At 39.1% G+C, this 144,179-nt stretch overlaps 2 protein-coding genes across 3 annotated transcripts; both read right to left on the minus strand.

Annotated features, from left to right (window-relative positions):
• Positions 1-9,062: 9,062 nt before the first annotated feature.
• Positions 9,063-29,085, minus strand: SPMIP7 (sperm microtubule inner protein 7). The gene is given in 9 exon segments (XM_063409128.1): positions 9,063-11,066; positions 20,921-21,024; positions 21,543-21,581; positions 22,732-22,799; positions 24,865-24,955; positions 26,556-26,765; positions 26,767-26,857; positions 26,860-26,898; positions 28,893-29,085. Coding segments are annotated over 9 exon segments (948 nt in total). The 3' UTR covers positions 9,063-10,953.
• Positions 29,086-62,625: 33,540 nt separating this feature from the next.
• VWC2 (von Willebrand factor C domain containing 2) lies at positions 62,626-117,442 on the minus strand. Of its 2 annotated transcripts, none has more exons than XM_063399433.1 (4): positions 117,144-117,442; positions 115,252-116,033; positions 108,836-108,965; positions 62,626-63,111 (listed from the first exon to the last, which is right to left on the minus strand). In XM_063399433.1, exons 2-4 carry the CDS (start codon positions 115,963-115,965, stop codon positions 62,960-62,962), a joined length of 996 nt encoding a protein of 331 aa, XP_063255503.1. In that variant the 5' UTR covers positions 115,966-116,033; positions 117,144-117,442; the 3' UTR covers positions 62,626-62,959. The 2 variants fall into 2 exon arrangements, with proteins under 2 accessions (XP_063255503.1, XP_063255514.1); XM_063399444.1 differs by lacking the exon at positions 117,144-117,442 and adding an exon at positions 116,805-116,935.
• Positions 117,443-144,179: the final 26,737 nt, after the last annotated feature.

Raw genomic sequence — 144,179 nt, forward strand, 5'->3', positions numbered from 1 at the left:
AAGAGACATCCCTAATTTAAACAAAAGGAGTGTGCGGAGAGTGCCTAAAGAGAGGCAGGAATGGCAGGTGCAGGTGAAAACCTGAAGCTGGACTGTCTGAAGCACTTGGTGTGTAGACACTTTAACCCAGACAGTTAAGATACACACATACATATCTATACATAAATAGACACACACAGCCAAATGTGCATTAGCAGATTAACCATCTGTATAAAAACCTATTATTTTTACTAGGAGTATAGCCTTTACAACAAAAGAACATCTACAAGACGTCTTTCTAATTAAAAAAAGAATCTGGGAAACTACTTTTCCTTCTTTCCTCCCCCTTCTGACATCTCCTTTATGTAGTATGGAAGTTCATTAATCTCCTGGCTTAAAGGATTCAAGTAGGCTGGATAAACCATACAATGCCTGGAGATAGGGAAGAGGCTACTGACAAACAGGGGTGTCCAGAGGAGGGACCAGAGATGGTTTTGGGTCTGGATCACATCATCTAAGGACTCGTCAATTGGGTTACTTTACCCTGAAGGAAAGGAGTCAGATGGGAGAGTGTAGTTACAGATTAGACAATGCCAGATGTTTCTGAGGGGCTGAATGCCAAGTAACAGGAGGAGCAGGTCACAAATAGGAATGAAGACACTACAAGAAAAATAAGCTCAAAAGGAGAGCTGGGAAGCATTGGAACAGGTTGCCCAGAGAGGTTGTGGAACCTCCATTCTTGGAGAAGTTTCATAATCCAGCTGGGCAAGGCCCTGAGCAAAATGCTTTGTCTTCACCATTGGTCTCATTGTGAATTTGGAGTTTATACAGATGACTTCCAGAACTCCTCTCCAGACTAATTTTTTTTTTATGACACCATGATTCTTTTCTGAGGCTCATGGCCATCTTATTCCCATCACAGTTGTGAGTTCTATGCATATTTCTTCTTCCCAAGGACATATCCTAATTCTTAGGGGACAGGCTGATTGGGGAAACAGTTTTTAAATTGCTGTTCATTTCTGGAACTTCATCTGGCTTATGTACGTACATTATCAGGTAACTATGCAGGCTCTGAAGAAAATTTCTGACATTTTGTTTATATGTGGTAACTAAACAGCACTGGGGACTGTTCCTGGCTATACAGCAAAAGTAGCTATACTATTAGGTTTTTAGCCTGGTGTTTGGCATATTTTTGCTCCATGCTGAACAGCATTCTTCTTCACACCCCCAAAAATGTCTCAGACATAAATTTCAAAATATGCAGAAACTATCAATTCTTCTTCTCTGTGGCACCCTTGTTTTGGAGTCTTGTCAACAGCATGGGTATTGGCTATTCCTTGACCCAAGTGCCATCAAATGGCTCTTGAAGTATTTTAATTCACCAGTACGGTCACAGCCTCAGTGTTTAGGCAACTTTCAGGCCAAAGGGGCAGCCTCAAGATGTACTGGGCGTTGTGCAGCTTGAAGAGAATTAACATCAATTTTTTATTTGAATAATTAAAACCTATCCATTTTCTGGTTTAGGCATATACTGCCTTCCATGCACTGAATCTTTAGCCACTGGAAAGTTGCAGCCTGATTTACATAGAACTGAAGTCATTGGACACTGTCATTAAAGCTTTTCTTTTTAATCACTTGCGATTGTGTTGTGGCTTGCCTTCTACAAAATCTTCAGTAATTTCAATCATTTCTCCTTTATTCTTTAATTATTTTAAATGTAAATTCATTTGATCTAAAGCCTGCTGGCTGTGTCATTATTTGAGATGTGTACATACTAGCACAGTTACTCTTTCAAATGGATAGTGGCTAACACAATTATATGCTTTTCTTCACTGATATCTGATCTGTTAATTAACTGGAAAATATTTTGATTGGGGTGACTGCTTACCCAAATTATTTAATTGTTCCATGCAAGGCTGTCAAAAAAAAAAAAAGTAAATGAGCCTAGGAAGTTCTATGAGATTTCACAGTAATAGGTCTTCAGATTAGTGCTAGAATTAGACAAACAGCAAGAGCAACTTGGAGCCTGCAGGAAAAGAAACTAGCTCACATTTTAATTTCAATATAAGAGCACTTAGGTTTTGTCTATCCCTTTTCCTCCTTGATTTTCTTACATTTTTAAAAAACAAATCCCATACTAAAGGAGTGTTTGTGTAGCAGACAAAAGTTAAGACAACTGAGACTATGATGTAGGTAAATTGGAAATTAGGTCTGTACCTGGTTAACTGGACACGACTTCTTTCTGATCTTGGGTAGGCTTTTTATCCTGAATTGACTGGCTGTCACTGGTGAACTGGACATGATGGAAAGCTGTAACAAGTTTTTTTCAGCTGAGAGCTTTACCTTTACTTCATGCAGAGTACTGTAGACATTCTTTCTTCAAAAATATAAAGGTCCTGTCAGAAACTTGATTCAGTTTTTGAGCAAGTCTAATAATAATTTTTTTGACCTAAAAGAAGTAGACTCACTGAATACTCAAGGAAACTCCTTGTTGAAGGAAATACATGGATTTAATAAATGCATTCTTACTTCACTGAGTAACTTCAATATTTGCAGTTAGATTTCATACTAGCAACAAAACAGTTAACTAGCTTAGGTGATATAGGACAAGTGTTCTATGGGGTTTTTAGAGGTCATAAATATCAATGAGAAGGTTTACGCTACAGGACTCAGCAAGGTGTATGCTGTTCTAAAACTGAGAGCCAGAAATGAGCTGAGAGACATTCATCATTTATTCCAATTCTGAGAATGTTGGAGTTCATGACAAAATCCTAAAATAATGAGTGTATGTGTAATTTACATATACAGATTTGTTTCATACAGGATGACAACAAGGAGCCATAGAATACTTTTTATCTAAAGATGGAACCTGATTATTGTAATTTTAATGTCTGCAAATTGCCTATATATAAGACAGATACTGCCAGAGGCTTGCAGTATAAGCAGGAGCACCTATTATGACACTCCAACGTGGTCAGCTGCTGAATTAGTGAATGTTCCGAAGTCACCCTTGCAGGCAAACAAAACTACCAGTCAGTGGACCGTGGAGGCCAAAGGCCTCTGACTTTTAGGGCCTACATGTGATAAACTTACTAGAGATGCTCATTTCTAGACCAAGTAATGAGCACAGAGCAGCTGCAATGGTTTTGTTTGGCTCTTTAAGCAACTACATTTAGGCTTGCTTCCTATTTCTCTGAGAAGCCCCAATGAAAGTCACGTTTTGTAAATGAGGGATGGTTTCGGCTCTTATTTCCCTTCCCAGGCTTTACAGACTATTTTCTAATGATGCTCTCAGAGCTGGTGTTTTTCAGAGAAGATATGAGGCACGGACGTACCACCATTAAATGTCACACACTGGTACTTGCACAGGAAGAGGTGTCCTCAGTCTTTACTGCAAAGCCAGCAATTGCATGTTCTAAGTGCAAGTGAATGTGCAAGAGGTGATAAGCAGCCATCCTGCCTCAGCACTCAGGAGGATGTTTTGGCAGCAATCTCCTCTGGGATGGCTTGATACCTGCTTTGCAGGCCTGCTTTGTATTTCTGCACACTGGGGAAAACATAGAGTCCAGTTCTAAGGTGTAAGTCAGGCCTCTTGAGTCCCACATTGCTGGGGTAACAGAAAAGACAGCAAGGGCTAAGAGATGCTGAGACCCCAAACAAGGAGATTTTAGCCACCGAGGAAGGGGAATACCCCAATCATACCTTTTTTCTCCTCTGCTTTGCCAGACTTCGCCAACTAAATTGTACTCAGTTTCTGAAAGCAACACAAATTCTCTACATCTTCATGATGTCTTTCTGGTTTTAATTGCATTTTATCAAATAAAAGAAGCATCCATCTGCAGTAAAACAAACCAAAGTTTCCAGTTTTTAAATGCTTTTGGTTTCTGACTTCTCTGTAAGTACCTTATTTTCTCCAGTCATTTTCAAAATTTCAAGCTAGGATCACCACTGCCTCTTATATAATTTTCCTACCATGAAGTTGTTTATGTGTATTGTTTATCCAATAGACATTTCTCTTTCACTTGGTATATTCATTACTAAATAATTCTGTGAGAAGATACAGGCCACTGATTTTTTCCAATTTGCATCCCCATACTCTAAGCTATGTTGAAAGCAAAGCTTTTTGGTCCTCTTGCTTTGGAAGTACATTAATATTTCTATGACCTTTACTAGATGGCAGATGAGAAGCATTAGGAATGAAATAACAAACAAACCAAAGGAAACCAATTTTTTAAAATGTGTATTTCTGAAAGGAGCAAGAGGAAAAAGAATCTAGTCTGAAAAATATGAACTTTACTTGGGTTATGATAATTGCTCTATTGTACCTATTTTCCCATATCAAAATGCTTCTTTATAATCAATCCACTCAGCATAATGCATAAATATATTTGAAAGGGTTTAGTTGCTATGCATACAAAAATATATAGATACTATTTAGAGATATTTAGAAAGAAATAGAATAGTTTAAGACATGATTATTTACTGTGCACATCAAAGTGATCATATTAAAAACATGGACACTATGCAAACAACTACTTTACACAAAACAACTTCAAATCATTTAACTTCCAAAACCTGCTGGTTTGAAAGAGAAATTCTGTGAGACAAGGTGCAAATGTAACTTGTGCATGGTGTAAATCCTCTGCTTTAGAAGACTATACCTTCAGAAGGCTTTAGATGACTGCAGGAGGAAAATCAGATAAATCCTACCCAGGAAACCATTTGTCTCACAGCAGCATTGTTTTTCAGTGGTTTTACTACACACCGGAAGCCCACTCTGTTCCTGTTCATCTAGCTGTCGATTTTTGGATCTGTTCTGAAAGGAACAGTTCCAAAAATCATTTCTAGTGACTTGAAATTTGACTGTTTTATGAACCCCGTGTACAGTTTACCACCACCTATGATTCAGCTTGGCATTTAGCAGATGGAAAGCAAAAATTGCCTCATGAACTAAACCATTTGTTCACTGGTTTCCATTTGAGGGAAAAATGATTATTTAATAAAAACTGTCTTTCATAAATTTTCTAACATATACTTTATATCATATGCTACAGCATCAAGTGAAAGGATATTTGAGGCAGGGGAGTATGTTTGGGTTAATTCTCTTTAGGGCAGTGTGGAAGAGTCATAAAATTATAAAATAGCAATAACCAGATCATCATACCATGAACCTAATGAGTCTAGAAGAGTTCAGATTAAATGAAATGGTACTAGTTAAAGGATGGACATGATGGCAAGAATCCCCTTCTGTCTTTACTGTCAAGAGCAATGCTATTGCATCCAGTAGAATTGGGCTAGACCTTATACTGAGTGTGTCACATACTTTTTTTTGAATTACTACTTTTGTTAGTTCTTCTACATGAAAATTTTCCCTCCTTGAGATTTCAGGGAATACTGTCTTTTAATTTCAGGGAAAAGATAGGGGTTTTTTATAATCATGAAAATTTCTTAATGGGAAAGAAATGATTGAAAACATGATTATTGTTGTTTTAGTTTATTTTAGGTGAAATGAGGGATTTCTTCATAGTTTGGATACAAGCATTTCCCTTGAACTGGGTCTTTAAGTCCCAGAGATTTTTATTCTTTACTTAAATGGTCAGAGAAACTGAAAGTAACTAGAAATCAACTTTAAAAATATTTTTTCTCCTCATTATTTAGTTTTAGGTTTTTTTTCCTTAATAAATGTCCTCAGCTTGATCTATCAGTATGAAGAAGTGTAAAACATCCTTAATTTTTTTTAAATTTGGATTTTTCTAGAGGATTTCTAAGATACAAATTCCCCTCATTAGAGCCAGAGGTTTTTAGTCAATCCCTAAAGTCAGAGGAAACTATGCTGAGTTATAGAGCTAAAAACCCACCCACTCTAAATATGGCTCCCATATTCGTAGATTACTTTGCATTAATTTTGCCATGTGTAAAATGGTTTTGTATATAAAGCAACCAATCTGAACTTACTCAAGCAATGGCACCTGTCTTTGCAGTCAATGGTCTCAGCCCAGCAGTGCTGGTTTAAAATGTAATCTGTTTTCATCAGCTAGTTTAAATGGAACTTAAGTTTCTGTTCAAGTGATGTTCAAGTGATGCTGCACTGCATTGCACAAAGACAGTTCCTACACTTGTACCTAATGTCACACCACTCTTTGCACTACACAACTAGGGCTCTGATGGATTTAATTGGAATCTTTCTCAAGCATAAAACAACACAGCCTTTGTAACCAGAAACAAATCTGCAAATATTTTTACATGGTATGGAATAATTTGATAGGACATAATAAGCCAAATTTGCAAAAGTGGCTATGTTTTCATCTAAAATATTCACTGGCTTGTGTACATGTGTAGCTCCAAATGGAGAAGAACAAAAAGCAAAAGCAGGTTGCAACCTTTCTCCACCTCAACATATACTTTAATTTTGCACATGCATGTGCTAGGTATAAATTTAATGCATACACAGAAAGTGATTAGATGCTTAGCTGCCATCTCACATTCCCTAGGGGCCTGTATATCCTCTCTTGACTGAGATTTGCACAGCAGTGTCAGCGATTTGGATGCTTAGTTCTCATTTTTGTTGCTGCGGATCTAATCCCTTTGTTCAGGGATGTTAGTTCTTTCTGTGGATTTCGTGTCTTTCGGCTTTTTGGTTTGTTCTCCCTACCTTTCAGTATTTACAGTAAGTCTTCAGTCTACTCTTGAAAGGGTCTTTCACCATTGGCGCACTTAGTAATCCTTCACCAAAAGCACTTAAGTGGCTGTGAAAAAGCTTCTTCTGACAAACGTTTTGACACATGTATGTACCTTAAAAGCCTGGAGAAGCCTGTACTGGAGAAAAGCAAGCATTAGAGGTAACAGAGAAGGAATATAGATTATTCAGATAATGCCACAGACCTCAGGACAGAAAATTCTGAGGAATCTGCAAGGCTGTCTGAATTAGAATAACTATTTGCACTATTTTGGCCCCTGGAGCACATTAGAACTTCCCAACTGATAAATTTACATTTGATCAGTTTCTCTAGCATGCTCCTTCCTCATCACCGTCAGAAAATAAACAGTACCAAGACAATGAGTAGAGGTCCTCCATCTTCCATATTTAGGTTTTTCCTATTCAGACTAAGAATAGAAGAACTTGGGTGTAAGGCACATATACTTAATTAGTCTCCAAACCAGGGAACATAACTTGGCTCCTTTTATTCACTACACACAAAAAGCCAGTACAGATAAAGGTTAAAATCTCATTCTGTGACATTCAACCATCTTTGCAAGGCACACTCAGAACAGCTTGAGAAGGGCTGCTGCCCTGTAATGATTTAATAGTTAATAATACATTCACATATATGTGTCCACATTTGTATGTGTGTGTGTACATAAAATGTTTAGGTCAATGTATGGAATAGCTACAGCATCATTTTCAACCTTACTAAACAAGGCAATCTAGTACAGACAACAAGTTTCAAGACTTTGAATTATGTCTCTACTTGTTCTTAATATGGTTTTAACTGTCAATGTTAGTAAGTCATAAATATGAGAATAATGCAGTAAGGAATACCACAAACACCCACTTCTGTATTATTTTATTTTTGTTCTGTATTTAGTGTCTGCACATCTTCATACATTTCCTTCCTCCTCACTGTCAGACACTGAGGCTGTCAGTTATCCAGGTAAAAAGGACTAGCATTCTCTAAATTGCAATAGGTTTTTTACTCTGCTTTGAAAGTAATCTGAGGACAAACTGGAGCTGAGAAAAAAGTCCTAGGTGTTTCTACTGAATCAACTTCCATGTTTTGCTATATATTTGCAGTCACACAAAGAGAGGAAAAAAAGGACTTTTAAAACATGCTCTCATAACCCTAAACATTCTCTCCTTTTTCCTCTCACTGCTTTCTTTACAAACACTTATGCCCATTGGTTGCAGAGAACATTAATAATTTGCAATATTCCATGGTACTAGAATCAGCCTCCTTAAAATCAATGGTGGTAAATCTGCCTGAAGAACTTTTCCAGCCTTTCTTGAACACACACACACAGACACACACTCACACTCACACACACAGCTGTTTCACAACTATCCTGCAGTACATGTACAGACCTGCCATAACCATGCTAAATGCTTTCAAGCACCTGTGGTGCCTGAAGGTCACGCTGGAGATCTGGCTTTCAAGTCTTTTAAAAATACTTTGTTGGCACTGTCACCTCTGCTTCAGAGGCCCAGTTCTCATCACTGACACAGAACTGACCACAGACATTTATGTTCACTCAGTCTCCATATAAAAAACATTTTTTTGACCTAGAGATAACTTTTGAAATCTTCAAAGCAACTTGTTGGAAGTTGCTTCTCAATTCTCTCAATAATCAAGAAAGTTACACTCTGAATAATCAAACAAAATCTAGCACTATCTTAGATTAACTATGGTGAAACCAATGGGTTTCCATGAAATCTGAGAGGCAATTGGATTTGCATTTTCCAGGTAGCAATGGACACAAGACAACACAGAAAACATTCCTTCCTATGCAGATTAACTAAATTAATCTGCCAGAATTTAATTGCACTAGGGGACTTTAAAACACAGTTTTCTGTCTTCACCTTGGGATTACCTTGAAATAAAAATAGATTAAAAATACATCAATAAAGCTTGACATATAAAAACATTACTCATAATCAAAGATGAAAAAAATCATATTTCTAATGTTTCATTTCCTTATGAACCTGTTGACTTCAGAACACTTGACACTGGTGTACAAGATTTTGCTGCACATCCTGTGGGAGGACTATGCAATAGAAATACAGTTCAGAAATGGTTGCATGCTGCCTGGTCTATCTGATATTGCTGATATTTTTGACAGGAATATTTATTAGAGCAGGTGTGCAGTACACAAGAGACTCCATTTGATACCTATTGTTGTCTTCAGGACACTGGCCATATGTTGTAGACAGCAGTTAGAAAACATCCACTACGTGCAATCATTTGCTACTTTCTGAGAAACTATTACAATCATTGCTTGAGAATGAGCAAAGAGACAAAGTAATGGGCCACCATTTAAAAATGGTAAGGATGAGATCATATCTTACATCAAAAGCACGTGGAGGCAAATTGTCTGACCCCAAATTTCAGGAATAATGTCTCTTCTCTTCATCTCTCCACTACAGTATAGCTTGACCTGTGACTCCTGAAATCAGCAGGAATTCTTATGATTTATTTTATAAAGGAAAGGAATCAAATATTAAGCATGTCTATTTTATGGGCATCAGTAACTAATTTTGAGGTGAGATTCTCAGCACCCGTCATAGTTTTACATAATAGCTTCATGAAGGACTAGAATGTTCCATCTTAGCTCAGTGAACTTACTCCACAGGTAGGACCATAGACCTATTACGATTTTGCAGAAAGGGATACAACCTCCTCAGGGAAATGTACCATATAGCTCAGGCAAAGGGTGGAAAAACCTGCTCTGCAATCTCTGGATATGATTATGCTTGCTAGTGTATCCCTACACAACCTTCTTCAAAAAGGTCAGGAGATTCTGTCCTCATTCTGGAAAGTATCCATTGGCACAGAATGAGAACCCTGTTCTTGCGATACACTAAAAATGAAGAAAATTCCTCCACTGTGAACTATACCCACAGTAACATTTGTGTAAAGTAAAAGAAATCAACTAATGTGTTTTCTTCAGATCACAGTGGTGCCTGTAATTTTTGCTCTTCTGGTATCTGAACGAAGTCTCTCAATGATCTTTGCTGAGATGTGTTTGCCTTTTTTATTTATCTGTGTCATTTACAAGTGATTTAGACTTGCATGCTTTGAGTTCAGCTTTATCAGATTATGGACACTCAGGACTTTTTTGCATCTTTCCATTCCTTGTCAACAGCAGCCCATAACTAAAGGTAACTGCCTATTTTCCAAGTAGAATCACAAGAGAAAAAGAGCAGAGGTGACTGGATGGAGGGCAGTAGAAAAGTAAGTCAGGGCATACAATGAAACAATGAAACTCTTGACAAGGTGAACTCTTTAAAATGCAGCTATGTAAATCCCCTCAAGCCTTTTCTAGATGCTTTCACTGACAGTGCTGAAAAAAAGTGTGATGTGTTGTGAACAGAATCCTAAGGCCCATAAAAGTCTAATTAGAAATTATATTTCTCAGGAAAACACGTAAGCTTGGAAAAGTGTCACCATATCCTAGATCACTATAGATAACAAGAAAACAAATCTAAAGCACAAAATCATAAAGGAGAGAGGAGAAACAAATAGTTACTAAGGTATTAGGGAGAAAGGTTAAGTTAGTTCTTTGCCAGCATGAGAAGCTCTTCATGCTAACAAAGGTAAAAGTGATTTTGAAGCATCCAGCTCTTTTGTAATCGACAAGTTTAGACATCTAAATACTTATATTGGCCCACAGTTTTAACCATCCTTGTATGGAAGAGAAAGAGAGAATAAAGATTACTAATTCACCTCATGAGGCAGCCATGGTAGTGATGGGGAGCTATGATGATTTCACAGCCACAGGGTCCCAAGTTACATCAGTGTGATGGCATGGCATGACTTTACTTCTTACTGCCTTTTAAGTGAACCCACCCATTTTTAACAAGCATTTTTTTCGTAGCAAATACCTGTTTCATAAGTCTGCCAAGACCAGTTGAGAAACTCCACACAGTTTTCTTCTGGGAATTGATAACTTTGACATTCATGGGTCCTTTGAAAAAAACCAAGGACACTTATTAAAAAAAAAAAAAAAAAAAAAAAAAAAGAAAAGAAAAAAAAGTCACTTTTCCTACACATAATGTACAACGTTCCAGAAAAATTCTAAAATCTCAAAAGGACTTCAGATTAGCAAGACAATAATGTGGTGGGAGCCAAATCCAATTGTTCTGTATTTTTAAAGCCAATAGAATGTCATGTGTAACATTTAATTGTTTTTTAAGTAAATAAATGCAATTACAATTTTCTTTGTAATATTTCTGAACAAGCTGAGAAATATCCCTCATACCTACCCATGCATTCCTGCAATTACTGATGGGGCTGTTGATGGAAGATTAGAATTTGCTGGCTGAGTTGCTGACCAATGAACCTTACCAGTGTATCCAGGAATATTTGGAGTGTTAAAGGAAACAGTTAAAGGAGGATGGGGGTGGAGAAAAATGACTATAGGCTTGAAATATGACTTAAAGATAAGTTCTAGAATGGATGGGTTTATCAAAGATGGATGGGGTGAAATCTCTTAATAATAAAACAAGAAGTGCCTAGAATGTATAAACTGTCATAGATTATTTAAGGTCAGGGAAACAATTTTATGATGATCTAGCTGATGATCTGGGCCAAAATCTCTGGTTAGATATTGTAAAGGTGAGCTCCTTAGAGATTTTTTTTAATCTGTTTAGGTTTAGTATCTGTATGAGAGTCATGATTAGAAGCAACTTTTAATCACAAAGAAGAAATGAAGTCACAGAGTTTGCACAGAGCACAAAAAGCAAGGAAATATTCTTTAAAAATATGATATAGATTTAGCTCATGTTTAATTTCTAGCTTCAAATATGGAATTTTTATAACAGACTTTAAGCCAACAGGTGTGATTTCTCACAAGCTAAAACATAAATGATTTCCCAAATTATTCTAAGGTTCTCTAAATTTCCCTTAGAATTTTTTAAGATGTAGTATTAACAATACTGCTTAGACACCAACTTAAAATCTAGTATGAGTGCACCAGTGAACTGAGACAGTATGCATCTTGGAAAACGAAAGCTTTTTGTTAATTCTGATGCTGTTTTAATGTGAAAATGAAAAGCAGAGCTCCTTAAAGACATGGAGCAAAAAGCCTCTGCTTATCTGAAGCAGCACAAAGAAAATTTTAATAGCAGCTGTTGCAAGATGAAGCAGAGATGGACAAAATTAAAGAAAAAATAGGTACTAATACGAATTCAGATAAATAAGCCATGAGTATTAGAAATAAAACAATATAAACCCCCAAAATAGTACCTTTTTGCAACTCAAAGTTTTTCAGAGAATATCATCGATATTGTTCTATATTGACATCTCAAAGTAGGACACAGTTGAATTATACAATTATACATAGGACACACATGAATTATGAATATACATCCAGATTGCCCATACCCATGGAGGTAAAGGCTCACAACAAGCTGTTTCATCTGCTTAATCAACTAAACATTTGGGATTATACACCTTGCCTCTGTTAGTCATTTGTGGGTCTTCACACCATATTACTGATAGCAGTGCCTCCTTTCGAATAATTTCTGAGGCATTCTTCGTTTCCCCTGTACTCTGTGTAAAAATAAACAGTTTCTTTAATTATAAAGTGCATAGAGTTACTAGTATCATGCAGTTGATGAATTCCTTCTCCACAACTAAGTTCAGCAAGGGATGACAAAAAGGACACATGTGAGAGATACAGTTTATCAGACTTTGTGTATCTCTGACTTCTGAAGTGGGAAACCTGGCTCTGAAATTCCCCACCAGAACAGCAGAGGTAATGACAGAATGCTGTATCTTCCTACCAGAGTTATAACACAGGACTCCGAGTCAACTATATTTGTCATGGGAGCATTGTTGGTGTATGTTGTAGTCCTTGCACCCATAGTTAGCAGAGGACCACCTAATTCTCTGTCTTAGTTTGCAGTAACCTTGCACTAGCCCATACCTTCATACACTGCTACCCTTCCTGGGCCATGCTCCAGTCTCTGACTGTCCAGAGATGATGGCCTTGTAGAACGAGTACAAAGGTTTGTAATGCTTGGGAAGCTGCTGCCTATAGGGAATCACTAAGTAATTAGTTCAGCAAGGAACAAATTTGCCCTCTGTCTTGACAGCAGCCATGCAGGGGAAATAAGTGGCTTGAAAATATTTTACAGTAGTAGAACATGTTTTCAGAATTGGCCGAATTTACTTTTTCGTGTCAAAGTAGACAGCTGTTAGGTTAAATGCATATTGGGCGACTCTGTAGAAAATTCTCTTTGTATATCAGGATCCCACCAAGGACACAGTGGATATTGGGTGGTTGTGACTGTAAGCACATGAATTCATCCAAAACTGAAAACATACCTGATACCACTCTGAAGGGATCAAACTGTGTACCCAGTTTTATTATCCTGGTGATGGGCTAAATACTGAGATACATCTGTCACGTCATGAAATTCCAGTGATTTCCTTGGAAGTGTACGGGCATCACAAAGAGAAGTAGGTGACAACAAGAAGTCCTATATTAGCTTGCTGCATTTTATAAGCCTATTTGATGTCAAATCACATAATAACTGTACAACTGTGAGGAATCTGATTGACAAAATCTTCTCACCTTTGGAACTGGCAAAAGTAAAAGAAAAGACAAAAGCAACATAAATTTGTAAATGTGACCCAAAAGCCAATCTGAGAAATGACCCAAGATGAAGACTTGTTCTAGACTGTCTGCTAGAAACAATTGACAGAAGTTGGTACATTCATAATACGTGGGATGAATGAGGGTCTGTAGAAGAAGAGAGCTGAAGAAGAGAGAGAAGTAAAAGGTACCAGAAAAGTAAGCAAGGTCACACTACAGTAAAGCAGATGCTCTCCTGGGAACCTGCAAAGAAGATGTAAAACTGTGCTGTGGTTATGTAGGTGATAAAGCAGAAGAAACTGAGGTTAAGAAAGTACCCCTTAGTGTTTTTGTTTTTTTGGATCATGCCATCTAGCTCTTGTGTGCTTTCTCTGATGAGCTGCTAACCCATGTTGCTGCTGCTGAAGAAAACAACTAAGTGCCAGCCTACCACTGGCAAAACTCCTCTGTGGTTATGCTGCCGTCATCAAGCTTGATTTCTGTAACCATGACATCTTTCTGGTTCATACACTTCCTTGTTATCATCCCAGCAGCCCTTTGTCCCAACAGTGGCAAATATATAGTGTTGACAGTTGAATCTGTGCAGGCACTAAGATTTTTCAAGAGAATTGTAGTGATTCTGACTGCCTCTGCATTGGTTTGCCTCTGCTTTTTATGTCCACAGAATCACAGAATCACTAAGGTTGGAAAAGACCTCTGAGATCATCAAGTTCACTGTTAAGCCAGGACTGCCAAGTCCACCACTAAACCATGTCCCCAACTGCCACATCTACATGTTTTTCAAATATCTTCAGGGATGGTGGCTCCATCATTTCCCTGGGCAGCCATTTTTTCTTGTCCTATTGCTTGTTACCTTGGAGAAGACACTGACCCCCTCCTGGCTTTTGGGTAGCTGCAGAGTGAGATAAGGTTCCCCCTGAGCCTCCTTTTCTCTAGGTTAAACAAGCCCAACTCCCTCACCTGCTCTTCATAAGACTTGGTGCTCCAGACTCTTCACCAGCTCCGTTGCCCTTCTCTGGACAGGCTTCACCACCTCAATGTCCTCTTGTAGTGAGGAGCCAAGAACTGGACAGTGGAATTGAGGTGGAGCCTCACCATCTTGGGATGTCTTTGTAGATTTTTATTTCCTGGCAATTATCAGGAAGATTGATGTGGACTTAATTTAGTAGGCCTCCCATACTGATATTTAGAGCTATTTGAGACGCCTTAAGGTATCTGAGATATTTCCCTATAACACAGAACTCACAGGGGGTGCATATTGTTCCGAAGCAGCAGCTGGAAGTGACTGTCTAGAGTGCCTCCAGGGTATCGGATGCTCCGATTTGCCATGTAAATTCCATGTCACCTCTTTGCATGGGAGTGAAATCTAGATTTCCCCCAAATAATCTGTAATTCTTGAAAACCTTGGATCTAACACTTCAGCTTAAGCAATGGAAATATCCAAGTTCTTTGTGCAAAAATTCTGTCCAGCGATATACCTGGTAGATTCTTACCATAACACTTACAAGCAAAGAGTTCCTGACATCTTACTCTTTCTTATAGACACTCTTGTATAAATGCAGTAGAACTAAATCACCATATGAAGTTATTATAACTCTTTTGGTTATTGCTATTATAAAATAGGCCTCTCAGACCTCACTCACAGTATACAAGGCTCACAGCTCGTTTCCACCTCAGATTCTCTTCCAGGAAGACTGACATGTAACACATTTCTGTCCCTCTACACCCTTTTTGCCTCTGTGACCCTATTTGTCAAACAGAACCACCTGTGGTAAAAATGTCTCAGGCATGATCCTGTGTCAGGAAATTCATACACTTGCTTGTGTAGTGAAAGAACATACCTAAGATTACTTGTGAAGACAAACCAAAATGCTTTAGTACAGAGCAGAGACTAGGACCAACAGCTTTCTGGATTTCATTTCGCTCATCTCCCTCAGCCATCAAAGCCAGATAGGGAATGGGTACTTAAAAATGGTTTTCTCATTCCTGGAAAGATAAAACCATCAAAAAGGTAACTCATCCAAATATTTTGAATGATGTTGAAGTGCAAAATTTTGTTTCTACAATTTCAAACAATTTTATTCTGCTTTCAAATTTTTCAGTCCCCCTTTGTAGTATGGGGTAATAATTTCACACACAATAAACCATTTCAAACCAGCAATAAAATCTCATTTAGACAATGCCAAAGTAGGATATTTCAACACACACTTCCCTCCACAACCCCCTGAATGAGTCAACTGGAGAACCACTAAACAGGCATTTATGGTAGACAAGCTGTCAGTTTCTGAAGAAAGAATACTTTGTGAGAAAGCTCTACAGCAGCCCTTGGAAATGACTGTGTGAGGTGCAAGACAGCCGAAGGTCCTGTTCCCACCTAATTGTGGTTTGTGAAATTTCCGATAACTTGAATTTCCATGGGATGCATGCACACAGTCAGTTGGAAAATGACTACGCTGAAGAAATATCCAAAGTCACTACAGATATTCTGATTTGGTAGTAGCATTTTGCTCAATATGTTTGAGAAACCATGAATAAAGGGTAGTTTCAGAGAATATCTTTGTGCAGGAACTGCAGGACTTGAAACACTTAGGACTTTGTCTTCCTAGGAGCTGCATGTTTCCCATTTCAATCCAGTGCTTTTGATCAGATCCTGTTGTCTTCCTCACCCACACAACGCCGCTAGCATTGGACGGTTCACTTCAGCCCTGTCAGTCTGTACCTGACAAAACCCACTACTGCAACCTGTGTTCTGGCAATGCATTAGGTGGTGTTTCAAAAGTGCTGCTATGTAACTAACACTTGGGAGAATGCACATGCGTTGTGTAAGCACTGCCCTCTACTGTGGAATAAGAGATGAGGAATGAGTAGGAAGTTTTGAAGAGCTGATGACTGCCACATTCTTTACTTAACTGAGAAGGCAGAGAGTTTTACTGTGGAACAAGAAAACATAATCACTGTCCTAACTGCTTTTGTCAAATGTCAAGAGGCAGATTCCGATAGGCACTGCATTGAATCAGGAAGTTGTTGTGTCATAACACAAAAGACACACTAAAGAGAAAAGCACAAGTCAGATATAGGAAACAAACCTGGATTGAAATGAACTGTTGCTGTGTACACTGGAATGCACTAAATGTGCTACACTATTACTGCATTAAGTTCTGCCAGCTCACTAAAGGTATAGGGGAGCTCTAACAATATCAGGGAGAAGAGTTATTTGTGCCTGTCAGACCAGAGCCCAGCCCCTGAATGCTACAGAGGAAATCCCCATCACCAGCGTGGGAGGCTTTTTTCCATTGACCCCTGAAACACCTGCAGAATCTAATACCACATAGAGCATAACCTTGTTTCAGAAGCTGACTGGGGAAGAAGTTAACAGAGGAAAAAAGCTGGAGGCTAGGGGTGAAGTAGAATTATACAAAATAAAATATACATATAAAGATTTTTAAGAAAAAAACCCAGCAGATTATCTTGGAAACTGATATGATCTAATAAAAGCAGTTTCTCTGCACTTTTCAAAATTGTTGAGTTCAAAATGCACTTCTAACTAAGAAGGACAATATTTCAAAGTAGTTATTAATAACAAGAACCAATGATTTGGGTCATTATTTATTTTCACTTTTTAATAACATGGCACCTCACAAAACTGCTCAGAGAATTTATCAGTCTGAGCCTTCCTGGAAGTCACTGTAGCTCTGCTGCAAAATTTCCTCTGAAAACACAATGTTTTTCCAGTATTTGGACTGTCCTCCTCTTCCTTGGTACATATGTGGGTTGGAGCAGCAGTTAGACACGGGAGATCAGATTGTGGTGTTTGTGGTCAGATTTTCGCAGGAGCTTAGTGATCAACGTGCACCCAGAATGTGAGCTCTTTCAGAATTCTGGTTTTCATATGTGGTTGGTGAGCTATTTTTGAAAGCCTGGCTAGCTGCACAAAACATATTCATTTAGTGCTCAGTTGCTTTACCTACCTAATATATGGGTAGTTATCTGACATATAAAGCCAAATGCTGTAGTCATGTTCTACAAATAAATGGATATTATAAGGAAATTATTAATAAACAAACCAGTAATAAACAAAGCAAAAATAACCAGGGAAAACAGACAATGAATTCAGAGTTTAAAGTCTTGTAAAAGAAATCCCAGAGGTCGCAGTTCTGCAAAATATGTGAACAAATTGTCAATCCTATCCCTGTTCAGGAAACCTTTTTAGCAGATATTTAACTCACTGATTCCAATGGAATTTACACTTCATAGTTTTGAAAAAAACAAGAATGCAAATACAAGAAGAAAAGGTAGGGGAAAAAATGAAGAAAAAGAAAGTATGCACAAAAACTGGTACATTTCAAAACACCACAGAACCCACTCGAGTCAATTGAGCCACTGGGTAAACTGTTATCCAGTATATCTGAAAAAAATCACACAAGAACATACATTGAAAATCCAAAAAAAAAAAAAAAATCAATGCATGCAACCTGGAACGTCGTTCATTACTGGGAAAAAAAGATAAGTTTCAAGCCTACATCATGTGTGTTCTGACAATATAGTCTACTCAATGAAGCACTGAGCTGTACGATGAGTTTTATAAAAAATTTACAAGGTCCCTTGGTGAAAGAGGACTGCATCAGAGAGAGATTTTCAGAATGCTCTTCCACAATAGCTTCCTAATTTTCTGACTGTCACTTTTAAAAAAAACCCCTGATTTCTATGTTACCCTTGGCAAACAAATGGTAGAAGATTCCAGCTTTTAGGCATACTTTGCAACACATCTAGGGATGAAAGAGAGCAACAAATTTATTCTAAAGCAAATTCAGGAGTGCATATACAAACCATGGATATTAAGAATGATGCTACATTCCAGGGCTAGAACAGATCTCAAGAGACTATGCCATTTATGACTTTCCCCAAAGACAGGTTTTAATGACAGCTAGAAAGAGAATGAGAAGAACTGAATTGTGATCCAGGATTTTTGGTCAAGTCCAAAGATGAAGAGTCTGACCCAAATAGCATATTCACAGATCTTTTTGGGCAATTTTCACTGACCATTCTAGACTGCCACTAGAGTACACACACAGTTAGCAATAAGTTTATATTCATAAATTTAGCATTTCTAGATGAATCACAACATTTATGACATGGCTTTTTACATGTGCTGAAAGCTCCCACAGTTATTCCATATCTGAATCACTGAGATAAGCTGGATAAGACATGATTAAGATTCCTAAATTTTAATTTTTATTTCAGGCTAAGTCTTAAGAACTACAACCTAATTAATATAATATGAGACCAAGCTTAAGCTATTTTAAAAGCCCAGTGAGAGTTTAATTAAAAAATAGCACATGCTTGGGCTCAGGCTATGTAAAGTTTCATTCCTAACTGTGCTACAGATTTCCAGTGGGAATTTGGTGAATGACCTTGTCACGTTGCACCTGGATTTACATCTGCAAAACTTCCAAGTTGCATGGTAAGGACTTCAGAATATTATCTAGAGTTCTGGATATATGCACAGCAGCTCTTCACAACGCTGATCTTGTATTAGGGGCTTTTAGGCTCACTATAGCACAGGTCAAGACTTTTATCTTTTTTTAAATTCCTTAAGAAAAAAAGAAGAAAAACAGAAGATGGTTTCCTGTTCTGCCAAAAGGAAGAGAGGGTGGGTGCAAGGCTAACATAAAAACATGCCCAGGTTCACCACTCTTCCTGTTTGTCTCTGCAGCTACATGACAGATGACTCTTAGTTACTTTCAGCTTTGCTAATAATTTGAATGGCAACCACTTTCTTGCATGGTTTGGGGAAGAACAGTGTCTTACTCTGGAGTAATGCCCGGGCACTGATGCTGTTGCCCAAGTGCTGCAAGCAGGAAGTGCTGCTGCTACTCCCTGAGAGTGAAAGTGACTATTTACTAAGAGAGCTTTACACTTTATACTTACAAATCGTATGTAGGCTTCTCAATCCAAAGTATAAATCTGACTTTTCAAGGATTTTGGTCAAGTTTAACCCTCTTTACACATCTTTAAAACTACTGGCAAGCACACAAAGTGAGAAAAATAAATTATAGGCAAAGTTTTATGCCTTCTGACTTTCTTCTTTCCTCTGCTCAAAATCATAGCAATCTTGATGTCTGACAGTCATGGACAGATAATAAGTGTGAAAAACTTAATATAATTTTCCAGATGGAATTGAGTTTTTCACAACTGAGGTTTTTTGAGCTTTGAGATGTCAGAATCTTCTATATCTCAGAGATCTTGGTCTCCTTGTTGCCAGAAATCAATGAAATCCATAGCCCCACTTGCTAAAAAAAACCAGAAAAATGAGATGCAGCGTTCCAGAGAAGGCAGTACAGAATCAGTTGCTCAAACTTACAAATCCTCCATAACACTATGTGATGCAAACAGTCCCAGATAGGATGTCTGCCTGCAGCAGAGTACACACGTCTGCTTCTCTTCTTTGAAGCTCCACCATAACAGCAGTAGAACCTAGCAGAACTAAGGGTTAACAACTCTATAACTTCACTGAAACTCAGACATCTCGGTTCAGCACTGTGTTGTACTCTGTATGTGCTGTATTTTCTGTATTTTGAAAGCACATTCATTTCTCAATCACCATTTTATATTATTTTCATTGCAATTCAAGCAGAAAAGTTAGATGCAGGCTCTGAGAAATCAGATGACTTATGCACAAGGCAAGATAAAATAATCAGAATGGTGCATTATGCCATAAAAAGTTTGCAGTAGTATGGGTCAAATGTAATGACCTTACAATGATTAGCACCTCACTTTACCTGTGAACCTGCTGCTGTGTGAAGAATGATGTGCTGTTCTCCACACAGGTAACAGCATGTGATGTACTGCAAAAGGATATACATTCACCCTGAAACAGATGTAAGAAACATAAATGAACAGATCTAAGCTGTAGCTCAGAAATCTCAACTACTCACCAGGCAGCTCCCAACAACCAAGAGTGTCTGACGTCACACTCAGTATCAAGTCTTTTCTTTATAACAGGGAGAGCAATATTTCTACAGCTTCTGACCCTCTGCTTTACCAGTGAAGTATCCTTTTTGTAATTTCCTCAAAAATGTGAACTGAGGAAGACCATTCCAAGGATGCACAGAAAAGGCTGATGCAGAGGAATTCTGTTTAAGCAAAAAGAACAGTCTAGTTCCTCTTTTGTTTTATTATTTTAATTCTTATAATTAAGCTGTTACTTTTACCATTTTTTCTTTCTCCAAAATTTGAAAATAAGCACTTAATATCAACTCAAGCTACTAAACAAATGTTTAGGAATGGTGTAGAGTGAAAACCTTCAAAGCTAAGGATCTAGCTAAAAGTATTGTTCTCCAATAGCATTCAGGGATCTTTTGCACACTTAAAGGCCATCTAGTGACTACAGTTAATAATCACAAACTTTTGACATGGCAACATTCAAATCATACTACTCATCAAACATGAAACAGATGATTAGTAGTAAAGAACAGGAAACATTTGAAGTATGAAAGTATGGTGTAGTTTGAAAATAAACATTTCCATTTTTTTCACCCAAGATCCTATTTTTAATAGTTTTTTCCCTTTTCCCAGGTAACAAGAACTCAACAGGCAGTATCAAAATCATGCCAAGAAGTGAAACAGTGTGCAGTGCCTGTGTAGTGAGGCTTTGAAGTTTGCACATGGTTAAGTGGGATTAAGTCTACACTAGCACTGTCTTCAAAACTTACTGTACCAACACAGCAGATAGAAAGTAAATCAAAGGTATGTACATTATTCATAAGACAGCTGGTGGAGGCAGCTGAACCATACACTGCATCCTCCAAACTTCTAGTTATTTATTAAAACGGTGCACTAGAAAAAACATCGATGAACGGTCCTGTGTGCTTGGCATATCCCAAGATGAAAACAATCATCTGCTGACCTTGCAGCACATGACAAATGACAACTCCAATACAGAAGTGTAGAGAGGCTTGGGAAAAAATGGAATAAGACAGAAAATTGTCATCTCTCGTCCTTTTGGCTATTCTTATGATCAGACTTACAAAGTGAACATAAGAGATTCTGATTTCTACTTTACAGGTAAAAAGTCTGAGATATCCACAAGCAAAGGAGACTCAGCACTCTCCTTGGACACCATAAAATGCCTTAAGATTAAATAACATAGTCCAGCTGCAATTCTTGTTTCAGAAAATGAGAGAGGGACTAGTTGGACTTAATAAAAAATGATAGAAGTTTAAACAACACAGGGACACTGGGCTTACATATACAAAGGGATATGACAGGTTTGAGAGCTTTGGCTTATACTTTTAAAGACAAAATGCATCAATCACTTTTTTTTTTTCACCAGACAGAATATTCTGATAAATATTTATGAGGTCCCAAAAGACAGGTGATGACAAGTCAAAGTTTTGCTCTTGGAATAATGCAGTGCTCATTTGAATTTGGTAAGAGATTGTGGCAAATGATTAGTTTGGCATACATGCTAAATGAACCAACTCAGCAGGCAGAATCTTATCTTTAACCTCTTCTTATACTAGGACCTCAGTAAATTTCATAGGACAATATAAGCAAGTTTTCTTTAAAAATGAACTACTTTCCTTCTAGCAACACTTATTTCATTGAGCTCTTGAGAATACAGGAAAATTTATCGTCAGGTCTGAATTTCTCTCTTGGTCTGTCCCTACAAACAACTCCCACCATCCACAGCTATACTCCTTTGAAAGAACATCATTGAAAAACCATGATAGAATTACCTATCATCTATCTATCTATCTATCTATCTATCTATCTATCTATCTATCTATCTATCTATCTATCTATCTATCTATCTATCATCATGCTTTTCTTCCACGCTGCTGAGGTACCTTTCTCTCCCACTGTATGCCCGACTCTGCCCAGTAACTCACCTATCCTGTTTGCCTGAGCAAACCTTCGGATCCATAGTCTGGAAAGGAGATATGTTCTTATTTTTCTATCATACTTTGACCAACTTTTCTTTCCTTGTCTCAGCTTAGCTCTTATTTGACCCCTTTTAAGACTTCTCTGACCTTTTACCGCACTCATCTAAAATGCTTCACTCTGAGATAAATTTGAATTGGTGAAATACAGAGTAAATAAAAGACACCAATGCAGAAGTGATTGTTTTGTACAGACAGCAAAAAAACCCTTGAGTTGTGAGTGGGTATGATTACCATGGTGTTTTCATAAATGTCATGTCTTAATGCAAACATCAGATGTATGAAATCAAGACAATCATTCCCTTTACAGGTTTCTTCTGTTCTGCTTTTCATATTTAACTCTCTCACAGGAGAAGCATGCAGAACATACTTTTGATGTAGGTATGAACGGAATACCTTCTCTAGTTATAGATTGCTGCTGAGATAATTAACTGTCCACAGACTTTATAAAAGGACTGTTCAGATAACTCCAATAATCACAAAACCTGAAATTTACAAATCACCTGATCTCTGTGGAGATGTAAAAGATTTTGTTTGAAATCTGTCCCAGAAGCCTCCAACAACCTAAAATCATAATTACATTCTTCTTGTACGCAACATTAGCTAATTAATCTGACAATAGTTTTTTCAGGCAGAAATCAGAACCAATTGCAAGACTGAATTTTAGTTTATTAAAAATAATAATTGTTACAGGTAATAATCACAAGTAAACTAATCTAATGTGAGATTTATTAAGGTAGAGCAAAAACTGTTCTAAAAGGAAATGGTAGCTCACTGTTAGTATTTGACTTGTAGACACTGTGCATTGTTTTGGACCCCTTATATTTTAAATTTAAGAGTATTGACTTTAGTGGGCCCAGCAACAGTTAATGTAGAGAAGGCTGGAATCCCACCTTGAGATACCTCTCACTCAATGTGCTGCTTAATACTGCATTACTCCTGGATGATTACTTCTCCAGAATAATGATCATTCTGGAGAAAATATTTATTGCTTCAGCAGAGGAACCACTGGGAAAGGAACTTTTCATATGAAAAGGGCACATGGAAATTAATATAATGTGACCACAACTATTTCGGTAAGTTCTACATGAAATTCTTCAACTGAATCTCTTAAAGACACAGTAGAAGAAATAAAAGAACTTCACATGGATAAATAATTGGTTAGAAGGCCACAGAGAGAAGGAAGGGATAAATGATCAATTTTCCAGGTGGATAGAGATTACTGGTGGAGAAACCTTCAGATAACCCATCTGAGCCTTGGACATTTTAACGTGACATACTCACAAATCAGCTGTAAGTAGGGAGTTGGAATGTAAGTGATTTGCTCAGAAAGCAGATGTATATATTCATCAAGATAAAGCTGTGAATCCATGACTATTAACTACAACACACAATCTCCTGGTCATGAATCCCTGATCAAAAAATCATTGCATGATAGGAAAATATTTGGAGGAAGGATTTTACTAATTATCCAGTCTTGGATGATATGCTGGACTACATGGGCTTTTTGAGAAATCCAAAAATCCAGAAGCGGCATGAGTAAACGACTCATTTCTTGCAAAAATGGTTACTACCAAGTCTATAAGTTAACCCTATAGTATTCCCTATTTCCCATTTCCCAGTTTTGGAGAAAACTGTGTCTTCAGATATGTTAGTTTCCAGCAGGGGCAAGAAATCACCTCTGTTCTTTATCAGACTTGTCACGCAACCTGGTTCATTCTGCAATCCCCATAATCTCTGTGTTAAGGCCTACAAATAGAATAATATTTACTGGGCAGGGGGACTTCATCACCAGGTCCTCAATACAAATACATCTGGTATGGTCAAATTCTGAAGTCATTCTCCTCCTAACCACTGCAAAGAAAACTTGAGACCACAGAGAGAAGGAGAGAAAAATTTATTATATAAGTGAGAGAAGGGGACTCCACAGACAAACACTCTCAAGGCCTGCTCTTCTAGCATGGAGCACCTCCCCTATACGGACTGAGAATATGTGGAGAACAGCTCCTCATCTGTCGTCCTTTCTCTCGTTCTTCTCTCAGTCTTAGAATGAGAGAATTTGTAATTTGTGACCTTCTCACATTTGCCTTGCTATTACAGAGCTTCACAGAGTTTGCTTTGCTCAGCAGATGCAAAAGACTGCTACAGAAGTGGACTGCCAAAGCCATAGTGCTACATCTTCTCACAATAGAGAAGTTCCTGTCTGTTGCAGATGTTTTATATACCACAGCTCATCTGTCTCAAAGGCTGCTTCTATCTCTTTTTTTTTTTACCTTCATCCCAGACACAGTGGAGAAAGTGACTGTAGAATTTGCTTGCAAAATGCCTGACTGATCTCTCTTTCAGCACAACTTCCCCAAATGACATAGCTGTGGAATGCCTGCGGACTGAAAGGTTAGCAATTTACATCACATGCCTGGGGTTTGGTAGTTGGGCTCGGAATCATACAGCTAAAATCTGGAATTTGCTTATGCAGTCTCATTAAAATTAGTACCTAAAAACTCATATACTTTTTATACCAATATTTACACATTTGTAGCTAATACCTCAGCATCACAGGAAAACCTGTAAATGCATCCTAGCTTTGCAAGAACACTTACACCACTTCCTTAAGAAATTTATGCTGCACCATATCTGCTTCAAGGTTTGTCCCTGAGTTCGGTTTGACTTTTCCTGACAACTTCAGCAGGGTCTGCATTTTACTATAATAGTGAACTTTCCTGAGCAAAATAACATCAGAAAGCCACCAGACAGTTTCTATCTGCTTCCTGGAGCTACTGTCCATTTCAGAGACTTTCTTGACTGTAACCCAGACTCCTGACTTGATGACATTCAGTTTCACATGTTGTCTGTGCTCATTTCAGGTGTGTCTCTATGTACCAGAGTATGTTTCTCTCTGCCTGCTTTTCCTTGCATTGGAAACATTAATGGGCAGATAAAATTACTTATCTCAAATCTTCTTTCCCCTTCACGTTTCCAGAGGTTTGCAGAAACAAACATCTAAACCTTTCTGACTGATGTCTGAGGTCTAATTTTCATATGTAAATGAAGAAATCAGTAAATGAGAAATAAGAGTGAAAATTACATGGTATGGGCAAGAAAAAAAAAGGAAAATTATGTAGTTTATTTTTTATCCCTTGTGGTTTCTTGGGTTCCTTACAGTCCTTTTATATGGCTGCAGTATGCAAGAAGTGATTTAAAATGCAAAGCTTGAAGACAGAAACTGGGAACCAAAACCACTGCCAGAATTTATGGCATTTAGAGACCTTTTGGTGACAATAACATGTATAAAGTATTGCTAATTGTGCAGTAACTGCACTGTTTAACTGTGCAGTAACTACACTACTTCACAGCAAAATAGAACTAGGAGTTTATTTACATTTCTCTATCATGTTCTAAGAAATGCCTCTTCTCATCTATGAGCATGTAGTGTGAGATACCATAACATTCTGTTCTATAAAAAGCTATAATGAGCATTTCTTTATGCAAGTCACTGAAATAAACTTCAAACATATTGCTTATTATTAATTATGTCTATCCTTACAAGTCCTGGCCAGGTATTTCTGCTTTCAACGATTTTTATCAGAAAATTCTGAAAGCATCAAGCCAATTTTACATTAAGTTATAAGAAATGAATTCCCATTTTTGTGCTACAATCACTACAAATTATCAGACTCATATTTATGTGTAAGAAACTGATATAAAATAAGAGGGTAATTTGGTACTTTGACCAATATGTGATGGCAGTCTTTAAGAACTTCTGTTGCCTGATCAAGTAGACACTGGAACAGGTGTCTAAATGTGTTGCACTGCAAATTGTCAGGAAATACTAAAATACACAGAAGTATCCAGGGGATTTCCTGACTTTGGAGTGAGTTGGGCTTCTTGGTTTGCATGAAAGTAGGTGTTCGTTAGAACTATGGTAAATAACTTCACACTTTACATAAGTAGACTTTTTTAAAAAAACATAAATTACCTTCAAAGTTGTTTTGGGTTTTTTTAGCATTAGAATTCTCATTAGTATTTGGTAACTGGTACCTCTTTGCTACAGCAGGAACAATGAATCATACGCACACTCTACTGCTGTAGAGTTGTTATATTCAGTTCAAATATCCAGGACAATTGTATTTTATAAGATTGTTCCTTTAGGACACTGGGGAATGGAGTTCAGAAACTCATTTTGTTTATTTGTTAAGCACCACCAGTTTCTTTGATGATTAAAAAAAATAGTTTACCTCTGAGCCATACCCTGGACTTCCACCTTCTGTTCTGGCTGGATTCCTCCAGGAGGTCTCCTGTAGTCAGGCTGGGCTTTCTCACCTGTGATGGGGCCACTGGTGGGGTTTCCTATCACTGGAGTCTGTCAGGGATTCAATAGCTCTTCCAACAAGGGGCTGCTGTTCAGCACTTGCTGCTGGACTCACAAAACCCGAGCACTGATCTATTAAAGGCACAACATCCTGGTGTGGAAAGAAAGGGTAATTTGTCCCTACTGGAGGAGTGAATAGATAGAATTTAAGGAAATAACTGTTTTCTCTTCAAAGCTGCAAAACCGTGCTTGCTCTCAAGGTAGCTCATAACAGGCTTACACATCTTCAACAGACTTGGATACCGTTGGTGATCACCTTGTAAACTGGTTCAACTGAGAAGGCACTTGCCTGCCCTTCAGTTCCATCAGGAAACTGTCATTCTCTTCTATTGTCCTTGTTTGGCAGTAAACTTAAAAGATGCAACTTGCTCCTGTTACTCCAAGATTCTGAAGTCCCAGCCAACAAATCACAGTAAAAGTAGAGGTCACTCCCCAGGAAAAAAAAAGTGCATAGAAGATCATGGCAGTATTTCAGTACTGAATTCTTTCCTGAAAGGAGATTTATCAAGCATAGTACAGAAAGAACAGGGCCATTGCATGCTCAGATTTTTCTGTTGCTTGGTAATGATGGAAAACACCTCATAGTGAAATTTATCCTGGTGAGAAACTTAGTTCATGCCTAACACTTTAATGTAGTCCTTCAAGGAGAACATGTTATAAATGAACAGGCCAATTTATTAATTAAAGGAATTTATTAAATAATCAAAGTATAAATTTTGGAAAAAGCCACAAGCAAATTGGCACCGAGCCTGGCGATCGGAGCAGGGGGAACCTGAATTTGGCCTCTATCACACTGAATTCCCCACGGTTCTCCACTGCTGCTTTTGCAGGGTCATTTCTTACACACTTTCCGAGCTCTGCGGGATACTGGAGTTGGTCTCATCCTTTCAGCATATTAATGTAGCTCTCTTTCTTTCTGCTGCATCTGATGAAAGTTTTCTTGGAACTGGGTGAATAATTCATGCAGAAGTCTTTTGGAATATGCTTCTTCTTGCAAGGAATATTATCTTATCATGGATGCATATCAAATGCATATCGCAGGGATTTTGCTGGACGAATAATCCTCTGAGATACACATTTCTGAGACAGCCATCATCTCTGGTATCTGAATCATTTGGTGCATATCGCTTTCCCATCACCTGGCTTTGGTAGGGAATGCTGTAGTTTTAATATTTAGCATGAATATATGGCAACACATATTACACACACATAACAAATTTTAGTGTTTTATATGCACTGTGGGCACTGTAAGGCTAAGCCAACACACTGAAAACACAGAACTCTGCCAGATACATCCTGTGTTCACTTTTTATCATAACTCTACATTTACCTCAGTGAAAAAAACCCTCCAAAATTTGACTTCTACCAGTAACAAGACTTTGAAATGCCATATTGACATCTTTATTTAATGACCCTCAGTAATTTCCATATTAAATACAATGTTTCACACTAGAAATTTCATTCAGTGGTACAGATTGACTTTTTCCTCCCTACCTTCTTACCTCTTCCTGGAAAGCTTTAGAAAGACATGATAGGAGAGGTAAAGACACGGGACCCAGGTAAGGCACAGGATGGAAGGCATCACAAGGATGACTTTTTATTGCATTCATCTTGTAGAATGAAATGTAATTTAAATGGTCTTGGATTTTATTGACAGGGATTCTATCCTGTTCATCCTGGTAAGTGAATTTGCCAAGGAAGGCTGAATTATTTCTACTGTCAACGTCCATGCCTAAGGAAGCACGTGGATGAGTTGGTTTTGTATCCAGGCTAGTCCTCTCTGCTACATCTGGCTTTTATTTTACTTCAGGATTCCTGTGGATCATTCTTGATTCTTTGACATAAACAACTGCTTTAATTTTCTGGAAAAGTAACAATATACCAAATCTTCCAATACAATGATATTTTTCTGTCAGACTTTGTTTCCCAGAGAATTCATCGTGTCTCACCCCTCCCCTCTTTCCCTCCATCTTTCAGTAAATCCCTTCTCTACCGCAGCACAGGTTCTAAATACTCCAATGCCACCAGTGCATGCAAATGCCCTCGGATTCCAGACACCTGAATCGTGTTTTTGTGGCAGTGCAATGATAAGGGAGCAGCAGAGCATTGGATACCCACGACAGTGTCTGGTTTATCACTTTAGTTCCTTGGCTCTGCAGCAAGAACTTCCTTGGTTCCTATTTTTTTTAAGGAAGAGCTGCAGGGAGCAGCAAGCCTGGCTGCCTCAGAGGAGCAGCCCCTGGAGCGGGGATGGGTTGGGATTAGCTGGCTAACCCCAGCGGCGGGACCATTTCGGATGGCACCGCGGCGGCGGCAGCAGCAGATGTTTCCCCGGGGTTTGAGGATGTGAAAGCCTCTGCTCCCCTCCCTTCCCTCGTTTCGCCAGAGGTGCGAGCGCAGAGCTGGGCGCTGCGGCCGGGAAAGCCCCACGGCGGCCTCCGCCCGGGCAGCTCCAGGGCAGGGCAGGGCCGCCTCGTCCATGTGCCCTGAGGAGCCCGGGGAGCGCGGGGCCAGCTCCCCGCCCTCCTCCTCCTCCTTCTCCTCCTCTTCCTCCACTTCCTCCTCCTCCTCCTGCCCACCCTCCTCCTCCAGCGCAGGGCCTGCTCCTCCCTGGGCCCTGAGGAGCCTGGCAGGGCGCGGGGCCGGGTCTCTGCCCTCCTCCTCGTCCTCCTGCTGCAGGCAACCCACGCAACCCGTTCCAGCGCCTGACAGCCCTTTCAGTGGAGCCATTTTTCCTGTCATCCGATCTAAACCTGCCCTGGTGCAGCCTGAGGCCATTTCCCCTGGACCTGGCGCTGGTTACTTGGGAGCACGCACTTAGCAGCCTTCTAGTTTTAATTTTGTGTTGTTGTCCAGGACATGCTGTTCCACAATACAGGAGCTTCCCGCTGTGGGTTTTGTTTTACACCTGCCAGCGCTTTACCCATCTACACTGTAAGAAATGCATATTATATGGCTCTACGCAGATACTACTATATGTATTATGCTAGGTTGAAAAGTTACGCTGTATTAACTTTTGAATAGTATAGTGAATGTAGTTTTGTAATTAACATTAAGCTCTAGTAGTTAAAATAGAAGCTATGTGTGTGAGATATTCTTTTTATTAGCTCAGGAGAAGGAGAAGATAATCAGGGGCTTCTTCGCACAGAGATAACAATTACAGAAACCCCTAAATTTCCAGAGAAGGATTTATGGCGTTCCTTATCTACAGAAACAAACCTCTTCAAGCCTGATGTAGACTCAGAGGTGCCTGAGGGATTAGCAGAAAGTTTTTGATGAGTAAGAGGCAAAATGCCTTGTTTTAAATAAAATATGCATAATCCTGAGGTGACTCCTCTTAAGGGATAAATTCTCTTTTAATGGGGTCCTTTTCCTGGCTCACTTTGGTTCAGGAAGAGGTACCCGGCCCGGGCTGTATCTCTTTGCTATTATTGTCTCAAAAATTGTCCTACTCTAAATTGTTTAACTTTTATTATTGTATTTGTATTACTATTTTTTATAACCATTTTTATTTTTATTAAATTTCCAAAAATCCCAAAAGCGAGTGATTGGTGTTTATTACATACACTTACCCAGTGGGACTGAACTTCCTTTCCATGTATGAATTTGCAGGTGGATGCAGGAAAGCTAAAGGATTATCTAATTTGATTTTTTTTTCCTCCACAAAAATGAGCAGAGAGTGCTGGAGAGAGGCGTGTTCCACCTTCCCATGTGCCAAAGAAGTTGCATGCCAGGGTGGAGGTTACAGTCTCTGCCTCCTAGCGAGGTTTTGAAATCTGAGCACAGCTTCAGCTTGCTGGCAGTATTAAACTAGGTTATTTAATTAGTGTACATACATGCTGGATCTTCTGGTCTGGTTGTGATCAAAGATGAAATTCAAAGTTCTACTCTCTGACAAAAAAGGTATTTTGCACATAATTCAGACATATGCAGCATTTTAGTATATAGTCACTAAAACATCAGAGTATTTCTTCTCTCTTTGGTTTGAGTAGGCATAAAAGATATTTTCTGCTCCAAAAAAAGACTCTTCCATTTTATTGCACTGGAGTGTTATTAGCACAATCTGAGGTTCGGATTGATTTAAAGAACATGAGAATTTAATTTTGGTTTGTTTATTTGTTTTAGGGGGTTGTTTTGGGTCTTGTTTGTTTGTTTGTGTTTTGTTGTTTTTTTTAAATTTATTAATGTTGACAGTTTGGGCACTATATTTTACCCTTACTGATTCATTAAACTTTTTGTACAATGTGGAACATGTTTCTTGAAGTGTCTTAATTACATTTGAGTTTTCTGAGCCATCTGAAGGAAGTTTCCATCTGACTGAAAAAATACTGCATTTTTAACTTTGGCATGCTATATGATAAAAAAGTTTCTTTTTGAACTTAGGAAACACATGAGTGGTGTAGTTGTCAGAAAGAAAATATCAAGATCCTCTTGTAAAGTGTAATATAGTTTATATCGTGTAGGCTTTTTGTCTAAAGGGTTACACTTAAATGAGACAGATTAGAAATGGAAATTATTCTTCCTGTATGACTTTAAAACAACAAGTAATAGAGATGGTAATATTTCTGTACAGCACTTACCATGAACAGGTAGTTTGGAAATGCCAGCTGTCATTAAAATACTTGGATTTAGAAAACCACTTGACTATTAGCATGACTGAGGAAAATAATTTAAGTAGAATTGCTATTTATATAATATTTTGGTACAGAAATCTCTTTACAAAAGCTATCTCAAAATATAATTACTTTGAAAAAACTTTCAGCAGTTGTTACCATGACTTAAATCTTTTCCTGTCACTTTATAGAATTTTCATTTCTAAATAAATTGAAACTATGCCAATTGAACATTATAATAATATAGCACTTTATTAATTAATAAATTGACTTAATTATTTAAGCCTCATTCTAAACTGTTTCCTACCAATGCAAGATTCAGACTAAATTTAATTTTCTGATAAATTGTGAAGATACTTGATTCTGCAACTCTAATGCTAATTTTAAGAAAAAGAAAGATTAAGAAAGATTCAGAAAAAAAAGTGGAATAGCAGGATGTACTTGATGTGAAACTTAAAGGGGGTGAATGGCATTTCCTTTCAACTCAACGGGCATAGGAATAATGTTAATTTGGTCTAATATATCCTGGTTCCTCCTTTGGACAAGAAGTGGGACTAGACCCCTCTTTACCTGAGGCTGTTGTAACTTCCTCCTCGGGGTGGAGCAGGAAGGTTTGTTTTCCTGTGTAGGAACAATGCACCTCCTAGTTCTCATCTTGAGTTGAGACTTGTCTCCAATATGCAGAGCCCCTTAGAAATACAAGAGCTCAGTTTCTCCATGTGTAAGTAGTATCTGCACTGGTGCCCAAGTAGATTTTAAATGTATTGAACAGGATGTTAACATTCTACACTTGAATTTAACTCACCTCAGGCTCTTTTGACCTGTTTCCATGTTAGAAATCAGCAGCAAAGCTGTTGAATTTACTTAGTCTGATTTTAAAGTTGAGCAAGGAATCCTCAAACAACAGATACTTTATATGTCAAATGTACCTTTTCAGAGCGTTATCATATAACACTGACAGGTTTGAACTAGCCTGGACTTGGGGGTGAATTGCCCCAAACTTCTACGTGTCTGATAGTGATGTAAACTGTTTTTCTTCATTCATGTTCCTCTGCAAAAGGAACTGCTCATACTTTGTATAATGCCTGTAAAAAGTACAAGCCAATGATTAATTAGACCCTATGTATTTCTAGTGTATTTGGCTGATTAAAACCTTAATTAGGGAATTAATTTAGAAATTCATTAATTTTTTTCTCAAGTACTGAAACAAAGGATTTTCCCACTGCTTGTTAAGGATGGGTTCAGACAGAAGAGATGGAATAATATATTTAATTACTTTAAAATGTCATTTCCCTTGTACTTCATTTTCTGTGACTCTTTCTGTGAAACTTACTGACTTCTTGATACTTTTTTTCCCCCCAATGGAATGGGTGTCTTTAACCTGGTCACACACACTCTTTAAACAGAGAGAAGAAATGGGAAAATCATTTGTACTAGACACTGCTGCAGCAAGTACCATTTCAATTCCAAAAGGAGATCTAGTAAGTAATTGAAAAAAAAATTTTGAAAAATTTTGAAAAGCTGTCTCAAATGTGAGGAAAGAAGTGTTTGAGAATTGTAATTCATCTGTGGACAGGAAGATCTGCAGAGTGAACTGGCTGCTATGCAAGTGAAATGTGTATGCACATGAAAGAGCATTTAAAGTGACTTTCTCTCAATGTAGCATGCAATGCCATTGAAAATACTAAGAAAGTAAATCCAAAAGTTCTACAGTATCTTCCTTTGGTAACTGTATTGCTTTCACTTTTTCTAGTTCTTTTTAAATAAACAGTTCAAGAGCTCCATCTTCGGGTTTAAGGTGTTATTGTAAAAAAATATTTTTGCATCAAAACCTCCTACAAGTTATGTACTATACATCTTTTCATACCTTGTCAGTTTGCAGTGCTTAACATTTCTGGATACATTCATTCCACTGCATTTTGCTAAACTTTGAATACTCTCTTTTTAATATCATTGTTTTCAGTTTTTCTTTTATTAACTTACTTGGTTTTGGTAGATTATGTTTTTCCCTTTCAATTATGAAACATAAATCAGTTTGACAGTTCATAAAATATTATGGACCATGAGACAAAATAATGGCAGACAGAGTTTTAAAACAGGCTGTTTTTCAGGTAGGCTTTGTTATTTGATAGAAATTAGTATGCTTTTATTAAAATGAGAATATATGCTGATTTTTGTCAATGGGGAATCAGTTCATGTTCTTTTGGGAGCCGGATTGTAATGAAACATTAATTTTGTTTCTGCTAGTGCAGCAGAGTTCTAAAAGATTTAAACATTACAGTGAAAAAATTTAATCCATTTATTTTTTCAATAAAACCCCTCTAATTATTCCAAGAAGTCTTTGGGGGAAATAAAGTTATTTGAAAAATTTTGCTCCTCAAACAAAGTTGTGAAAGTGATACATAAAAAAATATTGTGAAGTAAATTAAAGTGTTATTCACAGAAACCCACCACCTATGAGATACTCTTGTCAGTATCTTCTGTCTTTTTTCCTTTCCTTCTCAAGTGAAGTTTTATTTCTTCCTACTTTCTAAGTATCTTCAGTGACATATTCTGCTGACATTGTGGCATGACAGTCTTTTTAACTTACCTGATTGTCTTGTCCTTAGAGCCAGAGAATTTTTCTTGCTTGTTTTCAAGCAAGAATTTGCCTTGCTTCTGTTTTCCATAACACTGTAGAGAAGTATGATTGAAATTTTTTGTCATAGAAGGGATGACTGGATGATTACCCATTATTGCTTAAATTATTGTTTAAATCAAGATATATCAAACCCAAGTTGTGATCCAACCCCATATTTCTTCTTGTTCCCAGCAAATATCTCAATCTATAACCACTTCATGGGACTATTTATTGTTGCTTTTAGTTTTTGACTGCTGAATCTAAGTTAGCAACAAGCACCGACTTCGAGTCACATAACTATTTATCCTGCCTTCATAAAATAATTACTACTGATGACATGTTCAATGTTTTATTGTTGCCTTTTGTATTTGTGAGTTTCTCCTCCATTGTTATTTACTTTTCTCCCCAGATTTCTCCAAATGAATTAGAAATCACAATGCCTTACTCACATTCTTTCCAAGCAGAAGGTGGAGACAAAGAACACAAAATGCTGAGAGGCTGAAAGCTTTCCTTCTCTTCCTGCCGGCTTCATGGGAAAACTCTGGGAAACTTTCTCGTACCTGGGAAAACTCTGTCAGAGAACCTCAGATCTGACTTGTACTAAAATGTCACCTGAACAAAACTTCATTTTTCTTCTAGAAGCCTTGAACTTTTGCAAATCTCTGCAATCTTTAGGAATGTTTTTCATTTCTATTTAAAATAAATGCAAATTACAGCAGAAAAAACCCCCTTATATTTCATCTCATGAAGAAATTAAGAAGGCCACAGTCATGACAGAACCCAAGTTCACTGCTTCATTGATGGTTGATGTATCTATGGATTGACCTGCTGACTGAGGGGATTGTAACAAGTCAGTTGAATTTTATCCACATTTTGAACAGTGCTTATTCCCCTTTTCCTCATTATGGACAGCCTTGATTTGAAATGTGACAGGTCTTTTTTTAAAATATGTATATATTTAAAACTAAATTTAAACTTAAGTGCTATTTGGAATACGGATGCTTTTTTGATATTAGGCCTTTGGCATTGTTTTTTGTTGCTATAATGAGTCATGTTTGTAAAGATATTAAGCGAATATTCAGGTATGTGACTGAATACCCATTGAAGAAAACAACTTGTAAAGAGATTGTAAGATTAGCCTAAAGTATGCTGATTGTTTTTTCTTATAAATTAAGTAGTTGTATTAATTTCTTTCTTTCTCCCAAGTTCAACTCTTTAAGAGTTTTTAAGTGTGACACCAAGACAAAACAGCTTTAAAATAGTGGGATATGTTTTATATCCACTGTTTTTCTTCAAAATATAAAGTAACAAATTCAGTGAAAATATTTTTAAAAGAAGAAACTCTTCTTTATCGAATCCCTTGTTACTGAATGGTTTTAAATTATTTTAAGTGTTTTGATTAATTAGAATTCTGGACTGATGTTTGCTTATTAGGTCATCGCATAGAATCTTAATTTTTAAAAAATACCTCTTTGAATTCTTGCTAATAATTTTCATGAAACCAAGATCATTATTTTCTGTGATTGTTGTAACAATAACAAGGTTCTTTGTACTCTTCAATTTGTCTGTAGGACTGTTTACTTCAAAATATTGCTTTCTTCTACTGAAAGTATTCCAACTTCATCTAACTGGTTATGTTCACAAAACCTGAGGCCTGAAGTTTATGTTATATTCTACCAAAAAACAAAACAAAACAAAGTTAAGGATGTATTGATGTATTGCTTTCTAAGTTGCATGTATCTAACTTCAGAGTACAAAGTACAGAGTATACTTTATTTTCTTATTAAACAAATCAATTACTGGAAAATCTGAGAGTTGATTTTTTCTCTAAAGGTGAAACAGTTCCGGGGAATAACTTGAAGATTTCATTTATTAGTTTGTAATATTATTTAATGTTCAGTAATGGCTCTGAATGGTATAGAGGTTCACCCTAATAGTGTATTTTTCTCTCTTCTAACTCTAATAACATGAGTAAACCTTTAAACGACTGATACTTGAATGGCTCAGTGAAATTTGAAAGTTAAAAGGTGAGATTTAAATGTTTTATCCCAACTCTGTTTCTAAACAATTTAGTATTAAGAAAGAATATTTTCACTATATCTGGGACAGACCATTGGGAATATATTAGGCTTGGCTCCAGTGTTCTTTGAGTTGCAGGGCAACATCTTTATTTTAAGGTGTGTTTTTCTTTTTTCCCTACAAAAATTTGCTTAAATACAATCTTGCACTTTTTAAATCCTGCAGTTTTAAAATGCCTGACATTACTGTTCTTTTTTGGGAACACTATCTAATCTAAGAAAAATATTTTTATGATGGAGAAAATATGAACAAATAAGAACAATAGCAAAGAACATTAATTAAAGAGTAAGACTTTATTTTGAAAGGAAAAAAAAAAGGGTTGCAGATATTTTTTCAGCCTTCATTTTCTATCAGACGCCCTTCTGTATCCTATGATACATGCTTACAAAAGTGTCATGGAAATTTACAGTGGTACAATAGAATTTACCATCTTGGCAGGTTATGATGATAATGACACGATAATTCTGTTACTTATGGATACATTGGGCTTTTTTCCTATTGTTCTAAGAGAGGACAAGGCGACTTTGAGGAAATAAAAAAATGTGAAGAGAGAAACAGGTGTAACATATAAAATTTTGCCCCAATGATCTATTAATAAACCTGCTGGTTAGTAAACTTCAAAAAAAAGTATTGAAGATTTGCAATGGAAAATGACTAATAAGATTGGCAAATGCATTAACATGTAGAATTCATAATAATTTTCATGCTTCAAGGTTAAAAATGCAAACCTGTAAATGGCATTTATTTCCATGATATAGTATTGTACAATTGAAAATGTATAGTGTGCTGTTTTCTGCATTATACGGTACGGTAAAAAAAAATCTGAGTATTAGCCAGGATGGCTTCTTGATTTTAGAGTATCAAAATTATTTTTCAGAAAGATGCCTCTAATGATGTCATTGTCTGAATATTCTAGTGTGGCATGAAAACCCCATATCATTATTTCTACATGGAGTATGTTGGGTTACTTGTATATATATTATTTTTCTCAAATAATAAGGGTTGCTTAGAGATCATGACTGGCTCATCAACAATATCTTTTGAAGTTTGAGCAGGGAACCCAAGTTCTGCTTTTTTTGTTTCCTCCTATGTATGTCTCAATTACCCTTTAGTGTAATTTTGTTTTTAAAAAGAATAAGAAGTATTATGATTAAATTATAAGCCTGTTTAATCTCATTAATTTTGCAATTTCAACTGTGAACCATTCATCCCTTTACAAGGCAAATCCTATCCTATTTTCTTTTCTCTTAGTATAAACTAGTGTCTATCAGAACTCTGTCCTTGGTCTGATATTTTCCTATTACACAATCTGAAATACCCTTTATATCATAGTGATTCTTCATTCTTAATCCTCTACATGCCAACCTTCATGGTAGATCATCTCTCATTTGCGTGATTTTTATCTAATAGTGCCCTTGTGCTTTTGCTGTTGATCCGATGATGGAGTTTGCCCTCTGAATTTTTTGCATTCTTTGCCTCAAAGTGGTTTTGGTTGTATTTAAGGCTGTGGGCAATGTCCCTGTAGTTTAAGCAGCTAATCTCCCTTTGGATGCATATATTCTGGTTATCTGAGTGCCCTGCACTGTAACTGATATATTTTGATGCCCAGTCTGTGATGCATGACAGACACAGTCAGGAGTGTTGTCATGTGTCTAAGTACTGAGCCTAATTTGATCTGACAGAAGAAAACTTCTGATTCACAATTAACAAAAAATTGCCCATTTCACTCCTCTGGCTTCTGTTTATTTAAACTGCAGTTTCATCTGTGTAGAACAGAAAACCATGGAGACCTCAGACTTCTTCCAGTTGACAGGGTTAAATCCTTTAGGGCAGATTGCTTGAGTAGTATTCCAAGTTGCTATGCCAACCTTGGTTCACTAGCAAAAAAAACTATGGTGGCAGGGATTCTTCAGGCTCTGTGGCAACTTCAGGTGTACTTCAATCAGCAGCAGGAGGGCAAAAAACATTATAGTAAGAGCAGAAAACACATGATTCCCTGATTTAAGTTTGTATAGGGATGAATTATTTTTGGGAAAAATAATTTTTTAAAAATGTTAATCAAAGGACTTCATTTTCAGACACCACAACGTGGTAAATACCATTGAGGCACTCCTTATTTTAGAGTTGTGATATGGTTTTTTTTTAATTATTCAAAGAAAATATAAACAGACAAAAAGCTACTTAGAGTTTCTAACTCATTAAATATTTGTTATGTAAAAAGAATAATTTGATCAACTGGCCTCCTTTAACAATAGGTGTAATACTCTCTAAATAGTAAAAAATATCTGGGTTTTTGTGTGATTACTGAGTCTTCTAATATCTGTTATAGCCAGTCTCCATCACAGTGGGAAATTAGGATTCATAAACTTTGCTTGATACATAATTTCATTTTCAGTGTGGTTGTAGGAAAGAAAAAATGGAAATGATGAATTGTGAATCAAGTTTTAGGAAAGACTAATAAAATACCCCTTCTTGGAATGCTTTAAAATAAACAAATGCAATTGCTTAAGCACAACATCTACAGGAAGAGAACCTTTCATTGCACTGTCAGAGTTAGAAAAACCAGATTTTCTTTCAGATACATTAGCTCTTGACACATACACTCCCTAAGAAGGTGTTTTGTGCCCCAAAAGTCTGTCTAGCTACATACTAGACAACATGACAACAGTAAAAGCCCAAACTGCAATAAGCACTTTCTTTTCTGTAGCATTAAAACCCAGTTGTTTTTTGAACAAGCAGCTTTGTTCACAGATTGTTCCAGTCCACATATAGAGTAATGAAAAATTAAATACTGCACAAAATTTAATTTTAAATCACTACAGTTTTAAAATTAGCAAACCATTTTTCTTCAGCTGGCATAGTGGCTCTTTTGTACTGAGATCTGGAAATTGTACTTGGAAGTTTTTGAGCAGCTGTTGGGCTGGCTGAGAATAAGAAATTTTTAAAATATATTTTGAATTAAGGAAAAAGCTCCACAAAATAATTCCTTCTTAAGTTCAGGATCTTAGAGTTTTACTGCATTAACCAGAATTTTTGATGTTCCAAGCAGCCAAATAGAACAACAAAATAAAAAAGATAGTATTTCAATTTTTATTTACAAAAGCAAACACTGGAATAGGCCTGTTCCAATTGGATGGAAATGAACATAGGAATTTAGATTTACAGGAAAGTAACTGCTTTTCATACACATCACCCAATGTATGCATAGAAGGAATATATGTGTGGCAAGATTGTGACTGTCCTTTCATAGTGAAAAAAAAGAACATCCTAGAATTTTGTAAAACAAAGCAACTGAGCAACTGAGAAATTAAATGCCTGCACTCAGCCTCTCAAGTACAAGCTAAACCCCAGACATTCTAAAACCTTCTGTTGCTATATGAAACAATTCTTCTGTGGATAGGAAACAAAAGAGAATTGGAAGAAATATGAAACAATTTTAGCAGATGTGTCTATCTGTATACTCATTTTATCCTTGTAACAGGCACATGAGTTATTTCCTGATAGGACTGTCAGAGTCCTACAAAATAGAGAATGTTTCATTCCTAAGAAGATTTTCAAATAACTCGAATTTATTAAATATGTACATATGTGCACATATATATCACACATAAGTTTTATATGTACATATATAACTGTATGTGTTACCTTTTATTTCTCTACATGAATAATTAATCACTGAATTATCATATTTGGACATATTTATTACTTATTTAAATTTGAGCATGCCCAGTAGTTTCATCCGAATTTATGGTTTGGGTCGATAGCTGTTTCTAAACATCTGAAAATTCTGTTTCTGAAAAGCTCACCAGCATGATTCTGCTGTCTTTTAATTTTGTTCTTATTGTATAATTTCAAAATACAGAAGCTGATCTACTGTAAAACTGGTCTGAATAAAAGATGGGATGAAAGTATGGGGAGTATCTTCATTTTTTACACTGAAAGGACTGGAAGAAGAATCAATCTGTTTGTTTTAAATTTAGTAAACAGAGAAATTAAAAATAGGAACATTAGCTTTAAATAAGATTGTACAAAGTTAAGGGATTCATAAATCTTGCTTGATACATCATTCATGCCTTTTCAGTGGGATTTAGAATCCATAACATAGTTCTCACAGAAATAGCTCTGCCTTGCATCCTTCTAATTCCGGAGGGTCCTGGAAAAACGTCTAGCTCCCTCTCTTACCATAAATTTTAAAAGAAGTTCAGTTTTAAGACATGCCAATTTCCACTGACTCCAGGGAACCTCTGAATTTTCTGTTGGTCCATGGTGTATGTGAAAAGCATCCTGTATAATAGACATATTCAGAATCACAGAATAATCTGAGTTGGAAGGGACTCACAAGGATCACCAAGTCCAACTCCTGAGCTTGCACAAGACTATCCCCAAGAATCACACCCTGTGCCTGAGAGCATTGTCCAAATGTTTCTTGAGCTCTGTCATGCCTGGTGCTGTGACCATTTCCCTGGGGAGCCTGTTCCAGTGCCTGACCACTCTCCAGGTGAAGAACCTTTTCCTGACATCTACAGCAAATTAGAGGCTACATATAATCCCCAAATCCACAAGGCAGGTTTACTTAAGAGAACTGCCAGCGGTCCATTTATAGTTTTGTTTTTCTGTCTCTTACAGTAGCATATAAAGGATTGCTAGGGGAAAAATGTAACAGCAGACCAAAAATGGAATAAAGTTTTCATGGTGTTGACTCTTGCTCTTGGCAGTCTGCAGTTTAGAGACACCCTGAACCAAAGTCTCTGACATTACTTTTATAATTTTTAACTGTTTTTTAAAAACAAAACAAAAACTAAAATAAAATGAAATCCAAACCCAAACAAAACAACAACAAAAAATACCAGAAAAACAACAAACAAACCAAACTAACAAAACAAAGCCCCAACCATTCAAGTATGTATAACATTAAAAAACAGTGGGTTCGGTTTGCTTTAAACTTCTTTTCAATGGGTACCCCTTTTTTCTATAGAACAACAAGTGCTGAAAAATTGTTTTCTTAATTCCCTTCCTCCTTTAGTTTTACAGTTCACAGCATCACAGAATCACAGAATAAGATCACTTGGAATTGACCCTCAAGGATCATTATGTCCAACTCCTGGGTCTGCACAGAACCATCCCCAAAAGTCACACCATGTGCCTGAGAGCATTGTCCAAATGCTTCTTGAACTCTCTCAGGCTGGTGCTGTGACCATGTCCCTGGGGAGCCTGTTCCAGTGCCCAAATCACCTGCTGGGAGAAGAACTTTTCTCCATATCCAATCTAAACCCTCCCTGAAACAACTTCAGGCCCTTCCCTAGGGTCCTGTCTCTGGTCACCACAGAGACAAGAGGTCAGTGCCTGCCCCTCCTCTTCCTCTCATGAGGAAGCTGTAACTGCAGTGAGGTCTCCCCTTAGTCACCTCCAGCCTGAACAGACCAAGTGACCTCAGCTGCTCCTCATACAATTTCCCCTCCAGAGCCTTCATCATCTTTTTTTGCCCTCCTTGGGACACGCTATAAGAGCTCAATGTCTTTTTTATATTGTGGCTCCCAAAACTGCACACCTCTGCATTGAGGTCACCTCTGTGCAGAGCAGAGCAGGACAATCCCCTCTCTCTCCCCGCTGGTGATGCTGTGCCTGATGCCCCCAGGACAGGCTTGGCCCTTCTGGCTGCCAGGGCTCATGTTCAGCTTGCCATCAAACATATTGATTAATATATAATGTGATTCACATTATAAACCTGCTCACTTGTCTTACTGAATCTGCTGCAGAGAATTAACATGAAAAAAATTCTAGATTTCAGGGAAGGGTGTTTACCTTAGTCACTTAAAAAAATTTGCTTTGAAAATAGCTGTCTGTATGAAACCCAAATTCAGCTGAGTAGGCAGTATTCATTTAGATAATCCCATGGAGCAAGGCATTTTAGGTTTGGTTTCTATTATAGAGCTGGAGGGAAAAAGACACATAAACCAACAATATAACGGGCTCATGATTACATGATCTGAAAGGAGATTCCTTACACTCAGACAAACTATTAAAATAATTAATGGTTCTCATGTAAAAATTCTGATCTTTTTTGGTATATGAAGCGTTCACTGTTCTCTTTTTTGGTATATGAAGTATTCACTGTTCTAGGTAGGATAAAAATTCTATAATAAAGTCAGTGACTCAGTCCATCAGAGGAACACTTTACTTTTCCATTGCTTCTGATGTACTTTGAAAAAATATTATTGATCAGATCCCTTCACTGGATTTCCAAGCTTTCCCTTTTGCAGACTTGTCATCTTTGCAGTTCAGTAACATATGTTGCACATTCAGCCAGCCTGTCCTTGATACATCTTAAAGGTGTTCCAGCCATCAATCAACTAACAGTGTTCCTGCTTTTGGCCCACACAGGACAGTTGCATATGTCAAATATCAGAACTACAGTAGTTCTTAAATCTATGCAGTTTTTCTGACAATGCTAATTTATCTATTAGCTATTGCAGCTCACTGGAGAAAATGAAATCTAGTGCACAGACAAAAATCAAACCATCATCCAAAAAATGAAGGACAGCATACCATTATTGTAAGAGCATAGGCAAATTTGGAATCCCAAACCATTCTTGCCTATGAATTTGCATTTTCTTTTTAATAGTGCTCCTTTTCACTAGCACTTCAATTTTTTTTAAACAAAGTCATCTATATAACAAAATTAATTAAAAGCTTAAACAGTTTCTTGAGGAACAAAGTTGTCCTATGTCTTCCTGCAAAGAATGGAAAGAGATGCACTTCAATTGTGTTATTTTTATTCCTCACTATCTTTCTTAAAATCACAAACCAAGAAAACCAGCATGAATCTACAGCAACATGTTGTTTGGAATAGGAGTGTGACTTTGAATTGAATTGCTTGATTGTACCCACTTACCACATTTTGTTTGGATCCTTGTCTGGTTTCTTTAGTGCACAAACTGGATTCATTTTGGATGAAGCATACTGGAGAGGTTTGCTTCAAGGAATATGTGCTCAGCCGGTAAAACCAGATTAGAACTGGCCTGAAGTAAAAGCCCTAAGATGTGTGTAATACAGTTATTTCATTGATTATTTTTCAGTCTAAAAAGATGCTGTTTTTGCACTACACTAATTGTCTAAGCTTGCATTGTCTACATAAATGGTCTGAATTATTTAGATTGCTAAAAGTCTTGGGTTTTTTTATCTGAAAATGGAAACAAAATATTTTTTCTCAAAATATTTTATCAAAGTGAAAATTTTAAAATTAAAATTAAAATCTATTACAATTGACTCTAATATAGTCTAATATAGGCTTTTTCAGCAGCAAGATGGGCTGCATAGGATAATTCTTAAACCCTTTCTTGTTACTGCCTGAACACTTTTGAGGAAGGGACCCATCAACTGTAATCAAGTGACCCACAATGCAGAATGCATGGGATGACTCTGGCTCATGGTCAGGGCTCAACCCAGACCTTTGGCAGTGCTTCCCTTTCAATTAAAAAACTTAGTTTAAGACTTAGTTTAACTTGCTCCTTATCTGTCCTTTGAAGTAGAGCCTACTTCTGCTCTGCCTTGAACTAAGGAATTAAGACTTTGACCATCGTGATAATGCATAGCCTTCCCTTCAGAAAGATTATTTTACAGTATTAAACACATCTCTTATTTTGGCATAGAAGTATAATTTTTGAAGGTCCATTTTGCAGTACTTGCTTAACATAAACTTCCTGTCTTGCTTATTTTGAGGTTTAGTGCATGTTAAACACCACCAGCAGCTAGCTCACGAAGCAGTTCTGAAGATTGTCTGAAGTTTGTTAGTCTGTTTGACTATACAGAGGTATAAAAAGAGATTATTTACACATTTTCCCTTTTTTTTCTGGTAATATTATTGAATAGAGTCTGCACATTTCCCCCCATTATTTATAAGCTAATAGTAGTGAAATCTGACAGAACCCTCATAATAAACTATTTTTCTTATACTGAGTTATCAGTCCAGATACGTGGGGTGGTGTTGCCTTGTAGAAGTTTTACTTTTTAAAATATGTCTTGCTAATTTTAAATAAATGAGCTTACTTAGAATTTAATATGTAGAGATAAGAACATTCTGTTTCTCTGGGAAATAGTTTTTAATATTAGTGACGACCCAGCAGTTCATTTAATGCCATTTACAGAGCCGTAAGTGAAGCTCGGTGGCTGACTGAGAAACTTATGGTACAGTTCTTGAGGAAAAAAAAAATTAAATGTAACATATTGAATAGGCAGTAATCCTTAATAACATTAAAATACTATAACTTTAAACAGTTATTCTTTAGGAGATTAATTTTAGCACAGCCATATGAATTTATTTCACACATGTTAATGCCTTGATTATTATCTGGGTGTGTTTTTAAAGAACATATAATTTAATGATATAATACTTGTAGCTCATTTTTTCCCTGCTCTGATTACATTTTCTTCTGTCAGCAGCTAAAAAGTCTTTGATAAAGTGAAAGAATGTAAAGACAACATTATTTATTAATTACTAGCTCTTATTTTCTTCTTTAAAGGCTATTTCATTCTTGGGAAGAGGTAGGCAAGAGCTCCTATTGCCCTCAGCAGGAATTACTTCTATTCTTGAATTTACAATGCATACCAGTGCTCATTTAGAAACACAGTACAGCCCAATAACTTCAGTTAACCTCTGAGGAAGTTTAAAATTTGGTTGTATAGTCTTCATTCAGAATAATAATGACTTTTAGCACCTGGCTTCCTTGACAGAACAGGAAAGAAAAAGTTTTCTTTGAGACAGTTTTGACAGAAAAGTTACAGTTTACATATATACAAAAAAAATTCTGAAATATGCAGCAGCATATTTCAGATAGAGGTTCAAATGAGCTGCCTTAATTTGGTACTAGATTTTTGGTGTTCTGTTTCTCCTTTTAGCTGATTTGGTTTCTATTCCTTCTTTCTTCCTTGCCATTCCTTCTCATTTTTGTGATTGTTCCCACACCATGGTACATCTTCTTCCTTTCTTTATTCCTGTTTCCTATTTAACATTGTGCTCTGTTGAACTTCGGCTTTGCATAAGTAGAGTGGTTATCATGAAATAACTAGAAACACATGCATGGTACATTGGATTATTTGTAAAAGATGCTCATCTGTGCATTTAGCTTCACAGTAAATGGGAAATAGCTGACTCATCATAAAAGTCAATCTCTCACCTATTCAGAGACTCTCTCAGTTGCTTCTGCTCACAGAGAAGGAATTCCTGTTCATCTATTAGTTCATCTAGTAGTTAATCTTCTTGATCTTTGGGGATGAGGGTTCAGTTTTTGTGCCCTTGAAAATACTTTTGTGGTAGCTGACTAAAAATATGCACTATAACTGGCCAAAATATATGAGACGAAATATTGTGCCTCATACTAAAGCACATAGTATATGCTTCTTAACCTTAGAGTTCCTATTCCTGACTCTCGTGCTGTAATCTTCTGTTAGTTTAAAAACGATATAAAAACATTACAATAATAAAGAATAAGGCTTCCTTATGGATGTAAATAAGAATGTTGAATTGTAAAAATCTCTTTAGTGTTTCAAACTGGCCCAGCATATGCTATTTTATAATTTAAAATTCTGTATTGCTGCAAAGTAAGTTTCATTTATACATTAAGGATTTAAACTGGAAGTTTTATTTTCAAATATGCAAATGTTTTTCTTCTTTTGATTTTATATCTGTTCCTTATCATCTCCCACATTTTTTCCTTGAAGCTTATTCTGATTCTAAAAGGTATCATGAGTTCAAAGCCTGGTGTTAAACAGCCCCCTGCAAGAGTTCCTGTAACACTTGTGAGGAAGTGTTGCTTCTGATACTAAAGAAAGTAGTTTCTGAACTTTGTGAGTGGCCATTAATTAGGTCAACTTGCCATCATGTAAAAATGCAGATAGGAGGTCTACAGAGTTTTACAGCTTCAGGTAAAAAAACTGCCTTGTTTTAAAAGCATGATTAGAATTTTTATTTTAACAGTATTTACTGCTTACATGTAGAAAATATCATAAAGATTTAATAATAAAGTTTCTCGATTGTAGAAACACTTCCAAGCATTGAATGAGAAATTCATGTCAATAGTGAAAGGATACTTGATCTACTCAAAACTGCACAGCTGACATTATTTCAAATAGCTTTAGAACTTTTTATAGCTATAGGTAGATCAAGATGTTTTTAATTTTGTATCATAAACCATTATAATGTCCCTTGTTGCACAGTAACACAGGAAGGAAAGTGATACAGTGCATTCTTTAGCTGCCCCGATAACCTCCATGCAGCCAGTACAGCAGGGGTACAAGTCCCTCCATGGATGTGCCAGGGTCTTTACAACCAGCTTCCAAATGAGAGACTAAGGCTGGATGTCTGATTTTCAAGAACTAAGGTTGAATGAGATGAACTTAAATACTTTTCCCTCTTTAAGTGGCAACAGTCAAAGAGAGAGATTTCATAATTTTACATTTCTTTAAATCAAAAGTAGCCTAAAGGAGACTTGGGTAAAACTGAGTATTTTTGCCAGAAATACTGAGCTCGCTTGATTTATAGCAAGCGATTAGTGTCTTGGGAATATGTCACCAAATCACAGGATATTTAAGGATTCTTAAACACTGTGATTGTGTATTGTAATGATTATAAAACTTTATACTTGATATCCAGGTATTTAGATGTTTGAATATGAATGAGTTTATACATAAATGAAAATGCTTCAGTGTCTTAGATACTTGTTCTCCTTTGATAAAGTTGTTAAAAATACATTTTTGCTTCAACTTGGATTTGCTTTTAGAAAATATTTTCATTACCAGATTTTCACTAAAGGAATTAAGTGTGGAAGTCAGAAATCTTGCTGCCATTTCAATCCAAAAGAGATTTTTTCCCTCTGAGATTTGTTCTTAAACCCTTCATTTTAAACACGGAAGCCACATGAAAAAAAAAAAGTTTTATTTATGCTGTGAGTTCTGAAGAAACCTATAACAGAGTTCCAATAGGAAGTTTATTGAAGTGCTTTGTTATTAAAAGAGACATCTAAACCCCAAGGAGGTGCTACTTATAACTGTTGAATGTACATAAGAACATCTGCAGTATTTTCTTGGACTTACTGTTTCTAATTATTTTGATTCTAAAAAGGCCATTTTTTGCCTGTGTTGTATTAGATTAGTCTACCAAGACATGCAATTTGAAAAGATCTCTTTCTGAACAAAGTGTACCACTTATGCTTCATTTTTTATTTTTCATTACAGCAATGAAATCTTTAGTCTGTTGTGTTTCTCTGAAAACTGTGTTTGTAGTGGATGGCGCTGATGTATCCGAAAAATCTGCTTCCTCTCATTTGTAGGTAGTTAAGGTTAATTCTAAGGTTAGTTAGACTACATAAATGAGGTTTGGCCAATGTGCAGGTTTTATAGAATATTGGAATGTTAGTAGGAGAAATTCTTCATTGAGAGATTTTGATGAATGTAAACTTTGATATGAGCCAGTCATAAACTACATGGCCTTAAGTAGCTTCAAGTCTTACAAAGCACTTTTTGATTTCTACACAGAATTTGGTGTTTCAGAATAACTGCTATGACAGACATAGGTAAGGCTTGTAATATGAAGAGTTAAATTCAAATGCTAACAGTTTATTTCATTCCTAATATGAAAGCTTACTCAAATGTCAGTTCTGGAGAGCAGTCCAGCAGCTCAGTTAATAATTCCCCAGGTCTTGACCACATGTTGGTACCACTCAGCTGATAAGGAGTGTGGATCCACGCAAAGGGATTACTAAAATGTAATTATGCTGCTTCTTCGGTCTGTACTTGAAACCTCCCTTTGTTCCCATGTGTCCGAGACATTCCAGGGAGAATGTAAAGAGTTGAGTGCAGGGGGCTCAAGAACTGATGTGTTTGTGTAGGGGGCTGGAGCAGTGAAAATTTTTAAAAGCACTAGCTATTAAGCTGATTGATTGCTCTTGAGGGAAAACTTGAATCCATAACAGAAACAGCCAGGAGCTGGAACTGTTGTGGTTCCTATACAACCGTTTTATAAAGCTTAATCTTCATAAAATCACAACAGTGGGAAGTTGAGAGGGAGTAGCTTATTTTTTTAAGCAATCCTGATTATATAAATCTGAGAAGAGTCCAGAATTATTCAGTTCCTTGCCATTAGAATTTGCAAATAAATGACATTTCCCATGAAATATTTAAGTATACTGAAAATTAGATGTAGATGTCTGATATTTATTTGAGGGATAAATTTCCTAAATACTTGCATCAAAGCTGACTAGAATCTTAAACAAGCAAATAAATTATTTCATTGACTTTTTCTTCTATAATCAGATTATGTTTTGTTACAGTTGCTTCCTTAAACAGAGAAAAAAAAATCAGCCTGTGTCAGCAGAGTGCTTGTGATGCACCTCAGAGACTAAGCAAAGTACTGTAGATGGAAGAATAAAACAGCACCTAACATAATAAACCACTCTCACAATAAAGAATAACAGCACTAAAAAAATCAAACTTACTTTGTTTAGTAAATTATTAAATCGATAGAAAAGTCCTAGTGGATACAGAATTTTATCAGTTACAATTCCTAATATTCTATTGCCATTATGGGTAAGGCAGATCACACTATCAATCTGTATTAAGGGTATGAAAAGTAGCAAGCCAACCAGGAAACTTTGAACGTGTGCTGTCTTATAAATAAGCAACATGCTGTTCTGCAATGGGGGTGCCTTTCCATCACTTCAAAGTGATTTTATTATTGATTGGGCACAAGTTTAGCTGCTTGAGGGCATTTGGCTGTTACACTCAAGAACCACAAGCTGGAGTCCTGCTTACCAAGTTAACTGTTAATTCAAACATTCTTAGAGGGGAAAGGACGAAGGGGAAGTTTGGGGCAATACCAAGAAAGAACTGTACTTTTGTATACCTATTGTGCCTTGGGATTCCAACAGAGGGGTGAGGGACTCCAAAATAACATTGTAGTCATTAAGCAGCTTCCATCTCATCCACTGAAAAAAAGTCTAAATTTGTAGGAAGAGATCATGACCAAAGTGCATCTTTTCGGGACAAAGGGATGAAGTTAAGAGAGCATGAATGAATTTGTTTTTGCCAATTTGTGTGTGTACTGAACCTTGTAAACATTATAAAGATTTTTTTCCCTTTTTCCTCCTAGCTTTCTCTTTGTATAACTACACCCTTTATACAAATAAAGCACTATATGAAGATGAAGCACTGACAGCTTTTAACATTAGATTTTGTCAGATTGCTATTTTTTTTTGTTGTTGTTGTTCTGTGTTCTACGTATTTTAGCCAGTTAGAAGTCACATCTTCAAATTTAACTGCTATGACTTAAAGCTTTTAATATTCAAATATACAATAGTGTATAGAAACAGTCCAAAATTCATGAGAAAATAAAGCATTTTTAAAAACAAACATTGTGTTTGGCTAGGGAGATGGAATAGGTGTGATGGAATAGAGCTCCTTTGCATCCTAACATTTCTGTGAATAGGTGCTGCAGATTCTACTCTGATTGAAATTAATGTTTTTCCTATCTAGGACTGTATTTGTACAAATATTTTTGAGTAAGGGCATTAGTCTTTCATGATTATATTTGATTGATTAATCATTATCATTGTCGTCATCATCATCAGCATCATGACCATCATCATCACCTTCATTTAATTAGCTTCAAGAGACTCTTTATTGAACAGAAATAGCTAATAAAGATGGAAAGTATTTCTGACATATAAGTGGACATAAACAATAGTATTTATGCAGATGGGAAAGCTGCAAATTTACTCAGGGTGGGCTACAGCTGTCTAACATAGGCAAAGTTGTCATAGATTTGCTTTGAAGGTTCTGTTTGTATAATGCTGAACACTTTCAAAGACATTGAACTAATTGATCAAGGTTCATCTAATCGAAACCAAACATATCCAAGAATATCACTTGTCCTGTTCCCATTTAGCTACAGCCCAAAGATTCAGTTGTACAACCTTTACATTTTGATCCTAACTCATACCTAGATGTTTTCATCTTTTTGTGTATTCTGACCTCTTCAAATCAAAGATTCTGCTAAAACTGTTTGCTTCAGTTTAGGCAAAACACTGTATGGAGATGTTTTCATTGTGGAAGTGCCTGAAGTCAGAAGGGGAAGTCCTGATTTATTCCCTGTAATACACCACACTGAAGGTACTCTGCAAATGGTGTGAGTTGATTGTCACTGTCCCAGGAGTATCCAGGGGATATCCATGGAATGAATGCTCTAATACATCTGTACTGTTAAGTGGTAAATTAATTTATCATATGAAGTACTAAATACTGCAATGCTTTTTGCTCTGAGTGGACTCAGTACCTTGATATTTAACTTCATCAGATTCTTATGCCAGACTGCTTTGGGACAAGTCTGTCAAGGTAACAAGCACCAGATCAGATTAGTACTTAGCTAGAAGGTTAATAAGACCTTGTTGATTTAGATTTCAAGGCAGACCCTAAATTTCTACAGCCTGATTCAAATTAAAACCAATCAGATTGATTTCAGACCTCTGAGTAGCAGTGGTGGGTTTTTTTTGTAATTAGGATATAAAATCTGTAGTCTGACAAGGTATGTTTCAAGGGCTCTTTTACAGTGAGACAAACAAGGTAATTATTTTTGTTCTTAAATTTATAAAGGGGATCATGATAACGCAATGCTTTCATCTAATTACAAATTCAAATGCTCCATTCAAAATCTAAGTATAGTAAGGATAATAGGTACAATAATTACTCTGTATAAATTTGCAAAGTAAATCTAAATTTGAAAATCAAATTTAGAAAAGCAGGGGTTTTTTTAGGATTCCTTACTTTACATGGACTGCAGTTTTGTTTTGGGCTTTCCTCAGAATTTTTTACTGACGACTTCACTAATTTGTATTTCTTTTTTCTTCAAAACACAACTTTCATATTAGCTCTGGTGGCTATTTAACATAAGTAGAAAAAAAAGATACTGTTTTATTAGCTTCCATGCTCCATTACCTCCTGCACTAGACAGAAGCATTCCACAGCCCTACACCAGCATCAGCCCAAGGGGCTGATCCCTGTTCAGCAGAACTGCAACAGACACATCTTTGGCAGAGGCTTTGGCAAGCTTTCACATCTGAAGAGTCCAGGAATCTGAAATTGTCAATCCTGAAACCTGAATGACTACTACTTCCCATAGTTGGGGATGTCCCACAGTTTGAGAGCCAGCATGCTCAAAAATACATTCTTTTCCCTCGACATTTTGGTAAAATCAGGAATTTCCTTCCCCAGAATCCAGACCGCATTGCTTATCATCCTCTGCTTATCGTTCTACCTCAAGGCAAGATATGAGCTTCAGTTATACCTAAGATGTAATCTTTAAAAACCCCAGAAGGCTACACAGACTTCCAGGGAAATACAACTCTGTACTGCACATCCTCACCACTGGAAAGGAAATCTGTATCCTACATGCCATGTTTGATTTTAGTATCCTTACACAGGGGTCACTAGATTATAACATGGTATTTCATATAAGCTTTTACTAGTGCCTTTTACATCATTAGTTCTTTTCTCTTGGTCCAAAGAACCTCTTTGGCAAAAGATGTCACAGCACATACTTCCCCTTTCCACTGTGACTGTTTGTGCTCACAGTCCTCTTTAATCAAACAAATATACAAGCCACTCTATTTCTTCTGTTTCTTCCTGCCTATTTACAGTCTTTATTCATGGCTTGTCACACTTTTATTGTCAGCATTGTCCATTGGGACTTTTTCTGATAGTTTTATTGGTGGAAATATTTAGTAAGTCTAAGTGCAAGCTCCTGAGCAACCCCTTTAGCAATTTCTCTCTAACTCTCATTTCCCTTTTAGGGATAATTCAGGATAATTCAGTAATCTTTTCTAGATTGCATTCTAAACATTGTCTTTTTTCAGTTAATTACATTTTAATATGCTGCCATATAAGGCACCTTCAAATTAATTACATGTTTATCTTAATTTAAAAAACACATCAGAATGTATTGCTTTACACCTATCTGCATGGTTTTCAGCATTCATCCATGAAGTTTTCACATATTACACAAGTCTGATCAGCTGGTCTATGATTTCTTTGATTATTTTTCCCTTTTGTGAAAAGTTTACAGTACATTTCTTACCAGTCATAGGCTATCACCACAGACACACTGAAAACCTCATACTACCATCTGTGGGTCAGTTCTATTTTGGAACACACAAACAGATGTCACTCAGACTTTTTAAAGTACATTAAACTTTGAATAGTACATCTGTTTCTAGTCTCCATGTCTTAATAAGAATATGACAGAATGAAAGAGGTTGTGGAATGGACCCAAGAGCATGGAAAAATTTAAAAACCTATGCATAGTCTCTGCAGGTTTCATAACCAAGGCTGCTCTATTTTTACTTCTCAATACAGCAAAATAGCTTGATGTTCAGTTACACCTGTTCTCTTCCCTCTATTATTTTTAGAATCTCTTTCCATGTGGTGTTTCAGAAGTTCTGCTCCTGCATACTGTTGTGCAGTGCTCTGCTGTGCAATGCATCATTTATTTCACACTGCCATCATCACACAGTCTGTGCACTAAACATAAACCCCTTTCACTTATGGCATCATCTGCCAATCTAAATCTTTGCATCATAACTTGCATTAATTTTCTTCTCCACGCTCATGCTCTTCAGTATCAAACAATATCCTGATTTGTTTTTCCATATCTGCTTTTCTACTAACATGGCAGGAAACACTGAGCTATTGTCTCAACTTCTACTCCTGTTTTCTGGTCTAAATCTCTTCCTGAATTTGTTAAATGTGTTATCCTGATTAACCATTGTGTGCTGTACCTATCTATTGAGAAATCTTTTTGGCAGAAAGCACAGGTGGCAAAACATATCAAAGTTTTGTTCATCCAGTACTAGATAACCAACCTCAGGCCAACCTTTTACTGAGCAATTTTGTAGAGGCAATGTCTTAAGGACATAGAGTTAATGATGATTAGTAATTCCATTTAGTCTTCTGATTCCGTAAAGAAGTCTTGAATAAAAAGAATTGATAAGCACAAACATCTGAGAAATTATTTCATATAATTTTGCATTAATTTTAATGATTTTCTGCTTTTAAAATCCTGTTTTATGTTAAATAAAGAATGTTATTTCAGAATAAGTTAATTAAATATTTTGGCATCGTGTTTGATCCACCATTAAATTTTTCTTAACATAAGCAATGGGGTCACTTTCATGTCATCAAAACTTTTAAATATAATTTGTATGCTTTATAAATATATGTATATAAATATATATTAATCATATGCAGCTGTGAGATTAATACAGTACAAAATGTCATATGTTTCTTAGGCCTTCTCTGGAGAAACAATTTGATATGGGATGCTGTAGTAAATTAATGAAATATTTTTATTCTGCAGAGCTTGATTTCCGTGGTATTTTTAGTAGACTAGATACTGAATAGTCAGTTCTAATTTGGTTTTCTTCAGCTCTTTCTCAGTATATGATGATTATTTATATTGCAGAAATACAGTAACTTGAAAGTTCAAAAGGAAAAGCATTATTCAAAGAATATTTAAACGGTCCTAAAACCCAGGAAAAAAGTGCAACTACTTAGTTTATAGGCTATGAGAACAAATAAGGATATGTTCATTTTGGTTTGTGAGGAGTGATGTGGCAAGTATGCAAAATACGCTGTAAAGAGTATTTTGTTACGGTTTTTATGCTTTCAAAGTAAATATAGAGAAACAGGGGGTTTCCATTAGTGAAAAGATTGAAACAATTTCACAGTTAGAGAAAGTTTCCAGTAGCTGGCTAAGTATGCTACTGGCCCTTACTTCAGATTCCCTTCTGTTTTTCACACCTTCTGATAGATAGCAAGCAGATGACACTTCTGAGAAATAAAGTTTTTATCCCATTGTAAGAAAAGTCCACCTTCCAACAATTAAATAAACTGAAAATTTTGAAGGATTTGCTAGAAATGTGCCTGTAATCTTCCACAAAAAGAGAAGAATTATTCCTCTGGTACACAAGATGATGGATTTTCCAGACAGAAGGGCTGGAAAATACCTTCAGTTACGTGTAAAGCTTTCTCTTTCCAGTGAAGACATCTTGGTCTGCCTGTACTAGTGTACAGTAAAAGGCAAGGTTCTGACATCACCTGCAGAGGACTCCTTCTCTCTTACATTTCATAACCTCTAAAACCCCTTCCGTCAATAGCAGTGGCAAAAAATGCTTGGAGAGTTAGTAACAGCCATTGGGGATCCACAGAATCCTGCCAGCCTCAACAAACAAAGATAAACCAAACCAAATACTGAAAATCCTGCTGGAGCTTTGTGCAGCAGTGACTGTGATGTCAACATTGAGACAGGCAGAACCCAGTAACAAGGGAAATGCCAACTCTGCAAATGGGAAGAATGCCTTAATTATCTTTACATACTGAATGCTAATGGTGTTAATTAAAGGTCTATCCCACAGAAAGGCTACCATTGCCAAATTGAAGTGTGATTCAGGACAGTGATAACCAAGTAGCTCAAATCCTGCTTTTTTCTGCCAAGAGCACAATGCTGAGTTAGTCTACTCCAGTGAAGTCATTCTGCAAGTGACTGTGAAGACTTTATCAGATGGCATAACATGAGCCAACAGGAGAAAAAGATTTCATTCAGAACACTTGTTCTACATCATACATTGATTTCTGGTTTGATGTATTATTTTTGCACTACTTCTTAATAATTACCAGAGCGTAAATTTCAGCTTTATTTTGTCTTGTAGTACTTATACAAGGAGCTATAGGAGTGTATTTAAAATATTACTGCATATAGGCCATGTTAAAATGTAATTGCTGGACATATGCCCCATATGTAAATGGAGTAAAAAGTGAAGAAAATTATGGTTTAAGAAATGGATGATGTATAAAATATATACAATTTTTTGATCATCAACTCAGAATGCCGAAGAAACCTATTTCAAATAAAGATGAGTTCTGAACATTTTGAATGTAAATATTATTTAGTAATGTCACTGAAATTCCACTTTTTTTTTTTTCCCCTTTGGCCATAGTTACCTGCAGTAATGGAATTCAGTGTCTTCAGTGTGAGAGTGGTTTGACATATGGAATATAAAAACTAACATCTGAGGGATTTTCACTCTTGCAATAAGTCTTCTGTATGTTAATGTAGTAATATGAATATTTTCAAATGTTTACAGTTTGTTTTGTTCACATAAATAGAATACATATGTTTTTCAGAAATAATGATTTATGATCATATTGATAAAATCTTTTAGGTCATACCACTTAAGACTACTTAATTTTTAAGGTCCCCAGAGTATCTCCTAGGTTAATACTATTAGACAAGTATTTGAATCACAAAGCTATTTGAATACAAAAGCAGAGCTTGTATTTTACATACTCAGTCCTTTGCTGATAGATCTCAGTTCTCTCCACGTGGGCTCATGTAAGGAATCTGTGCTGCAGTTTTCAGCTCCCTGCCTATACAGTTGTTGGTTAAGAGGATTAGAGTGGGCAGCTCACAGTGTAAATGAAAGGTTATGGATGATGCCATGAAACTTCCTGAAGCCTTTCTTTCAGGGTTAATTACACTATCACTACTGACCAACTGGTGACTTCTTCCCAAAGGATGTAGCATTCCACTTGGGTCTCCATCTTTAGGGAGACCATGCTGAGCACAAGACTTTTGCTCTTACCTGAAGGAAACAATGAGCTACATGAAGTCCCAGGATACTTTTCTTGACACTCATCTTTACTTTTGTAAGACTGCTCAGAGTTACTACACGGTTGACTCAATGCATCCTTTGTCATCACCATTCACCAAGCACCTTGTTTAAGATGACATTCACTAGTGGACTCTTGTTTTGTATTCATGAATTACTTAGTTTTTAATAAATATTGCAGAGTTTATCATAATCTTCCACTCAACTCTTTTTTTCCCCATCTGGTTCATGTATACCAATGGTATACATTGGTGCATCCCCAGCTGGGATAGAACTAATTTTTTGGCTGGGGTAGAATTAATTTCCTTCACAGTGGCTGTTATGGGCCCGTGTTTTGGATTTGTGCTGAAGGGTTGATGATAAAGAGTTGTTGTTGTTGTTATTGCTGAGCAGGGCTCACACAGAGCCAAGGCTTTTTCTGCTTCTTACACTGCCATGCTGGTGAGGAAGTTGGGAGGAAACACAGCCAGGACAGGTGACCCAAACTGACCAAAGGGATATTCCAGACCATTTGACATCATGGTCAGTATATAAAGATGGGGGAAAGAAGGAGGAAGTGGGAACATCTGCAGTGATGGTGTTTATGTTCCCAGGTAACCATTATGTGTGCTGGGGCTCCCTCTCCTGGAAATGGCTGAACACCTGGCTGCCCATGGGAAGTAATGAATTAATTCCTTGTTTGGCTTTTGCTTTCCCTATAAAACTGTCTCTGACTCAAACCACGAGTTTCCCAGCTTTTACCCTTCCAATCATCTCCCTGATCCTGCTGCTGGGACAGTGAGCAAGGGCTGCACAGCCCTTGTTTGCTGGCTGGGGTGAAACCATGACACCATTTTCACTTCTTTGTCATATCTGGAAAATGAGGTTTGCAGGTGTTTGTTTTTTCAAGCACAGATATGGCTCACAGACGTAAATATGTGTCTTCAGAAACTCGGAAGAAAAGGACTAAAAAGAAATACGGTCCTACATCTAAGAAAGAATTTCTCAATACGATGTATTATCTGATATTATTCTATAAGATTCCCACTAACATGTTGTTATCGTGACAGAGTCTGAAGCTCCAAATATATTTTGATTTGAAGGGTACCAAACTGAAAACCGTACATTTGAAAATAACTATAAAACATACATAACTAAGGCACTTGAAAGAAAATGGAAAACAAACATTATTAGAATTCCACAAAATTACACTGTTAAGTGATCAAACTTTAGAACAAAGGCATAACTAGCAGAATATAAAAAAAAATACTGCCTTTTATGAAATGCCACTTGAAAATAAATAGCTGGGAAAGAACCTTACAAAAGGTTTGGCAGTTAAGAAATTGAAGTTTCTTTTACTGTAACCCTTAGAATGACTAAAGGTCACTGATTCCTTATTCTCTTGAGGTAACCAGAATTGAATAAACCACTGAATTGTTACATTAGGTAGAAGCACTGCATGTCTGTGTTATCTCCATGATTTCTCACTCACAACAACACTAAATTAGTCAGCATTCATTTGAATTAGCAGTGGCTAACGAGAGAGCATAATACACAGTATTGCTTTTGTGAAAATAGAGTCTTTGGTTTTGTTAAACAAAACTAACAAGTACTACACACATGGACCTTACTGAGGTATGGATAGCAAATTAATTTGAGAATTACCCTCTGAAATGGATGCAGCTATTTAAGGTAATAGCCATTTAGGTTCAGCAGCACTTCTACATTTTTATACTTTGACTTCCTTTATATCAGAAATGGAAAGCTCTGGTTGGCAGATGATTTAATCAGTTAAAGGCATTTATAGATTTGCATTCATACTTGGAGGGAGAATAATAAAGCTGATGTATTTTTCCCTGGGGTATTATACACACCAGAATATTGAATTTTTTCTCCGTGCTTGCATTTATGGATTTTGGCAGAGTATAGAAATTGTGGGATTTGGTCCTCCTGACAGGTGAAATTCACTTTATTTCACAAAGTTTGCACACTCTTTGGAACTTACTAGGAAAAGCAAAGTAAATTATTATAAAAGGTTTGTCTTTAATTCTGCCTACTGTGAACAAAGGCACTTTACACTAGGATTTGTGAATTTTCTCTCATTCACTGACTGTAGTCAAGTACAGAGATGTTGTTACTTCTACCTGTGGAAGAAATCCTGATCTCAGTTAACAGTAGTAACCTGGGATTATGAAATACTCTTGTTTTATGCTGATTTAGCCAAGAAAATATTTTTTCTATTACTGATAGTTTAATATTCCATATCATTATTTCCACTTCTCTGTAACTAGTGAGTGACACACTAGTTTGGAGTTTTTCTGTACCTATTTTACAGGCATACCAAATAAACAAATAAAGGAAGAAATAAATAAATAAATAAATAAATAAAGTAAGAAAGTACTAGATTGTGTTTATTTTTTGTCTGATATGGAAGTTGTTTAATGTGACATTTTAAGAGACTGAAAATTTTCATTTTCATTGTGGTTAAGCCTAAATATATTTTCAAAGGAAAGAGGATTCTGGGAAGGAGCAGCAGTCATCTCAAAATTGAACAAATTATGCACTTTCTAAAGTAGTACTTACTTTAACCAAAAAGTGATGAAAAACTTGAATTCTTGGATAGTCAGGAAAATAGTCTGTGATATTCAGTTCAATGCTGTCTTCCCAGTTTGAGTTTGGTTTTTAATGCAGCAGGAAGTTGTATTTTTGCAGAGAGAAAACCCATGTTAACACAGACTATGAAGAAAACTCATTTCCTGATAAGGAGACTAAATGGAGCATTTAATTGGATTACATTAGATTCTTAAATAATGTGTGCTTTAAAAGCCTCCTGTGTATCATGGAGCTATGATAACTGAGGTATTAAAGTTACTGTCAAAAGTAACATGAAATACTTTACAAGCACAGCTGTACAGTTCCCCATATGTTTTCCAAAGTGAGGGAACAATTAATCATATCCTTTTCTTTCTTGTATGTTTTAAAGACTTTATTTCAATGTCATTAGAACCTGGTTATTAATTTTGCACCTTGGGAGTTAATCCCATCCAATATTTTGCTGAATGCAAATTCAGCTACAGCAGGCTGCTCAGGGCCATGCCCAGTTGGACTTTGGCCTTCCTCAAAGATGGAGACTCCAAAACATCTCTGGGCAGCATCCTCCAGTATTCATTCCCCTTTACTGTATGATTTTTTTTCATTGCCAACTAGAATTTCCTGTATTGCAACTTGTGCCCAAATACTCGTCTCATTTACTTTTCTTATCATGTTCTTTGAAAATTATGTTTTTCTTTTTTTTGTACATTCCTATTGTAATGTTCAGCTCATCTGTCTCTCATATTTCCTTTTTCCCCTTTTGCCTTTTAAATCTCACATAATATTTAGGTGAATATCAGCTCTTCCATTTTTGTGGCTTAAATGAGTAGTATAGAGAATCCTACTGCACACTAACCGTGCAATTTTGTAATTACCTGAAACCATCTAGAATGTAATCTCTTCAGGCACCTGCTTACACAGGTTGGAAGACAAATTCATGTATAATGTACTCCTACAGAAATGGATTGTCTTGATTTCAACTGGGAAATAAGCAGAAGCAAGTGAAGCAGAAGCAGAAATCCCATATTCATGCCAGTGCAGCTACACAAGAACATCTGAGAAGAATATTCATTATCCAAGAAACAGACCTTCAAATATAAAATTATTCATGAGTTATCAGTGTGTCTGGAAATACAGCTTTAATAGACACAACCCACCTGCAAAGCTGAAGAACTCTTCATGTGCAGGATGCATAATCCTGTTTGCACTGAAGTAAAAAACCAGCTGAATATCTAGGCTTCAGTAGGAAAGACAATAGTCTCTGGAGTTTAGCTCACTGGAAATGATGGAGATGGCTTTTCTCTGATATTTTAATGTTACATATGAACAGGTATGTTACACAACCAAAGCTTAACATTTAGATAAGTACACGTGGCCACCACAGCAGTTCTGGGGCTGGTTTTTATTGCTTTGAGATTAAATTAGTTTAAAGGCAAATGGTTCCCAAATGCATTCCATAATGGCTAACTTGAAATATTTTACTTTCCCTATTTTCACTATCAACCCCAGTAATAACAAAATTTTAAGCCTGTGTGAAGTGACATTACACATCAGGCTGCAAATCTCAGCCCCCCAACTCTGCTGCCAAAGGCGCACGTGCTGCTTGGTGCAGTCACCGGCTGGAGTCTGGCTTTTGGGGTCTTTTGGTGTGTTTGCCTCTGTGCCTGTGTGGGGCTGCTGGCGGAATCACCACATGCTGGGATGGAGTTACTCTCCATGACAGGCAGTAGGGTGCTGTGGTTTACACGAGTGACCAAGGCAATGCTGAAACACAGGAGTGTTTTGGCTGTTGCTGAACAGGGTGTGCACAGTGCCAAGGTCTCTGCTCCTCACTCAGCCCCTGCGAGTAGAACGGGCTGCGTAAGAGCCTGGGAGGGCTCACTACCAGCAGGTGACCTGAACTAAGCAAGCAAAGAGAAGTTCCATGTCATACAGTGCTCTGCTCAGCAGTACAATGGAAAGGAGCAAGGCTGAGGTAAAACTGGCAATCTTTTGCTCAGGAACTGGCTGTCCATTAGCCTGCCCATGGGAGGTGGTGAGTGATGGCCATTGCCACACTTTTGTTTCTTCTTTCAGCTCTCCCTTATCTCTTTATGGAATTATTTCCACCTTGACCCGTGAGTTCTCTTGCTTTTACTCTTCCTTTCTTTTCCCCCATTCCACCTGGCTGGGCAGTTGGGGACTGAGTGGCTGTGTGGTGCTTAGCTCCCTACTGGGGTTATCCCACAGCACACTGTGTGCCAGCTGGGCATAACTGGTGAGACCTGCCCAGAAAGAGTCACTCAGCCCATTTCCCCATCTCAGGGATAACTGAAGAGCTCTCACGTGGTAATACTACAGGCCAAAGCTGGATGTGGTCAGTGATCTAAGCATAAAGAAGGTCAAAAACTCAGTGTAACTTCTACATAACTCCATAAAAAGAAAAAAAAAAACAAACCTAAAAATACCTGAACTTTGCTTCTCAAAAAAAAAAAAAAAAAAAAAAAGTATCTCAAAATATAATCTCTTTAAGAAATCACTCATAGTGCTGGATGTCAAGATGAACATGCCTGTGAAGTTCCACATGCAATTGAAAGGACCATCCTACTACTACAGTAAAAATTACATTAATATGTTAGTGACAGGACTGAAAGAAAAATATTTTTGAAAAAATGTGCAATAGAAAATATTCATAAAAGCTATACTAGAAACAAACCTTTTAACTTTGTACTCTCTACTTCACCAAAGAGAACTGCCTAGAAGAACAGAAATTTGCCTAGCAAATGGTGTATAAGGCTTATCAAGAACCTTCAGTGAAGGAGAAGCAAAGTGTGAGTAGCCTGAGGTGAGATTTTCAAAAACGTGCTCATTACGGCCATACATTGAAAGACACAAACAGAGTTTCTCACAGTTCACTGAAAATACTTGTGTCTCTTAGAGCCACCAAGCAGCCAACTTGGAAAGGCAACCCCACACTGAGTTGCAGGTTCATGTTCTCTGCATATGTTTCATGGCTGTCTCTGTCTCCTACAGGGGTACTTCCTCTTGTCTGGAGAAGTGATGCATGGAAGACCACTGGCACTCATGGCACTCTCTCAGAGCTTTGCAGGCACTTGATTTCAGCAAGCAGAATCCCACAAGGCCACGAGGCATGGCTCCGACTGACTGAGGAGCTATCTGTCATGTGTCTACTGATTCTTACGGAATGGATTGGTGTACTTTGTCGCATGTCTTACACAAAACAGACATCCTTCACTCCCCAATAACTCTCAGTGATAGGAACATGCTCAAAATAAGGACATCAGGTAATAACTGGGATCCACTGAAGTCACTGGCAAAAGTCCCTTAGTGTTCAGAAGAGCAGAAAATCATACTTTGTATGGATGCAAAGCTGGTAACCAGGTTACACCATGGGAGAAATTAGCAAAGGGTAAGTAGTAATTTAAGGAATAGTCTTCTGGTTTCACATATTGATTCATCAAACCTTCCCTCCAGCGAAAGCTTAAAGATAAATCCCTGTTTCTTGAGCCATTGCCTTAACAGGTATCCAAAGCAGACATATTATTGGATTTGGTGACAAACTAAACTAAAACTGAAATGAATTTAAGCAAAAGTTGTTGGTGGCTGAAGCAGGGATATGTAATTGAACTCCATGCAGTCAGGGTCAGATCATGTGCAAGAAATCCTCTGATGGATTCAAAGATGGAGTTTTAAACCTTTTGCTTCAATACAGAGTCACAGATCCTGTACACACTGCCAAACAAAATGCTGAACCAGGTTCCAACAAGGTGGCAAGAGCAGGGTCTAGGGAATGGTGCAGATACTAAGCAGCTCTCCTACCCACAACTTAGCAATGTGGAGCCACATCAGTGAAGGCTTGTTTGGCTGCTATAGCCCTTCCAAACTGCATTTCTCTGTATCCATTATGCATCACATGCATGATGCTCTGTGGTTACTTACCATCACTTCCACCAGCGTGGTGATGCTGTGTTATGTCACGGAGATATTTGTCCTGCTGATAAATTTTATGCCTTAAATTAATGTTAAGAATTTAATTAATCTGAATAAATTTTTATAGCAGCAGCTATGAGAGATCAGTTTTGTATTACTTAGTGCTCCAAGTTATCTTGGCTGTGGAGCAGGAGACAGGAGCACAAGTATAACTATGACACAGAGCTGACCCACCTCTACATTACAGCTTATTTATATTCATAAATGAACACATGTTCTCTGAAAGCCTGTTCTTCTCTTTTTTCCAAAATTGAGAATGTCAAAGTTTTGTCATGTGCTATCTCTTGCCTGCCCCAATAAACTCAAAATACGCAACAGCAAAAAAACCCCAACCCCAAAACAAAACCAAAAAACACACATGAAAACGCTCATATAGTGAAACTGGAACAGAAATGCAATGTTTTAGCCATGGTGTATGTATACAAGAGGAGAGGCAATGATGCAGTACTTCAATCTGTATTGTCTATATAAAACATTTATTTTTAAGCTCTATAATGGTATTATAGAAATACATAGAATATTTTATAGTGTATTTTAGTGTACTCACTGTGAAAATAACACATTTAAGACAGGTATTCTTATGTCCAAATGTTTTAAATATATGCACTTCTTTGCCTTGCAGTATTATGTTACTTTGCAAAACAAAATATCAGTATTTTATTCCTTTCTCCTTGCCAGAATCTTCTCATCCGGATTTCCCTGGTCATCTCAGGCGCTCACTGCTGTGGGATCTTTTATAAAAACCACGAAAAGTCCGTAGATTTGTAGATTTCCTATATTTGCTTGCATTCATGTCTCGTGCACATGGCTTGCCGTTCAATCCTCCAGGTGCCCTCTTCGTAAGTGCAGTGACATATAGTGCATTCATCAGTTTTCACCTCCCGGCCTGCTGGGATGACAAGGGTCTCTGCAAAGCAGTTCGGGCCTGAAAGAAGGACAGAGTTCATTATGTGACATCAACAGCTCACTGAAATCCAGCCTAGCAAGGTCCTAGACCTGGGCATGGAAAACCTCCTGCACAGGGAGTAACTCTGGGCATCAAACAAACACGGGCATCATGCACAAGGCATGGAAGCAGCAAAGAGCGCAAGGACCCTGCGTGGCTGGATGTTTCTGATACAGACTGCCCTGCCCTCGGTGCAGGAAGGTGCAATAAAACCTTTCTGTGCAACATGCAACTGTGACAGAGACCTGGGCACACCCTGACGGTGCAGATGAACACAGACTGAAGCTAGAGAAAATGCCAGCTGTTGGTAATTCAACAGTCATACTGTAAGCTACTAGAGAGTCGCTTATACATTTTATTACTTTTTTCCCACTGGAAGCAAACATTTTAGTTTCTGTAGTAATCATAATATCACATTAGTTTATCTTCCCTTTCATGAGAAAATAGTCTATTTCCAGCAGAGTGGAATAGCTTCAGCCTCTTCTGAATGAGGACACTTTTCCTGTATAAAATGAAATATTCCATTTTATGTAAGTCAGTAAGTCTACAAACACCTCTTTTCATAGTAGACTGAAATAACTTCATTTCCTATGATGAGGCAGGAGAAAAACCCACTGGCAAAAGGTTCAGAAGACCAATCTGGTGCTTTCAAAAAGCAGAAGGCTGTGAGGGCTGTATTATCTATATTTCTGTCAAAAAGGAAGCCTATTTCTGCCCTGAAAATCCACATGCACTCGCAGAGCAGCATTAAACCCCCAACCATGTATCTATCCGTTGTCATGTCCCCAGTGGAACTCGGCCCTTCCGCTCAATGTGCACTCTCAGCAGCTGCTCAGGCACAGCCTGCCCACTTCACAGCACTTTGGCACCACTGTTACTGGGGCAGGATTGGTAGGAAGGGCCAGGATACACTGATCTGGTACTGCTGAAATTCTTAAAGGCTATGGATGCACAAAACACTTGTTGAGTGCCAGCTTGTTTGCCATACAAGTAAATATATCCCAGATGGGCTAAGTCTTCCATTGCTGAGGGTTTACTCCAAGATCTGCACCAAAGAGCATGCCTTCTTTTTCTTCCCCAGAAATGCAGTCCACCTCCTGGGATGTGCATTTTAAATCACAAACCAAATTGTTCACAAATCAGTTTAAATGGTTACCTCATTGAAACAGGTTATGCCTTTGTGTGCACACAACAGCCTGAGAATTAGATGCCAAATTGACCATAAAGAAATCCTTTCCTCACTGAAGAGTTGCCTTTAGAAGAAACCTGGAACACCTGCAGAAATTTGCATCCCCAAGTTGTACTCCTTCATGCTCTGAATATTTAAGCCCATACTTTGCTTTCATAGAATCACAGACTGCAGAATCACTGAGGGTGGAAGAGAGCTCTAAGGTCACTGAGTCCAACTGTTAACCCAGCATCACCATGTTCATCATGAAACCATGTCCCCAAGTGCCACATCCACATACCTTTTGAACACTTCCAGGGATAGTGATTCCACCACTTTGCTGGGCAGCCTATTCTAATTTTGGAATTGACTGCTGACAGCCAACATGTGGCTTCTTCCACAATTTTGGGTGACTTCCTGCCCATTTGGATGCAGAAAGTGCAGTAAAATACAGCATATCTTGTCTAAAATCACCTGCTTCACTATCCTAATGCTAATGTGATACTTCTGTGTTTTCAGTCCCTCTGTCTGTCCATGAAAGCATTAGTGACCTGCCCATACTGGAAGGAGGCCTTTTGGGGTGGAAGCAATGCTCCTGGGTCCCCACTGCTCACTGGGATGTGCCCTGGGTTTCAACCAAGGTAAAGCAGAGTTAACCCTGCTGGCTGGCCTTGGTGGAACTTTGTTTAAAATATTTGAGTGTTGATCTGTGCAATTCTGTTTCTGTGAAATACAGTATTCGTCTTGCACCTAATAAAGTTTAATTCCAAAATGAGTTCACCCACACATTAGGTAAAGATATCTGAATGTTTTCCATGCTGGACTGTAACAGCTCCATGTCATACAAAGCTGTATGATATAAAGAGTTAAAATATTAAAAACAGAATCAAATTTCCATGGAGAATTTGTATGAAACCTACAAGATCACTTGAAATTTAAACATTATTTAAAAGTCACCATAGGAAAAAGTGATGTCAATCCCCTGTACAGGATTTATTTTATTCCTGGAAAAGCAAATGTTATAGGTTATACTTGGTTATAAAAACCAACTGGGGAATGAAGTAAAAAGGGTGTAACACACATAATATAATTGACTCGGATTCAGAATGTAAATGCCTCAAGTCACAATGAGCAACACTTTAATGTCATGTGTGATGAGTCATTTTTACACCACAAAGTTATTTAATGTAAAGATTCAACAAATTAGACTTCAACTGTTAAACTATTTTATATGGGGCTAAGTCATTGCTTTGGTAAATCTCCAGAAGAGCAATAACCATCTACCTGAGAAAGGGACCAGAAAAAATAAATGCAGCAACAAATGCTGTTTTAGTACCATAGAACTTTTCCTTAAAAATTGCCCATTTTCTGTTCTGCATTTGCACCCACCATTACTGTAAGTGCAAATCTTACATCGCACTTAAGCTGACAACAGTCAGCTGGCATCCTTGCCCTCACCTTTTTCTCTGCAATATCACTCACAACATTGAGGGTAATGTTACAGAAAAGGTCATGAATGAAAAGGCTGCACTGAGTGGATTACTGCAACATCATGCACATAAATGTCAGTGCAATATAGTGTCCAAACAAGGGAAAATAATTCCACAACTCCCCTATTATTATTTCTCCAAACTCTCAGACTTCTAGGGAAAAGTAACTCTGAGCTTCACCCCAAACCCTCATTCAATTTTGAAGCTGTATGAGCTTGTCTTGGCTCTTGGTGTCCTGTGGCTCCCTTCCCACCAAACAGGGAATGCTCATCCCTTTCCTCTTCCTCTGAGGAGCAGACAGAACACAGACTTACATGGACTGATGAGACCAGCCCGCAGTGATGTATATGTGGGACAGCACTGGTGGGACCCTTGGTGAAGAGCTGCTCCAACTACTCCTGTGCCCTCAGCAGCCTTCCCTGGCCCCTGCCCATCAGAAAATCACAGAATATTCAAAGTTGGAAGAGACCCACAAGGATCATCAAGTCCAGTTGGAGGGACAGTGATGATGAAGCCTCTGATAATGACTCTCTGCCTACCTAAAAGGACAGTAGGGAAAAATGAGGAACTGAAGATTTTGAAGAGAGTGGGAAGGCCAGGAGGCACAGAGGGACACAAAGGCTGGTTTTAAAAGCTTAAGAGTGCCTTTTCCTCAGTCTCCCTTTGAGGAGGGAGGTCCTCCACAATCAGAGTGGATGAGCTGCCTCAGTTGCAAAGGCACTTGCTGAAACTACTGCTTTATTTAAAACTGGGCAGTTTATATCGATTTAGCAAGATTTTAACAAGGTAAGCCATTTTGGAGTGTGTAAGTTTGAAAAACTACCTGACTGAGCACATGAAAAGCATTTCCAAGTAAATTGGGGCTGTTCCAACCCCACAGCAGTGGGCTTTCTCACTAGGTGCTGCTGCTGCAGGAGCAGTGAATTTGTTCTCCTTGGTCTACAAAGGAGGTTGCCTGCTTTCTGCTTTTTGCCTCTTTCTTGGCTGCACCACCACTCTGCCCAACCTCAGCACCTGGTACTGGCTCAGTGCAGCACTGGCTGGTTTGCTCTGCAGCATAAACCTCCTGGCCCCATCCCCAGCTGTGTACACTTGCATAGCACTACGGCAGTCAGTGGTGATGCACTTCTTCAGAGCAGATGAAGATCTTGCCTTATCACTCTTAAATCTGGCAGAAGATTCATTATGACATACTGTATCAATTCTGAGTGCAGCTTGATATCTACCACAATGTTGTTTGTTTTCCTAAAGTATACAACTGGTGCTGTCAGACTCCACTCAAGCCATACCATGCTGGTATCAGCACAGATTTCTTTCCCAGGGCTAGGGCACAGTTGCTGCCATTGCAGCGAAGTCTCAAAGCAGCAAGTTCAGTGCAAATCCTCATTTTTCACACTGAGCACCAGATTGGCATGCAGCTCTTGGCTTCCCTGTGTCTGAAACAGTGAATCCTAGCTTCCAAAAGCAACGTTTTTACTGCAATCCAAAGAGCTAAGAAGGCAGATCCAGGTGGTTAATTCATGGAGTGATTAAAGAGATCCTCATCTCAGAAACACTTAAAAACCATAAAAGTTTCAAAATATTATTGGGATAAATAGTGCTATTGTAATTTATTTTTTAATCATTTCACTGGTCCTGTGGAAAATTTCCAAATACTTATATGCTATGCTTCAGTGTTGACAAAGCCAAAAATCTAACTAAAATGTAAATTTTTTTATCTCGGAAGGAAACAGCTGATGCCAATTCTCAGCAGAGAATGCCCAAGCCACTCACCTACAGAAGTACCTGTAACCTTGACAACCTCAGAAGTGCATCTCTGAAACTAGTCCTCCCCTCCTTCCACAAAACCACAGCTGTATGTCACAGAGCTGTTCCTGTTTCCTCTTCCTCCTGCTCTTGCTTTTGTATGGGCAAATGTTCCAATCAGTTAAAAAATATGAGATACAGCAATTTGGTAAGTCATGATTTAATCAACTGTTTTCATCATGTGTTGAACTCAATCATGGACAAAGAAATCTGTTCAACTGCAAGTTAATGTGCTTGCCTGGCGAGTAAGTCACAGTGGATTTTTACCAATTAAAACTACAGTGACAACCTCTGTAGTACAACACTTTGGTGTAAGACTGCTTTGGACTCTGGTTTGTACTAAACTTCCTCACAGCTGCCTCTCTAACTCCTTGCAGCAGTCAAACAGGCCACTTCCAAGGCACCTGACAGCAGTCCTATCTGCCCTGACAGTTTTCTGGTATTCACCACTAGCATTATTCATTCTGGCATCATTCATATGGTATTAGTGCACTTCATAAATTACATACCCTCAACATTTAGCTTACCCCCTTGGTTTTATTTATTCTTTTTAAAAAATTTTTTCATGAAGGCAGCTCCAACAGTTACAACGTGGAAAAAGAGGTCCTACACTTTGCCCTGAAGTGTTGAGAACCATGACAATATACAAGAAGGAGCAGTGCTGGGTGAGATTAGAGATCCACCTGGACCAGCAGCAGCCAGAAGGAGATGCATGGGGAAGCATACAGGGACAGAGCAAGCACACATATCCAGCTTCCAGCACTGTCTGAATTGGAGATTTGGTAAATGGGTCCTCCTTGCTGAGTTAGTGGAGTTAATGGATGGAGTTAAAAGGTTACTTCATGATTAACCTCTCCAACATCTTGCTGAACTCAGATAAACAGAATTTGATTGCAAGGAGGTCCACAGCTATTGTGCACAGGATAGAACAATTTTCTTTTGTTGTCCGCCCACCCTTCTTCACAGTGGAAGAAGTGGTAACAACTGTCTCCATCTCTGTCATGCTGTTCATGATCTTACTGGCCTGTATCATGCTTCCCTTCCATGCCATTACCTCACCTGCAGGTTGAGGAGGCCAGTTCTGCACCCTCACTGTCCGTGCTGACCTCCCCAGGCCTCCCCCAGTTCCACTACCTCTTTTTGGAGCTGTGAGGATCAGACCTGTGTACCACACACAAATTGCATAAACAGCACAGTGATGTTTCCTGTTTTCCTCCTACTTCCTGAGATTTGCCTTTCTGTTGTGAACACTGATGAAAAAGTTGAGCTGACGTTTTCATTACACTTACGAATTCTCCATCAGAGAGAAATCTTACAGAAACAAATGTATCACTGCACTCAAGTAAAATCTGCCACTGCCTGTGTTATGTAAAAGTTTTGCTGGCCAGAAATGCTACTTGACAGTCTTCCATGTACAGCAAGAGTGTTTTTGTTGCTCTGTAATTTCAGGAACATGCTGGAGAAAGTGAAGCCTTCCCTCCCATCTCTCAGATCTTTCCTCTTTCTGAAGTTTCAAGACTTTCTTCACTGCAGATGCCAGGGAGACTAATGAAACACTGAGCTGGGAAGTGTAGCCAACCACCTGCCTGCATTTCCAGCTGTCTGCTGCTGCAGATGACCTGCAATGCCACAATACAAAGCCAAGGATGCTTTGGAAGTTACGCTGGGGAGCTAGGACAACTGAGGACCAAACCACAGACAGATGCTGGCTGTGCCTGCCTCCCAGTGCACAGGGACACAAAGTTCTTTCTCACCTGTTTAGATATTTGAGATGGGTTTGTGCTAATGTGGCATGATGAGACATTAAAATAAGGCTGCCATGCCACGTAGTACCACAACAGAAAGATTTCTGAGACATGGGCATTATCTCCCTCATCCTTCTTAAATCTAATCACTTTCTCCAGAGATGGTATCAGTACCTACTTTGTGTCCTTCCAGTCTCTAATTTCTTCTAAGGGGTCTGTATCTCCCTGACTTGATTTTGTTTCCCTCTCACGTGGATGTGTGTGTATATATAAAATACATCTATCTCCTGTGAAATGTCAGCTCAGAAGATAAAGCACGAAAAGCAGCTGGCAAAAGGAGTCTGAGACCAGGACTACAGCAGACTCTCATTCTCCCACATAAATAAGTTCATCACCTCTGCTACTGTCATGATTCTGACTTCTCCCCATCCATCAAAATCTTTTACTTTCCTCAGTATCTTTGGACACAACTGAACCAAGACCAAAAGAGAGTTTTCAATTACAGAAGAAGGATTCAGGTAAACCCAATCTTAAAAGCAATTTGAGACCTTGAAAAATCATGTACTATTTCCATTGTTTATCAATGCTTTAAGATAGCCAGAGAACCATGGCAGATATCCTAAGACTTCCTGTAAATGTATGTATATATATGTATAACAAGGAAAAGCAAAATAAAAGTATATCCCTTTTGTGATATTTCCTATCTGCTACGGCAAGTAACAAAAAAAAGTGGGTGAAATATGCAATCTTTCATGAAAGCATCATTTTTTTCTCATGTTAGACAGAGCTTTGGTGATTTTAAGAAAAACAAACCCCTCTCCTTCTACTGGGGCCATATTTTGTTAGATGCATAGGGGAATGACAGATTGGAAGAAACAATTTAAAATAACATTTTGCCAACTAATTTAGAAGAATGCGTATAGCAGTGTCTGCTGTGAGTGGACAGATAGAAGAGAGCCCAAGGAAGCTCTTCTGTAACTAAACAGGGTGACCATGTCATCAGCGGCACTGCTGTGACAAAGTGGGTATCCAAGCTCTGGCACTTGCTGTAGCCTACATGTGCCTCTGTGTGTGTGTATGCTTTAATCCAGAACATAAACCAGCTATAATCCACTTAAGAGCTGGCTTTTAATGTTCTGCTGATGAGACTCGCAGGCCCTGTTTATGACCACGTTCTGTTGTTTTACTTTTTCATCTATCACTTGTGACAGCACTATTGAGGAATGTTTTATTCTGGCTCCAGTTCTAGAAATTGCAGCGGTGTCCAAAAAGGCCCACAGAACATGAAACAATTCCACCACAGCCACTGGACTGATCCTTCTCACCAATACTTCTTCCCAGCTCTGATTCTCCATCACCTTGCACTTGGTGGTGATCTTAGAATCCCTGGAATGACAATGTCAAATACTACCGAAACCACTGAAAAGGCCAACAGTACCACTACCAAAAAGGGCTGCAGAGTTTTGCACAGATAGAAATGGTTTGCATCAAGGGAACAGTGTGCAACCTGCCACTGCTGCTGTCTCCTTAGATTTTCAGGTATATCCAGTGAGCAGCCCTTCAGATATCTGCTTTTTATGAACTGCATACAAAGAAGCAAAGGAGCATCGAACACAACACAATCCAATACCACATGAGCCAAACAGAAAGCCTTGCAGCATAAAAGGGCCCAATTAAACATGAGGCTTGACTGCCATAAAAATAAACTGCATCAAACAACTTCCTTTATCAGACAAAATACAGAAAGACTCAAATAGGCTACTTAAAATTATTTTCAAAGGTTCTGACTTGTAAAAGGACATTGTATTCCACTCAGAAACAGCATCAATTAGACATGAGCTGAACATTGTGGGTATCTCACAGAAAATTACATAAACACTTAGAAGCCAGCAAGCTGTGCATTGATTTCAGGCTCAGCTTTCTTGCAGGTCTGCCACAGCCCAGACGATCAGGAAATTAAAGACATCAGGCATGAATGTATGGAGAAAAATCGTGTCAGATGCCTGAGATAACAAAGAATCACAGAAATGTTTATGTTGGAAAAGATCTCTATGATCATTGAGTCTATATATTAACCAAGCACTGCCAGGTTGCCAGTAAACCATGTCTCCAAGTGCCACATCCACATGCCTATTGTATGCTTTCAGGCATGGTGACTCCTCTGTTTCCCCAGGCAGCCTGCTCCAATGCTTGACCACCCTTTCTGTAAAGAATTTTTTTTTAATATCCAGTCTAAATCTCCCCTGACACAACTTGAGGCCATTTCCTCTCATTCCGTCACTTGTCACTTAGGAGAAGTGACCTGCATCTGGCTGCAATCTCCTTCCAGGTAGTTTTAGAGAGCAATACGGTCTCCCCTGAGCCTCCTTTTCCCCAGGCTAAACAGTCCCAGCTCCTCAGCTGGTCTTCATAGGACATGCACTCCCTACATCAGCTCTACTGCCCTTCTCTGGACGTGCTCCAGCACATCAATGTCCTTGTAGTGAGGGACCGGGACTGGACACAGGATTCAAGGTGTGGCCCCAGTGCCGAGCCCTGGGAACACCAGTAATGACCAGCTGCCAGCTGGATGTAACTCCATTCACCACCACTCCCTGGGTCTGGTCACCCAGCTGGTTTTTGACCAAGTGAACCAGTCCAAGCCATGAGCAGCCAATTTCTCCAGGAGAATGCTGTGGGAGAAACAAGAACCCTTGGGGTCTGGTGCGCCTTACCCTGCTTACCATCCACTGTCGCTGCCTGCTGGGCCCAGTCACACTTGCAGAAAGATGCCTGCCTTCCTCCCCTTGGTTTCCCCTGCTTGGCCTCCTCCCCTTGGCTTCCCCCTGCACCATCCAGACTGGACTGTGAACCAGCCTGGGCTAAAGCCAGCCTGCAACAGAGGAGGGTGGCTTGGTCTGGGCCATGAGCTGTGGTGCAGCATTCTGCAGAGATGCTTGCAATGGAGTGGAGCCCAGGGAGTGTGCGGGAGTAGCACTGGCTACTTGGAAAATACTTCTGAAGCCCGGAGAGGGCAGTCATGTCCAAGAAAACAAACTGAATCATTGCTAATTTTCCCCTCTGTTACAGAAACTGCAGAAGCATCACCAGGCACTGCAGGTGCCTGGCAACAGTGATGGGGCAGTCTGTGGGCTGCAGTGGGGTAAAATACCTGCCTGCCCCAGAACTTGTAGCATGGAAGCTTAAAAACGCTGCTGTGGAGGTTAACGAGGTTAATCCTTCCTTTTCTTAAGCTGTTTATTCATCCCAGTGACCCTGCTGGGCTTGGCAGGATAACTGGGGGCCTGGTGAAAGACCTGCTCAGCACTGACATCTTCTTTGCACTGGGAAACATCAGCTTACTCTTCAGATTAAGCAAGCCATGTGAAATGCCTTTGTTGAAAGATCCTCAACAAGTTATCCTAAAAACTGTTATGCAAGTTCAATAAGATTCTGCTCTTCCAAAAGCACATGATACAGGCCCCAGAGGTAACTAAAAGCACATTTTAATTAGCCAAAACACTGCAGCACTGGTGGGCTGTAGTGTCCATCAGCTAGCTTAGTTAGGTTGCTGAGAAATGGTCAGTAACTTAGGCAAAAATGCACATACAGCCAGGATTTTATATGTCCTGAAACACAGGCTAAATGCAGAATACTAATGAAGGATAAGATTTAGAGAATTATTTTGGGAAAATCCCTAAAGATTTCAACTAAATCAAAAGCTAAAGTGGTACCAAAATACAGTATAATTCTGCTTTAGCAATGAAGCAGAATCTAAATCAGTGTATTTTTCCAGTCACTATAAATCACTATGTTTTAAGAATACAATATGTAAGGATAGCCAGTGGCTACCTACTACTACAAGGAATTATTCAATCAAAGCAACAAAACATCATCAGTCAATCATCAGCCATTTCTTACCACATTTTAGAATACACACATTGAATATAGTTAAACCAGAGGTTATCTTTCTTACTGAGAATGATTTATACCAAAATCCTAAATGTGGTATCACTCAAGTCCTGATTGTCACAGCAGACAGTGACAATTTTCCCAATTACACAATCTCTTTGCAATTTTAGATATTTTATAAAGGCTTGGTTTGGCTTTTTGTTTTGTGCCATCATTACTGATCCTTTGGGGTTCTTTTTTTGTTTTAGTTATGATCTTAGGGGCTTGCATACACAGACAGATTTCTAGCCACTCTTCACTGGAGTTGATTTGTTCTGGTTGTAGGAGTACAGATGTCCCTAACATGCCCCTCTCTAGGTAATGTGCTGCTGAAGTGATACACACCACCGAGAAAAAGCTGTCATCACTGAAGGAGCTGCAGTTTGGAATCTCAGACACCTGGGTAACCCTCTCATACCGACAAGCTGTGAGCAAAGCTGACAGCCGCAGAAAGAGGAAACAGGTCAAGACTCTTAAGAGGAATAAAGTTTGTGCAGTAACAGAAATAAGTGGTCTGTCATGTCTGAACTGCTCAGCTTTGTACTTGAAGACTTTGGCCCTGTGGCATTTTCTTGATTGTTTCTGTGATTTTGTGCTTATTTTATCAATTTCCTTTGAGTTACGAAAGGTAAGTACCCAGCCAAGACCAATACCAGCACAACTGTTATTTAAAACATTTAAAAAAACCAAACAGTTCCACAAAGGATTTCCTCAATATATATTGAAGACTGACCACCTCCTTTCCCTCTTCTACCTTCTTCATTTAGAATGTTTCCAATAATCTTCCTCCTAAAACCAGAAAAATAGTACTCCTTCTTACAGGAATAGAAGCGTCAGGGATCTGTGCCAAAGAATGAATTACAACTGTCAGCATGTCATGCATCATTTTAAAATTCAATGGATTCTAACAATGTCCTTTGCTGTGCATTGTTAGCTTCACTGACTGAAATAAAAAGCTGTCCTTGTGAAAAACAGGTGTAATGCGCGGGAACCAGAAGAGGAAAACGAACCTGTTTAGTCACCAAGCTTAACATATTACTTCTATAGGTGTGAAAATTTACAAAATATACAGTTGTAATTGCTATTTGTTTCAATGTCATACTATTACTATGTGAATATACCTGTAAAAATTGAGTTAAGTTTTCATAAAGAAAAAATTCCATAGCAGCTAGCTTTAAGATGCACCAAAGTTACTCCACACCTGAGAAAAATCACAGTATTTTTATGAGCAAAAGAGAGGTTATGCTTTGCCCTCCATGCTACTCAATCAATAATTCCAGCTTTTTATCCCCTTTAACGATTTTCCCCTGGTGGTTATGAAACACAGCCCTGACACAGCTTGCTTTGGAAAGACTGCATTTTGTGCCCGTGGAGGAAGCTGAATTTAAAATCACAGGAAAATGTCTCTAAGTGAGCATGCTCTTCCTGCCCCTGCTACCCCCAAGCAGGGTTCTCTGAGCAGCCCAACTCCCATGGCTGGCCAGGATGCAGCCTGGGGAAAGTCTGGCATCCATCCCTGTTCCAGCACACTGCTTCTGGACAGACAGTTCTGGGGATAGGCACCAGCTTTGCCACCTAAACACAAGGGATCTGGTCCAAGCCAGCCACCTACGGACTCCGCATACGGAGGGAAAGGAAGAGGCACCTCTGGGGACAAGTCCTTCTACATCCTCAGCCAGGTGCTGCCACAGCTGCTCACCAGTCTGGTGTGCAGGGTGAGCCCTTCACACAGGTATCCTCCTCACATTTCAGCCCCATTTCTCACACGGGCTCCTTGTATCACTCTCTTACCTCATCAAGGTCTTGCACAGAATACTGAGTGAGATGCTAAAACTACACCATTTGAATGAAAGAAATACTCAGGACAGGAAGGGGTGCATCAAATATTAATTATTCTGTTGATCAGAAACTGTCAACAAGTCAGAGCTGAAAATTTGAGACACCATTCCTCAGGAGACTTCACACACTCCACTTAGGATCATGTCTAAAGCCAGTTTTTCAGAAATACAACCAGGTATTATGCAAATCTAAATATATTAAGTTGCAACATGAAAATCCATCACTACCTGAAGTTAATTTCCTCTTATTTCCATTTGCATCACCCTCATACAACTCATGAATCAAAAACTAGCTAACATGGATGCTTTGGAGCAGGAAGAGTGGAAAACCAGAAGATGGAAGGGTGATTCATTGCAAACGCAAAACATTAGGAAGCCACTGGTGTTGGAAGAAACCACATCAGTGTGATTTCAAGCAGGAAGGAAAAAGGAAGAAAGCAGGCAGGGTGACTGGCAAATTTATTTTAAGGAATCACCTTTTTGTTGAAATGGAAAGACAGATGGTTTGAAGTGAGAGACATAAATCATGAAAGATATAAGAACCAGCTTTCTTAAATGTAAGGATTGCCTCTGTGAGTTATACAAATCCTTTCATCCAAGAGGAGTGCAGCAGCTCAGAAACTGAATCTCACTCACAGGGGCACATATAAAAGGACACACACTACTACCCCCAAAAAATCTTCCAGGTAACATTGGTCAACTTCTTCACTTTTAGTCTTAAACAGCATTTATTTTCCGACGTGCTGCGAAGCCAAGAGCACCATTTGAAAGTGCAGTCCCCTCCTCTCATGATGTTGTTAATGCAGGCCCTTTCTTTCCACTACACAGGGGTGAGAAATTGGGCAGAGCCCAGCAGAGAGCACAGCCCCCTTGGAGCAGACAGATCTTTGGCTTCCTGGACATATGCCAGCTGGGTCAGGGGCTAGGGAAAGAAACAGCGTGAGGATGATAAGCTCAGTGCTCCCTTCAACATTCCCATGGCAACTTGTTAAGGGGTATCAATGGATCGAGTCTGTATAATCAGCCAGCAACACTAACATCACAGGGCAGACTGTTTTGGGTAGGAAGATTCAACAGTTCATCCCAGTCACCCAGCAGGATACAGACACCTTCAAAAAACACCAGGGCTCACACAGAGCCCTCTGGTTTTAGCCAATGCAAACTCACAATCTAAGAAGCCAAAATTTGTGTAATGAGGATTGCAAAGGTGTCTGCTCTTCTAAGGAGAGACAAGATATTCCCAGCGAGGGGCTGAACTATTTAAACGCCCGACCACTAAGTCAAGGCACTAAGCCCAAGAGGAGACAAGCACTACCAGTATTAGTGGGGTTCCTGTTCACAGAAGTAGCCATCAAGCTCCTGCAAAGATGCTCAGGTAAAAGTAAGATATTGGATCAGGCCTTTCATCAAATAATTAGTCCAGAAAACTCCGAAAAAAGTCAAACTGGATTCCAGAAATGGCCCCCAAGATGACCAAGTTGGCACTGGGAAGCTGGGCTGCTTCCTATAACTTTCTTTTCCTTTTTTTCCCCTAATATGTAAAACCTTTGGAGCAGCTACTGAGGCACGAAAACCAGTCTTTGTATTTACAGTAATAAAATTATTGTAAACCTATTCTTAAATATTTCCACATATTATATGCTTCTTCTTGTAAAATTATCTCCAAAGGCAATTATTATGGAAATAAAAGTTCTGGAGGAAAACAGCTGGTGCTTTTATGTTTATCTGAAAGCTATGTTTGTTTTTTCCTAGGCAAAACCAAAGCATTTTGAAACTGTAAATGATTCCCAAGACATTTTGAACTGATTTTTTTGAAACTCAGATTAGTGCACTAGAAAAAGAGTAATAAAATAATACAAAAGTGGTAAAACTAAAACTTGAATTTTACTTTTCTAATGAAGTTATTACTGCAGAATGTCCTACAACCAACAATTAAACACTTGGTGTATGATTACAGTGATAGCTACTCAACCTGTCTTGGGGGTATTCTTCTCTCTGGTGATAAAAATGATCACTGCACACCTGCTGCATACACAACATCAGCGTAAAGAAGACTTGAGAAGTTTGTGTCGAGTAGAAGTTATTATTTTCAAGAACCTCCCTAGAAGACAAAACTAAATTAAAAGGAGAAGCTCTTAATTACAGAGTGATGGGAGTATTGTAAAACGTGCGATTCAGAGATGTGGAAAGGAGATGTTTCCTGCAGAAGAACTGATGTCCTAGCAAAGGGAGGATACCAGCCCAAGTGCAAGAAGCCAGCAGATTTTCTAATTTGCTTCCTTTTGCAAGGTGAGACTCATTCCTGTCTTGCTCTGGGGTTTAATTTGCAATTACTCCCTTTGCACTTGATACTATAATCATTAACAGCAGGATACGTACTTGTGAAGTCCACAACCATTACTGGATTAGTAATTTATTTTCTGATTCTTTATTCCAAGTCTATATGTAATTTATGCATGTGCAATTGAAATCCATGTATTAACATGCATAAAAAATGAATGATCTAAGAAATCTTTGTGGAACAAAAGCTGTGGATGTGTTTTCAAGAGAGGAGAGAAAATTGCTCAGAACAGAAGGAAAATCACAAGAAAACTCCAAACCAAAACCAAAACCCCGCAACAGTTTTTAAGGGAAATCTTGACCACAGCACTGTGAATAAGATAAATAAATAATAATAAAGCATGTAAATGCTTTAAAATGGACACTTGGGAATGGAAACTTTTATACAGAGTATGTATCATTCTAGGCACATTACAGCAAGGAATAAAACACATCAAGGAGTCTCTTTCCTCAAGCATGATTGTGAGCTGATTTCTACTGTATTAGGAATACTGCTCCAGGCAAAACCATCCAGTAGCAGGGCAAAATAATACAGTTGCAAACATGAGATTCCATGAGGGAATCATATGCAAACATCTCTTTCAAACATCTCTTCAAAATGCCAGCAATAAAAACCATGGTTAAACACATCTTCATCTTTGGCTAGTGATGCAAACACCGGAACTGTCAAAGGATACTACGTCAAAATACCCTAATCATGGTTAAATAATCAGATTGATAAATTTAGATTTCAGATTTTAAGCCTTCTTGGCACCTTATGTCATTTTTTTCCTCACAAGGTCTTACTAAATAAAACATCTCTATACCTGTAATTATGAGACTGATATTTCAGCTAATTATGGAATATTTATTCTTACTGAATAAAATCATGTTGTCAAGTAATGACTGAATACAGATGCTGACAAGATAGAAAGGGGAAAACTCTTAAAATAGGATAAAATGGCAGCTATAATGAAAGTCAGGAAGAAAAACTTTGCTTTTTGTCACTTCCCTTCCTAAACTTTAACTTATTCTCAAAGTGGAACTCCTAAAAGCCGCACTCAGTCACTTACTTTTCCCCAATAACTAATCTGTTCTGGGTTTTTCCTGCAGATGACATTGCTTTAAAAAAATCATTTCTAACACAGGTTTCTGGATAAAAGACAGATTCCACTTCCAGGCTGTCAAAAAGTGAGAAAAAATGTCTAAAGGAGAGGGCTAGCCTGCCTAGCCATATCTGACCACATTTGACTCTCATTACAGACAAAATGCCTGTGGCTTTGCTTCTTATTCATTTGCTTAGTGTTTAGAGAAAGATTTTAGGAAAAGCTTCAACCCTCACCACATTTATTTTTTCTCCTTAAGATACAGTCCTGACCCGTGTTCAGTTTCTATGTGTGAGCTGTGTGAAAGGATTGTAGGAAGACTGTACAGGGCATTTAAGCGTATAAACTTAGAGAAGAGAGCACCTTGGCCATACTGCAGAAGAGAGTAATGGGGATGATAAAAAAAGAGAAAAGTGGAAAAATAAGAAAGTAAGGAAATGAAAGAATCTGCAAAGTTCCCATGCAGAATTGTGCAATGTCTGCATGTTAAGGAAACCAGGCCCAAGGCACTAAAAAGATTTCAAAAGAAGTCATGCAATATAAATAAAATTTCAAAGCTCTTTCTCTTCCTCTAGCTACCATGGCATCAGCATGTCACAAGTTTTCTCAAATGTACCCCACTGCCAAGTCTTTAAGTGCTGCAGCCCCCAGCATCACCCTTAGCACACTACTTTTCTTACTACCTAAGTCCCTCACCTGCCATGTACACACAAGATCAATCTCTAAGCAATTTTCCTACTTTTTAATACAGTTTAAAGGTGATAAAATAAAATTACAGTAAGTAAAGATCTCCAAGTTCTCATTCCAATTATCCTTCTGTCTTTGTCTCTAGTCTTTCCATCTCCTTCCGCTCCAGTCAGATTTACCCAGCTTCCTTTCTTGCCCTTAACTCCTGATTTCTGAGACAGCTGCAGGACCCCATCTGCTGTGCAGCAGCACCCCTTCATGCTGCCTGTTCAAGCACAGACAGCAGACCTGACCAGGAAGGTGCACAGCATCACACTGTCACAGACAGGCACTGCAAGTACTGCCAGCTGCACGTTCACTTCAGGAACTCCACACCCTGGTGAGGGATTTGCTTTCTCCTCATGAATACTACAGTTTTCATTACAGTAATGCATGTGGCATCAATTCACCCATGTATCTCCTGAACTCAAGCAGAACATGGATAAAATAAAGCTGGTCCTGACATCTTGGCTGTCCCTAACATTCTGAGGTATATTCAAGGCAGACCAAAAATACTGCAACCACTTGGGTGCTTTTGGACAGCTACTGTAAATTTCCATCTCTCAGAGGGGCATTTTTTTGACTTTTTTCCCCAGCAGAAATCAAAGAGCCTTATTAAGGTCTTAGCAGAAATTTAGAAAAATAATTGCCTCTTGTTTTTGTTTGTTTGTTTGTTTTGTTTGTTTGTTTGGGGTTTTTTGTTTGGTTTTTTTTTAATGACAGGTTCAGGTCATTGAAAATTTCCATGTTTCTAATACAGGCTAGTCATTGGCTTAAACTGATACCACTGGGGTAACACAGAGGTTCTTCATACAATTTCTTTTCAATCAGTAACATTTTCTTTTAAAGATTTACCCAATATGTAGCATATTGAATACCTTAATGAAGTTTGAATTGTTTCTCTTTCTCCATCCAATACGCTGTGTCACTTCACAGCTGTGGGCTCCCTTGCTGTATGACTTTTTGCCCTACAGCCATTACATAGATTGAGCTGCTAATTTAGGCATGGAATGCTGCTGACCATCCACATTTTTGCTCATTTTTTTCCTCTGCATTTTGATAAGACTTTTCTAAACCACCAAAACCCTAAAGATTCCCTACAGGTTTTAAGAAAAAAAAGTTGCTCGTGTAACTCCAACCCAAAATTGTGTCACATTGCTGGAAACTGCTGCCTTCATGCACTCAAATAAACCAATAACTCCAGAGTAGTTCAGTGACTTGAGGAGGACTCAAATCTCCTTTCCCAAAATGAGTGAAACTGAGGAGACACTGTGAATAATTATGGGCACTTGGGCACTTTTAACCTATGCTTTTAGTATATTATAGATATATTATTTGGATGTTCCCTAATTCATGCTTTTAGAATAATGGTATTTGCAGGAATCACAGGCCAAGCAGACTGCAAAGCACCTTTCAGAGCATTAATAGCAGCCTGTGAACTTTCAAGGAGGAGATAAACAGACACCTGTCATCTTTTAACAGATATACTTCAAGGTTATTTTGGTATAGATTTAATGCACATAAGAAATCAAAATATATGATCAGTCAGAGCCCCAGGACCATGTGGCTAAAGCAGCCTGTCCTCCTGCAGAGCCCTGGTGCAGTGTGGGCAGTGCTGATCATTCCAGAGACCAAACGAGATGTCAGAATTAGAGTGAATCTACATATTCAGCCAAATAAGACCCAGGACAAATGGAGGGAAGGTGTTTTTTCTAAAGAGCTTGATTAGAAGAGGAGAACAGAACAAACTGGCTTCCCAAGCTCAGGCCATTGAAGTTTTTTTTACTTCACTAAAATGTTATATGTGGCTAAGATAATTCCAAACCTGATCAATTTCAAATAGGAACACACACTGGTGATTGTTATGATAATTTCTACAGGCATTTGAAACTTTCATTTGCAAAGAACATATCAAGTCAATAAAATTCTACCAAGGCCTTGCAAAGTAAGACTATATTGGAGTCGCAATTAAAAATGCCACTTTGAAGAAAGACTGCTCTTCTCCCTCCCAACATCTGTTCAATAAATAGATTAGTCTCAGATGATACACATAACCTCTGCTGTTGATTCTGTGTTCAGGTGGCACACACACAGAGACACACAGCTCAAATTACTATGAAATTTAGAGTTGCTTGTCTGTGCAATATGAAATGAAGCACCTATGCTTACACACATAAACAGAGGACCAGCATGGAAGGCAACTGAAGAGCAAGAACAATTGCTTAAATGAAAATTATGTAGAATAGTAATATTTAATACTCCAGCAGAGACCCTAATCGTGATACAATGTATAATAAAACTTGTTCTGCTATCATTCAAATTCAAGCAAGACAAAACAGGTCAGGGAACAGAGATTTTCATTCTCATAATTTTAAATAAGAAAGTTCTAAAACCTTTTTTTCAAGGTCATGAGGAAACTCTGTGGCAAAGCGAAGGTTTGTATGAATATGTTTAGTGGTGTTCCCAGCATGAGGAAAATGAGGCAGATCCATGGCTGTTATTCCAGATTACCTCCATGGGCTTTGAAGTATGAGCTTGAAGGACTCATATTAACAGGGCCTTGCTGACAATGCAGTCCAGTGCTACTTTGCTGTAAAGTAGTTAACCATATGATCATGAACGAGGCTGAGAATTTAAGCATTTTCTTTTGAAGGCAAGACTAATGCTCCAGCACACAGCCAACACCTTTGCAAATGGAAACGAAGCAAACCTGTGTCCAGCCTGAGGGAGATAAAGCTACTAGGTGCAGTGATGCCTAACTGGTACAGGGAGTGCAGCACAGACATAGCCTGGCACAGCGGGAAATGTCCGATGCAGAGAGACTTTTTAGTGTTATAACGTGGGGAGAACAATTGCATGAGCCTTTGGAATGGACCAGGGTAAGACACTTTGTGGCCAGGCCTGTGATTAAAAACATTTCTGGAACATCTTCTGAAACTGATTCAAACAAGAGTCTGCACCAGATGCAGCTTTCGAGCTCCTCAGAGACCCACGTGTGCCAAGAATGTCCTCCAGTCCTTGCCAGTGACCAGTGCTCCCGAAAGGGAAGAGCCAGAGTGGGACTCGTGCTAGGTGAACAGGTACAGGAATCTGAACTGCAGCAGGGAAACATGCAGGGGCCCCAGGGAGCTCCCCCCAGGCAAAGGGGTGGTTGATGACACAGAGACTACACAACAGACCAGCTTCTGCACTTTATCATCTTTCTGCACAGCCCAGAAGAACAGCACAGGATAAGCACTGAGCCTTCCAAACCATCCAAGTGTTGAGAAGCATTTGGACAATCTGGACCACCCACAGAAATGAGCACGGCCTGCAGGCTGACTAACCTCAGCTCTGTCCTTAGCAGATGCAGACAGGATTTTCAGGTAATTCTTCTAGCATCTACAGCTGATGATTTTTGTCTCACTAGTATGTATGTTTCAAAATAGTAAACCTCTGAGGCCCTGGTTTTATTATAAAAATAATTTTCTGCACATCCCCCAAATATGTACCATTTGATTTTTTGAGAAACTTCCCCAAAAATCTCTCCCCTCCCACCATCAGAGCTTTATGCTGCCTGCAGAAATTACATTAATTCTATAAAGACAGACAAGAGTTTAGTGGAAAAGCAGTCATCATTCAGAACTCATCACTGGACATGCTGGAATAGCATTTGTCTCTTAGTTCCTGATCCCTCAATAGGTGATGCAAAAAGGTACAAATGCCAAATCATTTTAGCAGCTGACTATAAACAAAGAAAGAAAGGCTTTTGAAAATATGTTTGTTTGAAGGATTAAAAGAGAAAGATTATTTTAAGGATTAGAAGACAAATAGTAGGAAGTTTCAAACCGTGTCACATACCTTAAGCTGCATGAGTCCAGGTACAGGGCCAGGGACTTTTAAAACTTGTGGGAAATTTTACCCAGCTAGAGGTGTAATTAAACACAGCTGGAGAGCACACTTAAAAAGTGCCTTAAGGACTGCTCTTGGATGTATGAGTTTTGTCCATCTTGCTCACAAAATGGAACTTGTCCAAGCACTTTCAGGAAAGCACAACCAGGGATCACTCTGCTCCTCAGGCCCAGCTGGGTCTCCATAATGTGTTTGCAATTCCTTGAATTGCTGCTCTGTGCTGATTATGGTCTCACAACAACAGACAGAAATAAGTTCTTTTCAATAGAAAAGAATTGCACTGAGAGCCAGTGTACTTCAGCCTCATGCTCGTCTACTGATAGCTAGGGATTTGGCTAAAAAGGAAAGATTTTGTGCCATAAAGTAAAAAGAAAAAAAGCTGCTTGAAGTGTGTCACATTATTCCACAGCTACATTCTCAACAAAGTTTTCCAAACACACGGGACACTACAAGTCACACTATAGGAGACCCAAGTTTCAGCTCATCACAGGACATAACTTCATGGAATATTCTTAAGTATGTTGCAAAAATCTGTATCCAGAGTGCAATTTCAGCTCCTGACAATATTTTGCATTACGGTGAGATACCAGTGAATAAGAATGTTGGTATCACTTTGGGAATTTACACAGATATACCACAGGTTTTTGGCTATCAAAGAATTTGTCGAAGACTGCTGTGGGACATGTTATACTGAACAATATCCCAGAGCAGAGATGCATGTTGGCTCTAATATCTGAAAAGATCTGAGATACTGATTTTCATTACTGTTACTATTTCTTCTTATTATTTTACTTTATTTCAGTTATTAAACTCTTTTAATCTCAACCTCTAGGTTTATCTTTTTGTGAATCTCCTCCCCATCCCACTAGGGGCAGGGAGGGAAGGAAGTCAGTGAGCAGCTGCATGGTACTTACTACAAGCTGGGGTTAAACCACAACAGAAGCAAGCAGCTGCAGCTTGCAGTAATAGAGGTCAAAAACTATCATCTTGTCAACATTTGAATACCTATAAGCCTGTGGCTCAAGGAAATCTAACACCACAAAGGAGCTGCAAAACAAGTTTCTGCACATTTTTGATGAGTTCTTCCAGCTAACCAAAGACAAAAAATCCTTCTCAAAACCCTCTATACCACAAATTACTTTGCTCGTGTTTCATCCTACACTTAGAAGACCCAACTCAGTACCCATATCAGTGCAGCAGTGCTTGGGCTCTTTGGTGATCCAACATGTCCAGTATACCAGAAATTTGGAACATGCAACCATTAATTAACCAACCATTAATTAACCAAAAATTAATCATATTGTTAATATATGGGCTCAAAATCTTCACAGCACTAAAAGACCAAAATGCCTTTTTGGTGTGATAATCAATTAGTGCACTTGCAGGCAAAGAAAACTGGGAAATCTACACAGTTGGACAAATATTTAGTGGGGAGACAGTACACACATATCCCTGTCTGTATGTGTGAAAAGTTCCTACTCATGAACAGTGCTTCCACTGCTGTCTTGAAGAAACCAGCAATTCCTGTGCCACCTCCACATCCCTAAGAACACAATGACCTACCAATTAACACTGCTGCAAACTCCCTTGCCAAAAGAAAACTTGATTCACTATCTACTGGCCCAGCTGATTCCAGAACAAAGTAGCAGCTGGAGATAGCTCCTGCAAGGCAAAAAACTCCTGGCAGGACCAACAAAGTATATGGATGGAGCCCAGGGCTTTTGAAATGAATTTCCATTCTTTCTTACCAAATCAGTCACAGGAATCATTTAATTCCCCCCTGTGGTATTTCAATGTTATCCACAGATACTTATATTAAACTTTTTCCTTTTTCTTATAATTAATTTAGAGTAAGGTTGTCTCTATCAAGCGTATATATATATATGCTCTCTCTCTATATATATACATATAGATGTAATAAGAATTGTATGTAATAATTGTATTTTATATATATGTAATAATTCTTATTACCTCTATACATACAGATAAATAAGAATGTATTTATCACACCTAGGCTACCACTGAGAGGTGGTCACCAGGGCCAAATCAGAACCTACAAACAGGCACAATCCAAAAGAAAAACCCCCAAAATTTATCACCCCAGGCTGTAACAAGATGAAATTTCTCAGTGCAGCTCAATGACTAAAACAGAGTGGGGGAGACACCTGCTCTATTAGAAGCATGGACTGAATTATATCTTCCATGTATTATGGCAGCCTTTCAGTGGCATTTGCTGTTCAAGGGAGCCAGGAGAGAGACCAATTAAAGCAATTACAGAATATGTACCAGGGGACATTTACTAATGGGAGTAAGCTGTGATTCTGCCATTAACCTACTGTAAGCAGATGATTTTATACACAACTTACACTCTCTCCTGGTCAATGAGATGCTGTAATTACACCTAAACCCACTACCCCTGCAGGAGTAGGGTTTTCAAAATAAAGAGTATGCCTCTGCACCTGTGTATACACATACATAACTAACTTTATGTTGTGTGTATTATATAGTACATTATTGTAGAATATATTGTACATACAATTAATATATACTGCACCATCTGTATGCCTTGCATAAAGTGTAAAAGGAAAGATAGTATTCTACTTAGTATTATAAATCAGACAAAAAAAATGCATGTATTTGGTTAAAATATTAAAATATAGCAGCAAACACAAGCCTGTCAGTAACAATATTTTCTTCTTTCATAAGATCTGGATTTCCTGTACCATGCTGCTTTAAAAACAACTGATTTTTTTTCTAACACTAAAGCAGCATACAAGTTGCAGATATAAACACATGCTCTAGCTGCCTGCTAACCAGCTCCAGAAGAGGAACACCAGATTCTGTGGGAAGTGTGCTGAGGCCACTGGCTCAGCATGATTCATTTGAAGCTGTCACTGAAGAGAGCTCAGCTCTGCCAGCGTTCACCTGCCCACAGTGCAAGATGAATTCTTGATCCTGGGAGTAAACAGATTTGGTTCATCTGGCATAAAAACTCAGAGTAAAGAAAAGCACAAAAAAAAAGACTGACAAAATCTTTGTTCTGCAAGATGAAATTTGAAACTATAGGCTTAATTGTGAATCATTGTTTGTTTCTTTTTTAAAACCAAGACTATGCTATCCAAAAAACCCCAAAACAGAGCTCAGTCTCCCTTACCAAATAAAATAAATGAGTGCACAAGCACAGATTTCTTTCTCCGCACAGCTAGGACACTCTCATCCACATCCTGATAGGTTTTGACAGCGCTGTGCTGGAACAAAAAACAACTGCACACAAGGAAACAGGAGGACAATTCAGATGAACTTGTTCTTAGTTCTTTAGCCACTTCTCTTGAATCTTTATCTAAAGGAGAAACTGCAACTGTTTTAAGGAGCTGGTTCAAGAGAATAACTTAAAGGTCTGATCAAGACTCAGGACTTGAGCTGTTGTGCAAGGAAGTCAAGAGAAGTCTGATCCCTGCAATGAATAGAGCTGGATCCTCCACAAAGCTCAAAACCAGCGATGAACTACTTCAGAGTATTTTTACTATTAAGCATGTAATTGTGGGCAATTATTACAGAGGCGATATCTGTAATATCACCTATTCAGAATCACTGCCATCCCCAGAAGATAATTAGAAGAGTTTGTGTTCATCATCCACTAATTATATTATATCCATTTTAATTTCCTCCTCCATTTCTAAGGAAGTGCTTAAAAACTCTAATAATAAAATTAAGGAAAACAAAGAATCGTACAAGTGTGACTGCATACTATATAGGAGAACACCAGTTTGTGCATCCTCACCTCTGAAAGACTCAGACTATTCACTGCTCTTGAAAACATCTCAGCCACAACCTTCCTGCAGGATTTGAACACAATAATGCCAGCAAGTAAAGAAATAATTATGCATAGGCTTCAAATTTTGATTTACGTTTTGTAATGTAGCAGGAATAGGGTATGATTTAAGGGTGCCTGGCCAATGGAATTTCATATGGTGTGACTATTTCTTACAACAGCTTGTACCAAGTTGTAAAACTGAAATCATTAATTTAAACCCTTCAAATATCAACATGATGTATTTATTACCAAGTCTTAAAAATAATTGGATCATTATCATTAAAAGCTCCTTAACTGACTGCAGCTTGAAAGTGCTTGCAATGGTGGAGATGTGATGTATAAAATGAGCATGTTTTTAATCTTGTTTTTAATCTCATTTTTAATGCTATGTGATCTAAACAACCCAGACATCAAAAGACTAGCATTTTCTAACAGGTTTTTTTTTTTTCAGCTAAATGACATCCAGTTTTCCTTTCATGCACTTTCTTCTTTGTCTCATGCCTTTCAATTTTCCCATTTATTTAAAATCACATTAAACCTACAGCAAAGAACAGACGTGCAATCCTAAATGACTGGGTCCATGATTGTCACAGTGGCAGCCCCCAGTTGAGAGCAGCCAGCACCACCTCTCTCAGAGGTCACTTTATTTCCTTTTCAAATAGTCGTCAGCTTCACAGCTCAGGCAAATGACTCAACATATCCTCTAATTATCAGTAATCCAAAGAGGACTTGAAGAGATAATGAATGACAACTCTGATGCACCAACTCTCTGCTGCTGATTTTGTACTGATTTCCACTGCTTAACAGAGTTGTCCCTGACCATGTGAGGGCACACCTGACTATGACGCTGCCACATACTAATGTACATGCTTTAAACCACAAGGTGGTTTAGCAGGGATTCACTTCTATCCTGCTCTGTGTGGAAGCAGCCTCCTGGTGCCACAGAGGTTCCTTGGCAAGCACTGCTGGCTGGCTGGGCTGCCCGAGGCACTGCAGCACTCATTCCTTCAGCTCCAGCCATATGTACAAACTCCCTCTGCAGTCACATTAGATAGTCTCTTGGTTTCTTCTCCACAGCCAGTTGTTTGATACAACATGAGCTGCTGAGACTAAGGTTTAACCCTAGGACACCTGGAAACCAAAAGAGGAGGTAGCAGCAACCCACATGTGAAGAGCTGAGAGGGAAGGGGTTCCTGCCCCTTTGTGAATAAGCAGGAACTTAAAAAGTGCAGAAAAATGAACACTGCTGGCCAAAGATAGGGAAAAAAGAGAGGCCTAAATGTTTTGGAGGAGACTAAGCAGTACTGCAGATAATGTGAAACCTTGATCGAAGGAAGAGTGGAGAGACCTCTTCTCAGTAAAACCTTTCCAAGGCATCCACACTGCAGCTGGGGGGGCACAGGAATGCTGTGGATATTCTCCTATGGTCAGACACAGACCAAGTCATCTGTTGACACAGAGGTCAACAGCTCATAGACAGTTAAAGGCTGCAGAGGGGAAAAAGAGATCTAGATAGTTCAACACCTTGAACACTTTAGCTCTGAGAAGTACTGGGTTACAGAGCATCTTCACATACCATGGTGACATGTGCACACACCCTCTTCTTTCTCCCATTCTCCTTATGCTTGCACAATTATTTATTTAAGACGTGAGTTTTTCAGAGAAAGGACCATCTGCTTTCTCACCTCACAGCTACTCTTCTATTATCAAAAAACTTAACCAAGTAAGCCTGTCTTTACTGTAAAGCACATGTAACATAGGTATGTGGGTCGCTTAATGGTATTTTTTTCTGTGGTGAAATTCAACTGTTGGTGTTTATTACAGGTAGCAACAAAAGACCTTGTCTTAGATCAGGATCCTGCTGGAGTGCTGTTGTCTTGTTATTTGCTTATCCAGTTTTTCTGTTTTGTTTGTTTGTTTTCTTTTTCTCCAGAGATAAGATTAGAGCATGGTGTATCCTAGTTTCAGTCTGTTAGGACTGCATGACCACAGCCGTGCAACGCAGCCAGATCAGACTGGATAACACAAAGAGCTCAGCTATGTCTATATCCAGGACAAGGCACTTCCTTGTGCACACTCCTTCCTTGTAGTTTTGCTAAATAAAATCTGTAAAAATGTTGCAATGGCAACTTGAATTGTCCTGTTCTGCACAACTGCAAACAGCAGAAGGCTATAGGAAATATTCATAAGAGTGCACACAAATCAACACCTGCACTGTCTATTCTGAAAACATAAATAGGCAATAACCCAAATGTAACCTGGCTATGGTCCAAACCAGTCAGTCTGAAAGTTGGCAATTAAAATTACACCAACCCAAGAAAATTACCTACATCTTCATTCAGATGTAAGTCCTTATCTAAGAATGACTCACACTTTTTTTTTCCAAAGGAACTGGGCTACGTGGCAGTATTGATGGCACTAATAAACACCTGAGTACACATATTCGTAATAAATGGTTTGAACATGGAAGTGGAAAGTTCCCCATTTACTTAGACATGTACACTTTCTTTGTGGTTTAATAAAAGCAATTAAAGAAACTGAAATCAGGGTTAAACAAACAAGCTTATTAAACTGGAACAAGCATGTTTATGAATAATAATTACTTTTAAAGGTGTCCTGAAGGTTTCTTGCTTCCTTCACTGGCCAAGCTTCGAGATCAATGATTGACACCATTCTCTGTTTTTTCAATACTTTCAAACTTCACGTTAATACAGGATTATCAGTATAATGTACAGATATAGTGGTTGTTCCAGTTACGAGTAATAACAACAATCGGATTTTTTTCCCTCCATACTCCATACACATCCTTCAGTGCTACCCAAATCCCCTATGTTTTGTGGCTATAAAAGATGACATGTCAGGGTGAGAAAACCATCCTGTGTATAAGATAGGGAATTGATAGTTTAAGTAATGATAATGTGGGGACCATGACATTAAGAACTGTATAAATGAAAATAACAACATACTCCTTATGAGAAATGTGCATTTAGACTGTATACTGGTTAAAGCAGGGATTTACTTTTTATTCTCCATACAAATGCTTATGGATTTAGAAACTGTAGTGCTGTTGCCAATATAAAACAACTGTAAAGATAGTGAAAGTTTCCCCAAGACTAGAAGCCTCTCTAAGCAAGAGACATTTCTGATCATGTGGTGTGATGAAGGAGGCATTGAAATGTTGAGATACAGTGCTTGATCTGGTCAAGAAGTCCTGTGCTAGAAATCCTTTCCCAGTTATGCAAGTAAACATAAAACCACTCAAAAGCAGCTGAGAGGGAGTAATTTTATCCAAGCAATGAATTAATTACCATTGCCAAAAAAGTCACATGAGTTACAGGTGCCATCAGACATCAGAAATGCTCATTTCAGAACTTCCTATTTGAAACAGATGGCATGTCCTTAAAATGAAAGAGGAAGAAAAAGCAAATAATTCCCCAAACCTGAAATATTTTTTCTAGCCAATGTCAGCTTTGATGCCATCAGAACTGGGCATCATGGGCTTCCCTCAAACAACACAGCATAGGGATATTGTGGACTCATACTGGATGAGATGCCCTTGGGTCCCATTCTGAATTTCTCATGCTCAGGATGCTTGCCTTAGACAATGAAAATCTGGGAGTTCCTAAAGTACCTAACACAGAATTTGCATACGATATTGACCTTAGAACAAAGGGAGACATTCTCCTCTTTCCTACACTCTCTTGTGATTTTTGTACTTGTGAAAGATGAAATGGTATCTTACAACATGCAGCATGGAAAAGTTCTGCCAACAAAGAAAAGCATGATGTCTGTTCATCCAGAAAAAAACAACTCAGAAGTGAAATCATTCAATCTTTCCTTAAGTTCCTCTGGTGTTTACAATTAGTTTTAAGGTAATGAAAAATCTATTATGACTAAATGCAATAAACTAGAAATTTAAAAGGATCAAATCACCAACAAAACACCCCAATCAATTTTCTTGAATACCCCAGTGCCTCTAGTGACTACAGATCTCTACCACCACATTCCCATTTTTAAATAAGCATTTAGCTGTGCAAAATGCTGCTATGTTTCATACATAAAAATATAATAATAATAAAAAAATCTCCTGCTAAAGCAACAGAATTGTGGTTTGATGAAAGTCACACTGTAAGACAGATACAAAATCTCAATAATCTCATCTATATAATGGCTGCTTAGCTCCTATGATGCTGGGAAGAAAGTTTTAAGACGATGATGGATGACTTCTTTGAAGATGATTAAAACAATGATTTCAATGAAATCTGGTGCAGGATAGATTCAGGGAAGACAGAGACACATGCACCACATGTTTGTGCCCATCTGCCTTGCAGGGTTATGGCATGCCTAGCAGACGCAGGCTGTGTCTCTAGAACATATGGCCACCACAGCTCTGCTTTCCATGCCTCCTACTCCCTAATTCTTCACTGCATGTTATAAATGCCAATACAATATTCCAATTAAATAATTTTGATTTATTAATCAAAAGATCGAATTACAGAATTTCAGTAAACCCACCAACAGCGGAGATACTTGACAATTTTTACCCGGGAAAATGCCAAGGGTGAACCTCAAGACACAGAACCTGGCCGTCTGCTGTCTCCCCCTAGGTTCACAAATTTGCCCGGTTCGGGGCTTGGTTTTTATACACTTTATTCTGCCCTTGGCAATATTTCCTCATTTTTCCCCTTTGTGTCCAAGCTAGCTATTCAAATCCAAGGGTGTCTCTGGCTCAGCTGAAAAGAGTCCCCTCTCTCCGGTAAGGTGTTAATTTCTGGTTTAGGCAAATTTCCTGGCTGATTAATGGTCCGAGATAAGGATGATGATGCTTGATGCTCGGTGAGGGGGTGAGGGCGTCGGCTGGGGGTGTTGATGGTTCTGCTTATCTTGATGGGTCTCCTCGCGGTGCTCCAGGAGCCTGCCGGTTTTCCCATAAACCTTTTGTCTCTTTCTGAATGTGAGTTTCTGGGGTGGTGCCTGCCTTTTCATAATTTGGTCTAACAAAATGTTACAAGGTATCCTGAAACTTATAGGTTTCAATAAATTTCATTAACTATAAGAACACGAATTAACATTCTATGTTTTTCACACTGGACAAACATTTGGACTTCACTCTATGGCTGGGTATGTTCTCCTCCAAACACAGGTAACAAGGGACATCAGACTACAATAAAAACACTTCTTGCTTGCCTCACTATGGGGATACAATCTTTTTCTTAAGCGTGTGTCTCTAATTCACTTCTCCCATCTTCCTTGATGCTTTCTCCTCTCTTTCTTCCTTGTCATTCTTCTGTCTCATTTTTTTCTTCATTCCCATACCTTGCGTCTCCTTTCCTTAAATTACTTAAGTGATATTTGAACTGAGATGTTGGCAGAATTATACAGCAGCTTAGATGACCAAGAAATATCCACACCAGACAGGTGCACCAGAACAAATTTATCAGGAAATGAAAAAATACTACTTTGTTCCATATCCCAGACTTTTTCTGAGCTATACTCCAAACAAATGAACAAAATGTTTTTTGTTTGAATATTTCACATTTCAATGATGATATCAGAAAAAGTGCCCACATTTTCACTGCAACATGAGAAGAGCAGAGTTTACTCTCTTTCCAAGTCTGCATGTGTACAAGGACATAACAAGGGCTAGCACATTCTTGTTTGAAATTGTTCTAGACAGAGATGGGGAAAAGAAAAAAAAATGCAAGCTTTCCCCCCCTTATTACAGATTTTCAAACCTCCTCATATCAGCATGTTCCTGGGATAAAATACTATTTTGTATCCTTTTATCATTCCTGTGCACATTATTTATATGTTTGGCACGGCTTTGCTCTGTGCCTTTGCAAACAGGTATAGCTCACACCAGTGGGAACATGGCCAGTGACAGGATTGAAGCTGCAAACCTCATAGCTACAGACCTATCTCAATCCCACCAGCGGTCTCAAAGCTGACACAGAAAATACACAGACTGCACCCCTGTTTCTGCTTAAACAAAGAAAATTGGATTTTTATCAGTTTCACTGCCACCTTCTACACAGCACTGTTTTGTCAAGAGCCACTAATGAAAGAGACTAACAGCGGATGAAAAACATACAGTTTTGACTGAATTCATAGATTTATGAAGTTTATAAAACATTTTCCAGTCAGAATTATATTACATTCTTTTCAGAGCTGAAATAGGATTACAAAGCATGGAAATTAATGTCTTAAAATATATATCTATATTATTGCCTGTGACTGAGAAGCATCATTAATAAAGATGTCTCTAAAGATTTGGGGTTTGTCCATAGTCTTGGTGAAGGTTTAAATATAGTGACAGTATATGTCAGTAATCTATATTCCTTTCAGCTGGCATTTTGAATGGATGCTCTAGGAAAGAACAGATGGATTTAGTAGTTCATAGGCTAAGACATAAACCAAGAGGACTTAACATGTAATTTCCTTTTCCATCCACGTCTCATATGCACATGACCAACAATGTGGTACTTGGCCCACCAGGATTCTTCTCCAACACTAGTTCTGTGTGTTTCAGAGGCACTGAACTGCACTGGAGATAGTTTGGCTCACTACTTCTGTGCTTGTGGAGTTCTGTATAAACACTTAAAACAGACGATGTTAGCTGTAAGATAATGCAGCTGGAAGACCTGGAGGTCTTCCTGAAATGCCCACCTGATCACTCAGTGGTGCAAGAAGAAAAGAAGAAACTTTTGAAAATCTGAAGAGAAGTTCTGAACCAAAACACAGCTTTTAATTGAGACCAATAAAAGAATGTGTTAAATAAATTACGGGATGAAAACGCAAATCCCAATAGCAGAGTAATAGAGCAAGCTCTCCCCATAAAACTGGAGAGGCAAACTCTTTTCCAGAGTCACATATAAGGCTACCTCGGGAAAGGCAGCTGCCAGTAGACATTTTCCCATGCAGCCAGGGAACCAGAACTGACTAAGTAACATGGTAACCACATCATTTCTTTGTGCACACAAACTGCAGGAAACTTGTGTGCCTCAAGCGTACTCGCCAGATGGGATAATTAGGCTCAGACAGATCACTGACCTTCCTAATAAAAATAACCCAGAAATAGAGGTTGACTGAAGAAATCTGTGTCATGTTACCAAACTCCTAAACAGTCTATGGAAAGCCTTCTATACTGACTCACCCAGCAGCTTGGTGCTCCTACAGGTGCATCTTGTGAGGGCACAAATCACTTGGTTTGGGGCATTCTTAAGTATTTTTTGATTTTGCTTTACAGGAAACAGGCACTGAGATTTCACTGCTGTAAACTACTCAGTCATCTTTCTATGAAAATGATGAAAGCACATACATATGCATTTATGTTAAGCTATTCTCTCTGTAATTATTGCTGAGGCTGGTTTCTCACACTAAAACAATTTTGGAGAAGTCAAGTCTCTCAACATCACAAAATGCAAATGCCATTTAACCTTCCATAAATGGAAGGCTGGCACCCATTTAAATAACCTCATTTTATCTGGAATTAAAAATGTAAATATAATCAAATAATCTGATGCTTGAAAATAAATTCATTATTTTAGAGTTTCAAAGGCCATACGAGACACCATGCTCTCCCTGAAATCAGGGAGGTTTCCATCCTTTCCCCATCAAGTCTATTTTCCTTCCTTAATGTGGACCACAATGGTGAAATCCATGTTGATGAACAACCACATTCACACAAAGCTACTCTGCTATTTTCCAGGCATTGTCATGTCGTATAATTCTCTTCCATGACCCGAACCAGAAAGGATTAGACACAGTGCCAATTATTGCTAAGCACAATCTGCTATGAGCAAAGCACACACCACAAGCCCATAGACAAGCCAGTTCACAGGCAGAAGATAACTGCAGCTCCTCAAGGGGCTCATCACTCCCATGGAGATTAGGCCTGGCTCAGTGAGCTGCAGTAACTGGCAGCATCTTTTCCTGTACACCCATGGCCTGGCACTCCCAGGCAGCCAAATATTTAATGTATCCAGAAGCTTTCTATGAACACAGCCTACAGACACATTGCATATCCCTACACAGACAGGCAGCTCCACCTGGCCACGCACTGGATGCCCTGGCACGGATGGATCCATCTTGCTATTTGAGACTCAGATCTATATAGCTTCCACAAGGAAAAGCTAGGCATCAAGGGCTAGTTCTCATTTTATTAAAACACATATATTCCAAAAGTCAAACTAACTAAATACTCTAATTCAACTCAAAGTAATATCTACCTTTTACAAACAGTGCTTCTTTAGCTGGAGTATTCAGAGGATATTGAAGGGACCTATACCAAAGTTAGAGGCAGGGCTTTGGTGAGAAAGTTTTAGGTCTCTGATTCCACACAAGATGCACTTACACTCATGGATGCCACTTTCTATAAATCCAGTGGCTGTCCCGCAAAACACAGTGATTGACAACAGAACCGTAACAGTGTCTGTAGGTGTAACTTCTGATCCCAACCCCTGACTGAAAACTAGGTAAACAGCTATTCAACTCGAACTCTGCTAAAAAAACTAACCCACAAATTTGAAAAGGAGCACATATTTTTAATTATAAAGTAGGCAAGTAAGCAGGGAGGGGAAAAGAGAGGATAATAAGTTAAATCATCTTTTTATTTACTTCAAAAGCAGCAGTTACTCCATCAAAACAAGAGATTAACAAAAATGTATGAAATGACTCATCCCAACTATTCAAGTGCCATATTGTACTCATTTTATGCAAGTCCCACCTGTGTCAAAACCATCCACAGCTCGAAACTACAGGCAATTCACTACATGCTAAGAAGAGATTTGATCTTAAAATTACTTTAATGCTGACCTCTAGTGACAACTGATGGGAATTTACCTTTTATGGGCCTGCCCATTTGGGAATACATCTTTGGGCTTCTCTGTAATTACAGAGCTTGCTCCAATTCACAGCTACACCCACTGCAAGGAGTGTGCAGCCACGGAGGGACCTTGAACTCACGTTTACGACAGCCACAGGTGAATTAATGGTGATACACCACAGTCTGCAGAAGTGTTATGATTAAATCCAAACCTCTGTTTTCACTTATTAAAAGAAGAGGAAAAGGCAACAAAATACACTCTATTTTGAGCCTTGTAACTGTAACAAACACATTCCAGTATCAGCTACACACAACTAACGACAGACAACTGCCCACTTCAGGCAGACAACCAAAATGTCATCTTTCATTTTTGAATCCACAGTAACAAGGCAATCTCTTGTCCTCTAGTGCTCTATAGCAAAAGCAGCCCTGCAGCTCCCTCTGCAAAACGAGGGTGGGATGGGCCCTCGGGGGCAGGCACTTCTCCCACATTCCCACTGCAACATAGTCCAAAGGGAAGGATACACAGGTTACAGCAAGTCACCAACCACCTCACTCAGGAAAGCAGGGAGGAAATGAAAGTGGCCCCTCCAGAATGCAGTCTTGAACGCTTCCAGTGATGGAGCATGAACAACATCTATATCACAAAATATTTCTCCCTTATATCACATCAAAATCAATCTTCTTTTAGTTTAAAATCCCTTGTCCTATCACAGGAGCCTCAATCAAAAAGTTTGTCCCAGTGTCTGGGAGGCAAAGTAAAAGAGTGATGGCCATGAACTACCATAGGCAACTGTTTCAAGAGGGTTTCCAAAGTGGGAAATGTTTTCATCAAGTATGGTGACTGTAGCATGTGTTGGTGTATATATATCTGTGTATACACACACATACACACACACATTGAATGAACAGGCTTAGCCAGGAGGCTGGAAATCTGCCAGCTGGATCTCACGAGGGTGAGAACCCCCTTTGGATTTTGTGTTATCTGAATCTGCAACGCTCCATTTTGCACTGTCCAGAGTTGTAACCCATGCATATCATTTACATGGACATGACTGGCGTCAGGGGGTTATTTTCACATTCTGTCAACCGTCCACCCCAAATATCTGTCTCTGGTAGAGTCCTCAAAACCAGAGTGGAGGAAACTTCTGCCCTCCTGAAAGCTTGCTTAAAGGACTGTAAGTTTCCAGACTGCTCCTCCACGGAGCTGATAACACAGGGATTTTTATGGAAGCGTCTTCTGGTGCACAGCCACGGCCAGGTGACAGCACAGACAGCAGCACAGCCAGGAAGAGAGCCCCAGGGCCCTGAGGAAGCGTGCACCACAACAGAACGTGGAGCCAAAAACTAATCAGTCATACCTAGGCACAAACACAAACCCATATATTTCAAGATAATTGACTTGACTCCTCAGTCATTTTGACTGGAAAGAATCAGCTGTCACAACAGACTTAACTTCACAGACTGAAGATTAAACACTCAGCTGATGTGAAATTAAAAAGTCCTCTCAAACTGACAAATACATCACCTTCTCATAATGAAGACCGCACAGTGGTTAAAACATCTCTGCTGAACAAGCTGCTGGCAAGAAAATCCAAAGAGGCATTTATTTTTCAGCACCACAGGGACATAAACTGTACACTTGATGAACACCTGCTTGCCAGCAGGCCAGGCAGCCTTTGGCAGCAAACCTGGATCTTCCTTCCCCCAACACTGGGACTTGATGATTCTTCCAGTGTCTTAGCAGCTTATCTAATCACAGCAAAACACAACAGTCACGTGAGAAGGAAAGTATACCTTATTTAAACACACTGAAATCAAACCTCAACTTGCAGTTTTAACATCTAGGCTACAAACTAGGTAAATGAAGCTTCCTCGTGTGTGCCAGCCGCATGTAGGAGTTCTTAAAAATGTACATATATAATTAGACTTAATTATGTAAGGGGGTTGGCAGGGAAGAGTGGAGGGGAGAGAAGAAGAAGGGGCAGGGACTTAATAATGGATACAGAATTGCCTCTAAGTTGTCATAATCATTGCCTAGCTTGGACATCAGCATAAAGTGGTCTTAAAAACAATCATTTGCTCATGGTAGTGGCTGTCAAAGCTCCATCTAATCCATTCATTAACAAAATACCAGGTTAGCAAGTTGCTGTGGCCTTCTGATAATTAGTTTTCATTGTAGGATGGCACATTCTGTATCACATTGACATAATAATTCCATTAACTGCTATAATTTATTTGCTTCTGAGCCTTTTTTTCCCATTAGTTCTTCAGCAGATTGTATTAAACACGCACAAACTATAAATACAGAGAGTCCTTTAACCAGTCTCAGAAGTCTTAGACAGCAAGGATAGCTACTACACATTGGTTCATGAATAAAGACTTGCCTTTAGGTCATTTAAAAAAAGGTTGATAGAATAGCTGAGAGCAGACCACGCCAAAAGGGCATCCTCATTCGGTCTCATCTCCATCATCCACAAGCACTGAGTAAGGTGCTATTGTGGCCCAGCACACAACACAAGGATTGTGCAATGGTTGTGCAGGAAAAGGACTGCTGCTGTTTCAACATCTCCTCATTAGGTCTGTCTTCTTGCCTTCAGAAGAGAATACCCATCCAGGACGGGTTTGGCTGGGCTAAAGTCAAGATAGTCCAATCCTTTTTCTGCAGAGTAATTTAAAAAGAAGCAGTTCAAAGAGGAAACTGTAAGATGTAGACAGAAAACAATCTTCTATTTCTCTTCACATGAAAATGAGCAGGTTTCTGGGAGGCTCTACAGCATTCCACCCCAGCCAGTTTTATGATAGCTAAGTTAAGGTATTTTATTTCTTCTATCAAAGACATGATCTTTATTCTAATCCTAGGAAACTGCGTATTAGCACGATCTTGTGCAGTGAGTTCATGGGTTAACTATGTAGTGCTTTAAAGACATAATGTAAGATGTCTTGATTTTCTTGCTTCTCCTTTGACTTGTGAGCACAGGGAAGATTTTCATTGGTACTATCCCTCTCCCCTGGTACCACACTTTATCACATGATTTTTAATTCATGCACTATCACTACTAGAGGCCTCATCTGTTCTCACAGGGGACTATTCAGGGGAATTTCTTGCTGCTCTTCTCTGTACTTCTGCAATCTCTTCTTGCTGAGTGCTCAGCAAACATGGAAGATTATACAAACCAGGTGGGAGGAACCAATCTTCAAATAATAGCGTACTTCTAATAAATGGAAGCCCTTCTTAATGAAGCCTGACAGATGTTTACATACAATATTTCACACTGATATGCAAATGAAACCACTTGGAAGAAATCTTAACAAAAGGTCATCAAAATACCCAAGCAATTTCTCTCACTACTTAACGTACGGTTTTGTGGAATTTCATTTACCATTGTGCTGCCTTGTTGTTTGGCTTCATGCAATATTATTAATGGTCACTACTTCTTCCTTTTCATTATTTGCATATCTCCCCCAAAACTGTCCAGCTTAACCAGTGATTTCTCTTTTGAATTCAAAATGTTTGAGGAAGTCTGACATCATAATAGCAGAAAGGAATAAGAACTATTTTGGAGCATAACAAGTCACTTTTTCTGGAAAAAGCAATTAACATCACACTTCAGTGAAACTACCTCTGAGAAAGGAGATAACACTGCAAGTATTTAAAACACAGGAGGTCCAAAAGCAATTGTTTGGATATGGATCTTTTTTATTCAATGCTATTCACCAAATAGTGTTTTGAATCCTGCTACAATGCATTGCTTGTTCTTTTCTTCTTGCCATTGCTCCATCTGATCAATTCCACTTGAAAAGAAAAAAACAATTAAATAACATGCTGGGTGAGCACACAGTGAAGATATAGTTATGTTTTCCATGGGTAATAAAGAGTGTGTGACTTGCTCACAAAGTCAGTAACCAGTGTGCGAGAAGAAATGATGCAGGAGAAAAACACACTCATCATCCACAAGACTGTAAGGTAAGTAGAATTTATGCATGTGGTTTTGTAATGGGCCCCTATCCAAGGGCTAGCAGCACAGAAATAACCTAACAGAGCTGAAGACTCAGCAAAAGAACAGGGCATTTAGAAGAAAGTGATGTTTACCACTAGGAAGTCATTCCTCTAATGAAAATTTAACAAGCACTAGCGTAGGCAGAAAAAAAAAAAAATATATATATAGTTTCCCTAAATGAAAATAGCAATCAAAGTTTTTGATTGCCTATCAGCTTTGAAATGCTAATCATTATGGTAACTGTGTTGGTGAAGGTAAGGAATTACTTAAAGTGTGTTATTTTCTTTTTTTAGGGTTTTTTTTTTTTTTAATCACTGCTGCTCTACAGCTGCACATGCTCAAGGAAAACAAAACTGTATGGATAATTACCCCTGTGGAAGCAATGCAAAGGTTCACAAAGTAAAAACTCCTTCCACCTTAAGGATCAAGGTTTTAAATTAAGAAAGTACTTAACTCTCCAGCTGATAAAGATGTTTGACCTGCTGGGCAAAGGTAATCGCCAGGGACTTAATTCAGGACTCTCACAGCACGCAACACAGGGGGGATCCCCAGTGCAGTACTTTGAAACAGTAAGATGCTACTTAGAGCAACAAGAAAAACAGGCACTGCAATTTTACAAATATTAATTAAAAAAAGAGAAGCTTTTAGCCTTTTTCCCAAGAACTCATCATCCCTTTTCCTTCAGAACACTTTTCCAATCATTGGCAGAGCTGGTCAAACTGTCAGCCCCTGGTCAAGCTCATGTTGGAAACAAGGAAACAAGTTTTCCCCTTGTTGATTAGATTTTGACTTCGTTTACAAATACAGTTCCAGCACAACTAGAAGAAAACTTCTGAGACTGCTGCCATGCTCATGGTAAGACCTTCAACAGATTCAAAAGAAAGAGGAGTTATGTCAAGCTAAGACAAACCTGGCATTAGCAATCCTGCACTGCATGGAAAGGCCATCATGACTGCAACGATCAACCACAGAAAAGCAAAGTGGTAAGGAAATTAAATCTAATGAAATCAGCTAATTCCCTCTTTCCATCAATCAGTAAGTCACTTGGATCAATTCACATCTTCCTTAATGCCTAAATCTCAAGTTACTATGAAAAAAAAAGCAGAGACAATTATACTGCACTTAGAATTATAGGAGATTTTGATTATATCATTAATCATCAGAGGGCAAGTGTTCTTATATGACAGAGACATACCAACACACCACAGCACTTTAACATAAGCCTCCATTTCCCCTCAAAGCCAAGCAAACTCTTGGATGCCTCATTGAACATAATGAAATGGCAGTGAAAAAATGCAAAAGAACATAAAGCAAAATGCACAAGGTGGGTATCTTTTTTCATTGCTCCTTTTGATCACATCACAAAACGCTAATCAGCCATGTAGACCTATTACTGTAGCACCTAGCTAGTACACAGGTTCTATTTACAAACAGGATTATCTGCAAAGAACACAGCTAGGAGCTCACATGAGCAGTACAGTAGCTCAGCTGACAGTGGATAATGAATTAACCTATGGTAACTCAATCTGGACCAGTACAGGGTTTCAGAACCTAAGAGCTCACAATTTAATCCAAGCGTAGTGTTCTATTCATAGGGAATATTAGCCCAAGGATACAGCATCCAGCAAGATGCACATGAGTATTTCACACTTTGGAAGCCTAACATGCCCCCCAAATGTTTGCCACAATTTCAGCTGGTGACATATACAGAATTAAAACAGACGTCCAATCGCAGAAGGAGGGAGCAGAATAAGCACTGGGAATATGTTCTCTAATGAAATGCATATAAAGAAATACAGGATGTAGGAGACCAGGCAACTGCCTTAATGTTTGTTTTCTCTGAACAGCAAAGAACTAACCCTGGGGGCAGTATATGGACCAGGGGGTGCCCACAATGTGACATCTGGTATCTATTTTTCTCTTTTTACATCTTACCTATCTCCACGGGTGTGGAAAAAAACCTGCAATATAAACACAGAAAATTCTTACATGAAGAACTTAAAAATACAAAATAAACAAGCAAACAAAACCCGAAAGCAATTGGTGACTTCATTTTGGGCAGCATGGGCTAGCTGTTCTGCTGGAAACCAAGCAAATGCCCAAATCCAGCTCTGTGTAACAGAGAAAGTGCCAGGAAAGACAAATCAAGTAATAGCACACTGTTTACTCCAATACTCTGATGGGTATTGGCACAAAGGCACTTCCCTGTTTGAACCCTAACCAGCATCCAGAACTACACAGGATGGCAGATACATGAAACTGCTGTGACAAGCACCGTAAGATACATCAGATACATGAAAGTTGCTAGAAAAATTTCTCCTCCCATGCCAGGTTTCAGTGCCTGTTCTTTTTCTATCAGCACAGTAAGCATGTTCATTTTTCTGCTCCTGAGGCTGACCCAAAATACACTTTAAGAGGCCAGGTCAGCCATGGTTCTGACCATGAGGAACTGGCGGCTTGTTTGCCACACTCGCCTGGGACCATCACCCCTAAACAACAGTTTGGGGCACATCATCATTGGCTTTTGCTTCAACTTACAGTAAAATGGTAATCACTGCAAGCACCTGCCATGAAAGTGGACTGATACAGCAGAATTTAGCTTTGATACACGACTTAATCCTCCAGTATCAAGTAAGAGGCAAAAAACTAAATGCTCTTCAGGCTCACTGTAACAGCCTGTAATGAAAAACTATTGCAAAGTGAGTTCTGAAAACTTTATAGGATACACTGCTTTTATAGTTTAATAGGCTCTTCTACATCCTTCTACATAAGTATAAAGTACCACATTAAATACCAAGGTCAGTATAATTTCTGATTGTTCTCATGTGTCTGAGAAAAATGATGGGTCATTATATACTCAGGGGTAGTTACAGCTGCCTCTTGACAGCAGAACTCCTAACTGAGAGCATTTTGGCCCCTGAAACGAAAAAAAATGCACATAATATTTATTTGCAATAAATACAGACACACTATATAAACTGATTTATCTTTGTAACTGATCTAGGCTCAGTATAACTGGATACTTTTGCCATATTTTCAGACAGATCCTTTTCATGCTCTGATGGGTTTCTATACTTAGGAAAATATGTATACCCTGGAAATCAACATAACTTGTACATTAAATAAACACCTTCGGAGGAAATAGTAGCACCTAGCACTACTTAGTCAGCTGAACATGAGGAATGCCAACAGTGGATTGTACATCCACGTGCATGCATGCACAAGGCCAGCATGGTTTATGCATAAGGTTTTGCTTAGCCCACTCTGCAGTACTGATCCATGTGTATTTGAACAGCTTTGGATCTAAAAAGTGGCACAAGAATAAAATTCTGTGATTTCTGCACAGAAGGCACACGTGGCCCATGCAGCCACCAACTTTCCCACAGTAGAGAGAGAAAATAAGCAGAGAGATGAAATAAATTTATAGGAATTATTTGAATTAAGACAATACAGACCAAACGTCCTCTCAACTTCATCAACAGCAGAAACCAAGAATAAAAACTACTGCAACTAATTTACCAACTTCACCTACCAGATTTGGAAGCCACTTTAAACACCCAATGCAGATTAAAAGATGCAAGACTTCAATACATCTGCCAAGATATGTGCTACAGTTTTTCAACCTACCTACATAATCTCTAGGCCATTTTAGCCAGATACAGCTTAATGATGCAACTTAAATGGTGTTTTTCTCCCTGAAATATTCATCCCCCTAGAATATTAGTATTTCTTGGTTTAGCGTTCCGTATTATAAACCATTTTGTGAAATACAGTCTATTAAAGTGGAGAGTCCATGCACTAGTTTTTGCTGAGTGACTCAAGCACACAGTAACATGGAGCAAATGTTACCCTGTATACACAACCATTCAAATGCCTCAAGTAAATACATTAGAAGGGAACAAATCACATTGGTGCATACTGTGTGGGTGGAACTGGCAGTAATTTAAAATGATTTCTTGTTCATTAAGTTATTACTTTTTAATGTACATTCTATTTTTTTCAATAAATGAAATACTGTTTCAATCTTATCAACTAGAATTTACAATCATTTATGGTACCTGTATTTCACATCTAGAAGAGGCCATCATGAGCGACCACCTGATTTGATCCTCTCCTGATAATGCAGACTGAAGAAACCACTCTCAGGTGGTTTCAACCACTTTAAAAGTTCTGGATCTCATTTGCTATACATAAATTAGCTGCCTAAGCATGACTGGAAAAGGTATTTAAAATGCCAATAGAAAGAGGAAGAGAGGACAATCAAAGGCACTGATCACTTAAATTTTACAGCAGTTACATTCCTGATGTTTGCAATAGTTCTGCCTTGACCTCTACTTGGACACCAGCATGACAATACTTCCTTCATTGCTGAGATAAAGGCATTTATGGTCAAGGTCCTATCATATTTTATTTAAACAAACTGCAGAAGGAAATTAAATTTTACAGGTCAGATTCACTATGGTACTTGAGCAAGGTTGGGGCTGCAGGGCAAAGAAACAGCCAGCTCATGTGAGAGCTGCTGATGTGCAACTTCCCTTCATGGGCCCAGAAAAAACATCTTCACGTTTCTTATGGCCAGACAGGTCTCTCAGCCCAACGTAGCCTCTCTCCCCCGGGATCTTAGAGGGATGACAGGGGCAACAGTACTGCATCAGCCAGCACCACTGTTTAACAGATTTGAGTCCCGAGGCGAGACAACATCCTGTTTTATGAACAGTAGCAAAAGGAGACAGCAGCTCTGCCAGCCATTACCAGGGTTTTGCTCCCTTGAGAGCTCCTTCTCTCAAATGGGGTCCCCCACTTGCCATTCTGAAGCACTTTTAAGTCACCTTGGGCCTAAAAACTGTAATTATATGGAAAGGTACTAAACCAAGTTTCAGTGAGTCAACTTCACAGCACAGGGATACAAAACCATCACCACACGCCATCCCTCCCTGGCCACAGCACATTAAACCTGTACCTCATTAGCAGCAATCATTTCAACCAAATAATGTTCAGCCATAACTTTGAACACAAATATTGAAGAAGGTCCTGACTCTTCCACCTAAGGCACCTGAAATGACTGCAATCAGTAAAGTCTCCCTATGCACAGGCAGTAAGAATAGAATGGGATAGTAAGAATAGAATCTCCTGCAAGTGTTACAGCCCTGAGAACAAGCTTGATCCTCCATCAGAGTTTTTATTTTTGACTGTACAGCTATGAGCCTTTGCCAGAAGGAGAATCGCAGCTCTGCCTGCTGTAGACAGAGAAACAACACTGACACACAGATAGATGAATGCTAGGAAGGCAACAGGATCCTCTTCATTTTATCTGGGGCAATCTTTCAGCCATATAATGAAATCAAAATCTCTTGGGGACCTTAGATCAAAATGGTTTTTGGTCTAGCAACCATGTCTGCCCCTCAGGCTCCACGTGGGTTACGGGTTTAATCTCATCTTCCTGCAAGCACACCGGCAGGAGCGGGGCCACCCTTGACTCCATCGGCTGCTCCATGGCTGCAGGCTCCAGGCACAGCAGAATTCAGCAGTGTATGCCTATCAGGGCTCTAATGCTGGGAATAGAAGTGGAACACATGACCAAGGTAGCTTAACCTAGAGCAAGATAATTCACTACCAATATTACACCCCGCCTCCTTCCACAGCCCCAAATGCACCAGTGACAAGTACCCAGACTTTTCCCAATGGAAGAGTGACTGTATGCCCATTATCTTTACCCTTAACTCTGCACAAACTATAGAAACATCTGTACCCAAATCTAAGAATATTGATATCGCTGTGAGCAAGGATGTCTTCCACAAAAGTAACCACTATGCTAATATTGTATAGCAGGATGGAGATCCGAACTGAGCATCTGTTACTTAACATAACTTTCTGATGTCAGATTTAACTTTCTGGATGTTTTTTTCTTGTGGCTGGTGCTGATGGTTACCAAAACATGAAGCTTAACATGCCGGTCCACATGAGAAGGAAGCCTCTCCTCCATGCCCCTCTGTCCTCACCCTGTTTCCTTTCAGGGCATTTACATAGGATAAACACAAAACAGCTCCCTCAGTTGCAGTGACTTGAGACATAAAAGTAGGAAAATTCCCCTAATCCCAAGGTCTTCTCAGTGAGGTGTTATGTTTTGTCTCTTCTATGTACTACTTTTCAGAGCAAATGATCTTTCAAAGCACTTCCTGTCCCTGCCCACAAAGGAGAAAACTATCTTCAGCTATGAAGTATCCATGCTTCTTTTTGAAGTCAAGATGTGATATTGAAGATTATTAAATACTACACATATAACTATTCTTTAATTCCACAGGTCTTCCATTTAGCACTGCTTACATCCAAAGCAAGTTTGTACCTACACACGTGCACAGTTGTGTAAGCCCAATGTGCAGTTACACATCCACCCCTCCTATTAAGGGTTGCCAGCAAATTTGTGAAAATAGAGAAGTGAACTACATACCTGCCTTCCTACAAGAGATAAGGCACAAGGTTGCACACCTGTCAAGACACTGAACTCATGAATTTCTAACAATCACAGGCTTTCACTAGATCTCCTCCATACTTTTTAAGCAGGCTTTTTTACACATTACCAGTGACCGAGACAGGCACTCAGCTCTCACTGTTGGGTCACTGCCAGCTATCTCGCACCAGGCAAGTTGGGAAGGTCTTGTACGTTAAGAAGAGGCAGGAAGGGAAGGGAAGGGAAATCAGTTTGATTGTGTGCATTTTCAACACACAAATGCCAGTAAATGTAGAGAACCCAAACTTCACCTCCCACCCCTTCATGCTGTACTGCAGATCATGACAGCAGTTACCTCACTTGGATGCGTTCCACGGCTCCACCTTTCCCACTGTTCAGGTTAAATGGCTGAGCTCCCTGGATATCACCCAAAGCTCTTTTGTGTCACTAACACGATGTCATTGATGTCATCGCTGTAACAATCAACCCTGAAGCACGATGCAGTGACTATTTCTCCAACTCACACTCACAACACATTTGTTCCAGCAGGCTTGAAATTGAGAGGATGAGGCAGGCTAGGTTTTCCTGCTCAGTAGGTTTTTGCTCCAACCCAATTAAAACATTCAGCAATTCACTGAAGTTCCTAGAGAACTGTACGTGTACTATAATTGAAAATAAGCTCTAAAAGCAAAGTCCATTTTTTTTTTTAAATGCACTCCCCAGATGGGAGAGGTTTCCTCAGAAGTTTCTTCCTAACATTATACTGAAACTGCTGAACCAGAGAAGTTGAGCCACTTCAGAGCTATCTTGGTCTTGTTGTTAATGCTAATGATTTTCTTCTTCATCTGAAAACTAACAAGGAAAGCCACTGCTGGTTCTCTGACATGCAGAGAAGTGACAGTACAACTCACTAGAAAGAGACAGCTGTGGTCACTTTGGTCTGAAACTGGGTCAGATGCCAGCTCACAGTTATATGGGAGAAATATGCAAGTAATAGCAGGGATTCAGAGGCTGAGGACAAGATCGTCCTTTTCTTGCTGGTAGAACTCAGCTTTAACTCAGCTTTTAGGTAATACAGCTTTAGCAGCTCTGAAAAGGCAGCTTCCTCACAACAAAAGCTATGTTTCATGTACAATTTTTGGTAACTTTTCCCCATTTCAGGAAAAATTGTCAGGAAATCTCTGTGAACAGCCAAGCCCTGCTACACCACAATCCAAAAGAGAGCCATCAAAGGGAGATTGCCACTGCTGTGCATTATGTTACTGCTTGTGGGACAATGTGTGCTGATGGAAGGTCAGCTCAGGTCCAAACACTGTGAAGATCACTGGACAAATTCAGTGGGAAAGATTGCAGAGTCTTAACGTGTGCTGCATGTAACTCCATCCCTGACACTGAAAACAGACCTTTTGCCAGCTAAAGTCACTTCGACCTGGGGAACTGCAGCAGAGCATGTCACACACAACACCAGCAACATTCTTGCCATCCAACAAGTGCTACAGGATCCTTCAGACTAGCCAGCTATGACATCACCAGCTTCCAAACTCAGACTTTCTCAGGAACTGTCCCTAAATGCCTCGAAAAATGCCTGTCCTCAACTCCAGAAATGAGAGTGCCCTTAAGCTGTACAGGCGAGAATAAATTCCTTTAGGGTTGTAACAACCAATTAAGGGATGTGAAGCAATTACTTTTATATCCATACAAATGAAACTCCTCCAATGCAATTAACAATCCCTTATCATCTACTGTTGAATTTGTGGAAACCATATGCTGTATACTCTCTTCTTCCCCGACTTTCCCGCAATTTTAAGCAGTTTGTTTTAGCTAATGTAATGAAACCTACCTATTCAAGAGAAATAATACATGTGTGCACATTATCTGAGTATTTTTAAATGTCTTTTTTAATTTTAAATATAATTTCATTTGAGATTTTACAGCTTTCAATTCTATTAATAAATTATCATTTCTTCTTTATAAGTGATGAGCTAGTATGTCATGTAATTTCTTTCCTCTAAATAGACTAAGACTTTGATCTAATGCAAGCCCTTGCTGGGAGTAAAGAGACTTTCTAACTAATTTAGTGACAAAAAATATTCAATTAAACTTGGGAGTTTAATTCATTTAGTTATGAAAATTAGATGAGCTCAATAAGGTACATTTGATTTGCCTTCAGGAAAAAAAGAAAAAAAAGGAGAAGAATATCTGAAAGGGAAACAAATATGAATGGAGAACAAAAGTAGCTTTTCCTGCTCATGTTGAATGGTGGATAATATGAAGAGTCTGAGTTCCATTTTGTGTGCCGATATAAAACACAGCCACAATGAGTTTGTGCAAATTATATATCCAAGAGATACATGAAGAGCTGGTATTAACATCCTAATTGTCTCTTGGGTAACAAAAGTTCCCGTAGGTCATAATTGAGTCCACCTCAGTCAAGGAGATCTGACTCCCCACAACAGGATTACACCATCCACATACAACTCTTTTCCATCTCCATTTGAGGAAATAGATAAATATCTGAATTATTTTTCAAAAGCAGAACAGAGCAACACGGATCCTTCTGACAGAGGCCTCCTCCTAGCTCTGCAGCCATCACTCACCATTTTTGCAGATGGGACAGCACTGGTCAGGCTCGTACACGGGATCCACGCACTCGGTCTGGGGACAGGCTGAGACCGTGCACAGCACCTCGCCGTTGGCTTCACAGCGACACCTCTCACACGGAGAAACCTGAAACACAAACCAGGCACCCTTTAACTCCTTCACTCAATGCACTCCTGGAGCGTGCAGTGCCCACCTTCTCATCTGCAATGTTCTTTGCTTCACATCTTTTTCCTCCCCACTCTAAAACAAATGGGTTTTGTGGCCTAAATAATGCAGAGAGCAGTACTGGGCTGCTGCAAAATTACAGAACCATGGCAGGAAAAGAAAACCTAAACAAAACAGGTTTTTCTCTGAACCCACACACCAAATAGCAAAGTCAGAGAGATGTTGAAAATAAGAACAGTGAAGATGTGTAATACAAATTAAAAAAAAAATTACCTTACTGAATTTCTAACAAACTTCCCGAAAATTAAGTTCATAAGTTTAGATCTACTGGAGGTTCAAAAAATAATTTAGAGAATAAATTATACCTAGTGAAACATCACTGGGTTTGAAGAACTCTTACAGAATAGGAATACCAGGAGATAGTTACTTGAAATACCTACTTCAAAGAAATTAATTCCCAACAAAAAGAGTAGCAAGACTCTTCAGTAAAAAATGGACTTTGAAATGTCTGCATTTGCCACAAGTACAATTCTAGATGTCCTCCTCAGCATTCCTGACCAGGCACATCACACTTGCACTGCTGACATCCTCATACCACACAAGACAGAGGGAAGCAAGGATGTGAACTATAAATGCTATACTGTATACCTCATTGATGCACTCCAAAAAACCACATGGGTACCCATGCTCAGAACACAGGATGAAAATGCAGCTGAACGCTATTATTAGCAATCCTCTAAATCTATAATCTGTGCAGATACTGATTTACTTAAGAAGGAGGTTGTTCTTTTTATGGACTCTCTTTCATTCCAGATTCCAGCTGATGCAGACAATCCCCCATTGCACTTCTCCAACAAGAGCAGAAAAAAATAAAATCTAAAAAAGAAAATAATTATTTGCTATGAAGAATCACCCAGATGTCTAACTTGCAGATCATCTGTTTCTTCTCCCTATTTTTCAGGCAGCCTATCACATTTTTTTCCTCAAATCCATTCTCTGCTTGCTTGCCTCTCACATCCTTCTCACTTCCAAAGTTCAAACGTGCTGATTCTTGCAAAGCATCATCCCAACTAAATGCTCATTCATGCTTTGCTACTTTCCTTCCCACCTGCCAAGGCTTTTATTTGCTTATGCACTCACATATCTTTCATGCCCTCCCCTCTCCTTAGAAAGCCTAAATACGGTCTCCTGCTGTGCTGCTTTCTGCTTTTATTACTATTATTTATTTCAGGTTTCCTTGCTAGCTACTCACTTTGTGTTTTCTCTTTGCTTTACACTCTAGCAAGGATAACACCATGGCATACGTTTATGAAATCCCACACGGAGGCTGAAAGCCCAGTCAGAAGATCTTTACTAAAAAATTTGGGATGACTTTGTCCTGTAATTGTTTTTAAACTGTCACATTTATTTCCAGAGCTGGAGTGTAGACAGATGAGGAGGTTTCTGATCCAGTGTTGAAAGGCTCAGGTACTTCAAGTAATCACTTGAACCACACGTGAAGTTTTGAGTGTCAGCAAACCTGAGCTCCTGTGTATTAAGGCAATAACAAGAATCCTTCCTTCTAGAGTTATATCTAGAAACAATACTTACTAAATTATAAAACCATGGTTTTTAAGGAGGACTGACTTTTTAAATACTATTTTAATATGAAAATATTATACAATATATCCTACTTGAAAAAAGATAGTAGCACTGAGTTCCAAGGATCAGGATCAACAAGGCAAACCTAAAGCTTTCAATCAAATTTAACGCTTTTAGGCATGACTTGGAAAATATGAAGATTTCCCAACCATCAATGTTGAATGAGATCAGTAGCTACCACAAGAGACATTCCTTAGTCCAGGACACTTAGTAGCTGTGTCATTCAATCACGAAACAAGGCAGCACATAGATGTTACTCCTAAAATCTCTCCTCTGTAAAATGAAATCATATTGTAACTATATAGGTTTACTAGATTTCCAAATTTGACAAAGGCTGAAATACTCAGAAAAATAAGTCATTTACTATTGATTGAGAAACAAAACTGATCTAATTCTTATCTAATAATGATGATTCATGATAAACATTTCTGTCTGATACAGCACATACATCTGAAGACTAGCTCTTTCATGAACAGTGCACTATTAATGTGATAATGCAGTAATGAAGACACTTCTAGTGTAATAGATCATGGGATTTCAGGGGAATACTTATAGTACACCCTTGGCAAGTACTGTCATCTGTACAATCCACCAACTTGAGTAATGGCAGCAGCAATAAGGAAGGTCTCCATGAGCTTATTTCTACAAAGGTCTTTTCAGGCATGTAGGTAAACCACAGAGGCTGCTAAAATGGTATCAGAGTCAGTCATTATCTGTTCATCTTTGGACTAAACAATAGCACATTTCTTTTTAGTGATCATCAGGATACAGCAGGAACTGTAGAAAACCCCCACTTTCTGCACCTTAATGGCAGCTCAATACTTGGAGACATAATTATCACTGAAGAGAGACAGTAAGACAGTGCCTGTATGTAACAGCAGCTAAATAAATCACAATGAAAAGACACGTTTGGTCCTTCACTTCCCCTCTCTACTCATGCAATGCAAGTGCATTCCCTGCAGCACAGCTCCTCGTGGCAGCCAATGCAAGGAGCATCCCTCTTGTTCCTGCGGGGAACGACCAGCCCAGCAGCGCTCACGCTCAGCACTTCTGACATCACCAGGCAGGACTGGAAATGATCCCACCCAGCAATCTCTCTCTGGTGACTAATGGTACCACGTCTCCACGGTCTACAGAAGAAACTGTTAACTCTACAGAAGCAGAAGCTCTGCCCATGAAAAAACTGCAGGAAGACTACAAGAGGCAATGAAGTCTTGTGTATTCACCAGGCAGCCATAAAACCTGTAGAAAATAGACTACAGATGGCTAAAACCTGTAGAAAATAGACTACAGAACCCCCTAGTTCTTTAGCACTGTTTAAAGGGAAGTTTATGAGCAGAGGTACAGGAGTTGCAGGCACTGTAAAAGAGCAAACACACTACTGTGTAAAATGCTAGTTTTTCCACTAGTGGTGTGTGAAGAAAGCTGTAGCTTAGTAAGGGTGCTAGGTCTGTCCAGCAGCTTTAAGAAGTCAAAAATCACTTGTAGTCCAAAGTAATTTGAGCTTTCCCCTTCCACATGTCCAACTTTAATTACAAACCAAAAAGACATCAAAACAAAACCAACAAAAAGGCTGGATTAAAAACAAATATACAACCTACATTTGGTTCCTTAAGCCTTGAAAACACCTAAATTAAAAAAAAAAAATCAGTCATAACCCCAAATTTATTTTCTTTTGTGCTGGAATTTTTACTAATATTTTCTTGCCACTGACAGAACTCAGGAGAACATGAATGGGGTTACACTGAAAATAATAAACATATCAGACATGCTTTTATTCCTTTGTGCCTTCAAAATACCACAGACCTTTCAAAACTCATTTGGGTTCGTTGACTACCAGATTTCCAAGTAACTTACCCACAAAAAAATACCATTTCTGGTAGCAAGGCAATTCTAAAAGACACAAAGTGACAGCTTTCAAAACCATAGGACTTTCCCAAAACATTGCACTTCTGAAGATATTTCCTTGTTCTTGTAAGACTTTATACATCAGCCTTCATTTTCAAATTTTACTTGGAAGATTTGGATCACATGCTTTAGAATCTCCAGCCTCAGTGTATTTCACCAAATATTTTGCTACCAGTTCCATTAATATGGATGTTGTGATCACGCTGCTATTCCACCTCACAGTACCCACAAGTGACCAGAGTGGTGCTGATGGAAACAGCTTTATGAGACCTCATCCTTTCCCTACACCCAAGCTGTGTTGTGCTGACATCCATGTCCTTTTTGAAAACACAAAAATGCATATGCATACATGCACACATAAGCCAAGTGTGAAGGACAGACTGCAAATCAAAGAAACACATCAAACCTCAAATTCCCTGGCAGTTTCAGCTTCTGGCTCCAGTCAGGGCAATTCCTTGCCATGCCAAGCCATACAGGGATTTTATATAAGCAGACTCACAAACATTTATGTATAATTAATACACCTACACATAAATGTTTGTGCAAAACACGTCACTGAAATGTTAGGAGGTCACCTTTTTCTTCCTTCAGTGACGTCTGGTACTCTTTGCCACAAACAGTAGGTGCAGACACAGAGAAAAATCACATCACTATCCATTTATAACTCCTTCCCTGACCTTAATAAAGAGATAGCACATTAGTAACCTCTCTAAGACCATCAACTTTAACCTCACAAAATTACCTTTGAAACTGTACAGTTGCTTGCATTTTGCAATTGCTTCCATCCACTGAGCAGCAGGAACCTGACTGCATCTGCACCTTGTGTTGCCAGACAACTCCATTGATTGCAGTGGCCTGGGCACACGGCTGCATTTACAGCTTGTGCTCACAATATTGGAACCAACACTGATTCTCAACTAAAAAGAAAAAAGGTTCTCACATAGGAAAATAATCAGGCTGCAATTCCACTGCCTAATTGCGCCAACAACTTTCCTTGGTTGTCCTCAGCAGTCACCGCTTCTCACATGTGTGTCCAAAGCTGGGTAAAACAAAGCAGTAAGGGAACCAGTGTTGCATTAGAAGAAGATATGAAGACAAGGGCTAAAAGCTGAATGGAGTTAAAAAGAAAGCTGAAACCCAAAATCTTTTCAGATCATTTTTGTAAATGCCACTTTTTACCAAGACTGTCAGCCATATTCAAATGTACCAGGGAATATTAAGGTTCTACAGTCACTACACATTACACTACACAGTATTTTAGGCTTGCTTTACAGCCATTTATACAACACCACTACAAAAAAAGCTAAGAAATGGAACTCAGTAGAAGAATGAAAAGCAGGGAGGAGCCTTTAAAACACTGACCTATGGAGAAACACTGAAGCTTCATCTTTTGGCCACCTCCCAAGAATTAAGTTTGCTGGGAAAGAAAGGATCTCACCAGCCATCTCTGAAAACTTCGCACCAACTAGCTGCTGTTAAAGTAGCTGCTTGCTCTTAAGTAGAAAACTGCCACCCTGAAGTTGAACACAACCCTTGAGGATGCCATGGAAAATAGGAGAATGATACATTTTCTGCCATACCTTGCAATTCACCAGTGCTCTGCACCTTACTGCCTAAGAAGAGAAAATGACAACACTCTTATGGAGACAGTAGTTCTGCTCTGTTATTTATTTTCTCTTAAACTGAAGAACATGGAAAGACATTATGAACCAAAGCTAAGTTTTCAGGAACATGGGAACACCAGAGAGCAAAGGTGGCAACTTTCTTTCAGCCTTCAAAAATCCATTTTCTTTTTCTTCATCCTGAGAGGGGCTCAGCTTCCAGAACTTTGATTTATATTTCATATTCCCTTCAATATATTCAGCACGAAACTCTCTGGTGTATTCAGAAATGGGTTTTGGAACAGCCCTGTATCTAATTTTCAGAAGAAAATTCACAAGCCATTATTAGAGCCTGCTCACAGGTCTCACAATAAAATAATAAATGGAAAACAACAAGGCAAACAAACAGAAAACTGGCCCCAACTCCAAAACTTCTGAGAGCACTGCAACATCTTGCATTTTCAGTGATAATGACCTTGCACAGCAATGCTAAAGACCCTAGTCTAAAAGCACTTCCCTGATCATGAAGCTTTTCAAGTCCTTTCCTTAGGTATCACTGCAATCTAGACTGCAAACCATGCTACTGTTGAAAAGAGGGCCTATAGTCATTCATAGAAAGCAAACATTATGCAACCTTGGCATCACTACTTAAATAGCTAAAAAGGAAAAAGAAATGACTGTTAAAAAAGAAGGGATCTCCACAGACTGATTACTAGGAATGGAAGACAGCCCACAAAACCCTCCTTGATCACTTAAAGGCAGAAGTTTAACAGTTAATAGTTAAATAAGGAAACAAATGTATTGCTGAAAATTTTCACAAAATACATAACACCACTGAGTAGGACCCTTGCAAGGAGCATTTTTTACTGTAAATACCAAAGGAATTAGTAAAGATCAGCACCCTCATTTAAAATTGTTAGAGTACCACAGAGCAAGAAAGGTCATGTTTAAGGGGAATATTTTACAGGACTGCAAAAGTAATATTAACACAAAAATGAAAAGAGGAGGGGGAGACCTCTGAGAAAGCACTTCAAGATCATAATACCACTTTAAACAAGAGAATAACCCACAAAATTACTTTCGGCTTCATTCCTTACCATGAACTCCTCTAGGGTCTGGTAGGTTTTCCCTCGGAACTCGCAGTAGTTCTTCCTCTCCTTGCACTGCGGGCAGCACTGCGTGGTGTCCACATGGATGCAGCGAGGGTGGAGCCTGGGGCATTCGGGCTGGATACATAGCGGGCCCTCCTCAGTGCAGAGGCAGGGGCAGGCGGAGGGGCCCGGCGCGAACTTCTCGCCGATGGCATAGACGAAGCCGCTCTCGTCCACGCAGCCCTTGCCTCGGTAGTCCGGGTAGGCGTACTCCTCCGGAGGCTCGGGAGTGACGCTCGCAACAGAGGCTGGCAGAGACGAATCTTCAGCCACCTGAGGTTCCTCGGGAGCAGCATCCCTTTGCTCTTGCACTTGAATGCTTCCAGATTTACTGCCCGTCCCCTGGCTGTTCCAAGCCTGCTTTTGCTTAGTCCAGGACTCCTTGTTCGAGTAGTTCCTGTTTCCTTTGCTCTTCCAGTCCCTGCTACCCTCCTCCCTCCCGCTCCTGCCGATCTCATTCATTTTCCCCGGACCCGTCTGGCTGTCCCTTGTAGACGTGTGATCCCTCTTTTCCTGGCTCGCCTTTATCTCCTGTTTGTCTTGAGCCTTGGCCAGTTTTTGTACGGGTACGGTGGAGCTACAGAGAGCAACCATGAGGCAGCAGGTTACGAGAAGAGAACTGGAGAGAGCTCCAATTGCCATTGCAGTAGAGCTGGGCATCACCTACTGCATCCCACAGGGGACACTGCATTCACATCGGAGGGAAGCGATTCATAGATCCACAGTACCTAGGAAAGGAAGGATTAGGAATACTTCAGCTTCTGCACTTCTTCCCCCCCGCACCCCGCCTCGCCTCCACCGATGCAACATCTCAAACAATATGCAACCTGCCTCGGTAGTTTATGCAAAAGGCAAACAGCCTGCTGCTGCAACCCTCCTCCTCCTCCCCCGCTCTGCCAAGTCTTATAAATAGCAGGGCTCTGGACACCGACCGGGCGTCTCCGGCTCCAAGAGAGCACCGCGCACAACTCCGGGGAGTCAGCGCCTGCAAAGGCAGGTGCAGGCAAAACTCGGAACGCTTGGGGCTTATTTTTAACTTTCAAATGACAACATGTGAAGAGGACGAACGCCCGATGAATTAAATGGAGCTCCCCAAAATCCAGCAGGGTCCGGAATAGAAATTACCAAGTTGAGTGCTATTCCCTGTCTGCACACACGACGATTTTCATTAACCTCTTATTCAGTCTGAAGTACGCTGGTTTGGATTTGTTTAAATACCTGCCAGCGAGCACGTTTCTCTTACAGACAACTAAAAGCAAGCACACTAAAGCGAGCAGAGACAAACTACCTCCCTCCCGAACGACCCAAACCAGCACACACCACCACCTCTTCCTCGCCCGTGTTCGAAAGACAAGGTAGAGCCGCTCCGACTTTCCGCAGCCGAGGCTCATTTAACCCACATCCTCCAGGAGTTCGGCGCCGCTCCCGGCTCCTCTCCCTCAAACACTGTACGCCAAATCGAAAAACAAAACCAAAAACCCCCAAACCAAAATACGTACACTACTCCGGCCACGATAAGCAATGCTGCTGCAGCCTCCCGGCACAACCCCACCTCCGCGGTACCGCTTCCCAAAGCCATTTAAAAGCCTCTCTCCCGACCCGGCTCTCGGCGAGGGCACCGCGGGGCACCGCGCTCCGCCCGCCCGGCAGCGCTGCCGGCCCGGCCGCCGCGGGGGAGCCGGGGCTCCGCGCCGCCCGCCCAAACTTTCCGGAGGGCGGGCGGCGCCGCCCGACCCCTTCCCGGTGGATCTGGCAGGCAGCCGCGCCAGCCCCTTCCCCGGCCCGGCCGGCTCCCCCGTGGCCCGGCGCGACGCCTCCGTGCCTGCCTCCCTGCGTACCTGCGCTGCGCCGCGCTCAGCCCCGGCGGCGGCTCGGGGTGGCGAGCCTCGCCCCGCGCCCGGCTCCCATGGCGGGGCCGCGGGCGGGCGGCCGGCGGCGGCTGTGGCTGCCCGCTCGCCTCCGCAGACCTGCCGAGCCCGCAGCGCGGCGCGGCGGCCACAGCCGTGCGGCCCCGCCGCCCCGGGGACGGGCTCCGCCACGGGCCCCGCTGCTCTCACATGGCGGCCGGGCGCCGCCGTCCCCGGGGGCGGCGGGGCAGGACGGGGCGCTGCCCGCCTCGCTCCCCTCCTCGCTCCCGCCTCGCTGCGCGGTGCGGGCCGGGCGCAGGGCGCGGCGCGGGAGGGGACGCGGTGCCCGCCGGGGGGCGGCAGTGCAGCGGCCCTGCCCGGCCCCGCCGCCGCCCGAGGGTGTGCGGGGCGGGAGCAGCCCCTCCTGCCGCAGGGCCCCGCCGCGGCCGCGCTCCGGGCACGGCGAGCGGCTGTCGGGAGGGCAAGGCGGGTGCCTTGGGGGTCGGCCCCGCACGCCAGCGGCTGAAACTTTTGGCGGTGTTAGGGGCGCGGGTGCGGGACGCGAGGTGCGCGCTGCGGCCCGGTGCGGTGATGGGCGCTCTCCCCGCGGTGCGGGACGCGCCCCCGGGGCCGGGCGGCACCGCCGCGCACACCTGCGGACACGGCGCCGACCCGCCCCGGGCGCGGCAGGGGCGGCGGAGCAGCCTGCAGTCGGGACTGAGGCCGTCGGTGGCTGCCCGCGCCGCAGCATCACGCAGTACTGTGCGCTAGCGCTCCCCTGCCAGCCTGCTCTAGCAGCGAAGTGGTACGTGGTTTACTAGTTGAGATACTTTTTGCATGTCTGACGGACAGTTTTGAAGTTAAATATAGTTGCATTAGTCTCCTTTAGACTTTTTTTGACACAAAAGGACAGAATGGTCTATTATGAAATGACTGCTGAAAGAGTATTGGGACGGACACACACCAGAAAAGCTAGAGGTACTTTTGTTCAGCATCTAAACAAGGGCTTGGAGCTCAAAAGGTTATTTATTTATGTAGTTATTTATTTTTAAGCTGCATTAGATGACTTACCAGTATAATCCTCTTTTCTGAATTTTGCTTTACAGATATTCCAGAACAGTCCCAGCTGCGCTAATCGCAGTAGCACTTTAACATCCGCTGTGCCCTGCTCGTGACTAGGGCTGGATTTCCCAATGTATTTGGCACTGTATCTGAAATTTTTAGGCTAGGTATAATTTTCAAGTTTGTTTTGGTTTTTTTTTCCCCATTGAAATGGTAGCACTGCAATATCAGAACTCAAGAGAGCAATGAAAATCTGCTGGAAACTAATGTTTCATTGTTAAGTACCTTCCTGAGTGCTTGTTATTTGTGAGAACCCAGGTACTTAAATTCCTCCACAGGAGGATGCAGGTACTAAGCTCTTTTGGCTGGTGGGTTGTTGCTATTAAAAAGTATTGACTCCTGTCTAATTTTCAAAAATATTTCTCTTGAAACCGCCTCATATCTTCCAGTCAGATGTTCACCAGCTAAATAATGCTTTAATTCTCTGACACTTTAAAACACAAGACTTAGGTTTCAAAGGATATGAAGAAGTTAAGTTTTTCCATAGGTTGTACGAATAAAATGAAATTTCATATCGCTAGGGGGTTTCTAGACAAATTCCTAAGGAATTAAGATAGACATTTCTCCTTATCTGGCTAATAATAATTACTTCATTTCAAATTACCATCTCATTACCTCTGAGTAAAGAATTCAATCTTTGCTGTATCTAAACCTAAAACATTTTATGCCTTACATAGTTTAAACCCCATCTTGGGGTGAGCAACCAGTGCAGCCCATTGCTGATTGTAGAAGAGCAGCTTGAATGACGGATATACCTTTGAGTTCAAAAGCCTGTGAGCATTGCTGTTCAGCAGCTGCTTGTGGCTAGAGCAAGGTAGAAGAAAATAAGGGCCTTGGGAAGGCAGTGCTATGTCTGTGATAAAGAGCAGAGAGAAGACGATTTATGGTTCTGACATTTTCATGTGTTCCCACGTGAAACTTGGGGGGAAAAAAAAAATCTGAGATCTTCAGCATCCAGCATTCAGAAAACAGTTCTCACTGTTTTAGCTTAGTTTTACTCTTACTTAGCCTAATTTTATAGGATGCAGTTGAATAAAAAACAAAAGGGAACTCAGTAGTTGAAATAAAAATTGTTCTGGCAAGGAGTAACCTAGGCTGACTATCTCCATTAGACCTGACTCAAGACAGCAAGAGTTGAAGATAGCTGGCTATTACTAAAAAATACTTAATTAAACATCTACTCCTGTAGATTAGGGGGACTGAAATTTTGATGGATATTTTTTAAGAGTGACCTTTGTATGAACAACAAGAATTGAAATGTAGGTTCTTTTGCCAAGTTAAAATTGGTTCTCTGACTGGGTAATTACAACATAAAACCTCGCAGCTAGGCAGACATGATGTGGACATCTGAGAGTACTGAAGACAACCACTTTCAGCCTAATCTATGGATACAGTCTTGGAAATGCACTTACCCCAGTGTGGACATCCAACCCTGCGCTCCAAGGAATCACCTGAAACATCCGATCCCTTCACGTGTCCTCATGCAGGGACCATTTTATTGAAGGAAGTGTCCCCTGCCTCCAGTGAGGAGACAGGGAGAGAAAAGAGGAGGAAGCTCCATGGGACCCTGGAAAGCTGGGCAGGGCAGGGAGAGCAGAAGAAGACCCCAGTCCAAGTGAGGAGAGGGTGTTGGTACTGGAAAACCCCACACAACAGCAAGGTTGGCTTTGGTGACAGATCCTCTGCAGAGGACAGGGCGAGGACAGGGTGCGCTCGGGGGAGCAGTGCCGCAGCCACTGTGTGCTGCAGTGCCCATGTCAGAGCAGCAGCTCTGAAACTCTGAAAGGTCAGCAGAGAGGAGATGTCCCCAAAGCATGACTCCTCTGGGAAAAGCGGTGGTTCTGCCTTTTTATTTTGCTTTGTTTCATTATTCCTTCTGAAAGGAAGAGAGTTGTTATATGAAAGGTGTTTTTTATTGTGGTGCTAAAGTGGCAGTTGTTCAGGCAGGTTGAAATCACAGCCTTCAAAAGGTGGCAATTTGTGCAATAGCATTAGTCCAGCCTTATAAAATAATGCCTTCAAATAGCAGCCAGTCTGAAGACAGAAACAGAGAGAGACAAAGCTGAAGTACATACTACTCTGAAAAATCATGTGCATTTGAAAGGCTCAATTATGAATAAGCAATTTAAACAACTCTTAAAAAATAAATAAAGAAAAGCAAGCTTCCATAAGTATTTTTAAAGTAGGTTAGCTTTCATCTTTTCATTTTTATTTCTTGTTTTCTTTATGCCACTTGTCCAATGATACTCAAGGCACATTCCTGTTCATTCTTTTTTCACTTTTCTGATGCCTCTTTAGTTCTGATAAGTAATTTTTGAAGGAATATTGCACAGTATTGTGCGAGCTGTACAATTGTCTTCATTAATTGTTTTTAAATTATTTAGTTTTTCCACATATATTGATATAATATTTTTTTTCTGCTTTGTGTTCATGAAAACTTAGAACCCCTCTCTGTCATTTAGAGTTTTGGATCTTCAATACTTTCCTGCACTTCTGTAAATCACAGTTTGCGTGCTGGGGTGGGGAAAACACAATGAATTTATTGTTTAAGTTTTGCTTGTTACCTGTAATATGAAAAACAAAAACAAAAACCCCACAACTCTGTAGACCAAGGGGAGATTTGAACTTTAGAAGTCATAGGTTTAGAAAACATCTTTTAAACAAGATTTTTGCTGCTACTGGTTTATGTTCTAGGCACTCCCCTTCAGCTTATGATTTGTCTCATTATTAAGCAAAATACAAATCTAATGCTGTGCTGGTTTCGACTGGGATGGAGTTAATTTGCTTCACAGTAGGTGGGTTTGATTTGTACTGAAAACAGTGTTGATAATTCAGGGAAGTTTTCCTTTCAGCTGAGCAGTGCTTGCAAAGAGCCAAGACCTTTTCTGGTTCTCACCCATGCCAGCAGCAAGGAGGCTGCAGGTTTAAGAAGTTGGGAGGTGACACAGCCAGATTAGATAATCCCAACTGACCCCACACCATCCTGTATGGCATCGTGGCTAGCGTGTAAAGCTGGGGGAAGAATAATGAAGAGTGATGAAGAATAAGTCTGGAGTTTGTCTTCCCAAGTCACCATTACATGTGATGGAGCCGTGCTTCCATGGGGATGGCTGAACACCTGCCTGCCCATGGGAACGGTTGAATGAATTCCTTGCTTTGCTTTGCTTGTGTGTGTGGCTTTTGCTTTACCTGTTAAGCTGTCTTTCTCTCAGCCTGTGAATTTTATCACTTTTTCTCTTCCAGTTCTTCTCACCACTCCACCAGTGAGGGAAGAAGTGACTGCATGGGGCTGAGATTACATCTGGAGTTAAACCCTGACAAATAAAAATAAAATACTTATTTAATCTAAAATATCCTAATTAAAGGTATCTATAATGAAGCTTGTTTCAAAATGTTGGAAAGAAGGCTGGTTTTGTTTAAAAAGACTCTGAAAAATCTCTCTTTGAAAATACCAATTTCTTTGCCCCTACAAGCTCTGCAGAGATTTTGATGCACATATTTCTCCTTAGAGGGAAGTAGAGGTTGCCTTTTTGTATGTGAGATGTCTACAAGTTCCACTACTTTTAATAATTTTTCTCTTTTTACATTACTGTTGCATCTTTAATAGAGATTTTGGCACTACAGAGTTCAGAAAAGTGTTATTACCATCTTAATCTTAATAGTTAATTAATATTTAAAATTGTATAGTGAAACCTTTGGAGGGCAAGGAGGATTTAATTCAGGACCTGTGCATATGGACTCATTCTGAGGAAAAAATAATTTTCTATTCAAAGTGATGTGTTTTGTGCTTGTAATTACAGGACATAAGATACATTGTTAAATGAATTTTGATGCCCCTATTTTCACCATAATTTCATTAGCCTAGAGTAAATGGATGTTAGCCATTGCTCAGAAGATTTTTTTAGATTTGTGTCTTTTCTCAAAGAGAAATAGAATATTTTTGCATGTACATACACATGGACATGCACAAAATAACATAAAACATTTATATTTAGGTCTCTTCACAGAGAACCTGAAATTCAGTTAAAATTACAGATCATCAGTACTTTTTCCTTTATTATTTATGATTAAATTATTGTTTTATTTATGTTTAATTTTGTCTAGATACATTTTTGTTTACACTAAGTTCTTCAATAAAGGCAATATCAACTATCACAAGGTTTATAAAAATTTGGTTCCTATATTGTTCCACATTTTAATATAATAGATCTCATCCTGCCATTGCTCTTTAGTATTATTGGAGAAAAAACAACCCCCTAAAATCAAAAACACAGCTTTGCTCTCTCTCCAATTCTCTCAGGATTTCTTGACTTTTATTGTATTAAACATTGACCTAAGCTTAATGAACAAATGGAACTGAAAAAAACCCCTAACTTATGTACCTTACATGAAGATTTAGCACTGTAACTCACACCAGTATTTATTTCCATTCTCTAACTTTCTGTGGAACTTCAGCAACATGAATTTTAGTCTTTAGTATTTGTTTTCTGTTGAAATATTTTAAAAACAGCATAGGTGTTTTCTAAAATATGTGTGTATATGAAATAAAAATGTGTTTAAACACATTGTTCTCATTTAAATACTGTGTTAATATTGTTAGTGTAGAGTAAAGCTGTTTATTATATGGTTGTTAGTTATAAACTCTTGTCTCCTACCAAGACAAATCCTTAAAACTAATGAAATTGTTTCCTATATCAAGAACTGGAAAGGTAAGGAATTCACAATATCTGTGCAAAAGCCTCCCCTCTCCCCATAGTTTATAGGATTAGAGTATAATCTCTTGGCACTTGATCCTGGATTATTAAACCCCCCCCAAAAACAAAACAAACAACAAAAAAACCCACACAAAATAAAACCCCCCAAAAACCTAAACAAACTCACAAAACTCCCTCAAGTCTTAACAGTCTCCAGCTTAAGAGAACCGTCATGGAGCTTAAGCAATATTCTCCAAAACTTACTGAACATAAACCCCTAGATACAAAGGCCTCAGTGATATGCTTTCCAGAAGACATCTTCAAACTTTTCCTATTATTTGCCCACTTCTTTTTCCTCATATTACTATCCAGTTTGTAAAATTTGAAGCTTTTGCAACGACACTTCATGCACAATTCATACACATCTGATCCTACCACCCTCCTTACTTATTGAACCTGCTAAGTTCAGCCAAACTTCAGGAAGGAATTGCTTTCTCAAAGTTTCACAAAAAGATGTGAATTGATGGCAGAGAGCAGCATTACACTGATTGTCCCCAAAGGTGTGTGCCTTGTTCTACCCACCGGTGGCTCCGCAAGAGACGGTACCCATGGAAGTGCCCAGGCCACACTGGGCACGTAGTTTGCACCTTGGATGCTGGAGTTAACAGATTTAAAGGTATCAGTCTATAAGAAAGTTCTGCTAATTATTGTGTTCAAATGCTTTTGCTTTCCTGTCATTATCCTTCACTACATTAATATAGAAGTCCCTATGGCCCTTAGCAAGTGCCTGTGATATGGCACCAGGTGAGCAATGGATTATTTTGTTGCTCTTCTTAAATTAAAGGCCCAATGAGGCCTTTAAATTAAGTCATATACATTTGAAAATGTCATAATTTTAAAAGCTGGGTAAATTATGATTTGTAGCATATTGAAAGTTTCATGAATTGCAGATTCCCAAGTGGTCTGTCCTCAGATCTAATTACTGGAGGTGATTACATTCAGGACCTTTTGAAATCACAGGGGCTGGTAATAGAGTTTTCTCTCTAATGAGAAAAGTTACATGGCTTGAAATTCATGATTTAGGCTTCAAGCTGATGGTACAGAGCAAAAGAAATCAGTAGGCAATCTTTGGGCTAAAACTTAAATTAGGAAACAAATAGAAGACTTATTAATTTCTGTGTTTGCACTGAGGACTGAGACACTCCAGGTGCAAACTGGGTTTCCATATCTAGGCACATATCTGTACAACTGCTCAACAAATTGGTTGGGATCCCTAGACTTCTACATCCTTCAGTGATCAAGAACAAAGGAAAAGGACAGAAATTAATGGCCTGAAATCATACAGCAGGTGTGGGCTGAGAAGTTTATTTCAAACTCCCTCTTCTCTCTCATCTTCTCTTTCCATTTCACCTTTACCAGTCCATGTTGCCTCTCTTCCCTAGCAGAATATTGACTGCACTGCTGCATAGCTGGTGTACTACATCATTTATATATGTATTAAAAAAAATAGCTCATTTGTGCAAGAATTTTGGTGCTTTGTTTGCTTGTTACCACCAGGTCTTGATGTACTGATGTGCTTAGGTCAAGTGTAGCAAGCAGAGTACTCTAGCATTATGGTACAAAGTTTAATATTAAATAAATGGAGGCATTCTGTAGTTCCAATAATGAATGCAAGCTTGTCATGCTGGGTGAGTTTACTATTTGTTGGAAGAAGTTAACAGGAAACAACACAATGTCCCTTGCTACTCACAGTACTGCTTGAGAGTTATTACGCACAGGACTTGGTAAGTAACTGACCTTTCAGCTTAGGTCCTTGCCAAATCAGTGAAGAGACTGACAGCCTAGATGCTCAGAAAAACTCCCCTGTGACAGCAGTGACAGTGAATCAGGGACCAAAAACCAGATAGAACCACAAGTTTCTTCCCTCCCCCACCTGAGGATGTTTAACCCACTGAGTCCTACTTTCCCTGACCACAAAGCTACTGGGAATTAATTACTCACTTAATACAGCTCTGCTTTAACTGTTTCCTGGAGAAAGACTGACCAAGGCTCAGTCATCCCCACTGTCAAGGCAACCAACTTCAGCAGGGAAAGGTGAGCAAATCTCTTTTAATGCCCATCTGCAGCTCTGCCCAGAGTTTAGAGACAGATTAGATTCAACATGTGATCCCAGAGGTCTTTTCTAAAATTAGTGATTCTGTGATTCTATAATTCTTTGTCTTTTTTTTCTAATAATTATGTAAGCATGACCCAAATAAATTTTCATGTGAACGGGCCTTGTGCTCTAATTTGTCAGTCCTTATTTTGGCATCGCCTTTTCTTCAACTTGGTTTTAGAGCAGAAGCCATAGACCAAGAACTGACAAAAAAAAAAAAAAAAAAAAAAAAAAAAAAAAAAAAAAAAAAAAAAAAAAAAAAAAAGTTCAATCTTGCTCTAGGTGTAAAATGGTTGTTGGAGAAATATAATGATATTAAATCAGCCATGAGTTGGTTTGCCTGAATCAACCATACCTAACTTGGTAATCCTCACAGTGTTAAACTCTTGCCTTTAAAAGTTTGCAAAATGCATCTTTCCTTTCTCCATTATTAAAATTAAAGCAGATTTAACACAATTACTGATTTCTAAAGCAGATTCTGGCTGCTGACCCAATACAGCAATTCCATACAAGCCTATACCTCAGCTTCTGCCTAAGATTGGCAGCAGCACTAACAGGAGAAGAAGATACCTTCAGGACTCAGGAAGGATTTGGCTAGCTAGAACTTTTGACAGACCAAGGAAATAGCTGCAAAAACAAGGAGCCTGATTGTCAAAGATGCTCACTCAGCCCACTGGACAACAGCCTGCTCTGAAGAATCATGGAATAATAGAATGGCCTGGGTTGGAAAGGACCTTAAAGATCATCTAATTCCAACACTCCTGCTATAAGCAGGGACATCTGTCCCAGAGAAAAGAAAACAATCAAATATCACAGTTGTCTTCTATTTCAGTATTAGGCTAAAAATAATTTTGCCATTCCTATCTTTGAAAACAGTCTCGAAACTCCATGTAAAAAATAATTCCAAAACATTTGTGCTTAGCAGTAGCTTAACTGATATCATATGCTAATTTTGCAAGTAGTCAAGATGTATACCTTGGCACATGACAGAAAAACACTCAATATATAAATAATGGAAAACAATATATCCATATCCTCTTGAGAAATCAGAAGTAATGTGGAAATTAGTTTTACAAGAGAAACAAATGAATGTCCCGGACTTCCCAACTTCTAATCCTTAGCATGCCCTAAAAGCACTGCCTTGTTTTTTAACTGGGTTTCTAATCATGGTTGAGCCCCCATCATCATTGTCCCCAACAGGTATCTGATGGGAAAGTAATCTAGGTGGTGTCATTGAAATGAACTTTGTTTTTCTAGTTTTTTGATTTCTTACACTTAGGTTCCTTTTGCTTTATGTCATCTTTTGCCTTTCTTTTCTTACAAGGCCCCACTTAAATTCCCTTTCCCTAACAGATTCAAGAACAAGTGTTTATGTGCACAATTTTCTTTTACTTTTGGAATTAATAACATATATTTCATTCAAAAAAGTAATTTTTTATTTTACACCAGTAACTGCTACATAAAGATCATTCAAGAAAAAATGAACCTAGTTTATTCCTGAGTGCTAAAGCTGTCATACTATTCCTATTAAGCCCAACAGTCCACTGGAGTTTTCATTTTCCTCCTGTATCTTTTGGAGTCAATCACTTCCAGTTGTGAGGGTGTTTTGGTTTGGAGTTTATTAAGTTGCTTGCTTGGTTGTTTTTTTTTTTTTAATTAAGGCAAGTAACAATCGATATGAGTTGAAGCCACAAAAGGACATGTCCCTGCCATTACTCCATCAAACTCTAGCTCGGGCCTTTGGAGAGATCCTTACATAGCAGCTTGCAACCACACCAAGCAGTCATATTTCTCCCTGTAAATTAAATTTCTTTAAAAAGTCTCCTTTTATCCTGAGGCTGAAATTCTTTTCCAGTAAATTCTGATCTACAGAGACATCTACTTCCCATTGAAGCTGATGAGAGCTGCAGGTGACCGGTGCCTCTATAGCTCAGACCCTTAGGCTGGATTTCTCCCAGAGTACGAATATGTTATTAATAAGAGCTAGCTATCTTTGGCTGAAAGCCTGGTGAAAAACACTTCTGTGCTTTAAACAGAAGTGAGATTGTTGATTATGGCACAAACTCTCAACTCTCCTCAAAAGTTTTTTCTGAGTTTATTTTTAAACAATTTTTTTCAAGCCAAGCCTTAAGTAGGAAATAAACACAAGAGCAAACTCACAGAACTAGTCTACTTTTTTGATGAAACAGAACAAAATGAGGTAAACAGGAAAATAGTAACCTTCTTCTATCTCCTATGCTTGCCTCTTTTTTTTTGTTGTTGTTGTTTTTTGTTTGTTTGGTGGTTTTTTTGTTTTGTTTTGTTTTGTTTTCTGTTTTGTTACTTGGGATTATTTTTTCTTTAGAAAGATAGAGGTTATAACTGATTTTGGTAAAAGAAAATATCAAGCACACCTGAGGTTTTAAACAAACTGTTCCTGCTGTTAAACAAATCCATGGTGATTCATAGATGGAAGAATAATCCCCGAAGCAGAGGCAAAAAATCCAGTAGTAGTTCACTGGATCTGTATCTAGGCTCTTGCTTTAGTACTAATGGGATTTCTTTGATATGTTGACTCAGGCTTTTGATAGAGGCAAGATTTAGTGCGAAAATGTTCACAGCTTCCTTTGCCGCCTTAGTTCATATGTTTGGTTTCCAGGTTTGGTGTTTACATTGCTTTTTAGAGTCTGCATTGCACAGATCACATCTGTAATTTATTTTCTCTGGGTTTTTTTGTGCTGCAGTGCTCAGACTGTTCAAGAGAAAGTTACTCTGTTTTAATATTTACCTGACAGAGATTAATTTGCCAGTAAGTCAGGTTCAAATTAGAGAATAACTTTTTGCCCTTATTCTTAGCAACACAAGATTGCCAAACACGCCACAAAATAAAAGAAAATGCATGGATAGGTGTTACTCTTTTCACATGCTAGTTGGAACAATCCAGGGCTCTTGAATTTTTAGAAATGTTTTGTTATTTGTTTGTTGATCTGTGGCACATGGGTCCCCCAATCCTTCTTCATCTTAAACAGAGGTTTCAGTAGGTGATTTGGGAAGAAACCTACTTCAAATTCTCCGTTGTGTTCTTGCCTATGGGTTAGAAATTGAGTGTTGTGGTGATGTGCAGAACCCTCAGTCCCCAGGGTTAATTGACACAATGGCTGGAAAGGGCTGTCAAAGCCAAATAGTCCATTATATCAATTACATCAGTATATCAATAGTCAATTACATCAAGCCTGCAGGAACCTGTTGACAAGCCTCAGGTCAATTCTCTCAGCACAGATACGTACCATATTTTGTCAGTTCCTTTGATAGTACATCAGGGTGGGAAAGAAGCAGTAATACAGGCAAAGCTGGAGCATCACAACTTGGAGTTTTCTTGTATACTCAGAATAGAACTAGAATAAAGAACTAATAAATAATTTTACCTCTAGTCATCTAAGAGGAATTTGGAAAATAGACCTGAAAATGTCATCCCAGAATTGTATATTTTAAATATTAAAACTAAACCAAATCTCTCAAGCCCCACTAAAATCGAAACAAAAAATCCTCTGCCTTCCTCTGATCTTTTCCCTCCCTGCACAATAAAGCCTCACTGGACAGGAAAATAAAAGAAGTCTCAACCCAGCCTGTAGAACTGTTCTGGCAATGCAGCAATTGGCCTGTCTGAGAGAAAGGCAGGGAAGCGAGACGACAGCAGAGGACCAGAGGGCAGGTTTAACTGGGAGGGTTGGGCTGGAACATCATCATACTCTGTTTGCAAAATCCTTTGTTTTTTGACAAGCATGTAAATTCAGATAAAAGTATGGTTAGAAAGTTTAATGAACTAGCCCAATCTTCTGGTTTACTGTCTCCATTTAAAGTTTCTTTGAGACCATCACACCATGAAAGGCAGAAATATGGAAGGATGTGTTCAGGAGAGAGAATACATCTGAGAAAAATTTCTGTGGTGTTTCTGGATCACTGATGTATAAAAAATAAAGATTTTCAATTCTTTTTAAGAAGTAGAATCTTGGATTGTGATCAAATTAAATAATTCATATTAAATTTTGTTTGATGGTGAAGAGCTATATAGCATTCCAGAATATCTGGTTTTCATTCTCAAAAGCCACAATTCAGTAGCATTCTCAGTGCTGCATTTTCATATTGTCCAGACCCACATCTGTGATTTATAGTTATCAACATTCTCTCTCCCTATCAAGGATTATTTAGTTATGTGTGGAGAGAGAAGTTCATGAATCAAAGTTCACCCAATGGGACTGACTCACTTGCAACTTGTATGGACAGAAAAGGATAAACATGAAGATTTCCTGCCTCCTGTGCAATTGCCACAACCCCTGAGTGAAAGCTATTTTAGTGCCACCCAAATACCTTCTGATGAAAATCCCAGTGAAGCAGCTACAATTCCAAGGCTGTATTCAGTCTGACTCAATCAATCAGAACCGTTTGACAAAACATCTCATTAAAAAGTCTTCATCCGGCAGAGTGCAGAACTCTATTGCAAGGCTTTCATTTGTGGCAGAAAAGAATTTCCTCAGTTTCTTGCTCAAGATAGACTTTTTCTCCTTCACTGAGTATTCTTCTCTGAGTGTCTGGACTTGGCTGCAATACTGATTTTATTCAACTGCTTCACCAAATTTACTCCTGTGTGTGTATAAAGTAAGAATAGAATGAAACTTCCCATCTTTCCCATTCTATGCCATACATCCTTCTCCTGCACAGTGTCCCAAATGTAGGTACAACACAAGAGTGCATGTATATTCTTAGTACTGACCATAACAGGGTAACCTTCCCAGTATATTCTATTTCTTGATTCCTCTCACTGGAAAGAATATATTTCAGTTTTGCAGTGGAAATAGAAGCCTAGGCATCTTGAAACAAACTACGTCAGAAGCTCTTGGAGGAAATGAGGCCATAACAGAGAAGCTAATTTAATTTTTTGTGTCTGTTCACTCTGAAATAATCTTTTTTTTTACAGGGGCACATCAGAGGTTGTATCTCAAACAAATTTTTGTTTCAGAACAAAGTACAGGAAGCATTTCTCAGGACTCAGCCAAGAGTTTTAGCCTAATACTGAACTTTAACAAGAATCTGCAGTTTCTCACATCCGCCTTCATATCAGAATATTGTAATGCAAACTTGAAGGGTTTCATAGAGTCCCAGAGATTTCACTTACCAGAAAACCCTGACATGATGTGAAAATCTGTAGAAGAAAATCTGAGTAATTTACTGGCTAAACCAATATTGAAGAATAAAAATAGTAGGCATATAAGAAAAATAATACACTATGGGAGAGTCAAGCTGGATATTTATGCCCCACAAATCTTTTGGCATTGTTTGAGGAAACTGAGAAGGGTGTAGAAGAATATGATCCAGCTAATGACACTAATCTGGAAGGGTGAAGGCTTTAAAAGTCTTTTCCAAAAGACTTTAACTAACATGGGTAAAAAAGGAAGGCATTCTCATGAACTAATAATAAACTAAAGCATAGAACCAAAAAAAAAAAAAAAAAAAAAAAAAAAAGCATTAATAAAGCATTAATTTTCAAAATGGAGAGAAATAGATGTTTATGCTGGGGGTGTCTTCACTCCACTGCATTCAAAAGTGATCTAGAAAGTTAATTGGATACAAAGAAAATGGTCTGAAAGGTAAAAAAGAGTAGCTGATTGAAAACCATTGTAGAGGATTTCCTATAATTAAAAAGATTACCAAAAAAAAAAAAAGGCAGAATAAATTCTGGTTTAGTAAAGGATGGTAATGAGGGGGAAAAAAATCCAGAAAGTCCTTAATGATGAGCTGTAGAGCATCTGCTACCACTCAGGAAAGAGATTTTGGAGTTATAATTGATACAACTAAGGCATTATCAGGTTGATGCTAATCAAACAAGGACTAGGATGTTAGGCATCCTCTTGAAAAGTATAGAGAACTGCCATACATGCGGTTTTGATTCCCATCATCTCCTAATGAATATGGTTGACTGAGGAAAGGAACAGAAAAATGTTCCAGGAACCATCTGCTCAACCAACAAGGAGATGCTGTACATACCAGGACTTATAAAAGACATGACTATGAAAACATGATAGTCAGGAGAGACATAAAGATGTTGAATGTAGAATGATGATTCAATTTTGTCATAATATCCAAACTAGAAGGAAGCAACTGAACACATATTTTGATCATACCTTCCATAATGAACAGTGAAACTGATTGTCAAAATGTCTTGCAGATGGAAATGGGTTGTGGAAACAAACTCACTTAGACAGATGCACAACTAGAAAATGTGCTGGCTCTGCTCTCCCCTTGTTGCTAACTGGTGTCTCCTTTCAGAGGGAAAATACCCAACTTTGGAGTTTTAATCTAGCACACAACTGGTTTTGCAAGTTTTTAATGCATTGTCCAGGAGTTGTGCATCCCCATCTCCTTCAGAAGATCAGGGAAGTGGTCCAAGAATTATTCTACATGTTCTGAACTTTTTTCCCCAAAAGTGCCTAGTTCCTCTGAAGTTAATGTTATGTTCAGAGTGGTGGGAGACTTCTGGTTTCAATGCAATTTCAGGCAAAATGCAGTACTTCACCTGCAATTTTCTTCAATATATAGTCTTGTCATATTTCCCATGATCAATGATTTTAGGATTGTCTCAGACAGGCTTACAGAGTTCAGCTGTGTAGTAATGTCAATCACTGTCCTGGCAGAAAGGGGTGAAAACTTAAAGATTTGTCAGGGAGGAGAGAATAGTTTCATTCAAAGTGACCTTGCAGCTGGGAATGCTCAAACTGTCAGTATGGGAAAACTCCATTTATTACGCCTAATGTTGCCTGTTTTTAGAGGAAGAATTTCCATTGAGAGAACACACTACATGCTGTCAGGCATGCCCAAAGCCTTTTATTCCAGTGAGGCAGGCAGTGAAAGCACTGCCTCTGTGGGATGAGCTAAGCCAAACAGAACCTGTGTCCCTGTGTGTCTGTGCCACCCAGTGCTATTAGTGAGGTAACCAGAGAAATCTACGCTTTGCATTTCCACCCTGGTTTGGTGGTTGCCCTTGGTTACCTGGATGTGTCAAAATTTCATATTATGTGACAAGCTACATTAAAACAAAGGACAAATGGACTCAACTTGGGGTATATTATCACTTAAGAAAGACTCCTGAGGTATTCAAAATCTACTCTACAAAGCTCACTGGCAGTCAAAAAGGAAAGAAGATAAATATTAAGAACCGATAGGAAGAAAGACAAAACAGAGACCATCATTATGACATGGCATAAATTCATACACCAAATGTCTTTATGGTATGAAAAGTACCTATAAACATATGAGCAAAATTATTTTTAGAGTTAATGAATGATTTATATTTCAGATAAAATAAATATCAAAGGCCACAGCTTAACAGAGAAATCACTTTTGGGCACAGGGAGCACGAGGAAACAGAAATCTGTTGGATAATCTAGACAAATCAGAGGGCTGGGCAATCAGCAACCATATTTAATAAGGGTAAGTGTGGATTCTCCACCTGGCATGGGACAACCCTGGATGAATGTACAGACTGGGGAATGAGATGCCACAAAACAGTGCCACTGGGAGTCCTGATGGATGGCAACTTGAACATCAGTCAGGGATGCCCTGGCAGCCAGGAGGGCCAAGCCTGTCCTGGGGGGCATCAGGCACAGCATGGCTAGTGGGGACAGGGAGGGGATTGTCCTGCTCTGCTCTGAGCTGGGGCAGCCTCACCTCCAGTGCTGGGGGCAGTTTTGGCTGCCACAGTATAAAAAGACATTAAACTATTAGAGAGCATCCAAAGGAGGGCAGGAAAGATGGCTAAGGGCCTTGAGGGGAAGCCATGTGAGGAGCAGCTGAGGGCACTCGGTCTGCTTAGCCTGAAGAAGAGGAGGCTGAGGGGAGACCTCGTAGCAGTGACAACTTCCTTGTGAGGGGAAGAGGAAGGACAGTGACCAGTGACAGGACCTGAGGGAAGGGCCTGAAGTGGTGTCAGGAGAGGTTTAGGTTGGTTATTAAAAAGGTTCTTCTCCCAAAGGGTGTTTGGGCACTGGAACAGGGTCCCCAGGAAAGTGGTCACAGCACCAAGCATGACACGAGTTCAAGAAGTGCTTGGACAACACACTCAGGAACACGATGTGATTAATAGGGTGCAGGGTCAGGAGTTGGACTTCAATGATCTTTGTGGGTCCTTTCAGCTCAGCTTATTCTATCATTCCGTGATTCTGTGAACTGCAAAACTAAGTGAGGAAGGACTTGGAGGAACAAATTTTCAGCTATTTGTTGCTATAGACAGTAGGGGTACTCAATGAAAAGTTAACAAGTTTAAAACAAATCAAACCCACCCCTTTTTAATAATATACATACTTGAATAGTGGTTTTCTGTTTGCTTTTGCTTGTTTGTTTTCAGTCAGAGTACTGTCTTTAAAGAACAGTTAAAAACTATGAAAGTAATGTCAGATGCTATTAAACAGGATGGTCCCAATGCATCCTCCTGTTCAGGGTGTCTCTAAACTGCAGACTGCCAAGAGCAAGAGTCAACACCATGAAAACTTTATTCCAATTTTTGGCCCGTTTTTACATTTTTCCCCTAGCAATCCTTTATATGCTACTGTAAGAGACAGAAAAATAAAACTAGAAATTGACCTCTGGCAGTTCTCTTAGGTAAACCTGTCCTGTGGATTTTGGGATTACATGTAGCTTCTCATTTGCTGCACATGTTTGTTGCCATGAATTTTCCTGGTTTGCTGAGCGTTCATATTAAAGGAGAAACGTGCAGTTTCTCACGCTGGTGAATTGTAAACACAGGACCATGTTTTGTAAATATTGGCAATGTTATGAATACTTTCTCCAAGACAAGGGGAGGTTGAATGACAGCCTCCTGGACCAATGTGACAGGAGAGGTGGCGATACCCTTCTCCAATCCATGGTCACCTTGACACAGATATATAATGGAAAAATAAACTAAGGGCAGGGTCTTCTGCCCTGCTGCTCTGTTGAACCCAGATCTGTGTCCCCAGTCTGTGTTCCTGGTTGGGCCTCCACGGTGATACATGTTTGTTTCTAAATTTTATTTATTAACACATTTTCTTCAGTTTTCATAGATTCAATGAAGCTGGCTCCCAGTTCAATTTAAAATAATAAAAAAAACCAACAGAAGTCTCTTCTTGATATTACTTCCTTTTCCTAACTTTGGATTTCTGGATTTTACTCATGTTTTTATTACAAAAGATAGCTCTAGACGATCGCTCTCTAAAGGGACACTGGCAACTTGTATTAAATAGTTTTAATTCCCTCTAACTATTCCCCATAGCCCAAAACATTTTCTGAGATCCTAGGAAACACCATTTCTTTCCTCATTGATTTTTTCTTTACTATAAAACAAAGCATTGATTTTCTTCCTTCTGTCTTGGGTTTCTAATGGTACGTAAATTACCAAGGTTCATTTGTATGCCACCTTACCAGGACTCCTTGTCAGACCAGCATCACCAATAACAGAATGTAGAACCCTCCACTTAATCAGCAGCCTGATAAATGCTACACCAGCTGACAAGAGCAATGGTCGGATTTGGTCTTCCTCTATGCCCTTGAGCAAGAAACTTAATCTAGCCTGCCTTTTAATTCTATATGTACAGCATAGGGAAACTTTTTATTTATGCCATACATGTTTGAAGATGATTCAGACCCATTAGTGAATGTTGCATGGGCTCAAACACCTCTCACAGAAGCAGAACACACAATCCCATTATTTGGACTCAGAAGAATGAACATATCACAGTTTCACCGGCACAACCTCTCTCGTCGCTGCAGTAATCAATACATTCTTGAAGCTGTACTATTCATCCTCTCTTGCCGAAAAGTCTTCCACTTTACAGGTGCTATTCAGCATCACTAAATAAAATTTGATTCTACAGAATAAGCAAGATTCTTAAACTCAAGAAGAATTTGTTTCCACTTACTTTGATTCTTGTGAATTTCTTGCAGCTTCCTTGCTGTGTAACAGCTGCTAAACAGACCAACATTGCCATTATGCCTTACTAGATATACTCATGTTTTATTATATACTCATGGCCTCTTTGCTTAACATTTCTGTTACTCCCCAATACAAAGTAATGCTTAGCTAGCATTTATTCATTTACTCCATTATCTTTACCTGGAGCATGCTGGGGTTTTTTGAAGTGCTTTTTGTTTGTTTTGGTTTGGCTTTTTTCCTCCACTTCCTTAATTTACAGTGATGCTGATGTATCCAGATGCAGAACAAGCCAAAAAACCCACAAATGTGAGGCGTTTTGAAACAGTTGTTAAAACTACCCATGGCTCAGGCATTTGGCAATAAAATAAGGACGTTTTATATCTCAGGACAATGTTCCTCAAACAAACAAGTCAGAACTGAGAGGTGAAGAAACATTTCCAATAAACAAAGTTCTGTTCCTGCCAATGCACGCCCTGCCAAAAGAAAACATCTGCAGAGCTGGATTTGCCCCCAGCCAGTGCTTAGAATCTGAATTAAGACCTAGTGTTATAGGATTCATTCATTCAGCACTACTCAAAGCCACAGGGGAAGTGAATGAAGAAATAAAATCTGTTGACCGTGGGACTGGAGATCTCCCCTTTAAAAAGACTAGTTTCTTTGCTGAGGGAAGACAGGTGTAGAACTACACGGTCTAGTTATGACAGCACTTGGAAATACATTGGCAAACAGGACTTCTGTCAAGCACCACTGGCCTGAAAATGTTCCTAAGCAAAATGCCAGGACCAGATTTTACAGATAAGTCTCCAGTAAATAACTTACTTTAAATTATCTGTTCTTAAAGTTAAATGTTTCTAGAGCTTCATTTTCCTTATGCTTATGTTGTGTAATACTGCTATGGCTGATGTTCCTAAGTACATCACAGGGGTGAGAAGACAATACCATCCCTATGGATGAGATATGAAGATCATTCAATGCTCTATGTGATAGAAGAAAGCCTGTTTTTATTTTTCTGTCAATTAATTATGTAGCAATTCAAAAAGGAATATGTTTAAGTGAATATAACAAAGTAAACCACATAGAAGAAATCAGTGTTAGAAGTAAACCCATCCATTCAGCCAAATTTGCAATACCATGAATTTTGTACATTCGGGTAGTAGCTTGTTTCAAAGACAACTTTGCTGGTAAAATTGAGCATCAGAAGAAACGGGTACCACACAGTAGAGAAATACAGTAAGTGAATCATTCATACTTACCAGAATTTGCTGATTCTCGGAATGTCTTCTGAACCTGAAATATGTTCTTGAAGAAATGAAAAGAAGTCTTCAAAGCTGCACTCTGATTGGCAGACAGCACATTATCTTTTTTTTTTTTTCTTCCAAGCAATAAGCAAAATGCTTACTAGCCACAAGTACTTATTAAACAGCTAATGAAAAAAGGCAGGCCTAAATGTGAAAGAACCTCACTTACATGCAAGTGTTCCAGAGAGATGTGTGATCTTGAGCAGTACCTGCCAAAGGAGGTGGGCAGCATGGAGTAAAATTCTTCTCAGGATGAGAACCATTCCATTGGAAAATTGTTTGTTTGTTTAATTGCTTATGCTTGATGCTGAACAGGGAAACTTTTACAGCCCTCTTAATCCATCTAGACTTGATTCAAACAGATGAAAAATCCCTATTGATAAACTGTTGTGAAAGTGGTTGGAGATTTTTCTCATAGTAATTAAAATTAAATAAACCACCATTCATATAAGCTATCACTGACATTAACTGGCATCTCTAATTATACTGCTAGTAAAGCCAGTAGGAACCCAAATGGCACTAAAAGCTCAACCATGTTGACATTTTTTGTACTTCAGCTTCAGACAGCCATTGGAACAGGGGGAAATCCATTATGCAGTTTAAAAGGATTTTCCATATTAGTCTGAAATGTTGTACCAAGACTAAATTCCTGGCAATATTTAATTAAAGGGAAGCCATATACGACAGCTTTGTTAATGGGCATGAAGCACCTCTTACAAGTGACTCTGACTGCTGTGTGTAAGGTCTCCAAATGTTTGTAGCTACATAGAACGCAGCTGTGTTGATGGAAATCTTGCAGCTACGAACAGTGAAACTGTTTGAAAACATATCACCTTGTGCCCACAATGAACAAAGAAAGAGATCTTTACCTGTTCACAGCAGCAAATTACACACATCTCAGGATAGCAGTGTACAACCTATTAAATAGTGTAATATTAAAATGACAGAGGAAAAAAAGCAGATGGGTAAAGAAAGGTATATTCCACAGGTCAGCAAGCTTACCTAAGGAAGTCTCAGTCCTGGGAGTGGAGACAGTTCAGGCTAAATTATCTCCTCTGAGCTCTCCTCAGCAAGAAGGGTTTTTCCCCCATTCATACTACAGATAAACAACACACAATCACAACTTCAGTCTGGTTAAAAGTGAAAGCAGTCAATTCATTTGAAATGAATGAAGTTCACTTGCAACAAACTTCCCAGGCTAAAGTGAGAGAATGATGTAACAGAGAGAAAGAATCAGATTAACATGGTAGAATTTTGTAATAAAAGCAAGGAAGACAGCAGCTGGGAATTCAGGCTGTGAAAAGGGAAGGATCAACATTTTCTCATCTGAAGGGAAAAAAAAAAAAAAAAAAAAGAAAAAAAAAAAAAAAAAAGGAGGTTATATAACAGACTGCAGCAGCTTTGATTTTTTTTTCCTCTTTCTGGCCAGAAAATCCCTATGGGGAGGAAAAAAAAATCATAGTGAGCTTCATCCTGCTGTCCACAGGTAGGCAGAACAACAGGGCTCTGAAACTGAGATCAGGTCATTTAAATAGGTCATGAATACTTGGGCATCCCTCTCTGCCTTGGAGGCTGCACAACTCAGAGAGCACTGGGAATGTTTAAGCTCCAGTCATCTCCCTGGGCTTGTCCCATGTAAAACAGATTCGCTCTAAAACTCTGTAATCTTTGATACCTGTCTCTCAGGTACTACAATTATCATTTCCAAATTTAAGTTTGCCTGAAATACTCAAAGAACAGCTCCATGAGTGCTGTCTGCTGGGCATGGTCAGAATTGTTCCCCTGTTGCTATCGACAAGGACATTTGAATATCTTCATACCTTTTTTCTTCACTTTGATTTTGTGTAAGGGGGTCAAAGCAAAGCTGTGGATTAGCATGGGAGCTCTAACAGAATGGTGTCTCCTTGAATTAGGTAGAGTGCATGTATTTGCATTAATGTTCAGTATAAAAGGCACATGTCTTGCTATGTGAATGTGTTTGCGAAATCAAATAACTTCCATCTGACTGACAAACTCTATCCCAAAGAAAGTGCTCTGAATAATCCATTACATAAAAGGAAACAAAAGTGCAGCATATAAAAAGTGATGTATTTAAAGCTTGTTCATTTAAGAGACATTGGAACAAGAGTAGATATCTAATACTCTAGCTTTATACCCAGTCAAAGGCATTTGTGCTTTACTGGCAGTAAACAATTTCAGGATGCTTTTGAAACGTCATTGATCTTGGTTTGTACTCCTCAGAGCTGCAGGTGTCTTTTACTGCCTAGCTGGTGCTGGGTGCTTGACTTCATTCACGTACATTTTCATTTCAGGTGCCCATCTTGCGAGCTCACTGGGTAGAAACTGTGAAGCTACCATGCACAGAACAGCAAGCTGTAGCCATTCACTAGCAAGTCTTGAAGCAGACTGACAAAATACTATTTTCCTCCAACACTCAGACTAAAAAATTGCATAATAATGGGATGTATCCTTTACTGAGCTTTAGTTTAGTGACAATGGATTTTACAATATAGTGCTTCCTGCTTCTGATAGCCTTAGAAGCCTCTGGGGAAATGCTTGTTTCCCTGATGTTTGTGATGGGTCCTCAGCCAGGGAGTTCAGAAGAAAAGAAGAAATTAAAGAATTACCAAAGCTAACCCAACTAGACAATAATTTTATTCTTTATTATTATTTGCAGGCTTCTGATCTCTTAATAAAGTATGCAACAGCAAGGCTAGAGATTTTTAATTGATGGCTTGATCTGTACCTATCGCAGCAAACAGCAAAGCTGCCCTTCATTCACTTTTTCAGTGCATAGAGACCCTAAATAATACCTGTTTCTTTACTTGCTAAAATTTCCAGCTATCAAGTAGAAAATCCCTAGAATTTCAATAATTTGTCTATACTCTTGCATTCTCAAGTCCAAAAATTTGTAATTTCAGCCACTGGTGGGCAAAATGTGGAAGAGAAAGTATTTCCTTTTGGTTAAAAAAAAAAGACCCTCTTTTTGAGCAGCATGACAGACAAATCATAGCTTGAAGCCCAACCTCCATAAAGGTGAACGTTTTTATTTCTTCAGAAGACAAATTTTTCACTTGAGAACTAGGATTTTGCGAAAATTGCTTGCTAATGCTGCACAACAGATCAGTACAGCCCCTTCTGCAGCATGTTTTGAAAGCATATGGCTTCCAAAAAGATGAGTGTGTTTAGTACCCACATCCAAGTGCTGTCTCCCCCAATGAAATACCCAACTCCTTCAGCTTTCTTTGAAGGTACCCTTCCTGTGCTAGACACATATGTGTGACTTGCCTGCATTTTGTGCTGCTCCTCTCCTCATTACAGCTGACACAGCCCAAGACTCAGAGGTGGATTTTCCAAAGCCATATGCTCATTTCCTGAAAACTTAGTGAAATGAGAGGACTCAGGGATTGTGTGTGTGAATCAAAACATTGTTGTTCTTCTCCCCATGCCCCCAGAAAACCCCAAATAGCCCAACTCATATGCTGCTCATATGCAGCATATGAGTTGGCACCAAAGTTGTGTTTGATAAGATTTCTATGGATGCTACCTAAAATAAAACTGGTAAAAAAGCACAACCTCAGCAGGCAAAGTTTTACACACAGCCTGGTTGCATAATCTGCCACAGAAGAACATATACCCTTTGTTATAGAAGAAATTGTTATATATTTATTCACTATCAAATCATCTTCCTTTCTAAAATAGAAATTAACCTCGCATAATCTTGTTCTCTACAGAGAAGTAAATCTAGATTTCTTTTATATCAAAGCCCCCCCCCCCCCCCCCCCCCAAATTTGCCGCACAAATCCTGCAGAAAGAAGTCAAAGGAGGCCTTGCTTTGTGGAAAAAATTGCTCTCCTGATGTCTGGCCAAAGGTTTGTTACATGGAAGCACTGGCAAATTATTTTCCTTGCCACCAGGGCTCGGAAGTCACTAAAGGAGAAGAAGTTTTTACCTTTATTTTCTCTGCTGGACAGAGGGCTGAGAGGGAGCTTCCTTCATCAGCACTGCTCCGTGGTGTAGTTCACACAGCTTTTGGTACAGACTGCATCTCCCTCTCTCTGCACTTGCAGGACAGCCTGGCTGCACTGTGTGGCAGAGGCATAAATCTCTCCTCTACTGCCATCACAGCAAGGTTGTCAGATTTGCTCTTCCAGGAATCCCAGCTTGTCTTTATATTTTTAGTCTATCTGTGGTAGGTGACAAAACCAAGCAGATTGGCCAGCATCTCCTCGATATGGGAGCGGGAGGGTGCTAAGGATATTCTTGTGTGGCTTGGGGACTTGGACTAAAGGAGCAGAAAAGAACACTGCTTAGTGCCTGGTTCCCAACACAGCAAAGAGTGTGCACGAGGAAATCAGATGACATCCACTTCTGTACATGCAAAAATCCCTGTGTTCAGTAACCAAAAAGCACTGTGAAAAGCAGAGTCTTGACTTTTTGATACAAGGAAAGGAAAAATAATAATTAATCTTATTAATCAGATTTCCACATTAAAAAGCTGCACATAAAATAGAGATGTCTCCATACATAAATACTGTGAATACATGCATTAGAGACAAAAATATACACACACACACAATTTTAAAGATTAATTATGAAGATGTTTAATTTGTTTTGACATACTAAATATTCTTTCTCTAATGAGTACTTTTGTGCAGGAGAAAGTTTTAAATAATGCAAATGAATAAATATGTCTCAATTCCAAACAAACACAAGACTTGGAAATTATTGTATTCAAAACTAGCCACATTATAGCTGCATTTATGTATGTAGATTGGCATCTGTGTAGTCTGTTTTAGAAAAAAATTACTGGGATTGTACCTATATTCTATCACCTATTACAAGAACAGTGAGACACATGACATTTTAGGTGGTGAAAGAAAGCACAGTACAGTTACATTTATCCCCCGATAAAATGAAAGTTATCAAATGTCTTTCAGGACTTCCCAGTCATGATTTCACTAAAATCCAGAAGTTTGTTTAGATTTCATAGAGACTATTGAACTCCTGTGGTTCTTCAGCATGTGCTCTGAGACTTTGCAAGAAATTAAAGGATTTCTGTTGCAGCAGCTGCCAGCTCAGAGCACACATGTATATTTCCCGACTCTATTCAGCAGTGTTCAATGTATGAGTCATAGAATCACAAAATCTTTAAGGTTGGAAAAGACCTCTACAATCATTGAGTCCAGCTATTAACCCAGCACCACTGTGTTTGCCACTAAACCCTGTACCCAAGTGTCACATCCATGAGTGTTTTGAACATTATTCCAGTGCATGACCACCCTTTCAGGGGACAATTTTTTCCTACTCTCTAATCTGAACCTCCCCTGGTGTAACTTGAGGCCATGATCTGTACCTTGAGCACAGTGTTCCTTAAGCTGTCCCTGTTTTACCTCTCCCCTTCCACAGATTCTCACAGCCACTATAGTGATCCCCAGCCAATAAGGAATCTTAGCTCTGTTATTTCTAGGAATGGCCTCACATCAGCGTAGAGTGTCTCACTGCAAAGATGTTTACCACAGGACTAAGGGAGGTCTAAGCTGAGACTTTAAAATGCTGATCATCTAGCTGGTTCTTCCTGGTGACATCAGGGCAGCAATTTTGCAAGTGTTCAGAAAATGAAGAACAAAAGGACATTTATGGATGTTTGGTCCATAACTGTCTCTGGGGAGATCTGGTGAGGAACACAGAGCTATGAGTTATATTTATCTTGTTTCTTCATTTTGTAATTGAAATTTTATGAACATATGGTTGATTCTGAGAAGCAATTGTGTGTAATAAGACACCAAGCCACTGATCTGCTAGATCACCTGGAAGAACCAGCTTAGAGCTCATCATACTATGGCAGTAACCAGTAGTCATTAGATAGTCTCTAATGACTGTTGACAACAGGAATAAAAAGAGGAGACAAATTCAAACACAATAAGCTATTAATTTTCAAGGACTGCAGTATTATCAAGACCTCTAAGTGAATGACAAAAAATAGGCCTAACTGGTAACTCCAAATATATCACTATTTATTTAGAGGCTGAGGTGCTTTATGTATGCACACTCAAAGGGAAACTCAACAGCGCAGAGTAAAGGCAAAGTGATGAGTTGCTGCAGCATGCAGTGCCTAAGGCCAGCAGGGCTGGGTGATTCTGATCCTTGTGCACAAGCCTCAGCTCTTGGGCTGTGCAGCTGGGATGCTCTGAGCTGCACGAGCTCTACCATCCCAGGGCTGCATGACCTTCTTCAAATAACCCCACCTTGTCTTTCCACTCCTCCTGAACTGGGAGTCAGCTGCACCACACTGCGCCAACACCACAGCAGAGAGCGACCTCTTCACCTGGGCCTAGCCTGCAAGGAATGATGGAGGGAAGGAGATTTGATCCTGATGATGCCATCAACTAAGGAAGCAAGCCAAGGTTTAAAGCAACAGCTGTCATGGCTGACCTGCCAGCCCAGAGCATCCATCTGTGACTGACCAGCTGCCACGTACCCTGAGCACGTGAACACTCTTCCCTACTTCTGCTTTACTGTGTCTTTCTCTATTGTGTCTGTTTTTCCAAATGTGAGAAAATTATCTCTGTTCTCACAGCACTCAACTTGAAAAGTCAATAACACAGCTTTCTTCCCAGCTTCATTTTACAGCCTAGGAGACTGGCTGGCAGCCTCTTTGGGCAAAGGGGCTTGCATAAGCTTCAGTAGCTGGTCTTGCACTACTACTCAGCTCCAGTTTCAGAATTAATTGTGACTTGATTTTGGTTTTGCCTTTCTTGTGTATTGCACTTTAAATAGTCCCAAAAGGAAATGTGTTTTATAGCCTCTTCTGGTAAAAAAAATGTAAGTTGAAAAATGTATACTCAAAGGCTGAACCTTGTTGATTAATATTTTAGGAAAAAACAGGGTTTCCCAATGTTGGCTGTCTACGTCTTGTTCTTCTTTGGAATTAATTCCTGATTAGTTTCTACAGTATCAAGGAACCGTCTGCTATGAAAGATGAAATTTCAGCTTGCAAAAACAGAGGAGCTAGTTATAAGAAAAATAAACAACACCACTTACCAGAAACACTTTAGCAGCCATTAACTCCTTCTTCCCCCTCTGCAGTTTGGGTTTCAGTAGGTAAACATCTACCTGCCATATAATTTCCCTTTTGCCTTGTCTGATGATGCCTGCTATCTTGTCTCCACCAACAGGTAATATCCACACAGCTACTCAGGAAAGGAGATGTGCCCTACCAAACTCATTTCATTAGAATTAAGCAGATGCAAAAGCATGGTATGTCCTGTGTGTGGGTAGGAAAAACATGAAATCAAGCACATGAAGAGAGATCCATAGAGAGTTACTGATGAATGGCAGAGGAGAGAGCTTTGCTTTCTCACTTTTAAGCAACTAATCAGTGCATCCATCTGGCATCTATGTGTTCTCCAGGACCACAGCAGTCTGCCCTCCAGATCTCACGTGCCTTCAGGCCAAACTGTCTCCAGTCCCTAGGCTAGTCCAGAAATCATCATTTCTTCATTTTTTAGTAGCCAGTTAGGGAAGATTGTCCTTGAATATTGGGACAAAAAGACAATGGTGTTGCATGGTATGGCATGTTATTGCATAGAGACATCAGCTTCATGTGATTTCTCACTCAGAGATAGAAGAATGAGGCTGGAGTGCAGGAGGTACTGCTGGGAGTATATTTCCTGCCAAAAATGGGATCCTTGTTTTGCACATCTTATATATACCCAACTGTCATGGGAAAAATTGTGGGTAGAAACCTCAGGCAAATGAAAGTTTTTATTTTTCTTTTTAAACTCAGCATTTCCCTTTCCATCATGAGAGAATGCC

The sequence above is a fragment of the Prinia subflava genome, chromosome 1 (assembly GCF_021018805.1).
Source record: "Prinia subflava isolate CZ2003 ecotype Zambia chromosome 1, Cam_Psub_1.2, whole genome shotgun sequence".
Taxonomy (NCBI): Eukaryota; Metazoa; Chordata; class Aves; order Passeriformes; family Cisticolidae; genus Prinia; species Prinia subflava.

Coding starts and splice junctions, on each gene's coding strand:
- VWC2 (XM_063399433.1), bottom strand. CDS start 115,965: ATGCCCAGCTCTACTGCAATGGCAATTGGAGCTCTCTCCAGTTCTCTT. Junction 108,966..115,251: donor AGACCCTAGAGGAGTTCATG/GTAAGGAATGAA, acceptor TTTGTGTTTCAG/GTTTCTCCGTGTGAGAGGTG. Junction 63,112..108,835: donor CTGTCCCATCTGCAAAAATG/GTGAGTGATGGC, acceptor TCCTTCTTTCAG/GCCCGAACTGCTTTGCAGAG.